The following is a 144,179-nucleotide window of genomic DNA, read 5'->3' on the forward strand; positions in this document are numbered from 1 at the left end:
TTCACGTGTGGATCTTTTCAACACGGGTAAGTCTGATGTGTCTTCATGAGATTGTTCTGATGGTGAATGACAAGATGCAGTTGCGGCATTGTCATCAATCTGGTCTTGAATAGTCTCTTGTGTTTTTAGGAGGGAACGGCGGTTCCTCCTGAGAATCTGTCCTTCCTCAGTTCTAACAGTGTATGACCTTGGTCCTACTTCCTCAAGAACTGTAGCTTTCCTGTTCCATGCATCTGGATCCTCAATCCTGACAACATCATCCTTTGTCAATGGTTTTAGAGTTTTGGATGACTTGTCATAGTATGATTTCTGTTTCAGCTTTAACAGTTGAAGTCTCTGTCTCAGTTCCTCACTTTGCTGTTCTTTTGCACAGCAGGGTAGCGTGGTGCGCAACTTGCGACCCATTAGTAGTTCAGCAGGTGAAGAACCACAGTCTAAAGGTGAGGCTCGGTAGCTCAGCAGGGTGAGATAAGGATCAAACTTGCTTTCTGTCGCTTTCTTCAGTAGCTGCTTGAGAACTTGAACAGCTTTCTCTGCCTTACCATTTGACTGAGCATACAAAGGACTGGATGTGATGTGCTGAAAGTCATAATGTGCTGCAAACTGTTGCCACTCCTTACAGTTGAAGCACGGACCATTGTCGCTAACGGCAATCCTGGGAATTCCATGTCTGGCAAAGATGGATTTCACATGCATTATGACACTGCTTGCTGTGGTGCTTGAGAGCAGCGCCATCTCAGGATAGTTAGAATAGTAGTCAATCACTATTAGATAGTCTTTACCATTTAAATGAATAAGGTCCATACCAACCTTTTGCCATGCTGCTGTTGGTATGTCAGCTACTATCATTGGTTCCTTTGCTTGTTTGCTTTGGTGTTTCTGACATGTCTCACATTTGCCTATCATGTTCTCAATGTCCTTATTTATGCCAGGCCAATAAACAGTGTCTCTTGCTCTCCTTTTGCATTTTTCAATTCCGAGGTGCCCCTCATGAATCCTTTTGAGCATGTCTTGATGCAGAGCCTGGGAATGACTATTCTGTTCTGTTTTAGTAATAGTCCACTTGCGACACTCAATTCTGACCTTATGTGAAAATATTTTGGACAGGAACCTTTTGGGCAACCATGATGAATGTTCTCTATTACTGTTTGTAATACTGTATCATTTACTGTATCATTTACTGTTTGCTTTGATTTTGTGTCTGACACGGGTAGCGCAGCAGTGACCATACTCACATGAACATCCACGTCTTCTTCAGTAGAGCTCACATGACTCATTGTGGGTGCTCGGGATAGTGCATCTGCTAACACTATGTATTTGCCTGGTGTGTAGATCAGTTCAAAGTCATATCTTTGCAGCTTCATCATTGAATCCTTGGAGACATCTCATTCAGGTTTTTTTTTATGATGGCAACCAGAGGGCTGTGGTCTGTCTCAACTGTGAAGGTGGGAAGTCCATATATGTAGCCATGAAACTTTTCTAGTCCAACTACCAAGCCTAGACATTCCTTTTCAATCTGGGCGTATCGACACTCAGTATTAGTTATAGACCTGGAGGCATAGGCAACAGGCTTCCAATCTTCACCGTCTGCTTGTAGCAAGACCGCACCTAGGCCATCTTTTGATGCATCCGTTGACACTTTGATTCTTTTGGTTGGGTCAAAGAAGGTGAGTACAGGTGTGGTTGTCAGCACTGTTTTGAGGTTTATCCACTCTTGTTCATGTCTTTCTGTCCATGCGAACTCATTTGTTTTATGTAGCAGGTCTCACAGACAGGCTGTCTTGGCTGACAAGTTAGGAATGAACTTTCCAATGAAGTTTATCATCCCCATGATGCGTAGCACTCCTTTTTTGTCAGTGGGTCAGGGCATTTTGAGTATGGCGTTTACTTTTTCCATATCTGGCTCTATTCCTTTACCAGATAGATTATCTCCTAGGAAAGTGACTTCCTGGACACCAAACTGACACTTGGCTTTGTTGAGCTTCAGTCCATTCCAGCGTATGCTCTGTAGCACTTTAGTCAGTCTCTCATTGTGTTCTTTCAGTGTGGAGCCCCAGATGATGATGTCATCAACATAGACCCGAACTCCTTCCAGACCTTCAATTATGTGTTCCATCGCTCTATGAAAGATTTCAGAGGCAGATATTATCCCGAAAGGCATTCTGAGGAAACAATACCTGCCAAATGGTGTGTTGAAGGTACAGTATTTGGTGCTCTCTTCATCCAGTTTTAGTTGCCAAAATCCTTGTGAGGCATCGAGCTTTGTAAAGTATCTGGCACCTGACATTTCACTGGTGATTTCTTCTCGCTTGGGAATCTGGTAGTGTTCACGTTTTATGTTTGCATTTAAGTCCTTTGGATCCATGCATATTCTTAGATCATTGTTCTTTTTCTTTACACATACCATGGAGTTAACCCAGTCTGTTGGCTCTTCGACTTTCCTGATGACTCCTAGTGTGGTCATTCTGTCCAGTTCATTCTTGAGCCGGTCACGCAGGGGTGCTGGAACTCTTCGTGGAGCATGTACCACTGGCTGAGCATCCTGCTTTAGCTGGATCTTGTAAGTGAATGGTAGAACTCCAAATCCTTTGAACACATCCTGGAAATTATTCACTACAGAATCCACCGAGTCATCTGGTCTGCTTATGGCACAGTTTATACGGTAGACTCTTTTGACCAGTTCTAAGTCCTCACAAGCTTTGTCACCCAGTAGTGAATCAAGCCTTTCAGCCACAACAGAAAACATGAGATGATGCACTTTGTCTTTGACTGTCACTTTAAGTCTGCATACACCTAAGCTATCTATTTTCTGTCCATTATAGTCCTTCAGTAGTACTGACTTTTTCTGTATTTTGGGCTTTTCTTTCATATTGTTAATGTCACTCATACTGATTAAGTTTGCTTTTGCCCCAGTGTCCAGTTTCAATGTAACTAATGCTCCATTTATCTGCAGTGGGATCATCCATTTGTCCTCTTTTACTGCATTAACTTTATGTTCAGCATTGTCTATTTCTGAGGGCTGCACATTTTCTGTATCTTTTTTGATATTGTCACATGACACCATTCCTACAAAAAATGTCTCACTTACATCAGTGTCTTCAATCACATTAACTCATTGCCCTTTCTTAGTTTTTACTTTTGAAAAGCATTGTTTGGCAAAGTGATTCTTTCCATTACACTTTGTGCACATTTTTCCAAATGCTGGGCATTGTCTTAACTGGTGTTTGTAACCACAGCGTTTACAATTAAAAATGTCACCCTCCGATTGCTTTTCATTTCTGTTCTGCCCACGTTTCTTCCCCTTGTAGGACACAGCACCGACAGCAGCATTATCACTCATTACATTCGCATTATTATTGATTTCACTGAAAGTCTTCGCGTGAATTCGAGCTAGCTCGCTGGCTTGGCATATTTTCACCGCATTTTCCAAATTTAGTTCGGTTTCTCTCAACAGACGTTCCCTGACTTTTTTATCATGAATACCAAACACAATCTGGTCACGAATCATGGATGCTTTGAGCTCAGAGAAATTACATGTCTGTGCTTTCAGTTTCAGATCAGTTATAAAGCTATCAAAAGTCTCATTTTGCTGCTGTGTCCGAGAACAGAAGATGTATCTTTCATAGGTCTCATTCTTTTTGGGGGAGCAATGTGCATCAAATTTTTTTAGCACATCTTCTAATTTTTCTCTGTTCTCCACTGGATTAAATACAAATGTATTAAATACCTCTATCGCCTGTGGGCCTGCAACCGTAAGCAGCAATGCTATCTTCCTTGCATCTGGCTTCGTACCGAATCCGATGGCTGCAATGTAGAGTTCGAATTGCTGTTTAAAAGTCTGCCAGTTGTAGTCGATTTTTTCTGTGAGATTCAAACGCTCTGGTGGCTTCAAATTCTCCATGTCGCTTTTCACAATTTTCAGCAGATCTTCACCACCCTGGTACCATGTTATGTTCTTTAATAACTAGACATTCTTATTATGAACACAGCTAGCTTCTAGCTAGTTATTTATTCAGTACACGTTCTCTAGGTACAGTATCTGTAGAGGCTTCCATGTGTGCTCCTGTGTGCAGGCTGCCATCTTGACTGTTGCCTTCTGGGTAGCCTAGTGCCTCATGGTTATGTAGTCTTAAACATACAGCTATATACAGCTCTACACAGCTCCACCTAGTGTCCACTATAGAATGACATGCTATTGATCACTACAGGTCCCCTTCGCCAATGCTATTTAAAGGGATCATCCAGGACTTACAGCTTAGTTGCTAGTTAGTTGTTCTGTCTACTGTTTGAATTTGCGGCATTTTTTTACTGAGTTGTATCACTCTTCAGAGTTAACTGTGCCTACACAAAGAGAAGTTTGGCTGCTTTGGCAGTGCTGTTGTCATTTGCCTCACAGATTGTTTGGCTGTAAAAATGGGTGACCTGGTACGGCTACCTCTGGGAATAGAGCATGTTTGTGAGCAGCAAGGGAGACACCACAGAGCAGGAGCAGCTGGGAGAAGAGGCAGAAGGGCACTACGCAGGAGGCCAGACTCACAGTGGGTATTCAGGGAGCAATTCTCCTACCTCACCTTCACTGAGGAGCAATCTCTGAGGCACCTATGCATCACCAAGAAGGCGGTCACTGATCTATCTCACCTGCTGCAGCCACAACTCCAGCCTCAAACCAGGGAATGGATAGCACTGCCTGTCGCTGTCAGGGCCACTGTGGCTGTCAGGGGGGGTGCGGGAGGAGGGTGTGGTGTGGGGGAGGAGGGTGTGGTGAGGGGGTAGGAGGGTGCAGTGGGGGGGGTGGGAGGAGGGTGCGGTGGGGGGAGGAGGGTGCGGTGGGGGGGTGTGGGAGGAGGGTGCAGTGAGGAGGGTGCGGTGTGGGAGGAGGGTGCGGTGGGGGGTGATGGGAGGAGGGTGCAGTGAGGGGGTGTGGGAGGAGGGTGCGATGGGGGGTGTGGGAGGAGGGTGCGATGGGGGGCTGGGGGGAGGGTGTGGTGGGGGGGAGGAGGGTGTGGTGGAGTGGGGGAGGGGAGGAGGGTGCGGTGAGGGGGTAGGAGGGTGCGGTGGGGGGGTGGGAGGAGGGTGCGGTGGGGGGAGGAGGGTGCGGTGGGGGGAGGAGGGTGTGGTGGAGTGGGGGAGGGGAGGAGGGTGTGGTGGGGGGGTGTGTGGGAGGAGGGTGCGATGGGGGGGTGAGAGAAGGGTGCGGTGAGGGTGTGTGGGAGGAGGGTGCGGTGAGGGTGTGTGGGAGGAGGGTGCGATGGGGGTGTGTGAGAGGAGGGTGCGGTGCGGGGGTGTGGGAGGAGGGTGCGGTGCGGGGGTGTGGGAGGAGGGTGCGGTGAGGGTGTGTGGGAGGAGGGTGCGGTGAGGGGGTGTGGGAGGAGGGTGCGGTGAGGGTGTGTGGGAGGAGGGTGCGGTGAGGGTGTGTGGGAGGAGGGTGCGGTGAGGGGGTGTGGGAGGAGGGTGCGGTGAGGGGGTGTGGGAGGAGGGTGCGGTGAGGGGGTGTGGGAGGAGGGTGCGATGGGGGTGTGTGGGAGGAGGGTGCGGTGAGGGGGTGTGGGAGGAGGGTGCGGTGAGGGGGTGTGGAAGGAGGGTGCGGTGAGGGGGTGTGGGAGGAGGGTGCGGTGAGGGGGTGTGGGAGGAGGGTGCGGTGCGGGGGGTGTGGAAGGAGGGTGCGGTGAGGGGGTGTGGGAGGAGGGTGCGGTGCGGGGGGAGGAGGGTGCGGTGGGGGGGAGGAGGGTGCAGTGCGGGGGGAGGAGGGTGCGGTTCGGGGGGAGGAGGGTGCGGTGGGGGGGGAGGGTGCGGTGGGGGGGAGCAGTGTGCGGTGCGGGGGGAGGAAGGTGTGGTGGGGGGATGTGGGAGGAGGGTGCGGTGGGGGGGAGGAGGGTGCGGTGGGGGGGTGTGGGAGGAGGGTGCGGTGAGGGGGTGTGGGAGGAGGGTGCGGTGAGGGGGTGTGGGAGGAGGGTGCGGTGAGGGGGTGTGTGGGAGGAGGGTGCGGTGCGGGGGGAGGAGGGTGCGGTGGGGGGGGAGGAGGGTGCAGTGCGGGGGGAGGAGGGTGCGGTGCGGGGGGAGGAGGGTGCGGTGGGGGGGGAGGGTGCGATGGGGGGAGCAGTGTGCGGTGCGGGGGGAGGAAGGTGTGGTGGGGGGGTGTGGGAGGAGGGTGCATGGGGGGGAGGGTGTGGTGGAGTGGAGGAGGGTGCGGTGAGGAGGGTGCGGTGTGGGAGGAGGGTACGGTGGGGGGTGGTAGGAGGAGGGTGCGGTGAGGGGGTGTGGGAGGAGGGTGCGGTGCGGGGGTGCGGTGTGGGAGGAGGGTGCGGTGCGGGGGTGCGGTGTGGGAAGAGGGTGCGGTGTGGGAGGAGGGTGCGGTGTGGGAGGAGGGTGCGATGGGGGGGTGTGGGAGGAGGGTGCGATGGGGGTGTGTGGGAGGAGGGTGCGATGGGGGGGTGTGGGAGGAGGGTGCGATGGGGGTGTGTGGGAGGAGGGTGCGATGGGGGGGTGTGGGAGGAGGGTGCGGTGTGGGGGTGTGGGAGGAGGGTGCGATGGGGGTGTGTGGGAGGAGGGTGCGGTGAGGGGGTGTGGGAGGAGGGTGCGGTGAGGGGGTGTGGGAGGAGGGTGCGGTGAGGGGGTGTGGAAGGAGGGTGCGGTGAGGGGGTGTGGAAGGAGGGTGCGGTGCGGGGGGTCTGGAAGGAGGGTGCGGTGAGGGGGTGTGGGAGGAGGGTGCGGTGCGGGGGTGTGGAAGGAGGGTGCGGTGAGGGGGGAGGAGGGTGCAGTGGGGGGGAGGAGGGTGCATGGGGGGGAGGATGGTGCATGGGGGGGAGGAGGGTGCGGTGCGGGGGGAGGAGGGTGCATGGGGGGGAGGAGGGTGCGGTGGGGGGGAGGAGGGTGCGGTGGGGGGGAGGAGGGTGCGGTGGGGGGGAGGAGGGTGCGGTGCGGGGGGAGGAGGGTGCGGTGGGGGGGGAGGGTGCGGTGGGGGTGGGAGGGTGCGGTGGGGGGAGCAGTGTGTGGTGCGGGGAGAGGAAGGTGTGGTGTGGGGGTGTGGGAGGAGGGTGTGGTGGGGGGGAGGAGGGTGCGGTGAGGGGGTGTGGGAGGAGGGTGCGGTGGGGGGGAGGAGGGTGCGGTGGGGGGGTGTGGGAGGAGGGTGCGGTGTGGGGGTGTGGGAGGAGGGTGCGGTTGGGGGGGGAGGAGGGTGCGGTGGGGGGGGAGGAGGGTGCATGGGGGGGAGGAGGGTGCGGTGGGGGGGAGGAGGGTGCGGTGGGGGGGAGGAGGGTGCGGTGGGGGGGAGGAGGGTGCATGGGGGGGAGGAGGGTGCGGTGGGGGGGAGGAGGGTGCGGTGGGGGGGAGGAGGGTGCGGTGCGGGGGGAGGAGGGTGCGGTGGGGGGGGAGGGTGCGGTGGGGGGAGCAGTGTGCGGTGCGGGGAGAGGAAGGTGTGGTGTGGGGGTGTGGGAGGAGGGTGTGGTGGGGGGGAGGAGGGTGCGGTGAGGGGGTGTGGGAGGAGGGTGCGGTGGGGGGGGAGGAGGGTGCGGTGGGGGGGTGTGGGAGGAGGGTGCGGTGTGGGGGTGTGGGAGGAGGGTGCGGTTGGGGGGGGAGGAGGGTGCGGTGGGGGGGAGGAGGGTGCGGTGCGGGGGTAGGATTGTGCGGTGGGGGGTTGTGGGAGGAGGGTGTGGTGGGGGTGTGGGAGGAGGGTGCGGTGGGGGGGTTGTGGGAGGAGGGTGCGGTGAAGGGGGAGGAGGTTGCGGTGGGGGGCAGGAGGGTGCGGTGGGGGGGGGAGGGTGTGGTGGGGGTGGTGTGGGACGATGGTGCGGTGAGGGGGAGGAGGGTGCGGTGGGTGGGGGGGATGAGGGTGCGGTGAGAGGGGTACGGGTGCGTGGTGTGATGTTAACCTTCCCCAGTTGATAGGAATACAGGTAGTAAGTGAAATCCTTGAGCGATGGGATATCTAAGCCAAACTGTCATTTGGAACATTTTCTCCCATTTTTCAGACGGAGATAAAATTTGCCTGGCAACCAGAATAGTATTTTTTATTGCATATGATGTATTACAATAATAGAGACGTGAATCAACAAGTTGTGAAGTGGAGGATATCCAATCAGAGAGGGATTCTAAATCCATCCTCAGTATAATGTTACTGTTAGACATTGACACAAATCCTGAAGCATTTTTATTGTTAGAATAAAGACAATATCCATTAAACCAATGCCATTTTGATTACTAGTCAGCTCCTTCAGAATAATTAATAAAGATAACATTGGACTTGTCGGAAGACTGCAAAACAGTTAAGAACATTATGCATTGTTTAAAGGAGAAGGTAAATCTTTGTGTAGATATTATTAGGAATTACTTTAAGTTTTATTCTCTATAAAATTCCAATTTATATGACTATTTTGATCCATTTTGTGTTAAATAGACAAGAGCAGTCATGCAGAGGTGAATGATATTTTCTATTTCCGTGCTTTCTTATTATCTTATGGTGTAAGCTAAGGGCTTCTGCTCCTCATCACTTTTGCCAGTGTGGGACCTATAGCAGGATTTGTTCAGTTTCCCCAGTACCCCTTATGTAGTAAATGTTCATCAGATATCGAAGAAAGACAGATACTGGGATCATATCTTGAGAGCCTATATAGTGACTCCAGATTTGCTGCAACAGAGCCCCTTGATTTCATATCACCCCACATTTCTGTCTTTTTAACACAAAATAAACTAACATAAACATTCTGAAAAGCAAAAATTTAAATTGAGGTGACTTATGGGTTAGTATTTGATATTAGTAACACTTACTAACAGAGATAATTCCTCTGTTCAAATACAAGGCTGCAATAGCCAGCAGAGACACTAGAAGCAAGCGATAAGGAAGAGTTGATTTTATAGCTGTGTTAATTTGTCATCATCCAGACAGAAAGCTTCATTTTTCTGGCCTTCACTCCCGCCCAGTGTGTTACAGTAGATCCCATTCTCAATCCCTTTCAGCTTTTTGTCTTCATTTTCTTCATCTTCCTCTTCTGAAGCTCTTGCTTTCCTATAACAGATAAAACACGTCAGAACGGTAACTGTGGTATTATGTAACAATTGGATTAAACCCCTCTTCAATCTGGGTTCAATTCTATTCATTGTTACGGTGTTTACCCTTATGTTGAAACTCTTATTACCATTGTAGGATTGCCCACCAGACACAGGCCAATAAATATTTAGACGCTACTTTTATTTTGCTCGTTATGATTTTATTGGCACAGTGGAATTTAATTGGGATGGGTGCAGGAAAGAATTGCATAAGATGTTTTCACCCAGGATGAAGAAGCAACTATGTGAATTTTAAATTGGAGAAGACATTAGTAAAAGGGTAGTCAAAGGAAGGGTGGGGCCAATTAGGGACCAAAAAGATGATATTATTGTGGAGGCAGAGGGCATGGCTGAGGAATTAGGTAAGTACTTTACACCTGTCTTCACTAAAGAAGAGGATGCTGCCAAGCGATATTGGATGGGATAAAAATAGATAAAGAGGAGGTGCTTAAAAGGCTGGCAGTCCTCAAAGTAGAAAAGTCACCTGGTCCGGATGGGATGAAGCTTAGGGTACCGAGGGAAGTAAGGGTGGAAATTGCAGAGGCTCTGGCCACATTCTTCCAATCCTCCTTGGATATGGGGGTGGTGCCAGAGGACTGGAGGATTGCAAATGTTACACCCCTGTTTAAAAAAGGGGAGAGCGATAAACCCAGCAACTACAGGCCAGTCAGCCTAATGTCGGTGGTAGGGAAATTTTTAGGCCGGAATTTTGCCTACCTCGGCGGGTCCGGTGTGGGCAGTGGCCATGGCGGGATGTGACCCCGCTGATAGCTCCATCCCGCTGCTGAAAACAAACTTATGTTAATAGGGCCTATTAAGCTCGCCCAGCACGTTACCCGGCCCAATTAAATGGTGCGGGTCTGCTGACGTTATTCATGACGCATTTTCAGCCGGGATCTTTAAAAGGACCATGGCCATATTAGATTTGAAGTTTAATCTAACATAATGCTGTCAGTGCATTACAGCATTGGAGTGCTGCAAACACTGACAATGACTGCACAGAGGTGCAGGGCTGCACCCAGGTTCTCCGATGACTCCCTCCATATGCTTATGGAGGGAGTCGGAGCATGCAGGGAGGTCCTCTTCCCTTCCATGGGTGGAAGAGACCTCTCCAGGAGATCAACACAGCCTGGTTGCAGATGGCAGAGGAGGTCACAAGCAGGGATGTGTTCAGGAGGACCTGGGTGCAGTGCCGCAAACGTTTCAATGATCTAATTCGATCAGGAAACGTTAGTACAAAGCCACACTCAATTGCATCCTGCTATGCCTCTCATCACAATCCCATCATTCTGCCTTCCCTACCCTACTCCTGCACATCCTTACTCACACCAACATACCTTCCCTCTCTCTCTATCTACATTATCACATCTCCATCTCACTAGCCAGGCCTCACGCTCACCCCCATCCTAGTGCAATCATACCAACTAACAACACATAAGGTTAGCCACTTGGGTGTTCATAGAATCATAGAAATGTACAGCACAGAAGGAGGCCATTCGGCCCATCTTGTCCGTGCCGGACGACAAAGAGCTATCCAGCCGAATCCCACTTTCCAGCACTTGGTCCATATCCCTGTAGGTTACGGCACTTCAAGTGCACATCCAAGTACTTTTTAAATGTGATGAGGGTCTCTGCCTCTACCATTCTTTCAGGCAGTGAGTTCCAGAGCCCCACCACCCTCTGCAAAGATTTCTCCTCAAATCTCCTCTAAACCTCCGACCAATTATTTTAAATCTGTGCCCCCTGGTTATCGACCCCTCTGCTAAGGGAAATAGGTCCTTCCTAACCACTCTATCTAGGCCCCTCATAATTTTATACACCTCAATTAGGTCTCCATTCAACCTCCTCTGTTCCAAAGAAAACAACCCTAGCCTATCCAATCTTTCCTCATATCTATAATTCCCCAGCCCAGGCAACATCCTCGTAAATCTCCTCTGCACCCTCTCTAGTGCAATCACATCCTTCCTGTAATGTGGTGACCAGAACTGCACGCAGTATTCTTGCTGCGCCTTAACTCGTGTTTTATACAGTTCAAGCATAACCTCCCTGCTCTTAAATTCTATGCCTCGGCTAATAAAGGCAAGAATCCCGTATGTCTTCTTAACCACCTTATCTACCTGTCCTGCTACCTTCAGGGATCTGTAGACATGCACTCCAAGGTCCCTCTGATCCACTGCACTTCTCAGTGTCCTACCATTTATTGTGTATTATTGTGATTTATCCAATGTTTATGTAAAGTTTCTGTTAATGTGGTGTCAAACATAAAAATCTTTATTTTGAACACTTTCCGGTCTTGGACAGATTTGTGTGCACCTTTGGAAGTGGCTTAGTGAGTTGCAGTGAATGGTGAGACATAATGGTACCCCCTGCAATGGTGGTGAGTGTGAAAGGAATGGCTAGGTCATTGTAGGGATGCTTTATGGTATTGATGTGGGGTGGTGCCAACCTGGCACATCATGTGGTAGCCATATGGGTGTACAGCGTAAACTTAACTAAATCTGGCCATGATGAGGCCATCCCTGGCCTCTTGGGCAGCAATGTGCTCGGGTGCTGATACCCTTTATCCTGTGCAGAATCAGGTGATTGCAGAGAAAGTTGGTGTTGTTGTTGGTGAGGCTGGTGTGCCTGGTGCTGCTGGTGTTGGGGCTCATTGTGGTCCGATTCCGAAGACCAAGGTGAGACAGTATAAATGGCACCCATGTTGCTGCAATAGCTGGCAGGTGAAGTAGAGATGACAGATGCATTCTGTCAGTGGTGATAGAGTTCTTCCAATGAGGTGAGACTGGATGGAGACTTTGCTGGAAGGACTTGCAGCCTGCAGAATTTGTGCTGGAAATGGACTGAGCAACAGCTTCTGCCTAAGGAAAGTGATCATCTGTCAGGTGGGAGCTTTTACTGTACACTTAATGCTGTCAAGTAATCAGCTGGAGCAATGGCCACTCAACTCCCGCCTCAGGTTGACAGATGTGTTTCCCGAGCAGGGTACTTCCCTTGGCCATGCAGTTAATTTTAAAAAGTAAGTTAAACAAGCCTGTTAAGGGTCTGACAACTAGCTGCTAATCATCTCAATTGGGTCACCCACCACTGCTGGTTGGGTTAGCTCCACGATGACAGACGCGCCTGGAGGAAAGGCGAGTGGGAGCGGGATGACAGCGGGTTCCCGAACCACTCCCAAAAATAATAACTGTCCCATTCGACCCACCACCGATCACACCTGCTACCACCCAGAAAATTCCAGCCTTACACTCAATATTCTGGGACAAAATTAATTGCCATTTGGAAAAGTATGGGTTTTTAAATGAAAGTCAGCATGGATTTGTTAAAGGCAAATTGAGTTTGACTAACTTGATTGAGTTCTTTGATGAAGTAATGGACAGGGTTGATGAGGATTGTGTGGTGGATGTTGTGCATTTGGACTTTCAAAAGGCGTTTGACAAAGTACCACATAATAGACTTGTTAGCAAAATTAAAGCCTGTGGGATTAAAGGGACAGTGGCAGTGTGGATATAAAATTGGCTAAGGTACAGAAAGCAGAGAGTAGTGGTGAATGGTTGTTTTTCAGACTGGAAGGAAGTGTACAATAGTATCCCCCAGGGGTCGGTATTAGAACCACTGCTCTTGTTGATTTAGCAACTTTCAAAAAAGAATTGATAAGTACTTGAAGGGAAAAAATGACAGGGCCATAGGGAAAAACAGGGGAGTGGGACGAGTTGGATAGCTCTACCAAAGAGCTGGTGCAGGTGAAATGGGCCGAAATGCCTTCTTCTGTGCTGTATCATTCTATGATTCTATGATTAGCAGTTGAAAACACATTGATACCAGCAACAAACATGTAATGTTATTTAACAGAAGTTATTACCCCCATTTCAAAAAAAGAGATTAATCATTTGTTAAAGTAGGAGACCAAAAGTTTCATACACCCATGGTAAGCTGTTAATTACGAGCTCTGCACGGTGCATTTTAACTCATAAGTTGGCCTTTCGACTCTGGACCCATTGGGTGTATATTGTCTTATAAAAGCTGATATACACATTCCACCCTCATGCAGATTTTTAATGACCTATAAAGATAGAGGTGTAACCACAATAAAAATTACAGGCTCAGCACTTACACCACATTACACAAACACTGGCTAGGTAAAGACCAGCATGATCAAATATTTGACAGGACATAAGGGTTCCTGAGTGCAGGGGACAGGTATAATGGCATCATCTGTGGAAGGCAGCAGTCCAGGGTGAATTGTGTAGATGGGGTTACAGTTAAAGATCGGGGAGTATTTAGGCAGAATCTTTTCTTATTCTCTCTGCTCTCTTTAAATGGGTGGTGTTGAATCCGTGATAGAACAGATGTAGATAGTCTGAAAATAGCAGATGAAAAATTGAACTGAATGGCCTTTTTTCACTCTTTGCTTTACTCGGTTCTGAAACTCAATTCACATCACCTGCCAAATAGCATTTATCTTATCACTTTTTTCATGAATTTGGCACTCCCCCTGATGAGGAATATTGGTGCTGCAGTTTCACCCCTCTGTGTTAACATCAAGATCAAGTACAGTAGGACTTGAGCAAAGTTTCTCTGCCCCAATAAGGTGCCTGAACCCCAACATCAGCCCTTACTACAACAACATGGCAACTTTCCATTTCCCATACGAGTGATGCTCTGAACTCTCTGGGGGTAATCTTGACTTTGTGCGATCGTGTAAAAGGGATGATAGTGAGATGGCACCCCCTTTCACATCTCTCCCCATTTTTACTTTTAATGACTTCAATGGAAATAAAAATGGGGAGAGATGTGAAATGGGTTGCCAACTCACTATCACCCCTTTTACACTATTGCACAAAGTCAAGATTTACCCCCTCTGAATTCAATTTCTAATTGTTGCTGAATATGGGACAATTTTGTACGGTAGGCCAAAGGTCAGTAGGACCTGATTTCTGTCTGTAAAACTCAGGAACCTTACAGCCAGCGGAGACTTTACATCCCATCAGTCTGAGCTGGAACATTCTGCACAGTTTCAGTATCACCATGGTAACAAGGCTTGCAACACACTTCGCCAGGTTTAAAAATAGACAAGAGCATGATATCATTGGCAACCTGATGCTCTTATCAGGCTAAAGAATATGGCTGCCTCAACTAATATCACAAAATGACACCACAATATAACACCACAATGTAACATCACAATGTTACATTAAATTTACTGTTTCAAGTTTTAAGTTTCTTCCAGGCTTGGGCAGGGCGAAGCAAACTCTATGCTGGAGAGCAGGTGAGAGTAGTTAATTAATTAACTGGTCTAATCTGGTTCTGGTGGGTGGGTAGGTAGGTCTTTTTCTATCTTTGCCAGCTGCCAGGAGTTAAAAAGCTGCACGAGAGGGGACAGAGAACCAGCGGCAGTTCAGCTCTGTGACACCCCCCAACTGCATTCGGAGAAAAATAAAAGGTGACATCACAGGGAAAAGAGTAAGTGATTGGTTGGTGAGTATTTTGCTCACTTCTCTTATCTTTTAAAGCCCAAGAAATTTATTAGTAATTGTAAGGTTTCATTAGTATAAGTAAAGTTTACTAGCAGTAATAAATCTTAATGGTGTAGTAGGGTTTATTAATAATTAATAAAAATAAATAAATTAAGACTCAATAAAGATGGCAGGGCAGGTGATGTGTTGCGACTGCAGTATGTGGGAGCTCCTGGACACCAGTGTGATCCACGACGAACACGTCTGCCGTAAGTGTCTGCGGTTCGAGGAGCTTCGGCTCAGAGTTGATGAGCTGGAGGCCGGGCTGCGGACACTGCGATGCATCAGAGAGGGGAAAAGTTACCTGGACACTTTATTCCAGGAGGCAGTCACACCTCTTAGGATAGGGTCTTCTGATTTGGTCAGTGGTCAAAGACAGGAGGATGTGACTGTGAGTGAGGCAGGTATAGGGACCCAGGAGGTGGAGGAGCCTCAGCCTTTGCAATTGTCCAACAGGTCTGAGGTGTAGGATTCTCAAAATTCCCACATTCCCCAAAGTTATTAATAAAGGGACCCTGAAGGACAAGTTATCAATAAGGGTACCCTGAAGGAAATGGCTTCTGGACCTTGTGGCAGAAACCTGCAAGATTGAAAGCAGGACCCTGCAAAAACGGCAGGCCAAGTTCAAAAGGCTTTGAAAAACCTGACATGCCTGGACCTGTAGGAGACTTGTTATTTTGAAGCCAGACAACTAGATGATGCAGAATACGCATTCTTCATTTTTGAAACAAATCAACTCAGGAAAGACTTAATCTTGAACCCATCAAACCTTTGCATAAATAATTGCTTACAGTTTAAACTGGCTACCAAGTCAGGAAGATACCGATTCACATTATGCATAACAAACACCCAAGATATTAAAAGCCATTTAGCAACGAGACAACCGCCCCAAAAGCAGTTAAGGTGAACGACTATAATCACCTTAGATGAGCCCGCCAAAATTAGACAAAGAACTAACCCTGATTTGGCGCGCAGATAACGAACTTTGAAATAGTATAATTGTAGGCCCACCGGTAACCGAGGAAGCAGAAGCAGGCAAGCAAGGCGAGAAGAAGGCGGGCCGACGAGCAAGCAGAGAAGGGCAGTGTGGTGAAGCGTTGGGGGCGAGCAGGCACCCGCTAGTCCAAGTTACTCAAAACGCAAAGAAGCGTTGGAGATGAGCAGGCACACGCTCAGGTCCAGGGTTACTCGAAACTCAAAGAAGCAGACAGGCACGGTGGGGCAGGCTCGACCGAAGACAACTAGGCTGCAACCGCAGCCTTACACGAGGAACGACCACGAGCACCGCGGTAAAAAAGGGCCGGGTAAACCATACCTTCAGATCATTACCACTGCACAGGTAATGATCTAGGCCACCGCGACCGAGCCGACACCGAAGACCACCAACCGAACCCCAACCACAACAAATCTTCGATGACCAGACACCACCAGAAGAACAAAACCCGAAGTTTTCCACTCTACAAGATAAAGTACCCAACAAAGACTTTACTCCCTATCTCTAACGGAGAAAAGAGGGTACTTTACTCAGACAACTCCACCACCGCGCCCTGGGACCACGTGGCGATGGCAGGCCCCAAAGGACACAAAGAGCGAACCCCAAAACCGCAACCGTCTTAATCGACTGGATTTGACCTGTCCAGAAACCCTTATTGGTGAGCATAATCCCTGGCCCCTTATAGCACAATTTAGTTAGATATTGGGGGTGGGACAAGGGTAGGGGGATTATGAATGTGATTTTCCCTCGATGTGCCGTGTGTTCCCCATTCCTAATTAAGTGCACTCTTGTATGCCTGTAACTATTCCAGTAATTTTCAGTGTTGTAATTTTATTGTGCCTTTTAATAAAATACAGTTTTCTTATACCAAACCAGTTGTCTACTCTAATTCTGTATCGCCGCCTGTACCTAGGTCCAGTGTCTAGAACCCAGGGGTGTGGGAGCGATTCGAACCGCTCAAAACAGTCAGGGGCAAGCTGACTACACACACACCACCCCCTACAGAGGTTAGAAACATAGAAGATAGGAGCAGGAGTAGGCCATTCGGCCCCTCGAGCATGCTCCGCCATTCAATGCGATCATGGCTGATCATCCAAATTCAGTACCCTGTCCCTGCTTTCTCCCCATATCCCGTGATCCCCTTAGCCTTAAGAAATATATCTAACTCCTTCTTGAATATATTTAATGAATTGGTCTCAACTGTCTTCTGTGGTAGAGAATTCCACAGGTTCACCACTCTCTGGGTGAAGAAATTCCTCCTCATCTCAGTCCTAAATGGTTTACCCCTTATCCTTAGATTGTGACCCCTGGTTCTGGACTCCCCCACCATCGGGAACAGCCTTCCTGCATCTAGTCTGTCTAGACCTGTTAGAATTTTATAAGTTTCAATGAGATCCCCTCTCATTTTTCTAAACTCTAGGGAATATAAGCCTAATCGACCCAATCTCCCTTCATATGTCATTCCTGCCATCCCAAGTATCAGTCTGGTGAATCTGCGCTGCACTCCCTCCATGGTAAGAACATCCTTCCTCAGATAAGGCAACCAAAAGTGTGCACAATACTCAAGGTGTGGTCTCACCAAGGCCCTGTACAACTGTAGCAAGACATCCTTGCTCCTGTACTCGAATCCTCTCGCTATGAAGGCCAGCATACCATTTGCCTTCGTAACCGCCCGCTGCACCTGCATGCTTACCTTCAGCGACTGGTGCACAACGATACCCAGGTCTCGTTGCACTTCCCCTTCTCCCAATCTATTGCCATTCAGATAATAATCTGCCTTCCTGTTTTTGCCACCAAAGTGGATAACCTCGCATTTATCCACATTAAACTGCATCTGCCATGCATCTGCCCAATCGCCCATCATGTCCAAATCGTACTGGAGTTTCTCTGCATCCTCCTCACATCACACACGCCCACCCAGCTTTGTGTTCGTCTGCAAACTTGGAGATATTACATCTAGATCCCTCGTCTAGATCGTTAATATATATTAATAACTGGGGTCCTAGCACTGATCCCTGCGGTACCCCACTAGTCACTGCCTTCTACTCGGAAAAAGACCCACTTATTCCGACTCTTTGCTTCCTGTCTGCCAACCAGTTTTCTATCCAAGTCAGTACCTTACCCCCAATCCATGTGCTTTAACTTTGCACGCTAATCTCTTATGCGGGACCTTATCGAAAGCCTTCTGAAAGTCCAAATACACCACATCCACTGGTTCTCCCTTATCTATTTTACCAGTTACATCCTCAAAAAAATCCAGTAGATTAGTCAAGCATGATTTACCTTTTGTAAATCATTGTTGAATTTGTCCGATCCTGTCACTGTTTTCCAAGTGCTCTGCTATTACATCTTTAATAATGGACTCTAGCATTTTCCCCACTACCGATGTCAGGCTTACCAGTCTATAATTCCCCTTTTTTCTCTATGACCTTTTTTAAATAGTGGGGTTACATTAGCTACCCTCCAATTCATGGGAACTGTTCCAGAGTCTATAGAATTTTGGAAGATGACCAGCAATGCATCTACTATTTCTAGGGCTACTTCCTTAAGTACCCTAGGATGTAGATTATCGGGCTCTGGGGATTTATCGGCCTTCAATCCCATCAATTTCCCTAACACCATTTCCCTACAAATACTGATTTCATTCAGTTTCTCCCTCTCATTAGACTCTATGTTCCCCGACATCACAGAATCACAGAATCTACAGTGCAGATAGAGGCCATTTCGGCCCATCGAGCCTGCACCGACACATATCCCACCCTATCCCCGTAACCCCACGTATTTAATCCCCTAACACGAAGGGTCAATTTATCATAGCCAAATCAACCTAACCTGCACATCTTTGGACTGTGGGAGGAAACTGGAGCACCTGGAGGAAACCCACGCAGATACAGGGAGAATGTGCAAACTCCACACAGACAGTCGCCCGAGGCCAGATTTGAACCCGGGTCCCTGGCGCTGTGAGGCAACAGTGCTAAACACTATGCCACTGTGCATCTCTGGGAGTTTATTTGTGTCCTCCTTTGTGAAGACAGAACCAAAGTATGTATTTAATTGGTTGGCCATGGCTTTGTTCCCCATTATAAATTCCCCTGATTCTGACTGCAAGGGACCTCTGCTTGACTTTACCAATCTTTTTCTCTTCACATATCTATAGAAGCTTTTACAGTCAGTTTTTATGTTCCGTGTGAGCCTACTCTCATACTCTATTTTCCCCCTCTTAATTAATCCCTTTGTCCTCCTTTGCTGAATCCTAAACTGCTCCCAATCCTCAGGTTTGCTGATTTTTCTGGCCAATTTATATGTCCTCTCCTTGGATCTTATGCTATCCCTAATTTCCCTTGTTAGCCAATGTTGAGTCACCTTTTTTGTTTTATTTTTATGCCAAACAGGGATGAACAAATTCTGTAGTTCATCCATGCGATCTTTAAATGTTTGCCATTGCCTATTCACCGTCAACCCTTTAAGTAACATTCCCCAATCCATCCTAGCCAACTTGCGCCTCATACCATCATAGTTTCCTTTATTTAAATTCAGTACCCAAGTCTCTGAATCAACTACTTCACTCTCCATCTTAATGAAGAATTCCATCCAAGGGGCCTCACACAACAAGATTGCTAATTAATCCTTTCTCATTACATAGTACCCAGTCTATGATGGCCTGATCTCTAGTTGGTTCCTCGACATATTGGTCCAGGAAACCATCCCATATACACTCTAGGAATTCCTCTTCCACAGTATTGTTACTAATTTGGTTAGACCAATCTATATGTAGATTAAAGTCACCCATGATAACTGCTGTGCCCTTATTGCACGCATCTCTAATATCCCATTTAATACCATCCCCAACCTCAGCATTACTGTTTAGGGGTCTGTATTCTGTCCGTTGGTATTTCTCAGCTCTACCCATACAGATCCCACATCATCAGAGCTAATATCCTTCCTTACTATTGTGTTAATCTCCACTTTAACCAGCAATGCTACCCCACCGCCTTTTCCTTTTTGCCTGTCCTTCCTGAATATTGAATACCCCTGGATGTTGAATTCCCAGCCTTGGTCACCCTGGAGCCATGTCTCCGTAATCCCAATTATATCATATCCGTTTACATCTATTTGCGCAGCTAATTCATCCACCTTATTCCTTATTACGAATGCTCCTCGCATTAAGACACAAAGCCTTCAGGCTTGTTTTTTTAACACTCTTAGACCTTTTAGAATTATTGCTTACTGCGGCCATGTTTGATTTACACCCTTGATTTCTCTGACTTCCACTTTTGCTTTTCACCTTCCTGTCTTTTGCTTCTATCCTTGCTTCCCTTTCCTATGTCTCCCTGCACAGGTTTCCAACCCCCTGCCATTTTAGTTTAAACCCTCCCTTCTTGCGGCCTGTATGGATGAAAGCGGTGGCTGTCAGGTGGATGAGCAAACTGACCATGGCACCGAGGTACAGGAAGCCATTCAAGCGGGGGAGTTAATAGGAATGTAGTGGTAATAGGGGACAGCATAGTCAGGGGGATAGATACAGTTCTCTGCAGCCAAGAGCGAGAGTCCAGATGGCTGCGTTGCCTGCCTGGTGCCAGGGTTCAGGACATCTGCTCTGGGCTGGAGATGAACTTGCAGTGGGAGGGGGAGGAGCCAGTGGTCGTGGTCCACGTAGGTACCAACGAGGTTCTGCTGAGAGTATGAGCAATTAAAAAGCAGAACCTCAAGATTAATAATGTCTGCATTATTACCTGAGCCACAAGCAAAATTGGCATAGGGTAAATAAAATTAGAGAGATGAATGCATGGCTCAAAGACTGGTGTGGGAGAAATGGGTTTTGATTCCTGGGGCACTGGCTCCAGTACTGGGGAAAGTGGGATCTGTATCATTGGGACGGTCTTCACCCGAACCATGCTGGGACCAGTGTTCTGGCGATTTGTATAACTAGTATAGTAGAGAGGGCTTGTGGATGCATTGGTAATAATTTTCCAAAACTCCCTGGACTCAGCAAAGGTCCCGGCAGACTGGAAAACTGCTAATGTAACGCCCTTATTTAAAAAGGGCAGTAGACAGAAGGCTGGAAACCATAGACCGGTTAGCCTGACATCTGTGGTAGGTAAAATATTGGAGTCCATTATTAAGGAGACAGTAACAGGACATTTGGATAATCATAATTTAATAGGACAAAGTCAGCATGGTTTTATGAAGGGGAAGTCATGTTTGACAAATTTGTTGGAGTTCTTTGAGGAAGTAACATATAGGGTGGATAAAGGGGAACCAGTGGACGTTGTGTATTTAGACTTCCAAAAGGCATTTGACAAGGTGCCACACAAAAGATTATTGCTTAAGATAAAAAATCATGGGATTGGGGGTAATATTCTGGCATGGATAGAGGATTGGCTATCTAACAGAAGGCAGAGAGTTGGGATAAATGGTTAATTCTCGGACTGGCAATCAGTAACTAGTGGTGTTCCACAGGGGTCAGTGCTGGGTCCCCAACTCTTTACAATCTATATTAACGATTTGGAGGAGGGGACCGAGTGTAACATATCAAAGTTTGCAGAAGATACTAAGATGGGAGGGAAAGTAGTAAGTGAGGAGGACATAAAAAACCTGCAAGGGGACATAGACAGGCTAAGTAAGTGGGCAGAGATTTGGCAGATGGAATACAATACTGGAAAGTGTGAGGTTATGCACTTTGGCAGGAAAACTCGTAGAGCAAGTTATTATCTTAATGGCAAGAAACTGGAAAGTACTGAAGTACAAAGGGATCTGGGGGTCCTGGTGCACGAAACTCAAAAGGTTAGTATGCAGGTGCAGCAAGTGATTAAGAAGGCCAATGGAATGTTGGCTTTCATTGCTAGGGGGATAGAATATAAAAATAGGGAGGTATTGCTTCAGTTGTACAAGGTATTGGTGAGACCGCACCTGGAATACTGCATACAGTTTTGGTGTCCATACTTAAGAAAAGACATACTTGCTCTCGAGTCAGTACAAAGAAGGTTCACTCGGTTAATCCCGGGGATGAGGGGATGGACATATGAGGAGAGGTTGAGTAGATTGGGACTCTACTCATTGGAGTTCAGAAGAATGAGAGGCGATCTTATTGAAACATATAAGATTGTGAAGGGGTTGGATCGGGTGGATGTGGGGAGGATGTGCCCGATGATGGGTGAAACTAGAACTAGGGGGCATAGTCTTAGAATAAGGGGCTGCTCTTTCAAAACTGAGATGAGGAGGAACTACTTCACTCAGAGGGTGGTAGGTCCATGGAATATGCTGCCCCAAAAAGCTGTAGAAGCTACATCATTACATAAATTTAAAACAGAAATAGGCAGTTTCCTAGTAGTAAAGGGAATAAAGGGTTATGGGGAGTGGGCAGGAATTTGGATATGAGTCTAGGTTCGGATCGGTCATGGCCCTGTGAGTAGCGAAGCGGGCCCAGGGGCTGTGTAGCCTGATCCTGCTCCTATTTCGTGTGTCTAATTCTGTTAGATTCAGGAGATGGTTCTGTGATAGTGGATTGGCGGTTAGGATCAGATCAGCCATGATCTTATTGAATGGCGGAGCAGGCTCGAGGGGCTGATTGGCCTACTCCTGCTTCTATTTCTTATGTTCTTATGTTCTTAAACTAAATAGTGGGGGCAAGGGATCAAATTTGGGAAGATGTGGTAAATCAAAGAATAGAGACAAGGCAAGAGAGAAAGGTATTAATATGGGAAATGATAAACAGACTGTGACAGGAAGGGATAGAGAGTACAAATTTTAGAGTAAATAAACAGTTAAGGCTAGAGGTTACAAAAATAATAACAGGACAAAACTAAATGCTCTGCATCTGAATGCACGTAGCATTCGGAACAAAACAGATGAACTGATAGCGCAAATAGAAAAAAATAAGTACGATCTGATAGCCATTACAGAAACATGGCTGCAGGATGACATAGATTGGGACCTGAATATTGAAGGGTACATGACATTTAGGAAGGACGGGAAGCTAGGAAAAGGTGGAGGGGTGGCTCTGTTAATTAATGATGGTATTAGCGCAATAGAGAGGGATGACCTAAGTTCAGGAAACCAGGATGTAGAAGCAGTTTGGGTAGAGATGAGAAATTATAAAGGCAACAAGTCACTTGTGGGAGTGGTGTACAGGCCCCCCAACAGTAACCACATGGTAGGATGGAGTATAAAGGAAGAAATAATGGGAGCTTGTCAGAAAGGTATGGCAATAATCATGGGGGATTTTAATCTACATATAGACTAGATGGGCAAAGGTAGCCTAGATGAGGAGTTCATAGAATGTTTTCGGGATAGTTTCTTAGAACAGTACATTCTGGAGCCAACCAGAGAGCAGGCTATACTAGACCTGGTATTGTGCAATGAGATAGGATTAATTCATGACCTCATAGTGAAGGTGCCCCTAGGTAGCAGCAATCATATGACTGAATTTTACATTCAGTTTGAGGGAGAGAAGAGTGGGTCCAAGACTAGTATTTTAAAATTAAATAAGGGCAATTATGAGGGCATGAAAGCAGAGCTAGCTAAAGTGAACTGACAAATTAGGTTAAGGGATAGTCAATAGAGTTGCAGTGGCAGACATTTAAGGGGATATTTCAAAATACACAGAATATATACATTCCAATGAGAAAGAAAAATTCCAAGGGGAGGACCCACCATCTGTGGTTAACTAAAAAAGTTAAAGATAGTATCAAACTTAAAGAAAAAGCACATAATTGCACACAATGGGTGGCAGGTCAGAAGATTGGACAGAATATAAAAAAACAACAAAGAATGACTAAACGATTAATAAGGAGAGAAAAATTAGAGTATGAGAGAAAGCTAGCTAGAAATATAAAAACAGATAGTCAGAGTTCTATAGATATTTTACAAAGAAAAGTTAACAAAGTCTGCGTTGGTCCTATAAAAAATGAATCTGGGGAATTAATAATGGAAAATAAGGAGATGGCAGTGGAATTGAACAGGTATTTTGCATCAGTCTTCACTAGAGGATACAAGTAACATCCCAGAAATTGCTGTAAATCAGGAAATGGAAGGGAGGCAGGAACTCAAGAAAATTACAATCATCAGGGATGTGGTACTGAGCAAATTGTTGGAGCTGCGAGCTGACAAATCCTCCGGATCCTGATGGGCTTCATCCTAGGGTCTTGAAAGAAGTGGCTAGTGAGATAGTTGATGCGTTGGTTTTAATTTTCAAAAATTCCCTAGATTTGGGGAAGGTTCCATTAGATTGAAAAATAGCAAATGTAACTTTTATTCAAAAATGGAGGAAAACAGAAAGCAGGAAACAACAGGCCAGTTAGCTTAACATCTGTCATAGGGAAGATGTTAGAAGCTATTATTAAAGGTGTTATAGCAGGGCACTTAGGCCTAGAAATTCACTTGCTTGCGCCACCAGTTTGCGCCCAAAGAGGCCACTCAGAGGCTTTAGTGCCTCTGGCCACAACCACCACGATATTTAGCGGGGCGCTAATGGCGGCGTTAGCCTGTAGCGCTGCGCCGCCACCGATGACGTCATCGGTGTGCGCAGCGCCCCGCTACCGCCCCGAGCGCCATATTAGCTCGCGCCCGCCTCCTCCGCGCCGGCCACAAATAGCGACCGGTACACAGGGGCCTACCTGTGGCGGTAGTGGGGCGAGTTAAGGTGGAGGTGCGGCCGGCCGCTTTTTCGGCGGCCGCCTGCCCGCACCTCCGTCCCCGGCCTCCTACACCCCCCCCCCCCCCGCGGCATTTCTGGCTGTTTCCCGAGAGCCCGGCACTTCTCCTTGGTGCCGGGCTCATTTGCCGGCACTCGCGAGCGGGGATCGCGCTGTTGCAGGCACCTCCCCCTTAACAGTGGGAGGAAGGCCTGCAGTACCGCAGCCTGCCGTGCCACAGCGGGTGGTGCTGCGGCACTTTGCGCGCCGATATTCAGTTTCAGCGCCCCAAGCGGGGCGCCCAAAGCCTTGTTTAGCGGCCGGCTTCCACTTGGGGCGCTGAAACTGAATATCCAGATGGCGCAAGTGGCTCCGTGCGCAGCGGTAATTCCGGCGCCCAGGCGAGCTTGGCGCCCCAAACTGAATTTTTAGCCCTTAAAGTTCAAGGTAATCAGGCAGAGTCAACATGGTTTTGTGAAAGGGAAATCATGTTTAATCAATTTATTGGAGTTCTTTGAGGAAGTAACATGTGCTGTGGATAAACGGGAACCGGTGGATGTACTGTACTTAGATTTCCAGAAGGCATTTGATAAGGTGCCACATCAAAGGTTATTGCAGAAAATAAAAGCTCATGGTGTAGGGTGTAACATATTGGCATGGATAGAAGATTGGCGAGCTAACAGGAAACAGAGTAGGCATAAATGGGTCATTTTCTGGTTGGCAAGATGTAACGAGTGGTGTGCCACAGGGATCAGTGCTGGGGCCTCAACTTTTTACAATTTATATAAATGACTTGGATGAAGGGACTGAAGGTATGGTTGCTAAATTTGCTGATGACACAAAGATAGGTAGGAAAGTAAATTTGTGAAGAGGACATAAGGAGGCTACAAAGGGATATAGATAGGTTAAGTGAGTGGGCAAAGATCTGGCAAATGGAGTATAATGTGAGAAAATGTGAAATTGTCCATTTTGGCAGGAAGAGTAAAAAAGAAGCATATTATCTAGATGGTGAGAGATTGCAGAGCTCTGAGATGCAGAGGGATCTGGGTGTCGTAGTGCAAAAGGTTAGTATGCAGGTACAGCAAGTAATTAGGAAAGCTAATAGAATGTTATCATTTATTGCGAGGGGAATTGAATACAAAAGTAGGGAGGTTATGCTTCAGTTATACAGGGCATTGGTGAGACCACATCTGGAGTACTGTGTACAGTATTGGTCTCCTTATTTAAGGAAGGATGTAAATGTGTTGGAAGCAGTTCAGAAAAGGTTTACTAGACTAATACCTGGAATGGGCGGGTTGTCTTATGAGGAAAGGTTGGACAGGCTAGGCTTTTATCCGCTGGAGTTTAAAAGAGTAAGAGGTGACTTGATTGAAACATATAAGATCCTGAGGGGTCTTGACAGGGTGGATGTGGAGAGGATGTTTCCTCTTGTGGGAGAATCTAGAACTAGGGGTCACTGTTTAAAAATAAGGGGTCGCCCATTTAAGACAGAGATGAGGAGAAATTTTTTCCCAGAAGGTCATGAGTCTTTGGAACTCTCTTCCTCAGAGGGTGGTAGAAGCAGAGTCTTTGAATATTTTTAAGGCAGAGGTAGATAGATTCTTGATAAGCAAGGGGGTAAAAGGTTATTGGGGATAGGTGGGAATGTGGAGTAATCAGATCAGCCATGATCTTATTAAATGGCGGAGCAGGCTCGAGGGGCTGAGTGGCCTACTCCTGCTCCTAATTCGTATGTTCGTAATGTGACCCCACAATGTGACTGAGTTCCAGAGCGGACAGCTCACAAAACCTGCCCAGTAGCCCCTCTCCCAACATCTCTATGCCAATAACCCCCTTTTCTTGATGAAAGGTAAGGTTTCTGAGCAGAGCACTGCATCCCATGGTACACAGGCCTGTGTCGGGTAACCAGGAAATTGCTCATCTGGCTCGGAACAGTTCAGTCTCATTTTTGGGAGATTTGTGCCAGTATTGGTAGTGGGCGGATCAAGCAAGTAGATTGACAATAATCAGGTTTCATTCACACAGACTACCTCAGACCCACCTTGTGCACTGAGGCATCGAATGCCTTCACCTTCATGACGTGGAAGTGACATAATGTTTTTGATGATAATTGACACCATTGCCCTGTGTTTTTGCACCCTCACGAATGCTCATGAATCTCTGATGGAGTCCCGAGCCAGCTTACTGCTTTTACCAAATATCACAGTCCGTTATATGTCAGAGCATATATTCAGCAATAGAAGCCTAATCAACATAGTGCTGCTTGTCAAAGTGAAGGGCAGCCTGCTTAAGAAAAGCTTTGTAAACCTCCTTCCTAATGATGGGCTGCAACATTTCCAAGAAAGTGAAATGTATCAATGAGTGAGAGGCTTCAGGAAACCAACTGTGCTCCCTAATGCTACCATTCATTGCTAATGTATGTGAGATTGGTCAATATGTTGATGAAAATAAAGTGAGTGACCACAAGGATGGGTAGAATATAGTGAGAATGTAGAGCAATGACCAAGTGCAACAAGGCTGCTGAGAAAGTCCTGTGGCTTCAGTGGCCTAATGGATAGGAACTAAATGATTTTAATTACTATGTTCGACAATTGTGAGGTTTTCTTGCTGGGTGGGGACCGCAGAGCGGGAATGGGAATCCCGTGGGACTCAATTTTGAGATCGGGATTGCAGGAGAGTCTGCCCAAGTCTAGCGGAATGCCAATTAATTTAATGTTCAGTGTGGCTAGATTTGTGATTGTGCAAAGAAGGAATGCTCTGTTTTATAAGGGTAGGAGAATAAACTTAAGAGTATTTTAAATATAGGCTCTGTGGATATTCAGAAAGAAATTTAAAGATAGTATTTTATGATCAGTCCTTAAAGTACAATAGATTAGATTAGTATATCTCATGGGAGGCAAATTAAACTTTAGTTTTTGATAATAAATGGTGGAGGAATGACTGTGCAAAGTGGCGGAATGGTGGTGAAGCTGTTTATGTTTTAGTCATGACTTTGTTTCTATTGCTGGAAGCTAGTGAAGGGTGATTGTATGGTACAATGGAATGATCACGATCACAGAATCACAGAAACCCCACAGTGCAGATAGAGGCCATTTCGGCCCATCAAGCCTGCACCGACACATATCCCACCCGATCCCCGTAACCCCTACACCAACACATATCCCACCCTATCCCTGTAACCCCACGTATTTAATCCCCCGAACACTAAGGGTCAATTTATCATAGCCAATCAACCTAACCCGCACATCTTTGGAGTGTGGGAGGAAACCGGAGCACCCGGAGAAAACCCACGCAAACACGGGGAGAATGTGCAAACTCCACACAGACAGTCGCCCGAGGCCAGATTCGAACCCGGGTCCCTGGCGCTGTGAGGCAACAGTGCTAACCACTATGCCACCGCGATGTTGTAAATGTTTTTAATATTGAAGAAATCCAATAAAAAAATTAAAAACTGGCCTCTTAAGCCAGGGATTGTGGGTTCAAATTCCATCTTGGAGCAAATTTTGGCCCAGAAACAAATTCCAAAGCACCTTCCGTAAACATTGCTGCATTCCGTGACAGGCAGGTAGCTTTCCTTTTAACTCATCAACCAATCTGGGCAGTTCCTGTTCAGCACCCTTCTCACTCTGTCGCTTGCTTTCCAGTGGCACAAACCAATGCAATGTTTCTACCAAGCTGTGCGCCATCCCAACACTCGGGAAACAATGCCACCTGCACTTTCCAGGCAAACACTGCTCCTTTAACTCCTGTCTTCAGTTTACCCAACACCCCAGGCACAGTTGCTACTTTGAAATGTCAATTAAAATTTTCAAAAATTAGATTGATAGATTTATGTTATTAAGGATATTAAGGAATCTGGAACCAAGGTGGCTCGATGGAGTCAAGATACAGATCAGCCATGAACTGAGTTGAATTACGGCACAGGGTTGAGGAGCTGAATGGCCTACTACTGTTCCTATGTTCCTAGTTAATCAAAGGATATTGATCAAAGGTGGGTAAATAGAGTTGAGTTACAGGCACATGTAATTAAATGGAGGAACAGGTTCGAGGGGCTGAATGGCCTACTCCAGTTGCTGTAAATGTATACAACTACTTAACATCATTGGTAGGAGGCAAACAATCCCATTGCCCAAACACCCTGTTCTCTGAGACATAACCACGTGGAAACTTGTTATTGCATTCTAGCGCATCGAGTCATTGTAACCTAAATGAAGCCCAAGGGTATGCCAAACACTGTTTCATCAAAGTGAGGCCCCTTTAACTGGACGGGTCAAACCGTGAGATCACAGGGCAAGCCTTACCCTTACACTGCACATCAGTGAGATCAGACATCACAATAGGTTTGTAAACTGTGTTAATTTGAGGCAGGAGCTGCACACCTAGTTTAAGTGAAGGAAAGGGAGCTGCACTGACTGTGACTAACTGGCTGATCTATCTAGGAGTGAATGTGGTCAAGTAGAAGATCGGAACAGGTTTACTTTGTGAGGGGAGTGTGAACAATCGAAATATCATCAACTAGCAGATTAGACAGAAGGTTGTGGATATTGAAAGGTTTGTTTTAAAGTGTTTATCTTGTATCATAATTTATGAAAGTCATAATGAGCAATATGAATAGTTTAACAGACCCAGTAATATTGATGCACAGTTGGGTGGAATAGTTTTAATAGATCTTCCATGACCTTGATATGGGTAGTCTGGGGCCCGGAGCCTGGTTACTGATGATAACTGGGCCCCACTCTCAGCTCCCTCACTGACCTTCTGCCAACAGCCCTTGAGTTTGGTGCTCACTCCCTGTTTCTGAAAATGTTAATGTAAACTACATAACATCATTGGTAGACCTCCCATGGCATTGCTCGGGACAGTCAAAGAAAGTCAGCAGGGCTTTGTGAAAGGAAGGTCATGTCTGACTAATCTAGTAAATCATTTTGAGGAGATCACTAACATGGTGGACATGGTCGATGGAGGTTGTCTATATGGACTTCCAGAAGGCATCTGATATGCTTCTGCACAGGAGACTATTAGCAAAAAATGAGAGTGCATGCAATTGGAGGTAACCTTGTGACATGGGTTGGTAACGGTTTGGGAGACAGGACAGAAAGTAGGGATAAAGGAAATGTTCCCTGAATGGCAGGATGTGACAAGTTGTATTCCCAGGGATCTGTACTAGGGCCTCAGCTTTTCACTATATTTATAAATGACTTGAATGAAGGAATAGAGAGCCATATATCCAAGTTTGTTGATGACTGAGTTAGGTGGCACAGTAAGTAGTGTAGATGAGAGTAGAAAGTTGCAAAGGGACATAGACAGATTAAGTGAGCGAAGCAAACTGCAGCAGCTGGAGTTAAGTGTGAGGTCATTTACTTTGGACCTAAAAAATATAAATCAGAGTATTTTCTAAATGGTGTGTAGGGGTTCGCAAAATCCCCTCAGCCCCCAAAGATCGGGAAATATTAATCCACATCGTGGACGAAGACTTGTGGAATTTAAATTGTCTCTGGGTTGGACAATGTTTTTAAAATGTGCCCAGAACCGATCAAAGGCTGCATTAAGGAGCCCGTGAGCTAAGCAGCACTGGGACACCGGAATCAAAGGTCTTTGTGAAAATTGCACACTTTAAAGATAGTACATTTTATTAAAAAAATAAAGATGTACTCTTGAGTTTTGAAACAGAATTTTCAGCAGGAAAAAGGACAGACAGGCCATTAGCATTTGAATGGGGCCCGAGCTGTCAATCACCCTGTGGTATTTGGGAGGGTCAGGTAGCCTACAGCTGCTTGTTTACACTGGGGAGTAGCCCGTTTGAATCTGCCAATCAAAGGCAGTTTGGGAAGCCCCTCCCAGCAGAGACAATCAATGTTTGTTTACAGGAAACTACTACAAGGATGTTTGCATAAGGGATTAAACCACTTGAGACTGCAGTTTCAGTGACCACAATGGGTTTCTGTTTACATAGTGAAACAACCCCATTCAAACACATTATGATGAATGAAGACACATTCAAAACCCCTGGAGTTTTATAGACAGCCATCACAGGCAATGGCAACTTTATTCAAACCCATCCCAGACAAGGGGATGGTTTGGATCCTTTTGCTTTAGCCCAGAAAACTCCGGATGTGGGCGGGAACATTTCAGCCCCAAAATTGGGGTATATAGAGATAGCTTCTCGGAGGCCTCTCTCTCTCTCTCTGGCTTGCCTCCGTGTGCCTCTCTACAATGTGGAAGTCTGTCTGAAGAAGTAAAAACACCAGCAGTTTACTTTTAAAACACTGGAGTGTTATCTTTACTTCGGGACAGTGAAGATCTCGTAGGGCACGGAGCTAGCATTGCAAGTGGTGAGCATATATTTTTCTGGCCTTCCACAAGGTAACTTAGGGTAGGCTTAGGGGTGGGGTTAAAGTGGGGATTTCATTAAGAATTGTTATTTTAGTCGTTTTTCCCTCGTTGTGTCCATTTCTTTCCCTCCCCTATTTAAGCAATTTTACAGTGATTATTTTAATCCTGTGGTATAGTTTCTTTAGTTTAATAAAATTTGATTTTCTCACATCCAGACCATTTGTCAGTTTTAATATATCATTAATTATAAGTTCCTCCAGTCAGAACTGGAAGGGGTGGTTTAGCGATTTGAAACCGTTGATTGGAATTGGTCACAGATAAAGGCAAAGGCTGCCTGACCAGGTAAATTACCATAAACCAGGTAAAGGAAGGTAAATTACCATAAGCGAGGTAAAAGATGCCCCCTGAAAATTGGCGACTGCGGCAGGACTGCAGGCAGTTTTTGATATGATAAGTGGTCTGGATCTGGAGAAAGCATCAGCTCTTGTTTTTCTTGCTTTTAGTCTGTGGGTTGCCCTGCAGAAGTTAGCGGCAGCGTGTAAGCTGACCTATTATGGCTGGGTTAAGAAGGGTGAGATGAGGATGCGGGAGGAGGTTAAAGAGGCCAAGAATCGGGAGTCAGAGTTTGGAAAATGCCAGGCGGTGGTAGAACGCCTCATAAGAGAGGTGAATGAGGCCAGAGATAGTGGGATGAGGGTGTGGGAAGAAAATGCATGCCTCACACTAGAGGTCATGAAATGCCAGGCAGAGATAGAGCGCCTTGTGCAGGAAGTCACAGAGACTAGGGACAGTGAGATGAGGCTACAGGAGGAAAACGCACACCTCACCCAAGAAGCTAGCGAGGGCAAAAGCCACGCGAGGCACAAGATAGAGTTCCTAAAGTGCCAAATTACAGAAGCAAAGAGTAACAAGATGAGACTGCGGGAAGAGAATGCCCGCCTCACTTCAGAAGTAACAGAGCAGGAGGAAAAGGTTAAGGAGTTAAAGGCAGCTTATAAGCTGGCCTGCGAGCAAAGGTTTAGTGGAGCAGATCATACCCCATGTAACAGAAAGATAGAGAGTTTGGGTATGGAGTTGTTAAGGACTAAAGAGATGGTATGTCTCGTAAGTCCGAAGGGAAGTCCGTTGGACAGTACCAGCCGCCCAAACCAAACCACCCCACAGGCAGCACCCAGAACAAAGCTGGCTAGGGAATTAGAGATCCCAAGACGGCAGCCCACAGCTCCGAGTTTTGAGGAGCTCTGGCAGCAAGAAGGGGTGGACAATGGGGTGGTAGGAGAATGCCAGCAGGTCCCGCTAGGCAGGCGGGGACCAGGACCAGTGTACCCCCTCTGACAACGGAGGTACGGTCCGCCAATGAACGATAATGACCCAGGGGCTGTTCAGCATACCTATCTGGTACCCTATGATACCCAACAGCTCAGAGGCCTGGTGAAACATATTCCCCTGCTCTCCGAAAAGGGAGACCCCTCAGTGCACTTCCAAGGGATAGAACAGGCAGCCTGTGTTAACGGCTGTGATGACGAAGAGAAAGCCAAAATGTTGCTTTTCTCTGTAGACAGAAAGCTCTAGCAGACCCTTTCAGATGATGCTAAGAGAGGGCAGAAGGGTTTTGAGGACCTAAAGGAGGAAATACTGGAAGCCATGGGTGCGAACGATGGCAATCCGTTCGATCGCATAGGGAAAACACCGCAGAAGGAAAGGGAGACCCCACAGGCATTTGCAGACAGGCTGTGGCCAGTCTACAACAGCGCGCGTACAGGGGGACAAAATAGGGCAGAACTGAACCAGCAGCAGCGGACCCAATGGCTTTGTTGCCTGGTGGCCAATTGCCTGCCCCAGATAAAAGCAAAGGCTGATACTTGGTTTGACCACCGAGACCCCCTGGCAACCGAAGAGTCTGTAATCCGGCAGCTCACAGTAGCATATAGGAATGGTAGGAATAGTGGGACCCCCCAGCAAAAGGGTAAGGTCCACAAGGTTAAACCTGGGGCTCAATACAAGAAAGAGTGGCGCCAGGAGGGGAGCCGTCCCTCCCAGAACAAGGTCACTAGTTACAGGTGCGGGGAGGATGGCCACTGGCGCAGGGATTGTAAAAAGCCTGGGAGAGACGATAAAGCCAGGATCCCCGCAGCCCTAACTCAGCAGGCAGAGACAGAAACTCCTCTCGATACAGTCGAGTCCGTCATGAAGTTGATCAAATCTTTCCTCAGGGCCAATCAGGGAAAGATTGCAGCCATCAGTGGTGCTGCAGCCCCCTCGCCCACCTCTGCCTCCCCACAATGACTGGCCGATATGCTGGCCATGGAGGGTGCACATGCAGGCCATTTCTGGGACCCATGAGTCTGGACCAGTGGCAGCGATTACAGGCAGGGATGGGACACAGGGAAAATCAGGAAAATTGTATAAATCTGACCATACAAGTTCAAGTTCACAGGCTGTGACAACAGGCATTGTGGCTTGTTCCAAGTGAAAAGTTGTCCGGCTCACCAATTGGGACACTTCCCCGCCCCAGTGGGACCTAAGTTTTGGCCAAAGTTTAAATTTGAACCAGTTATTTAGTTCAGAAACAGAGAAAAAGCAGACTGAGAGTAGAAATCTGCAGGCTGCTGTGAGTTCATTCACAGAAGAGACTGCCTGCGCATGCGTAGTCGCTGGTCTGGACACAGGAATTCCCCAGTCTTTTGAACAGGAGGTTCACGCAGGCGCAGTCGCGTGCCTGAGGGGAGAGGTTTCCCAACACCAGGTTTACGCAGGTGCAGTCGCGCGCCTGAGGGGAGAGGTTTCCCAGCACCAGGTTCACGCAGGCGCAGTTGCGCACCTGAGTGGAGAGGTTTCCCAACACCAGGTTTGCGCAGGCGCAGTTCCCCAGCCTGTGACCCCAGCAGCTCCTCTTCGGTTTTCCCGCGTAGGCGCAGTCACCTGTTTGAAGACAGAGGCTTCACAGCCTCTGCCGCGGGACTCCGAGGAGGAGGTTCGCGCAGGCGCAGTTCCCCAGCCTGTGACCCCAGCGGCTCCGCTTCAGTTTTCCCGCGCAGGCGCAGTCGCGCGCCTGAGGGGAGTGGTTTCCCAACACCAGGTTCACGCAGGCGTAGTCACGCGCCTGAGGGGAGAGGTTTCCCAACACTGGGTTCGTGCAGGCACAGTCGCCTGTTTGAAGACAGAGGCTTCACAGCCTCTGCCGTGGGACTCCAGGGAGGAGGTTTGCGCAGTCGCCTGTTTGAAGACAGAGGCTTCACAGCCTCTGCTGTGGGACTCCGGGGAGGAGGGTCGCGCAGGCGCAGTTGCCTGTTTAAAGGGACAAGCTTCCCAGCCCGCTTCTAGAGTGGTTCCCCCTAAGGTGTGGGACTCTGGGGAGGAAGGGATAGCAATTCCTCTTGCAGGGGAGCCGGTACCAGGTTTTGGACCTGGAGAGGAAGATTTTCAGCCACCAGCAGCGGGTGGTGAGGGGATACCTGCCCCCAGTACAGGAGTGGGTAGGGAAAAGGAGACAAACCCGGAGTACTGGCAGGCTGCCAGGTATATTATACAGTGCGGGCTGTTTGCATCAGGGGGAGAAGGTTCTCAGCCAGCTAGGGCTGTGACCCAGGCTCAGGGTCCGTCAGCCAAAGTTTCCCCCACAGAGACACCCCTCAGAAGGTCTCAGCGGGTCCGCAAGCCCGAGATAAGATGGTCACCCACTTTACAGTGGAGTAGGGCAGGCTCCTGAACCAGGGAGAAGCCAAAAGGCAGAGGTCCCCAATCAGCAGCCATAAGCTGCGAGGGACCAGAAGCTGGAAGCAGTCCAGCTTCGCTGCAGGCAGCGGTAATCTGCGACAGTGACACCAGAGATTAGCCTGGCCATCCGGAGACGGGCGGCATTTGTATTATAGTTTTGTGTTAAGTAACCAATGATTATAGCTTGCTTTTAAGGTGTTTGAATTTTAAGTTTTGATATAACTAGTAGTTTTGAGTTTAAGTTTAAAGTGTAAGTTTATAAGTATGCCAAATGTTTGTATATTGATCCGAGGTCAAGGGACCCGACCATGTCTCCACCTAAGGCAGCCAGTCAGTGAGAGACCTGGCTGCATGTCCTTTTAAGTTTTTTTGCAGGAGAGTGGACAAAGGAGCAGCCCTGTTTGCCCAGCCCGAGCTGAGCATCGAATGAAGACATGGATACAGAATGTTGGGGATCACCTCGCCACTGGACAAATCCAGGAGGAGATCCCGCAGCGACCTTCGGGAGAAACCGGACAGAGTCTGGAGGAACCTGCCTACTCATCCTACATGGAAGAGATGGCCCCAGCTGGGTGGGACATGGCCCCAACCCAGCACTGTCCTGACCGAATTTCACTTGCGGGAGACCTCGCTATTGAGGAGTCATGGTGGGGAAGCGCGGGCGCCTTGTCAGATAGGGACGCGTTCCCTGGGAGTGGGTGGTGATGGCCCGGGAAAGATTGTAAAGGGGAGGGAGAGACCCAAAAGTCATGTGGGTGCATTCGGGGAAGGGAGGAACTCACCCGGGGCCCACGGGCAAAGTTAAAGTGTAAGTGTGGCTGGGAAGGATGAGTGGGTGGCCGGATCTGGAATCCAAGTTTGAGTGTGGGGCCAGTGAGAGCCGCCACACAGGCACCCATCATTTTCTCCAGCCAGTCGAGGGCAGACGGGAGGGAGAGGGACTGGGAGTCGCGATCCCATACTCCCCGGTCTCGGTCTGTGAAACATGAGGGGTACCCCGCCTCCACAAAGGGACAAGGGAACGGCTCGGGGCTGGCGGATCAGACTGTTCTGTAAAATCCATTCTGTAAGTTTTAAAAGTTTAAGACCATTAAAGGGGGGGTGGGGGGTGGAAGGTACATTTACTGTCCGGGTGGGAGGAGCAATACCCACTCGAATTTCACGACCCATCATTGGCACGTGATGGTCGGGGTTTATTTAAGCATTTTGTTTCAAATGTTTAATGAAGATTTTTTGTATTTTGTTTTACAGTTCCAAGCTGTGCAGAGGCGTAGGACCCTCTCTGTGCTTGGGATCATTTTGATTACATTGTATAACCAAGATTGCAACATTTTGTAATATGTTATAATGTAACAAGTGGTGCAGGGGTATGAGAACCCTTATTGTAACATTTTGTAGTTGATGTATCTGTAGATGCTTACCGTACCACGGTTTTTTCTCGGATTTGAGGGGAATAGACGGGTCGGGGGATCAGTGATAGGTAGCTATAGGTAAATACAGGGGATGGTTGTTTGTCGTGGGTCGGAAAATTGTGCTCACTTCTTCAAGTGGATACTACAAGCAAGTTGGAAGTATCCAAAGGGGGGAATGTAGGGGTTCGCAAAATCCACTCAGCCCCCAAAGATCGGGAAATATTAATCCACATCGTGGACGAAGACTTGTGGAATTTAAATTGTCTCTGGGTTGGACACTGTTTTTAAAATGTGCCCAGAACCGCAAAAAGGCTGCGTTAAGGAGCCCGTGAGCTAAGCAGCACTGGGACACCGGAATCAAAGACTTTGTGAAAATCGCACACTTTAAAGATAGTACATTTTATTAAAAAAATAAAGATGTACTCTTGAGTTTTGAAACAGAATTTTCAGCAGGAAAAAGGACAGACAGGCCATTAGCATTTGAATGGGACCCGAGTTGTCAATCACCCTGTGGTATTTGGGAGGGTCAGGTAGCCTACAGCTGCTTGTTTACACTGGGGAGTAGCCCGTTTGAATCTGCCAATCAAAGGCAGTTCGGGAAGCCCCTCCCAGCAGATACAATCAATGTTTGTTTACAGGAAACTACTACAAGGATGTTTGCATAAGGGATTAAACCACTTGAGACTGCAGTTTCAGTGACCACAATGGGTTTCTGTTTACATAGTGATACAACCCCATTCAAACCCATCAAGATCAGTGAAGACACATTCAAAACCCCTGCAGTTTTATCGACAGCCATCACAGGCAATGGCAACTTTATTTAAACCCATCCCAGACAAGAGGATGGTTTGGATCCTTTTGTTTTAGCCCAGAAAACTCCGGATGTGGGTGGGAACATTTCGGCCCCAAAATTGGGGTATATAGAGATAGATTCTTGGAGGCCTTTCTCTCTCTCTCTCTCTGGCTTGCCTCCGTGTGCCTCTCTACAGCATGGAAGTCTGTCTGAAGAAGTAAAAACACCAGCAGTTTACTTTTAAAACACTGGGGTGTTTTCATTACTTCGGGACAGTGAAGATCTCGTAGGGCAGGGAGCTAGCATTGCAAGTGGTGAGCATATATTTTTCTGGCCTTCCACAAGGTAACTTAGGGTAAGCTTAGGGGTGGGGTTAAAGTGGGGATTTCGTTAAAAATGGTTATTTTAGTCGTTTTTCCCTTGTTGTGTCCGTTTCTTTCCCTCCCCTATTTAAGCAATTTTACAGTGATTACTTTAATCCTGTGGTGTAGTTTCTTTAGTTTAATAAAATTCGATTTTCTCACATCCAGACCATTTGTCCATTTTAATATATCATTAATTATAAGTTCCTCCAGTCAGAACTGGAAGGGGTGGTTTAGCGATTCGAAACCGCTGATTGGAATTGGCCACCGATAAAGGCATAGGCTGCCTGACCAGGTAAATTACCATAAACCAGGTAAAAGATTCCCCCTACAAATTGGCGACTGCGGCAGGACTGATATGATAAGTGGTCTGGATCTGGAGAAAGCATCAGCTCTTGTTTTTTTTGCTTTTAGTCTGTGGGTAGCCCTGCAGAAGTTAGCGGCAGCGTGTAAGCTGACCTATTATGCTATAGGTGGCTGGGTTAAGAAGGGTGAGATGAGGGTGCGGGAGGAGGTTAAAGAGGCCAAGAATCGGGAGTCAGAGTTTGGAAAATGCCAGGTGGAGGTAGAACGCCTCATAAGAGAGGTGAATGAGGCCAGAGATAGTGGGATGAGGGTGTGGGAAGAAAATGCACGCCTCACACTAGAGGTCACGAAATGCCAGGCAGAGATAGAGCACCTTGTGCAGGAAGTCACAGAGGCTAGGGACAGTGAGATGAGGCTACAGGAGGAAAACGTGCACCTCACCCAAGAAGCTAGCGAGGGCAAAAGCCATGCGAGGCACAAGATAGAGTTCCTAAAGTGCCAAATTACAGAAGCAAAGAGTAACGAGATGAGACTGCGGGAAGAGAATGCCCGCCTCACCTCAGAAGTAACAGAGCAGGAGGAAAAGGTTAAGGAGGTAAAGGCAGCTTATAAGTTGGCCTGCGACCAAAGGTTTAGTGGAGCAGATCATACCCCATGTAACAGAAAGATAGAGAGTTTGGGTATGGAGTTATTAAGGACTAAAGGGATGGTATGTCTCGTAAGTCTGAAGGGAAGTCCGTTGGAAAGTACCAGCCGCCCAAATCAAACCACCCCACAGGCAGCACCCAGAACAAAGCTGGCTAGGGAATTAGAGATCCCAAGACCGCAGCCCACAGCTCCAAGTTTTGAGGAGCTCTGGCAGCAAGAAGGGGTGGACAATGGGGTGGTAGGAGAACGCCAGCAGGTCCCGCTAGGCAGGCGGGGACCAGGACCAGTGTACGCCCTCTGACAACAGAGGTACGGTCCGCCCGTGAATGATAATGACCCAGGGGCTGTTCAGCATACCTATCTGGTACACTATGATACCCAACAGCTCAGAGGCCTGGTGAAACATATTCCCCTGCTCTCCAAAAAGGGAGACCCCTCAGTGCACTTCCAAGGGATAGAACAGGCAGCCTGTGTTAACGGCTGTGATGACGAAGAGAAAGCCAAAATGTTGCTTTTCTCTGTAGACAGTAAGCTCTATCAGACCATTTCAGATGAGGCTAAGAGAGGGCAGAAGGGTTTTGAGGACCTAAAGGAGGAAATACTGGAAGCCATGGGTGCGAACGACAGCAATCCGTTCGATCGCATAGGGAAAATATTGCAGAAGGAAGGGGAGACCCCACAGGCATTTGCAGACAGGCTGTGGCCAGTCTACAACAGTGCGTGTACAGGGGGACAAAATAGGGCAGAACTGAACCAGCAGCAGCGGACCCAATGGCTTCGTTGCCTGGTGTCTATTTGCCTGCCCCAGATAAAAGCAAAGGCTGATACTTGGTTTGACCACCGAGACACCCTGGCAACTGAAGAGACTGTAATCTGGCAGCTCACAGTAGCATATAGGAACGGTAGGAATAGTGGGACCCCCCAACAAAAGGGTAAGGTCCACGAGGTTAAACCTGGGGCTCAATACAAGAAAGAGTGGTGCCAGGAGGGGAGCCGTCCCTCCCAGACAAGGTCACTAGTTACAGGTGCGGGGAGGATGGCCACTGGCACAGGGATTGTAAAAAGCCTGGGAGAGACGATAAAGCCAGGACCCCCGCAGCCCCAACTCAGAAGGCAGAGACAGAAACTCCTCCCGATACAGTCGAGTCCGTCATGGAGTCGATAAAATCTTTCCTCAGGGCCAATCATGGAAAGGTAGCAGCCATCAGTGGTGCTGCAGCCCCCTCGCCCACCTCTGCCTCCCCACAATGACTGGCCGATATGCTGGCCAAGGAGGTTGCACGTGCAGGCACTTTCTGGAACCCATATGAGTCCAGGCCAGTGGCAGCGATTACAGGCAGGATGGGACACAGGGAAAATCAGGAAAATTGTATAAATCTGACCATACAAGTTCAAGTTCACAGGCTGTAAAGACAGGCATTGTGGCTTGTTCCAAGGGAAAAGTTGTCCGGCCCACCAATTGGGACACTTCCCCGCCCCAGTGGGACCTAAGTTTTGGCCAAAGTTTAAATTTGAACCAGTTATTTAGTTCAGAAACAGAGAAACAGCAGCCTGAGAGTAGAAATCTGCAGGCTGCTGCGAGTTCATTCACAGAAGAGACTGCCCGCGCATGCGTACTCGCTGGTCTGGAGACAGGAATTCCCCAGTCTTTTGAAAAGGAGGTTCACGCAGGTGATAATCTCGGAACTGTGGAGGAGCCGAGAGATTTAAGGGTACCCGTACCCGTACAGAAATCACTAAAAACCAGTGGACAGGCCCAAAAGATAATTAAGAAGGCTAATGGAATGTTGGTCTTTGTAATGTATGTAATGTATATATACCTTAAGGGAGAGAACTACTTTTTACAGCTCCTGTATACTGTAGTACCGGCAGTGACCACACCTGTATATAAACCCTGAGTAGGGATCTGTACAGTTAGTTCTCGAGTAACCCTCATTCAGTAAACACCTGTTGATCGTTCCCTGCAGTCATTGTCTGATTATTGAAGGACACAACATTAAGATACACGGACATACCATTGGCGACGAGGCAGATTCGAATCTACCTGCAACTCTGCATCACCTCCCAGGGATTCACTCTGGGAGAACAGTGGAAGAAGGTCGAGTCCAGAAGCACGGGCGTTGACCACGGGCAACCGCCCAGTCATCCAGCGGAGATTTGAGCATCACAGGGGAGGCTGTCGAGAGCCAGGCTTGGCTTTCCAGTCACGGTGGTCCAGCGAAACGGGCTGGCAACAGGTACTGCGCAGACCCTTCCCGGACAGCGGCGGGCTAGAGCCCAACCGAGCGGCAGGGAGAGAGAGAGGGCAGAGCGCGCAGGGCGAAGCCGGTGTTCAGGACCGAGCGGCGTCAATGGGGGAGAGAGACGAGAGAGAGCAGAGCGCAGCCGGTGTTCAAGGGCCGAGCAGCGTCAACGGGGGAGAGAGGCGCGCAGGAAAACGCGAGGCGCTGCCATTGACATGAGGACCGCAGAGAGCGGCATTGGCAACAGCGCAGGAGCAGCGCGCGAAACCCACAGGGCGTCGCCATTTGCCACGAGGACCGCCGAGAGCAGCGTTGGCAGCAGCGTGGGAGACGCCATTTTAAGCCGCAGTGGGGAAGAAAGGAAAGCACGGGAGACGCCATTTTAAGCCAGTCTAACCACACCCAAAAATGCCGAAGAGTGGCAGTGTCACAGCGTTCGACAATGAAGTCGAAGATTGGACGACATATGTCGAACGCATAGAAGTATACTGCAAGGCGAATGAAGTGCCAGATGACAAGAAAGCGCTGGTATTGTTGAATTCAATGGGTGCAAAAATGTATGGCTTACTACGAAACCTAGTAACCCCAGAGAAGCCAGTAGAAAAGGATTTTGAAAACATAGTGTCAATCCTACAGGACCACTTAAACTCCACACCGCTGCTGATAGCAGAAAGATTTAAGTTTCACAAAAGGAACCAGCATAAAGATGAAAGCAATGCTGAGTATTTAAGAGAACTGCGCAAGCTATCGAAACACTGCCAGTTTGGAACGGGACAAGCAGATACTTTAAGGGACAAGTTTGTGTGTGGGCTTCAAAGTGAAGGAACCCAGAAACGGCTTCTATCAGAAAAGGATCTTACGCTGGACAAGGCTTTCAGCATTGCAGTATCTCACGAAGCAGCAGCACGGGGCGCTGCAGAGATACAACGGAGACCGCAAGAATATGGCACAAATGAAATGTCATACGGAACAGTGAAGTGCTATCGCTGCGGCAGAACAACACACAACCATAATGATTGCTGGTTCAAGGACAAAGTGTGCAGACAGTGTGGAAAAGTAGGACACATAGAAAGAGTCTGCAGGTCAGGAAAGAAAACCAGCAGCAAGAAATCTCCACAGGAGAAGTACAAGAAAGTACATAAGGTGACGGAGAGTAGTTCAGATGAACAGAAGAGTGACACAGACTCCGGAAGCAAGGAGCTGGGTTGTCTGAAACTACATAATGTGATCAAAACGGAGGATCACCAAACTATCTGGGTCACGCTCAAGATAGCAGGAGTCCAAGTGAAAATGGAATTGGACACAGGATCAGCCCTAACAGTGATAAACCGAAGGGACTACAAGCGGCTATTCTCACATATACCCTTGAGAGATACAAAGATTGTCTTGAAGACGTACACAGGGCAAAAAGTCTACCCCAAAGGAAAAATAAGGATGAACGTTATATATAACGGCAAGGAAACACCAAAAATGGACCTATATGTATTGCCAGATGGAGGACCACCACTACTAGGACGTGAATGGATCCGGAAGATACAGCTAGATTGGCATTCCATACAAGCACTGACTGTAGATGCCAAAAAGGATGACGACGTCACACCTGGACGACTGTCAAAAATGCTAACTGACGCACAAGAAGTGTTCCAGCAGGGACTCGGAACACTAAAAGGCATAACAGCGACGATCAAAATAGAGGAAAATGCAAGCCCAAAGTTTTTTAAGGCCAGACGATGCGTCCAGCCGTCGAAGCAGAGCTGGAAGGTTTGGAACATTCAGGAGTACAGTCCAAAGTGGACTGGAGCAAGTGGGCTACACCCATCGTTCCTGTAATGAAGAGGTCGTTGAGTAATACGCCTGGGGAACCAAAGAAGGTTTGCATCTGTGGGGACTTTAAGGTGACAGTGAACCCAGTCCTTCACACTGTACAATATCCGCTTCCGCGGATTGAAGATATTTTCGCCTTGCTATCTGGAGGGAAACGCTTCATTAAGATTGATCTGGCCCAGGCGTACCTGCAAATGGAGGTAGAAGAAGCCTCGAAACAGTACCTCACGATCAACACTCATAAAGGTCTCTACCAATACAACCGGCTGGCGTTCGGGGTAGCATCAGCTCCGGCTATTTGGCAAAGGGCAATGGAACAAGTCCTGCAAGGGATTCCAGAAATCCAGTGTTATTTGGACGACATCCTGGTCACGGGCGAAAATGACAGTGATCACCTCGCCAACCTGGAGCAGGTGCTCACTAGATTGAAGGAATATGGGCTCCGAGCTAATTGCCACAAATGCGAGTTTTTCCAGAAGCAGATCTCATATTGTGGTCATGTTATTGATAACGAGGGGTTACATAAGTCCCCTGAAAAGATTGAGGCAGTAGTCAAGGCTCCAGCACCAGAAAATGTGTCACAACTGAGGTCGTTCCTCGGGCTGGTGAACTACTACCATAAGTCCTTGCCGAATTTGTCTACCGTACTACACCCACTGAACACCCTACTGCAAAAGGGGGTACCATGGAAGTGGAGTGACGAATGTAAACGAGCTTTCCAGAAGAGCAAAGCATTGATCACATCAAAAGAGGTGTTGGCCCATTTCAAACCAGCACTACCAATTCGGTTGGCGTGTGATGCATCATCCTATGGCATTGGAGCGGTGCTGTCGCACAAATTCCCAGACGGCTCGGAGAGGCCAGTAGCCTTTGCGTCTCGGTCACTAACCTCAGCCGAGCGTAACTACGCCCAGATTGACAGGGAAGCCCTCAGCCTAGTGTGGGGAGTGAAAAAGTTCAATCACTATCTGCACAGGCAGAAGTTCACCTTGCTGACTGACCACCAACCACTTGTCTCCATCTTTAATCCAAAGAAGGGCGTTCCGGTGATGACTGCGCAACGGCTACAAAGATGGTCCCTTTTTCTAGGGGCGCACCAATATGAAATCGAGTATAAGGGCACGAAACAGCATGGAAACGCTGATGGGCTATCACGCCTGCCACTGCCTACTGCGGAGGAAGCACCAGCAGTGGATCCTGTCAAAATATTTCATTCGACTATAATTGAATGCTTGCCAGTAACTAACGCTGGTATAGAGAAGGAGACCCGAAATGACCCGACACTGTCTCGGGTATATGATTTGACGGTGAAGGGATGGCCAGCACATGGTGACTCACTGTTGCCAGCATTCTCATCCAGAAGAGAACAGCTGTCAGTATGCCAGGGGACCTTGATGTGTGGATCCCGAGTGGTAATTCCACCCAAGTTAAGGGAGAGAGTGCTCAATGAGCTTCACGAAGGTCATCTGGGAGGGGTGAAAATGAAAAGCCTTGCTAGGGCTTATGTGTGGTGGCCGGGGATCGATCAGCAAATCGAGGACCTGACAAAGAGCTGCTCAGGATGCCAGAAGGTCCAAAATGCACCACCACATGCCCCTCTACACCCATGGGAGTGGCCCTCATCTCCATGGCAACGGGTGCATATTGATTTTGCTGGTCCATTCATGGACTCAATGTTTTTAATAGCCGTGGATGCGCACTCGAAATGGCCTGAGGTGATCAAAATGTCCTCCACCACCACGGAGAAAACTATTGCAGTCCTACGGACCATTTTTGCCAGGAACGGCTTGCCAGAGCAGATTTGCTCTGATAACGGACCACAGTTTGTGTCCGAAGAGTTTCGAAGATTTATGAAAAGGAATGGGGGAAGGCATTACACATCCATCCCGTATCATCCAGCCACAAATGGATTGGCTGAGAGGTTTGTACAAACCTTTAAAAAAGCAGTAAAGGCCATGTGCGATGACGACATTCCACTGCAGCATAAGGTGGACAATTTCCTGTTAGCCTACAGAAATGCGACACATGCAGTCACCAACCAGGCCCCGGCCATGATGTTCTTTAACCGAAGTTTGAGATCTCATCTGGATTTGCTCAGACCAAATGTACGAAGAGATGTTGAGAGTAAGCAATTCCAGCACATCAATGAGAAGCCGACAAGGAGCTTCAATGTAGGGCAACCAGTCTTGGCCCGCGACTACCGAACAGAGAAATGGCAACCAGGAACGATATGGACACGGCAGGGGCCACTAATGTACACAGTGGATGTTGGGGAGAACATTGTGTGACGCCATGCTGACAAGATCCTAGAGTCACAGGAACGAGTCAACCCCATGCCTCGGCCATACGTACCTGGTGAGGAACCCGACGTACAGGTCGCATCTACCTCAGAAACAATAGCATTGGAAGCGGATGAATCAACTGACGACAGGGTGCTAGAATCGCCTCCGCACCAAGAGCGAGACACTTGGGAAAGGCGTTATCCAGAAAGAATCAGGAAGCCTCCCCAAAGACTGAATATATGAATGGACTATTTTCATATAACATTGTATATTAAAAATGTTAATTGTTAAATGAGTATTATGGTACTGTTAATCTAAAAGGGGAGGAATTGTAATGTATGTAATGTATACCTTAAGGGAGAGAATGACTTTTTACAGCTCCTGTATACTGTAGTACCGGCAGTGACCACACCTGTATATAAACCCTGAGTAGTGATCTGTACAGTTAGTTCTAGAGTAACCCTCATTCAGTAAACACCTGTTGAATCGTTCCCTGCAGTCTGTTGTCTGATTATTGAAGGACACAGCATTAAGATACGCGGACATAACAGTCTTTACCTTAAGAGGGCTGGAATAGAAAGGGGTGGCAGTTATGCTGAAGTTGTATAAAGCTCTGGTTAGATCACATCCAGAGGATTGTGTTCAGTTCTGGTCTCTGCACCTCCCCTCTGGATGGATATATTGATGATAGCAGCACAGATTCACCAGAGGCTTAGAGGGTTAAATTCTGAGGACAGGTTACATAGACTAGGCTTGTATTCCCCTGAATATAGAAGATTAAGGGGTGATCTAATTTAGGTGTTTAAGATGATCACAGGAGCAATGTCAGGATGCAGTTCTTCACACAAAGGGTAGTGTAAATCAGGAACTCTCTCCTGCAAAAAGCTCTTGAGGCTAGGTCAACTGAAATTTAAAAAAATTATAGAGTGTTAGATTTTTGTTGGGCAGGGTATTAAGGATTTTGGAATCAAAGGGGTAGATGGAGTTTACTATACAAATCAGCTGTCATCTAATTGAATGGCTGAACAGCATTTGAACCAGAGCTGGTGGTCCTGGGAGCACAAAGTTCTCCAGGGGTTGGTGCTACAGACATCCGGCTCTTCAGCTAATACTTCGACATATGGGTAGGGGGGACACATTCAAGATGAATGGGCTTCTAGGCCAGTGGACCTGGCTTGGAATTCACTTGGAATTTCAACAAGCTCAAACATAGAAACATAGAAGATAGGAGCAGGAATAGGCCATTCGGCACATCGAGCCTGCTCCGCCATTCAATGCAATCATGGCTGATCATCCAATTTCAGTACCCTGTCCCTGCTTTCTCCCCATGTCCCTTGATCCCTTTAGCCTTAAGAAATATATCCAACTCCTTCTTGAATATATTTAATGAATCGGCCTCTACTGCCTTCTGTGGTAGAGAATTCCACAGGTTCACCACTCTCTGGGTGAAGAAATTCCTCCTCATTTCTGTCCTAAATGGCTTACCCCTTATCCTTAGACTGTGACCCCTGGTTCTGGACTCCCCGACCATCGGGAACATCCTTCCTGCATCTAGTCTGTCCAGTCCTGTCAGAATTTTATAAGATTCAATGAGATCCCCTCTCATTCTTCTAAACTCCAGCGAGTATAAGCCCAATCGACCCAATCTCTCCTCATACATCATTCCTGCCATCCCAGGTATCAGCCTGGTGAATCTTCGCTGAACTCCCTCCATGGCAAGAACATCCTTCCTCAGATAAGGCGACCAAAACTGCACACAATATTCAAGATGTGGTCTCACCAAGGCCCTGTACAACTGCAGCAAGACATCCTTGTTCCTGTACTCAAACCCTCTCGCTATGAAGGCCAACATACCATTTGCCTTCTTAACCGCCCGCTGCACCTGCATGCTTACCTTCAGCGACTGGTGCACAAGGACACCCAGGTCTCGTTGCACTTCCCCTTCTCCCAATCTATTGCCATTCAGATAACAATCTGCCTTCCTGTTTTTGACACCAAAGTGGATAACTTTGCATTTATCCACGTTATATTGCATCTGCCATGCTTCTGCCCAGTCTCTCATCCAGGAGTTTCTCGGCATCCTCCTCACAGCACACACGCCCACCCAGCTTTGTGTCCTCTGCAAACTTGGAGATATTGCATCTAGTTCCCTCGTCTAGATCATTAATATATATTGTGAATAGCTGGGGTCCAAGGACCGATCCCTGTGTTACCCCACTAGTCACTGCCTGCCACTCGGAAAAAGACCCATTTATTCCAACTCTTTGCTTCCTGTCTGCCAAACAGTTCTCTATCCAAGTCAATACCTTGCCCCCAATCCCATGTGCCTTAAATTTACATGCTAATCTCTTATGCGGGACCTTATCGAAAGCCTTTTGAAAGTCCAAATACACCACATCCACTGATTCTCCCTTATCTATTTTGCCAGTTATATCCTCAAACAATTCCAGTAGATTAGTCAAGCACGATTTACCTTTTGTAAATCCATGTTGACTTTGTTCGATCCTGTCACTGTTTTCCAAGTGCTCTGCTATTACATCTTTTATAATACTCTAGCATTTTCCCCACTACCGATGTCAGGCTTACTGGTCTGTAATTCCCCGTTTTCTCTCTACCACCTTTTTTGAATAGTGGGGTAACATTAGCTACCCTCCAATCCATGGGTACTGTTCCAGATTCCATCGAATGTTGGAAGATGACCAGCAATGCATCTACTATTTCTAGGGCCACTTCCTTAAGTACCCTAGGATGTGGATTATCGGGCCCTGGGGATTTATCGGCCTTCAATCCCGTCAATTCCCCTAACACCATTTCCCTACAAATACTGATTTCTTTCAGTTCCTCCCTTCCATCAGACCCTATGTTCCCCGACATCTCCGGGAGGTTATTTGTGTCCTCCTTTGTGAAGACAGAACCAAAATATGTATTTAATTGATCTGCCATTTCTTTGTTCCCCATTATAAATTCCCGATTCTGACTGCAAGGGACCTACGCTTGACTTCACCAATCTTTTTCTCTTCACATATCTATAAAAGCTTTTACAGTCAGTTTTTTATGTTCCCTACAAGCTTACTCTCATACTCTATTTTCCCCTTCTTAATTAATCCCTTTGTCCTCCTTTGTTGAATCCTAAACTGCTCCCAATCCTCAGGTTTACTGCTTTTTCTGGCCAATTTATATGTCCTCTCCTTGGATCTTATGCTATCCCTAATTTCCCTTGTTAGCCACAGTTGAGTCACCTTTTTTGTTTTATTTTTATGACACCTGGGATGAACAAATTCTGTAGTTCATCCATGCGGTCTTTGAAGGTTTGCCATTACCTATCCACCGTCAACCCTTTGAGTGACATTCCCCAATCAATCCTACCCAACTCGCACCTCATACCATCGTAGTTTCCTTTATTTAAATTCAGGACCCTAGTTTCTGAGTCAACTACTTCACTTTCCATCTTAATGAAGAATTCTATCATATTATGATCGCTCCGACCCAAGGGGCCTCGTACAAGATTGTGAATTAATCCTTTCTCATTACATAATGCCCAGTCAAAGATGGCCTGATCTCTAGTTGGTTCCTCGACATATTGGTCCAGGAAACCATTCCATAAACACTCCAGTATTGTTACTAATTTGGTTAGCCCAATCTATATGTAGATTAAAGTCACCCATGATAACTGCTGTGCCCTTATTGCACGCTTCTCTAATTTCCCTTTTAATGCCATCCCCAACCTCCGCATTACTGCTTGGAGGTCTATATACCACTCCCACTAACGTTTTCTGCCCCTTGGTACTTCTCAGTTCTACCCATACAGATTCCTCATCATCAGTGCTAATATCCTTCCTTACAATTGCGTTAATCCCCTCTTTAACCAGCAATGCTACCCCACCTCCCTTTCCTTTTTCCCAACTTTCCTGAATATTGAATACCCCTGGATGTTGAGTTCCCAGCCTTGGCCACCCTGGAGCCATGTTTCCGTAATCCCAATCAAATCATATTCGTTTACCTCTATTTGCGCAGCTAATTCATCCACCTTATTACGAATGCTCCTCGCATTAAGACACAGTGGGCTAAAAATTCAGTTTGGGGCGCCAAGCTCGCCTGGGCGCCGGAATTACCGCTGCGTGCGGAGCCACTTGCGCCATCGGGATATTCAGTTTCAGCGCCCCAAGTGGAAGCCGGCCGCTAAACCAGGCTTTCGGCGCCCCGCTTGAGGTGCTGAAACTGAATATCGGCGCGCAAAGTACCACAGCGCCACCCGCTGCGGCACGGCAGGCTGCGGTACTGCAGGCCTTCCTCCCACTGTTAACGGGGAGGTGCCTGCAACAGCGCGATCCCCGATCGCGAGTGCTGGCAAATGAGCCCGGCACCAAGGAGAAGTGCCAGGCTCTCGGGAAACAGCCGGCAATGCCGCGGGGGGGGGGCGGTGGTGTAGGAGGCCGGGGACGGAGATGCAGGTAGGCGGCCGCTGAAAAAGCGCCGGCCGCACCTCCACCTTAACTCGCCCCACTACCGCCACAGGTAGGCCCCTGTGTACCGGTCGCTATTTGCGGCCGGTGCAGAGGAGGCGGGCGTGAGCTAATATGGCGCTCGGGGCGGTAGCGGGGTGCTGCGCACACCGATGACATCATCGGTGGCGGCGCAGCGCTACAGGCTAACGCCGCCATTAGCGCCCCGCTAAATATCGTGGTGGTTGTGGCCAGAGGCGCTAAAGCCTCTGAGTGGCCTCTTTGGGTGCAAACTGGTGGCGCAAGCAAGTGAATTTCTAGGCCAAAGCCTTCAGGCTTGTTTTTTTAACACTCTTAGACCTATTAGAATTATTATTTACTGTGGCCATGTTTGATTTAAAGCGTTGATTTCTCTGACTGCCACTTTTGTTTTTCTCCTTCCTATCTTTTGCTTTTATCCTTGTTTCCCTTTCCTCTGTCTCCCTGCTCAGGTTCCCAACCCCCTGCCATTTTAGCTTAAACCCTCCCCCAGAGCACTAGCAAACACTCGCCCTAGGACATCGGTCCCGGCCCTGCCCAGGTGCAAACCGTCCAGTTTGTACTGGTCCACTTCCCCCAGAACCGGTTCCAATGTCCCAGGAATTTGAATCCCTCCCCCTTGCACCATTCCTCTAGCCACGAATTCATCTGAAATATCCTTCTATTTGTACTCTGACTAGCACGTGGCACTGGTAGCAATCCTGAGATTACTACCTTTGAGGTCCTATTTTTTAATTTACCTCCTAACTCCCTATATTCAGCTTTTAGGACCTCATCCCGTTTTTTACCTATATCGTTGGTACCTATATGCACCACGACAACTGGCTGTTCACCCTCCCCTTCCAAAATGTTCTGCAGCCGCTCTGAGACATCCTTGACCCTTGCACCAGGGAGGCAACACACCATCCTGGAGTCTCGTTTGTGGTCGCAGAAACGCCTATCTATTCCCCTTACAATAGAATCCCCTATTACTATCGCTTTACCCCTCAAGGTGTGAACATTCCAGCATCCACTTTCAGATTTAGTGTGGGGAAGTCAGTGTATCTCCAGACAAACAATATGACAGTAAGCTGCTACATCGACAAACAGGGTGGGACCCAATCCCGAGTCCCTCTGTCAAGATGACACGTTCCTTCCCATTGGTGCTTGAACCACGGGGTGATTATTTTGGTGCCATTTTTGACCGGGGTGGGCAACACAACAGTTGGCACACTCTGAAATAATCTTTGTTTCTTTTCTTGTCCCATGGCCATCCCCTTTTGCCTTGTACAATCATCCCTTTTGTCATTTAATCTCTGCTACCTATTGCAGGCCTTCCCTTTCTTTCCTCCCCTCCCTCCTCCTTTTCTCAGGCTCTGTACTTGCTTAAAAACTGTTAAATCTCTAACTTCTCCCAGTTCTGACAGAAGTTCACTGACCTGAAACGTTAACTCTGTTTCTCTCTCCACAGATGCTGCCTGACCTGCGTATTTCCAGCAATTTCTGATTTTATTTCAGATTTCCAGCTTCCCCAGTATTTTGATTTTGTATTAATACTTAATTAACTGCCAATTCTCTTCCAGGAATGCCCACCTTGAAGTAGCTTTGCTCTTCTCTCCCACGGGATTTCCATTTGTCTTTTACCTTGTTCATCTTCATTGCTTTCTATTTCCCTTCTCGTGTTTGATCAGGTATCAACTAAAACTCGCTTTCACAGCCACATCTTTCCTCAGTAACTGTCTCCGGTCCCAACTTATTCCATATGGATTCCAACTGAAATTCCACCCTTCATGTTTCGGATCCACCCAGGATTACAGATATCTCCAAGATATTCAGCGTTCTTCAAACCTCTCGCCACATCCTGACATCCATGCTCAATGCCATGCGTCGCCACATGCACACTCTCAACTGTTCTCTTCAGCAGCACTGACTCACTCTATCTCAAAGCTGTCCTGATCCGCACTTCCATTTCATCCATCGCCTCATCTGGCATTTTAACAAAACTTTTTTTCTTCCTTTCAGGTTTCAAAGGCAGCAAGCTTCAACAACTTGGATATCAACACACCTCCTGATCCTTCTTCCTCTTCACTTTCCTCTAACCCCATCCTTCCTTCCAATCTCACCTTTGCGTGTTTTCACCATCCCCTCTGAACTTCCCCCCCCCCGACCCAGAATGATCAGTCCTCAGCAAAGGCCTGAGCTGCATCCCCTTACACCCCCCACCTCAATGAATTTCGAGCTCGGCACGACGCTGAGCTCTTCTTCTGTCGCCTTCGTCTCCGTGCCCACTTCTGTGGCCAGGAGCTTCCCCACACACACTGGACCTTTTCTCCCATCTTCAGAATTCTCATTTTACCTGGACCCTCCCTCAGGCCTCTTACCCTCTCTTGATCTTTTCATTGGGAGCTGTCAGCGTGACATCGATCATCTCAGTGTCTCTGCTCCCCTCACTCACTCTAACCAACTCCCCCTGAACTTGCAACATTCCATTCTCTCAGGTCCACCCTGAAATATTCATTAAGGCAAATTAATGACAAGGTTAAGAAATTGGCTGAGCAACAGAAGACAGAGTAGGAATAATGGGCAGGTACTCTAATTGGCTGGAAGTGACTAGTGGTGTCCCGCAGAGATCTGTGTTGATCTCCTTGAATGGTGGAACAGGCTCAAGGTGCTGAATGGCCTCCTCCTGTGCCTTTGTTCCTATAAACCTGCTGACAAGGATGGTGCTGTTGTTGTTTGGTGAACAGGCCTCTACCTTGCGGAAGCTCCTCAATCACCCACAACACCTACTCCCCTTCCCACGTCACCTTCCCACCATACAGGATCCAAACTCTCCTTCCAGGAGAAACAGCGATTTACTTGTACTTCTTGCAATTTAGTATACTGTATTTGTTGCTCATGATGTGGTCTCCTCTACATTGGGGAGACCAAACACAGATTAGGTGACCGCTTTGCTGAACACTTCCGTTCAGTTCGTAAGTGTGACACTGAGATTCCAGTCACTTGCCATGTTAATTCTCCATCCCACTCTGATTTCTCTGTCCTTGGCCTCTGACACTGTTCCAAAGAAGCTCAACGGAAGCTCGAGGAACAACATCTCAGCTTTTAATGCGGCTCTTTATAACCTTCCGGACTCAACATTGATTTAAATAACTTCAGATCAGTACCACTGTTATGTGTGTCATAGTTACATAGAGATAGGAACAGGAGTAGGCCATTCGGCCCTTCGAGCCTGCTCCGCCATTCAATGAGATCATGGCTGATCTTCGTCTGACATCATAGCTGATCTTACCAGTTCAGTACCCCGTCCCCGCCTTTTCTCCGTAACCCTTAATCCCCTTAGCCTTCAGAAATATATCCAATTCTCTCTTGAAAATATTTATTGAATTAGCCTTCGCAGCCCTCTGTGGCAGGGAATTCCACAGGCTCACCACTCTTTGAGTGAAGAAATTCTTCCTCATCTCTGTTTTAAATGATTTGCCCGCTATTTTTAGACTGTGGCCCCTGGTTCTGTGCTCCCCGGCCATTGGAAACATTCTCTCTGAATTCAGCCTGTCCAGGCCTGCCATAATTTTATATGTTTCGATGAGATCCCCTCTCAATCTTCTAAACTCCAGTGAGTACAAGCCCAAACTATTTAATCTCTCTTCGTAGGTCATTCCCGCCATTCCAGGTATCAGCCTGGTGAATCGCCGTTGCACTCTTTCCATGGCAAGAACATCCTTCCGCAGATGGGGCGACCAAAACTGTACACAATACTCCAGATGCGGTCTCACCAGCACCTTGTACAGCTGTAGTAAGGTATCCCTATTCCTATACTCGAACCCCCTTGATATGAAGGCCAACATACCATTTGCCTTCTTAATCGCCTGTTGCACCTGCATGCTCTCCTTCAGTGACTGGTGCACAAGAACACCCAGGTCCCTCTGCACTTCCCCATCTCCCAATCTATTGCCGTTTAGATAATAATCTACCCTCCTGTTTTTACCCCCAAAGTGGATAACCTCACATTTATCCACATTATAGTGCATCTGCCACGTATCCGCCCATTCCCCCAACCTGTCCAAATCGCACTGTAGCCTCCTGACATCCTCATCAGAGCCCACCCCTCCTCCTAGTTTAGTGTCGTCAGCGAATTTGGAAATATTGCATCCAATTCCCTGATCCAGATCATTTATATATATTGTGAACAGCTGGGGTCCCAGGACAGATCCTTGCGGCACCCCGCTGGTCACTGCCTGCCACTCCGAAAACGAGCCGTTTATTCCAACTCTCTGTTTTCTATCCGCCAGCCAGTTCTCTATCCACGTTAATACTTTGCCCCCAATCCCATGAGCCTTAATTTTGCATGATAATCTTTTGTGTGGAACCTTATCGAAGGCTTTCTGGAAGTCAAGGTACACCACATCCACTGGCTCTCCCCCATCTATTTTCCCAGTTACTTCCTCAAAAAATTCCAGCAGATTAGTCAAACACGATTTACCCTTTGTAAATCCATGTTGACTCTGTCCGATCCTTTCCCCATTTGTCAAGTGCTCCGCTATTTTATCCTTAATAATGGACTCTAGCATTCTGCCCACAACCGATGTAAGGCTTACTGGTCTATAATTCCCTGCTTTCTCTCTACCCCCCTTTTTAAATATTGGGGTAACATTAGCTACCCTCCAATCCACGGGTACTGTTCCCGAGTCAATGGAGTTCCGGAAGATGATCCTTAGAGCATCTGCTATCTCCAGGGCCACCTCCTTAAGTACCCTAGGATGTAGTTTATCAGGCCCCGGGGATTTGTCGGCCTTCAGTCCCCTCAACTTACCCAGCACCATATCCCTAGAGATACTAATTTCTGTCAGCTCCTCCCTCTCATTAGTCCCTATGTTTGCCGATATTCCTGGGAGGTTATTTGTGTCCTCCTTTGTGAATACAGAACCAAAGTATGAGTTTAATTGGTCTGCCATTTCCTTATTCTCCATTATATATTCTCCCGAATCGGACTGCAAGGGACCGACTTGGGATTTTACCAGTCTTTTCCGCCTGATATACCGATAAAAGCTTTTGCAGTCTGTCTTTATGTTTGCTGCAAGTTTACTTTCGTATTCTATTTTCCCCTTCCTGATTAATCCCTTTGTCCTCTTTTGCTGTATCTTGTACTGCCCCCAATCTTCCGGTCTGGTGCTTTTTTTTGCCAGTTGATATGCCCTTTTTTTTGATTTTATGCTGTCCCTAATTTCCCTCGTTATCCACGGTTGAGTCACCTTTTTAGGTTTATTTTTGTGCCAAACCGGTATAAACATGTTCTGGAATTCTTCCATTCTATCTTTGAATGCTTGCCATTGTCTATCCACTGTCAATCCCCCCAGAAACACCACCCAATCAATCTTACCCAATTCCCGTCTCATACCCTCGTAATTCCCTTTATTTAAGTTCTGGACCTTAGTCTCTGATTCAATTTCCTCACTCTCCATCTCGACTGAGAGCTCGATCATATTATGATCGCTCTGACCCAAGGGGCCTCGTACAAGAAGATTGCTGATAAGTCCCTTCTCATTGCACAATACCCAGTCTAAAATGGCCTGATCTCGAGTTGGCTCCTCGACATATTGGTCCAGATAACCGTCCCGAAAACATTCCAGGAATTCCTCCTCCTCAGAATTTTTACTAGTTTGGGTAGTCCAATCAATATGTAAATTAAAGTCACCCATGATGACAGCTGTGCTCTTATCGCACGCTTCTCTAATTTCCCTTTTTATGCCTTCCCTCACCTCCATATTACTATTTGGAGGCCTATATATCAGCTGGTAGCACTCTTGCCTGAGTCAGCAGGTCATGTATTCAAGCCTCATTCCAGAGATTTGAGCAATAAAATCTACTTGGGGGTAATATATTAGCATGGATAGAGGATTGGTTAACGGACAGGAAACAGAGAGTAGGGATAAACGGGTCAATTTCAGGTTGGCAGGCTGTAACTAGTGAGGCGCCGCAAGGATCAGTGCTGGGGCCTCAGCTATTCACAATCTATCGGATGAAGGGACTGAGTGTAATGTATCCAAGTTTGCTGACGATACAAAGCTAGGTGGGAAAGCAAGCTGTGAGGAGGGTACAGAGGGATATAGACATGTTAAGTGAGTGGACAATTAGATGGCAGATGGAGTATAATGTGGGGAAATGTGAGGTTATTCACTTTGGTAGGAAGAATAGAAAAACAGAATATTTTTTAAATGGTGAGAAACTATTCAATGTTGGTGATCAGAGAGATTTGTGTGTCTTCATACAGGAAACACAGAGAAACTAATGGGACTAAAAGCCGACAAATCCCCTGGATCTGATGGCCTACATCCTAAGGTTCTAAAAGAGGTGGCTGAAGAGATGGTGGATACATTGGTTTTGATCTTCCAAAATTCCCTAAATTCTAGAATTGTCCCAGTGGATTGTAAGGTAGCAAATGTAACACCGCTATTGAAGAAAGGAGGGAGAGAAAAAATAGGGAACTACAGGCCAGTGAGCCTGACATCAGTCGCCCAAAAATGCTGGAATCCATTGTTAAAGAAGTGGTATCAAGTCACTTAGAAAATCATAACATGATTAGGGAGAGTCAACATGGTTTTATGAAAGGGAAATTGTGTTTCACAAATTATTAGAGTATTTTGAGGATGTAATTAGCAGGGTAGATAAAGGGAACCAGTGGATTTTTTTAAATTCACTTATGGGATCTGGACATCACTGGCAAGGCCAGCATTTATTGCCCATCCCTAGTTGCCCTTGAGAAGGTGGTAGTGAGCCACCTTCTTGAACCGCTGCAGTCCGTGTGGTGAAGGTATTCCAATAGTGTTGTTAGGTAGTGAGTTCCAGGATTTTGACCCAGCGATGATGAAGGATCGGCGATATACTTCTAAGTCAGGATGGTGTGTGACTTGGAGGGGAACTTAAGAGGTGGTGGTGTTCCCATGCGCCTGCTGCCCTTGTCCTTCTAGGTGGAAGTGGTCGCGGGTTTGGGAGGTGCTGCCAAAGAAGCCTTGGCGAGTTGCTGCAGTGCATCTTGTAGAGGATACACACTGCAGCCACAGTACGCCAGTGGTGGAGGGAGTGAATGTTTAAGGTGGTGGATGGGGTGCCAATCAAATGGGCTGCTTTGTCCTGGATGGTGTCAAGCTTCTTGAGAGTGTTGTTGCAGCTGCACTCATCCAGGCAAGTGGAGAGTATTCCATCACACTCCTTACTTGTGTCTTGTAGATGGTGGAAAGGCTTCTGGGAGTCAGGAGGTAAGACACTCACTGCTGAATACCTAGCCTCTGACCTGCTCTTGTTGCCACAGTATTTATGTGGCTGGTCCAGTTAAGTTTCTCGTCAATGGTGACCCCCAGGATGTTGGTGGGGGATTTGGCGATGGTAATGCCGTTGAATGTCAAGGGGAGGTGGTTAGACTCTCGCTTGTTGGAGATAGTCATTGCCTGGCACTTCTGTGACGCGAATGTTACCTGCCACTTAACAGCCCAAGCCTGAACGTCGTCCAGGTCTTGTTGCATGCGGGCATGGACTGCTTCATTATCTGAGGAGTTGTGAATGGCGCTGATCACTGTGCAGTCATCAGCGAACATCCCCATTTCTGACCTTATGTTGGCGAGAAGGTCATTGATGAAGCAACTGAAGATGGTTGGGCCTAGGACACTGCCCTGAGGAACTCCTGCATCGATGTCCCGGGGCTGTGATGATTGACCTTCAATCACCACAACCATCTTTCTTTGTGCTAGGTACAGTATGACTCCAGGCAGTGGAGCATTTTCCCCCTGATTCCCATTGACTTCAGTTTTACTAGGGCTCCTTGATGGTACACTCGGTCAAATGCTGCCTTGATGTCAAGGGCAGTCACTCTCACCTCACCTCTGGAATTCAACTCATTTGTCCATGTTTGGACCAAGGCTGGGAGCCGAGTGGTCTTGGCGGAACCCAAACTGGGCATCAGTGAGCAGGTTATTGGTAAGTGCCGTTTGATAGCATTGTCGATGACACCTTCCATCACTTTGCTGATGATTGAGTGCAGACTGATGGGGCGGTAATTGGCCGGGTTGGATTTGTCCTGCTTTTTGTGGACAGGACATACCTGGGCAGTTTTCCGCATTGTCGGATAGATGCCAGTGTTGTAGCTGTACTGGAACAGCTTGGCTAGAGGCGTGGCTAGTTCTGGAGCACAAGTCTTCAGCTCGATAGCTGGGATGTTGTCGGGGCCCATAGTCTTTGCTGTATCCAATGCGCTCAGCCGTTTCTTGATCTCACGTGGAGTGAATCGAATTGGCTGAAGACTGGCTTCTGTGATGGTGGGGACCTCGGGAGTAGGCCGATATGGATCATCCACTCGACACTTCCGGCTGAAGATGGTTGTAAATGCTTCAGCCTTGTCTTTTGCACTTACGTGCTGGGGTCCACCATCATTGAGGATGGGAATATTCATGGAGTCTCCTCCCCCCGTTAGTTGTTTAATGGTTCACCACCATTCACGACTGAATGTGTCAGGACTGCAGAGCTTTGATCTGATCCATTGATTGTGGGTTTGCTTAGCCCTGTCTATAACATGCTGCTTCTGCTTTTTAGCATGCATGTAGTCCTGCGTTGCAGCTTCCCCAGGTTGGCACCTCATTTTTAGGAATGCCTGGTGCTGCTCCTGGCATGCTCTTCTACACTCCTCATTGAAGTAGGGTTGGGCCCCTGGCTTGGTGGTAATGGTAGAGTGAGGGATATGCCGGGCCATGAGGTTACAGATTGTGGTGGAATACAATTCTGCTGATGGCCCACACCGCCTCATGGATTTTCAGTTTTGAGCTGCTGGATCTGTTCTGAATCTATCCCATTTAGCACGGTAGTAGTGCCACACAACATGATGGAGGGTGTCCTCAGTGTGAAAACGGGACTTCATCTCCACAATGGCTGTGCAGTGGTCACTGCTACCAATGCTGTCATGGAAAGATGCATCTGCAACAGGTAGATTGGTGAGGACGAGGTGAAGTAGGTTTTTCCCTCGTGTTGGTTCTCTCACCATCTGTCGCAGGCCCAGACTGGCAGTTATGTCCTTCAGGACTCGGCCAGCTCGATCAGTAGTGGTGCTACCGAGCCACTCTTTGTGATGGACATTGAAGTTCCCCACCCAGAGTACATTCTGTGCTCTTGCTACTCTCAGTGCTTCTTCCAAGTGGTGTTCAACATGGAGGAGTACTGATTTATCAGCTGATGGAGGGTGGTAGGTAGTAATCAGCAGGAGGTTTCCTTGCCCATGCTTGCCCTGAAGCCATGAGACTTCATGGGGTCCGGAGTCAATGTTGAGGACATCCAGGGCCACTCCTTCCCGACTGTATACCACTGTACCGCCAGCCCTGGTGGGTCTGTCCTGCCGGTGGGACAGGACATACCCAGGGATGGTGATGGAGGAGTTTGGGACATTGGCTGAAAGGTATGATTCTGTGAGTATGACTATGTCAGGCTGTTGCTTGACTAGTCTGTGGGACAGCTCTCCCAATTTTGGCAAAGTCCCCGGATGTTGGTGAGGGGTACTTTGCTGGGTTGACTGGGCTGGTTGTGCCATTGTCATGTCCATAGCCGGTGCCGCGGTCCGTCCGGTTTCATTCTTATGTTTCGTAGCGGTTAGTTACAACGGGGTGACTTGCTAGGCCATTTCAGAGGACAGTTAAGAGTCAACCACATTGCTGTGAGTCTGGAGTCACATATAGGCCAGACCAGGTAACAGCAGATTTCCTTCCCTAAAGGACATTCGTGAACCAGATGGCTTTTTACGACAATCAGATAGTTTCATGGTTACCATTACTAGCTTTTTATTCCAGATTTAGTTAATTAACTGAATTTAAGTTCCCCAGCCGTCATGGTGGGATTTGAACTCACGTCTTTGGATCATTAGTCCAGGCCTCTGGATTATTCGCCCAGTGACATTACCACTACTCCACCTTTCCCTATGTAGTATATTTGAATTTCCAAAAGGCATTTGATACGGTGCCACATAAAAGGTTATTACACAAGATTAGAGCTCATGGGGTTGGGGGTAATATAGTAGCATGGATAGAGGATTGGTTAACGGACAGAAAACAGAGAGTAGGGATAAACGGATCTTTTTCAGCTTGGCAGGCTGTAACTAGTTGGGTGCCGCAAGGATCAGTTTGGGACCTCAGCTATTCACAATCTATATTAATGACCTAGATGAAGGGACTGAGTGTAATGTATTCAAGTTTACTGATGATACAAAGCTAGGTGGGACAGTAAGCTGTGAGGAGAACACAAAGAGTCTGCAAAGGGATGTGATAGACTAAGTGAGTGGGCAGTAAGGTGGCAGATGGAGTATAATGTGGGGAAATGTGAGGTTATTCACTTTGGTAGGAAGAATAGAAAAACAGAATATTTTTTAAATTGTGAGAAACTTTCAAATGTTGGTATTCAGAGAGATTTGGGTGTCCTCATGCAGGAAACACAGAAAGCTAGCATGCAGGTACAGCGAGCAATAAGGAAGGGAAATGGCATGTTGGCCTTTATTGCAAGGGGGTTGGAGTATAAGAGTAAGGAAGTCTTGCTACAATTGTACAGGGCCTTGGTGAGACCACACCTGGAGTACTGTGCACAGTATTGGTTTCCTTATACTTGTCTTGGAGGCGGTGCAACGAAGGTTCACTAGATTGATTCCTGGGATGAGAGGGCTGTCCTATGATGAGAGATTGTGTAGAATGGGTCTATACTCTCTGGAGTTTAGAAGAATGAGAAGTGATCTCATTGAAACATATAAGATTCTGAAGGGGATTGACAGGATAGATGCTGAGAGGTTGTTTCCCCTGGCTGGAGTGTCTAGAATTAGGGGGCATAGTCTCAGGATAAGGGACTGAGATGAGGAGGAATTTCTTCACTCAAAGGGTTGTGAATCTTTGGAATTCTCTGCCCCAGAAGGCTGTGAATGCTGAGTCTTTGAGTATATTCATGGCTGAGATAGGTAGATTTTTGGACTCTAGGGAAATCAAGCGATATGGAGATCAGGCGGGAAAGTGGCATTGAGGTCGATGATCAGCCATGATGTTATTGAGTGGTGGAGCAGGCTCGAGGGGCCATATGGCCTACTCCTGCTCTTATTTCTTATGTTCTTAGTATGCAGGTACAGCAAGCAATTAGGAAGGCAAATGGCATGTTGGCTTTTATTGCAAGGGGGTTGGAGTATAAGAGTAAGGAAGTCTTGCTACAATTGTACAGGGCTTTGGTAAGACCACAGCTGGAGTACTGTGCACAGTTTTGGTCTCCTTATTTGAGGAGGACATACTTGCCTTCGAGGCAGTGCAGCGAATGTTCACTAGATTGATCCCTGGGATGAGAGGGCTTTCCTATGAGGGGTGATTGAGTAGATTGTGTCTGTACTCTCTGGAGTTTAGAAGAATGAGAGGTGATCTCATTGAAATATAAAAAACTCTGAGGGAGATTGACAGGGTAAATGCTGAGAGGTTGTTTCCCCTGGCTGGAGAGTCTAGAGCTAGGGGACATAGTCTCAGGATAAGGGGTTGGCCATTTAAGACTGAGATGAGGAGGAATTTCTTCACTCGGAGGGTTGTGAATCTTTGGAATTCTCTGCCCCAAAGGGCTGGGGATAATGAGTCGTTGAGTATATTCAAGGCTGAGATCGATATATTTTTGGACTCTAGAGGATCAAGGAATATGGGGATCAGGCGGGAAAGTGGAGTTGAGGTCGAAGATCAGCGATGATATTATTGAATGGCGGAGCAGGCTCGAAGGGCCGTATGGCCTACTCCTGCTCATAATTCTTATGTTCTTATCTACATTGACACTCCCAGTGCAATAGTGAGGGAGTGCTACACTGTCTGAGATGCCGTCTATCGGATGAGATGTTAAACCAAGGTCCCATCTGCTCTCTCAATGGACGTAAAAGATCTCTGGGCACTATTTTGAAGAAGAGCAAGGGATTCTCCCATGTGTCATGGATAACATTTACCCTTCAATCAACATCACTAAAAAACAGGTTATCTGGTCATGATCACGTTGCTGTTTGTGCGAGCTTGCTGTGTGAAAATGGCTGCTGCATTTCCTGTTACATTACACTTCAAAAATACTTCATTGGCTGTAAAGCACTTTGGGACAGCCTGAGGTCGTGAAAAGCATGATATAAATGCAAGTCTTTCTTAATGCTCCCATTTTTTCAGACAGCAGGTGCTGGTAATGGTTCTGCTGTTGCCATTTACAGCTCCGCTAGTCCCATCTTTTGTTTCTTTACTTCTACCATTACCACCCCCTTTTTACCCTTGCACCATCATCCCTTTTGTCATTTAATCATTCCTTCCCTCCACTCTATCACAGACCTTCCCTTTTATTCCTTTGCTCTAGCCCATCCACTCTCCCTTTCTGTCCCTGCCTCCGGACTTGCTTAAAAAGCTGTTCAATCGTCGAATCTTACAGCACAGAATGAGGCCATTCAGCCCGTCGTGCCTGTGCCAGCTCTTTGAAAGAACTGTCCAATTTAATCCCACACCCCAGCTTTCTTCCCATCACCCTGCAAATTAGTCCTATTCAAGAACATGTCCAATTGCCTTTTGCAAGATCCTATGGAATCTAATTCCACTGCCCTTTCAGGTAATGTGTTCCAGATTATAACAACCCTCTGTGTGAAATACTTATCTCTTCATTTCTCCTCTAGTTCTTATGCCAATTATTTAAAATCTATGACCTCTGGTTATTGGCCCACTTGCCGGAGGGAACAGTTTCTCCCTACTTGCTCTCTTAAAACCCCTCATAATTTTGAATACCTCTATTAGGTCTCCCATTAACCTTCTCTGCTCTAAGGAGAACAACCCCTAAAGTGTGGTTCCCAGAATTGTATAAATACTCCAGCTGAGGCCAAACCAGTGATTTGTAAAGGTTTAGCATGACTTCCTTGTTTTTGTAATTAATGCCCCTATTTACAAAGCTTTCTGAAGTTGCCTTCTGAACTTGTCCTGCCACCTTGAAAGATTTGTGAATATGCACTCCCAGGTCCCTCTGCTCTTGCACACTACTTAAAATAGTACCATTTAGATTATACTGCCTCTTCATGTTGTTTCTACAGAAGTGCATCACTTAGTGACTACCCATTTCCCTAGTCTGTCTGTGTCCTCCTGAAGACTACTGCTATTCTGCTCACTATTTATTACATTGCCAAGTTTTGTATTGTCTGTAAACATTTTATCAATTCCAAATCCCAGCAATGTCATGAGTGGATCTGACTTGCTTTTGCAATTGATTGCTGGGCAAAATGTTGATTGTATGTGAAAAGCAAGTGTCTTTGCAGAGGTTTCCTTGCTCGCCCTGGCTCTAAGTTTCAGTGGTTTACAAGACAGCAACCTGACTAAAGCTATTTGATCTCTGCGTATTTCAGCAATGAGGACAAAGAACTGGCTTCCACAGCTTGGGCTGATAAGTGGTAAGTAACATGCACGTCACATAAGTGCCAGGCAATGACTATCTCCAACAAGAGAGAGTCTAACCACCGCCTCTTGACATTCAATGCCATTACCGTCGCCGAATCCCCCACCATCAATATCCTGGGGTCACCATTGACCGGAAACTTAACTGGACCAGCCACATAAATACTATGACTACAAGAACAACTCAAGGGCTGGGTATTCTGTGGCGAGTGACTCACCTCGTGAGTAATGTTCAATATTTAAAACTAGACACTGAAGGATAAATTGTCCAGAGCGCCACTCCTGGCTCAGTGTGGATCGGGCAAAGTGCAGATTGTCCAGAGCTCCACTCCTGGCTCAGTGTGGATTGGACAGAGGGCAAAGGGCAGATTGTCCAGAGCTCCACTCCTGCTTCTGCGTGGATCGGACAGAGGGCAAAGGGCAGATTGTCCAGAGCTCCACTCTTGGCTCAGTGTGGATTGGACAGAGGGCAGAGGGCAGATTGTCCAGAGCTCCATAGAAGATAGGAGCAGGAGTAGGCCATTCGGCCCCTCGAGCCTGATCCGCCATTCAATGAGATCATGGCTGATCATCCAAGTTCCTGCCTTCTCTCCATATCCCTTCATCCCTTTAGCCTTAAGAAATATATCAAACTCCTTCTTGAATATATTTAATGAATTGGCCTCTACTGCCTTCCTTGGCAGAGAATTTCACAGGTTCACCACTCTCTGGGTGAAGAAATTCCTCCTCATCTCTGTCCTAAATGGCTTACCCCTTATCCTTAGACTGTGACCCCTGGTTCTGGACTCCCCGACCATCGGGAACATCCTTCCTGTATCTAGTCTGTCCAGTCCTGTCAGAATTTTATAAGTTTCAATGAGATCCCCTCTCATTCTTCTAAACTCCAGCGAGTATAAGCCCAATCGACCCAATCTCTCCTCATACGTCATTCCTGCCATCCCAGGTATCAGCCTGGTGAATCTTCGCTGCACTCCTTCCATGACAAGAAAATCCTTCCTCAGATAAGGCAACCAAAACTGCACACAATACTCAAGATGTGGTCTCACCAAGGCCCTGTACAACTGCAGCAAGACATCCTTGTTCCTGTACTCAAACCCTCTCGCTACGAAGGCCAACATACCATTTGCCTTCTTAACCGCCTGCTGCACCTGCATGCTTACCTTCAGTGACTGGTGCACAAGGACACCCAGGTCTCGTTGCACTTCCCCTTCTCCCAATCTATTGCCATTCAGATAATAATCTGCCTTACTGTTTTTGACACCAAAGTGGATAACCTCACATTTATCCATGTAATATTGCATCTGCCATGCTTCTGCCCAATCACACAATCTGTCCAAATCATACTGGAATTTCTCGGCATCCTCCTCACAGCACACACGCCCACCCAGCTTTGTGTCATCTGCAAACTTGGAGATATTACATCTAGTTCCCTCGTCCAGATCATTAATATATATTGTGAATAGCTGGGGTCCAAGGGCCGATCCCTGCGGTACCCCACTAGTCACTGCCTGCCACTCGGAAAAAGAGCTGTTTATTCCAACTCTTTGCTTTGTGTCTGCCAACCAGTTCTCTATCCAAGTCAATACCCTGCCCCCAATCCCATGTGCCTTAATTTTACACGCTAATCTGTTATGCGGGACCTTATCGAAAGCCTTTTGAAAATCCAAATACACCACATCCACTGGTTCTCCCTTATCTATTTTACCAGTTATATCCTCAAAAAACTACAGTAGGTTAGTCAACCACGATTTACCTTTTGTAAATCCATGTTGACTTTGTCCGATCCCGTCACTTTTTTCCAAGTGCTCTGCTATTACATCCTTTATAATGGACTCTAGCATTTTCCCCACTACCGATGTCAGGCTTACCGGTCTGTAATTCCCCGTTTTCTCTCTACCACCCTTTTTGAATAGTGGGGTAACATTAGCTACCCGCCAATCCATGGGTACTGTTCCAGAGTCTATCGAATTTTGGAAGATGACCAGCAATGCATCTAGTATTTCTAGGGCCACTTCCTTAAATACCCTCAGATGTAGATTATCAGGCCCTGCGGATTTATCGGCCCTCAATCCCATCAATTTCCCTAACACCATTTCCCTACAAATACTGATTTCTTTCAGTTCCTCCCTTTCATCAGACCCTATGTTCCCCGACACCTCCGGGAGGTTATTTGTGTCCTCCTTTGTGAAGACAGAACCAAAGTATGTATTTAATTGTTCTGCCATTTCTTTGTTCCCCATTATAAATTCCCCTGATTCTGACTGCAAGGGACCTACGCTTGACTTCACCAATCTTTTTCTCTTCACATATCTATAAAAGCTTTTACAGTCAGTTTTTATATTCCCTGCAAGCTTACTCTCATACTCTATTTTCCCCTTCTTAATGAATCCCTTTGTCCTCCTTTGTTGAATCCTAAACTGCTCCCAATCCTCAGGTTTACTGCTTTTTCTGGCCAATTTATATGTCCTCTCCTTGGATCTTATGTTATCCCTAATTTCCCTTGTTAGCCACGGTTGAGTCACCTTTTTTGTTTTATTTTTATGCCAAACTGGGACGAACAATTTCTGTAGTTCATCGATGCGATCTTTGAATGTTTGCCATTGCCCATCCACCGTCAACCCTTTGAGTGACATTTCCCAATCAATCCTACCCAACTCGCGCCTCATACCATCGTAGTCTCCTTTATTTAAATTCAGGACCCTAGTCTGTGAGTCAACTATTTCACTCTCCATCGTAATGAAGAATTCTATCATATTATGATCGCTCTGACCCAAGGGGCCTCGCACAACAAGATTGCCAATTAATCCTTTCTCATTACATAATACCCAGTCTAAGCTGGCCTGATCTCTAGTTGGTTCCTCGATATATTGGTCCAGGAAACCATCCCGTATACACTCCAGGAATTCCTCCTCCACAGTATTGTTACTAATTTGGTTAGCCCAATCTATATGTAGATTAATGTCACCCATGATAACTACTGTGCCCTTATTGCACGCTTCTCTAATTTCCCATTTAATGCCATCCCCGAACTCCGCATTACTGTTTGGAGGTCTATATACCACTCCCACTAACGTTTTCTGCCCCTTGGTATTTCTCAGTTCTACCCATACAGATTCCACATCATCAGAGCTAATATCCTTCCTTTCAATTGTGTTAATCCCCTCTTTAACCAGCAATGCTACCCCACCTCCTTTTCCTTTTTGCCTATCTTTCCTGAATATTGAATACCCCTGGATGTTGAGTTCCCAGCCTTGGCCACCCTGGAGCCATGTTTCCGTAAACCCAATCATATCATATTCGTTTACCTCTATTTGCACAGCTAATTCATCCACCTTATTACGAATGCTCCTCACACTAAGACACAAAGCCTTCAGTCTTGTTTTTTTAACGCTCTTAGATCTTTTAGAATTATTATTTACTGTGGCCATGTTTGATTTAAACCCTTTTCTCTACCTGCCACTTTTGTTTTTCTCCTTCCTGTCTTTTGCTTTTATCCTGGTTTCCCTTTCCTCTGTCTCCTCGCTCAGGTTCCCAACCCCCTGCCATTTTAGTTTAAACCCTCCCCCAGAGCATTAGCAAACACTCCCCCTAGGACATCGGTCCTGGCCCTGCCCAGGTGCAAACCGTCCGTTTTGTACTGGTCCCACCTCCCCCAGAACCAGTTCCAATGTCCTAGGAATTTGAATCCCTCCCCCTTGCACCATTCCTCTAGCCACGTATTCATCTGAAATATCCTTCTATTTCTACTCTGACTAGCACGTGGGACTGGTAGCAATCCTGAAATTACTACCTTTGAGGCCCTATTTTTTAATTTACCTCCTAACTCCTGACTCAGTGTGGATTGGACAGAGGGCAGAGGGCAGCTTGACCAGAGTTCCACTCCTGGCTCAGTGTGGATTGGACAGAGGGCAGCTTGTCCAGAGCTCCACTCCTGGCTCAGTGTGGATGGGACAGAGGGCAGAGGGCATCTTGTCCAGAGCTCCACTCCTGACTCAGTGTGAATCGGGTAGAGGGCAGATTGTCCAGAGCTCCACTCCTGGCTCAGTGTGGATGGAATGAAGGCAGATTGTCCAGAGCTCCACTCCTGGCTCAGCGTGGATCAGAAAGAGGGCAGCTTGTCCAGAGCTCCACTCCTGGCTCAGTGTGGATTGGAAAGCAGACAGATTGTCCAAAGCTCCACTCCTGGCTCTGTGTGAATGGGAAAGAGGGAAGATTGCCCAGAGCTCCACTCCTGGCTCAGTGTGAATCGGAAAGAGGGCAGATTGTCCAGAGCTCCACTCCTGGCTCAGTGTGAATCGGGTAGAGGACAGATTGCCCAGAGCTCCACTCCTGGCTCAGTGTGGATCAGAAAGAGGACAGATTGTCCAGAGCTCCACTCCTGGCTCAATGTGGATCAGAAAGAGGACAGATTGTCCAGAGCTCCACTCCTGGCTCAGTGTGAATCGGGTAGAGGACAGATTGTCCAGAGCTCCACTCCTGGCTCAGTGTGAATCGGGTAGAGGACAGATTGTCCAGAGCTCCACTCCTGGCTCAGTGTGAATCGGAATGAGGGCAGATTGTCCAGAGCTCCACTCCTGGCTCAGTGTGGATTGGAAAGAGGACAGATTGTCCAGAGCTCCACTCCTGGCTCAGTGTGGATCGGAAAGAGGACAGATTGTCCAGAGCTCTACTCCTGGCTCAGTGTGGATCGGAAAGAGGACTAATTGTTCAGAGCTCCACTCCTGGCTCAGTGTAGATCGGAAAGTGGACAGATTGTCCAGAGCTCCACTCCTGGCACAGTGTGGATTGGAAAGAGGACAGATTGTCCAGAACTCCACTCCTGGCTCAGTGTGGATTGGAAAGAGGACAGATTGTCCAGAACTCCACTCCTGGCTCAGTGTGGATTGGAAAGAGGACAGATTGTCCAGAGCTCCACTCCTGGTACAATGTGGATTGGAAAGAGGACAGATTGTCCAGAGCTCCACTCCTGGTACAATGTGGATTGGAAAGAGGACAGATTGTCCAGAGCTCCAGTCCTGGTACAATGTGGATTGGAAAGAGGGCAGAGGCCAGCTTGCCCAATTCTTGGTTTTGCAGTCGAATAATGAAGTTCCCCTGATGATGCAGTGAGTAGTTGGGACATACAGCGCGAAGCAATCCCATGGTTGCTCCCCGGTCTTCCTTATTGGCAGTCGGGGCACCGCAACCAGCCATAACGGGGTTGAATTTCCACAGGGATTCTCCCGATCGCCTGCCATAACTTCATCAGAAGATGTGTGGAAATCCTGGAGTAAACGCCATTTCTCTTTGTTTTCCAAGGATTTTCTGCCAATGTTATGGTGGACAATCAGGGGAGGCACTACAGAAATCAACCCCAGTGTCCAAACGGGAGATGAAAGTTGCTGTGGGCTCATGTTCCTGATTACTATTCATTGATCCCAACTGTAAAATGAGGGCAGGTTCAGGCCTGGTTGTGATCAAATAGACTACCAATACTTTCTGCAAAGGCTCACGCTACAATAATGACCATCTGCAAGATATTAGAGAGCAACTAATACCCATGGAACTAGACCTCAATGTCTTCAAGTGTGCAGAAATTTAGAATGAGAATAAAGTTTAAAACAAACAATGGCTTTGTTCCTACTGCTCCCACCCAGGTTTGGAATTGACTATACCATGGTCACTATACCATGCACTGGTCAAAGCAGCAACTACAGCCAGAGCGTTAGCCTGTATGTGTGGCTCAGTTGGTAACATTGTCACCTCTTGTGTCAGAAGGGTGTGGGTTCAATCCCTCTCACAGGACTGGAACATATAATCTAGGCTAACACTCAGTACTGAGAGAATGATGCATGGGTGGAGTGGGTCAGTTCTGGATGTTAAACTGATGCCCTGTCTGTCTGTGGCGACAGATGCTGAAGATTCTGTGGTGCTATTTGAAGAAGAGCAGGAAGATCTCATGTTGCCCTGCTCAAAAAGGTTAATTGGTAATCTTGCATAACAGCAATGACTCTAGTTCAATAAATCTACTGAATGGCTACTCATTTCATGCTGGTCTATCAGGAGGATTTCCCAGACTCCACAATTTTGACCTACTTACTGACTCAAAGCAAGCTTAGTCCCTTGACTCTTGATATTTATTACTTCTAGTTTATCTCCCTACTTTAGATAAAATGACATAGTATTTACAGCACAGTAACAGGCCATTCGGCCCAGCAGGTCTGCCGGTGTTTATGCTCCACACGAGCCTCCTCCCACCTTACTTCATCCAACCCCATCAACATATCCTTTTATTCCTTTCTTCCTCATGTACTTATCTTATCTTTATAGTTTGTAATTTGAATTTTTCCAACCTTATGCATTTGTAAATAATGATAGCTGACATTTGGCCAAGTGGACCTTCAGACAATGTCCAGGCTGTAGTCCCAGACTACCTCGCCTTCATGCCTGTTGCAACCCGTACAAACGTTCCCATTGCTCCACCTGTAGAACTTTTTCAATTTCATTTTTAGTCTTTTTGAATGTTAACAAACAGGGAAGTTGACATTCCTACCAATATTTGAGTAACATTCAAGAATGGTCAATTGAGGAACACTGGCCAAAAATTTACTGATCCCCCTTGGCCATTTTACAAGCGTAAAATGGGCACCAAAGTGTCCAATATGGGGTGGGGTGTGCATGTGCACATTCTGCACCGTACGTTGCCCATGATATTGGTAAAGACTGAAATATAGGTGTTCCGGGCACGTGCTTGAAACCGGCATTAGGCTCTTTGCATATACAATCAGGGGCCTATCATCCACTTCAGGACCCCTTCCTGGGGGTGTTGCCTGCTGATTATAATCATTCAGCCATGCAACCAGCACTACCATTGGCTCCTCCAAATGGTCCAGGCAGTGGAAGCATTCCTTGAGCATGCCAATTGTCTGTTCCATCACCTTTCTGATGGCAACATGTTGCAAAAAGGTTTAGATGAGCTGGGGGAGTGGGCCACACAATGGCCAATGGCATTTAATTCGATATGTGTAGTGTCATGCATGTTGGTAGGACCAACACAGAATACTCATATAACTTTGCAGGGAACAATATAGAATCATAGAAATTTACGGCACAGAAGGAGGCCATTTGACCTATCGTGTCTGTGCCCGCCAAAAAAGAGCTATCCACCCTAATCCCACTTTCCAGCTCTTGGTCCAAAGCCTTGTAGGTTATGGCACTTCAAGTGCATATCCAACTATTTTTTAAATGTGATGAGGGTTTCTGCCTCAATCACCCTTTCAGGCAGTAAGTTCCAAACCCCCACCACCCTCTGGGTGAAAAAACTTCTCCTCAACTCCCCTCTAATCCTTCTAACAATTACTTTAAATCTATACCCCCTGGTTATTGACCTCTCTGCTAGGGGAAATAGGTCCTTCCTATCCGCTCTATCTAGGCCCATCATAATTTTATACACCTCAATCAAGTCTCCCCTCAGCCTCCTCTGTTCCAAAGAAAACAACCCCAGCCTATCCAATCTTTCCTCATAGCTAAAATTCTCCAGTCCTGCCAGCATCCTCGTAAATCTCCTCTGTACCTTCTCTAGTGCAATCACATCTTTCCTGTAATGTGGTAACCAGAACTGTACATAGTACTCTAGCTATGGCTTAACTCGTGTTTTATACAGTTCAAGCATAACCTCCCTGCTCTTATATTCTATGCCTCGGCTAATAAAGGCAAGAATCCCGTATGTCTTCTTAACCACCTTATCTACCTGTCTTGCTACCTTCAGAGATCTGTGGACATGCACTCCAAGGTCCCTCTGTTCCTCTACACTTCTCAGTATCCTATCATTTATTGTGCACTAGCTGAAGTGCCCGGATGTGCCGAGGCTTTTTTGAGGGCATGTTGTTGTTGGAAGAGAGAGAGAGAGCGACTGGGGGGAAGAGAGAGAGCGACTGGGGGGAAGAGAGAGAGCGACTGGGGGGAGGAGAGAGAGCGACTGGGGGGAGGAGGAGGGGGGGAAGGGGAGGGGGGAAGGGGAGGCGGGGAAGGGGAGGGAGGGAAGGGGTGGAAGGGGGGAGGGGGGAAGGGAGGGAGGGGGGAAAGGGAGGGGGGGAAGGGAGGGAGGGGGGAAGGGAGGGAGGGGGGAAGGGGGGAAGGGAGGGGGGGAAGGGAGGGGGGCGAAGGAGAGGGGGGGGAGGGGAGAGGAGGGAAGGGGGAGAGTCCCCGAACCCCCTGATCTCCGCCCCCCCCATCACCCGAGCCCCACCCCCCCCCGATCTCCCGAGCCCCGCCCCCCGGATCTCCGGAGCCCCGCCCCCCCGAGGCTCGCCCCCCCCACCCCCCCCCGATCTCCCGAGGCTCGCCCCCCCCCCCCCAGGCTCGCACCCCGCACCCCCAGCTCGCCACCCCCCCCAGGCTCGCCCCCCACTCCGATCTCCCGCCACCACCCCCCAAACAAGCACCGAATTCCGGAGGCCCGATCTCCCGAGCACCGGCCCCCCGCCCTCCCGCTCTCCGGAGCCCCGCCCTCCCGCTCTCCGGAGCCCCGCCCTCCCGAGCTGGCTTCAAGTCCGCCGATTGCGGCTGTGAGAGACGGCCGGCGGGCCCGGTTGCCGGGGTAACCCTTCCCGCTCACCAAGCCCCACCCGAGATCTGCACTCCCGAGAGCCCCGCCCGAGCCGAGTGGGGAACAGAGAGAGACGCCGCGTCTCAGCTGCTCCTGCTGCATGCGCACCCTGACCCTCGTGGCTGACGCCGTTGCCCTGGGTAACGTGACACCAGCGGGGGGGGGGGGGGGGGGGTGAGGACCTTAGCAGAAGCCGTGGGACAATTACCTAGCTCGGGCCTGGCTGGGCAAGAAAGGCCCAGGCTTTGAGGCCTAACAAAAACGGGGAAAGGTAGGAAAAAGAATCTTCAGGTTAGAGAAAATATTTACAAATGAATGAAGTTTTTTTTTAAAACAATTTAATAAAAGCAATTTTATTTTGCTGGAAATGTATATTTGAAAAGAAAGACGCAGAAAGCAGGAAAAAGAATGGAAGCAAGATGGCGGCTACTCACCTCGGTTCAGAACGATAAGGCCCGCCCACACACGCACCGATTGGTCGACCGTCAGGTCAAAAAGCGTAGGATTGGTCAATCGTCCCATCACTCGACCGTAGGAGGGCCCGGCTGCACGCGCCAGGAACCTGGCGTACGATTGGTCGACCTCGAGGTCACTCTGTCGCTAATAAGCGGATAATGAGATGCTAATGAGCGGAATTTTGAAGGTTTTTCGGATACCGCGGGCGCAATTTTTGTCCGGCCGAAACGTAAATACGCTTACGACGACGTAACGCACGCATAGGTACGCTCTGTAACTTTCGAGCGCATAGCCGGACAGACGCACACCCGAGAACAGACAGAAGGACAGACAGATAGACAGACAGACAGAAAGAACGGTCCGTTTATATATATAGACGAGCTGGAGTGCCCGGCGGTGCCGAGGCTTTTTCGAGGGGATGTTGTTGTTGGAAGAGAGAGAGAGAGCGCGACTGAGGGGGGGGGGGGTGGAGAGAGAGAGAGCGCGACTGGGGGGACAGAGAGAGAGAGCGCGACTGGGGGGGAAGAGAGAGAGCGACGGGGGGGGAAGAGAGAGAGCGACGGGGGGGAAGAGAGAGAGCGACTGGGGAGAGAGAGAGCGCGACTGGGGGGGGAGAGAGAGAGAGCGCGACTGGGGGGGAAGAGAGAGAGCGACTGGGGGGGAGAGAGAGCGCGACTGGGGGGGGAAGAGACAGAGCGACGGGGGGGGAAGAGAGAGAGCGACTGGGGGGGAAGAGAGAGAGCGACTGGGGGGGAAGAGAGAGAGCGACTGGGGGGGAAGAGAGAGAGCGACTGGGGGGGGAAGAGAGAGAGCGACTGGGGGGGGAGAGAGAGAGCGACTGGGGGGGAAGAGAGAGAGCGACTGGGGGGGTGAAGAGAGAGAGCGACTGGGGGGGAAGAGAGAGAGCGACTGGGGGGGGAAGAGAGAGAGCGACTGGGGGGTAAGAGAGAGAGCGACGGGGGGAAGAGAGAGAGCGACTGGGGGGGGGAAGAGAGAGAGCTACTCGGGGGGGAAGAGAGAGAGCGACTGGGGGGGGAAGAGAGAGAGCGACTGGGAGGGGAAGAGAGAGAGCGACTGGGGGGGAAGAGAGAGAGCGACGGGGGGGGAAGAGAGAGAGCGACGGGGGGGAAGAGAGAGAGCGACTGGGGGGGAAGAGAGAGAGCAACTGGGGGGGAAGAGAGAGAGCGACTGGGGGGGAAGAGAGAGAGCGACTGGGGGGGAAGAGAGAGAGCGACGGGGGGGGGAAGAGAGAGAGCGACTGGGGGGGAAGAGAGAGAGCGACTCGGGGGGAAGAGAGAGAGCGACTGGGGGGAAGAGAGAGAGCGACTGGGTGGGGAAGAGAGAGAGCGACGGGGGGAAGAGAGAGAGCGACGGAGGGGGAAGAGAGAGAGCGACTGGGGGGAAGAGAGAGAGCGACTGGGGGGGGGAAGAGAGAGAGCGACTGGGGGGGGAAGAGAGAGAGCGACTGGGGGGGAAGAGAGAGAGCGACTGGGGGGGGAAGAGAGAGAGCGACTGGGGAGAGAGAGAGAGAGCGACTGGGGAGAGAGAGAGAGCGAGCGCGACTGGGGGGGAAGAGAGAGCGACTGGGGGGGGAAGAGAGAGAGCGACTGGGGGGGGAAGAGAGAGAGCGACTGGGGGGAAGAGAGAGAGCGACGGGGGGGAGTGGGAGTGGAGGGGGGGAGGGGGCTGATGCGGGGGAGTGGGGGAGAGGGAGTGGGGGAAGGGGAAGAAGTGGGGGAAGGGGGAGGAGAGGGGGGTGTGGGGGAACGGGTGGGGGGGAGTGGGGGAAGGAGTGGGGGAAGGGGGGAGGAGTGGGGGAAGGGGAAGGGGGGAGGAGGGGGAGGGGAGAGTGGGGGAAGGGGGGTGGGGGGGAAGGGAGTGTGGGGGGTGTGGAGGGGGGAAGGGGGGTCTGGGGGGTGGAAAGGGAGGGGGGAGATAAACTTAAAGTACAGGAAACTTTGTGCTATCCGGCACCCACCGTCTCCAGAGTTAATGTTGAGATATACGGAGATTCTTATCTCTGTATTTAACAACAACACTGTTGCTTAGCAACAGCTTCTAAACACTGGGTGTGGCCCTGAAGCTCTGCAGCTAAAGCTGTTGCTATAGCTGCAGACTGTGCACAGCTTGACTGTTCAAACAAAGCAAAATAAAAAATGGCTGCTGATTTTTGCCGCTGGCTCCAGATTGCCAGATAGCTCACCTCCGGATAGCACAAAGTTTCCTGTACTTATAAAGCATTTTTGGTAAATCTTTCTATAACATACACTCTACAACCTCACCAATCTTTTTATTAAAAAAGGGGTCCTCACCTCTCACTGTTGTACCACAAACAATGGCCGCCGCTTGCTTTTCAGTTGGAAAGATTAGGCCCCGCCCACACAGCCGATTGTCTGTCTCGGTCACCAGGACCCGATTTGGAGCACAGAAGCCCCACCCACTCTATGTTCCTGTACTAAGATGGCCGCGCAGGCACTCTTTCACACTGAATCAAAATGGCGTCGCACTGAAACTTTTCGCCCTCCTTGACAAAGATGGCTGCCGTTAACCTGGTGCTGTGAGCAGAAGAAATTTCCTCAGCGGCAAACACAGGATCTTCAGATTATTATTCGGGGCTTGCGACCTACCCCAGTTGCTTATGAAGCCTCCCCACCTACTGACCCTGGGAATGGAGCTGAGGCAGCACACCCTCTCTCCTCTGCCAGTGTTTGTCTCTGCCTAGGCCGGGAGCCTGGGTCTAGAGTTGCACTGCTGGCAGTTGGAGAAGCCTAGGTCCCGGGCCTGGAAAAACAGTGAAAGGTAGGAGAATTATAGAGGTTCGAGAAAAGATTTACAAATTAATTAACTTTTTTTAAAAACAATTTGTGTTTTAAAAGCAACTTTTTTTTTGCTGGAAATGTAGATTTGAAAAGAAACACGCAGAAAGCGGGAAAAAGAAATGAAAAGTTTAGAATCAAGATGGCGGCGACTCACCTCGGTTCAGAACGATAAGGCCCGCCCACACACGCACCGATTGGTCGACCGTCAGGTCACCAAAGCGTAGGATTGGTCAATCGTCCCGTCACTCGACCGTAGGAGGGCCCGGCTGCATGCATCAGGAACCTGGCGTACGATTGGTCGACCTCGAGGTCACTCTGTCGCTAATGAGCGGATAATGAGATGCTAATGAGCGGAATTTTGAAGGTTTTTCGGATACCGCGGGCACAATTTTAGTCCGGCCGAAACGTAAATACGCTTACCATCGTTTTGGAACGGTGAGCTTTCTTTCGACGTAACGCACGCATAGGTACGCTCTGTAACTTTCGAGCGCATAGCCGGACAGACGCACACCCGAGGACAGACAGAAGGACAGACAGATAGACAGACAGACAGAAAGAACGATCCGTTTATATATATAGACAAGCTGGAGTGCCCGGCGGTGCCGAGGCTTTTTCGAGGGGATGTTGTTGTTGGAAGAGAGAGAGAGAGCGCGACTGGGGGGGGGAGTGAGAGAGAGAGCGCGACTGGGGGGGCAGAGAGAGAGAGCGCGACTGGGGGGGAAGAGAGAGAGCGACTGGGGGGGAAGAGAGAGAGCGACTGGGGGGGAAGAGAGCGACTGGGGGGGAAGAGAGAGAGCGACTGGGGAGAGAGAGAGAGCGCGACTGGGGGGGAAGAGAGAGAGCGACTAGGGGGGAGAGAGAGAGAGCGCGACTGGGGGGGAAGAGACAGAGCGACGGGGGGGGGAAGAGAGAGAGCGACTGGGGGGGGGGAAGAGAGAGAGCGACTGGGGGGGGAAGAGAGCGAGCGACTGTGGGGGAAGAGAGAGAGCGACTGGGAGGGGAAGAGAGAGAGCGACTGGGGGGGAAGAGAGAGAGCAACTGGGGGGGAAGAGAGAAAGCGACTGGGGGGGAAGAGAGAGAACGACTGGGGGGGGAAGAGAGAGAGCGACTGGTGAGAGAGAGAGCGCGACGGGGGGGAGAGAGAGAGCGCGACTGGGGGGGAAGAGAGAGAGCGACTTGGGGGGAGAGAGAGAGAGCGCGACTGGGGAAGAGAGAGCGACTGGGGGGGAAGAGAGAGAGCGACTGGGGGGGAAGAGAGAGAGCGACTGGGGGGGAAGAGAGAGAGCGACTGGGGGGGAAGAGAGAGAGCGACTGTGGGGAAGAGAGAGAGCGACGGGGGGGAGTGGAGGGGGGGAGGGGGGAGTGTAGGGGGGAGGAGGCTGAGGCGGGGGAGGGGAGGGGGGAGGGGGAGGGGAGGGGGGAGGGGGAGTGGGGGAAGGGGTGGAGTGGGGGAAGGGGGAGGAGGGGGGTGTGGGGGAACGGGTGGGGGGAGTGGGGGAAGGGGGGAGGAGTGGGGGGAAGGGGGAGGAGTGGGGGAAGGGGAAGGGGGGAGGAGTGGGGGAAGGGGAAGGGGAGGAGGGGGAGGGGAGAGTGGGGAAGGGAAAGGGGGGGCGATGAGGGGGAGGGAGAAAGGGATGGAGGGGGAGGGGGGAGGGGAGGGAGGAGGGGGAAGTGGGAGGGAGGGGGGAAGTGGGAGGGAGGGGGGAAGGGGAGGGGGGATGTGGGGAGGGGGAGGGGTAGGGGGAAGGGGGGAAGGGGGTGGGGAGGGGTGAAGGGGGAGGGGGAAGGGGGGTGCGGAGGAGCGGGTGGGGAGGGGGGGTGTGGGGGGGAAGGGGTGTGGTGGGGAGGGGGGTGGAAGGGGGGAAGGAGGGGTGGGGGGAAGGGAGTGTGGGGGGTGTGGAGGGTAGGGGTGTGGTGGGGAGGGGGGTGGAAGGGGGGGTGGGAGGTGTGGGGGGGAAGGGGGGTGGGGGGGGAAGGGAGTGTGGAGGGTGTGGGGGCTGTGGAGGGGGGAAGGGGGTGTGGGGGGTGGAAAGGGAGGGGGGGAGATAAACTTAAAGGACAGGAAACTTTGTGCTATCCGGCACCCACCGTCTCCAGAGTTAATGTTGAGATGTACGGAGATTCTTATCTCTGTATTTAACAACAACACTGTTGCTTAGCAACAGCTTCTAAACACTGGGTGTGGCCCTGAAGCTCTGCAGCTAAAGCTGTTGCTATAGCTGCAGACCGTGCACAGCTTGACTGTTCAAACAAAGCAAAATAAAAAACGGCTGCTGATTTTTGCCGCTGGCTCCAGATTGCCAGATAGCTCACCTCCGGATAGCACAAAGTTTCCTGTACTTATAAAACATTTTTGGTAAATCTTTCTATAACATACACTCTACAACCTCACCAATCTTTTTATTAAAAAAGGGGTCCTCACCTCTCACTGTTGTACCACAAACAATGGCCGCCGCTTGCTTTTCAGTTGGAAAGATTAGGCCCCGCCCACACAGCCGATTGTCTGTCTCGGTCACCAGGACCCGATTTGGAGCACAGAAGCCCCACCCACTCTATGTTCCTGTACTAAGATGGCCGCGCAGGCACTCTTACACACTGAATCAAAATGGCGTCGCACCGAAACTTTTCACCCTCCTTGACAAAGATGGCTGCCGTTAACCTGGTGCTGTGAGCAGAAGAAAATTCCTCAGCAGCAAACACAGGATCTTCAGATTATTATTCGGGGCTTGCGACCTACCCCAGTTGCTTATGAAGCCTCCCCACCTACTGACCCTGGGAATGGAGCTGAGGCAGCACACCCTCTCTCCTCTGCCAGTGTTTGTCTCTGCCTAGGCCGGGAGCCTGGGTCTAGAGTTGCACTGCTGGCAGTTGGAGAAGCCTAGGCCCCGGGCCTGGAAAAACAGTGAAAGGTAGGAGAATTATAGAGGTTCAAGAAAAGATTTACAAATTAATTAACTTTTTTTAAAAACAATTTGTGTTTTAAAAGCAAATTTTTTTTTGCTGGAAATGTAGATTTGAAAAGAAACACGCAGAAAGCGGGAAAAAGAAATGAAAAGTTTAGAATCAAGATGGCGGCGACTCACCTCGGTTCAGAACGATAAGGCCCGCCCACACACGCACCGATTGGTCGACCGTCAGGTCACCAAAGCGTAGGATTGGTCAATCGTCCCGTCACTCGACCGTAGGAGGGCCCGGCCGCATGCGCCAGCAACCCGGCGTACGATTGGTCGACCTCGAGGTCACTCTATCGCTAATGAGCGGATAATGAGATGCTAATGAGCGGAATGTTGAACGTTTTTCGGATACTGCGGGCGTGATTTTTGTCCGGCCGAAACGTAAATACGCTTACCACCGTTTCGGAAAGGTAAGCTTTCTTTTGACGTAACGCACGCGTAGGTACGCTCTATAACTTTCGAGCGCATAGCCGGACAGACGCACACGTGAGGACAGACAGAAGGACAGACAGACAGACAGATCGATCCGTTTATATATATAGATTCCCTTGCCTTGTTAGCCCTCCCCAAATGCATTACCTCACACTTCTCTGGACTGAATTCCATTTGCCACTTTTCTGCCCACCTGACCAGTCCATTGATATCTTCCTGCAGTATACACATTTCTTCTTCACTGTCAACTATTGCAACACATCGATTTTAAAATTCTGATCCTCAAGTTCAAATCCCTCCATGGCCTCGCCCCTCCCTATATCTGTAACCTCCTCCAGCCTGCAACCCTCCGAGATCTCTGCGCTCCTCCAATTCTGGCCTATTGCGCATCCTCGATTTTCATCGCTCCACCATTGGTGGCCGTGCCTTCAGCTGCCTGGGCTCTAAGCTCTGGAATTCCCTCCCGTAACCTCTCTGCCTCTCTACCTCTCTCTCTCCTCCTTTAAGATGCTCCTTAGAAACTACCACTTTGACCAAGCTTTTTAATCACCTGTCCAAATATCTCCTTATGTGGCTTGGTGTCTAATTTTATCTGATTACACTCCTGTGCAGTGCCTTGGGACGTTTGCCTAAGTTAAAGGCACTATATAAATGCAAGTTGTTGTTGTTGCCGTCCATGCCCTGATTTGAGGCTGGCGTTGTGGCTGCAGCAGGTGAGATAGCACAGTGACAGCCTCCCTGGTAAAGCATAGGTGCCTCAGACATTGCTTCTCAGTGAATGTGAGGTAGAAGTGTTCCCTGAATACCCGCAGTACGTGGTGAGTGAAGAGCTGGGCAGATCAAAATCACAAACGGGTCCTATAAGAAGCTCAGGACCCAATTTAACTTAGATATTCAACGTTTTGAAATACTTCTGGTTTGCACGCCTGTCACCAGTGGAGAAGCCCGATTCAATATGACAGGCGACACATTTCTGGCTGGAAATGTGCGCGAGGTTCCTGCCTGCCTGCCAGGCATCCAATTAGCACCGGAAAATGGTCGCGGTACCATCAAATGTGTAGGCCTATAGAACTGACGCTGTGAAGCAAAATAGATTCTCGATGATCAGTCGAGATTGGATAGCTCTTTCAAAGAGCCAGGACAGACATGATGGGCTGAGTGGCCTCCTTCTCTGCTGTAAGATTCTAACTATAACACCATAAGAAACAAGAATAAGAGAATGACATTTGGCCCATCGGGTATGCTCCTTCAACAGACTATCTACAAAGTGTCCTCATGGGCTTTACTCCTTCATAAATACTCCCAGCTCCCCAAGCGTTATCTCCAGAATATCCATCCTTCCTTGCAACTCAGCTATTTGACCCTGGAAAGGAAAAGACGAAAGAAAAATGTTTTAAAATACTTACTTCATTTTGTCACGGTAACCAGTGACAATTATCCCAATGAAACCAACCACAATCAAGCCTATGATGACACCAAATACGATCAGCCACACTGTAACTGGTTGTTCACTGACTGGGGCCAAGGTAGGTTCGATACCCACAAACTCCAATGTGTGGTCATCCAGGGAAAAGGCATTATTGAATCGGGCTCTGACCATTCTGAAACGTATAAAACACAACATTAACTGAAGTCTTAGCTTAATCAAGGGATCTCTTATTGCAGGTTTTGCTGTGGCATTTTCTACACAAAGGGCTAAATATTCCAGTAAGTTGGAAACCTGCTGGTAACAGCGCCGGCCAAGGCTAAGGGCCGCCCGCCAAGAGCGCAGGCAGCACCGGTATTTTGGTGCTGCCCGCTAATTAACATCAGCGTAGCGTTGATTTTGTGGTGTAACGCGCTCTTTCCAGCGCTAAGCTCAGCAGGAGGCCAAAGGTCATGTCTGTCTCCCGCTTGCAGTGAAGGAGAACGGTGAAGAAAGGAGCAAACCTTGTAGAGAACAGTTGACATACTTACTACAACAATATTACCTGCCACCCGATTATTAACTATCTTTGGTGATTTTTTAATAGTTCATCAAATGAATGCATCTGCGTTCTCTGTAACACTAATCTTTCCCCAATAGTCACTCTTGAAAGTGTTTAAATGTGTAGCAATCGTGCCAGCTTTTAGTAGGTCTTGCATGCTCGGCACAAAATAATTATGTGATAAATAATTGGTTATGCAATTTTGAATAAATTAATTGTAATTCCTTAAAATCTTAAGCAGTTGAGTCCAGAGTTGCTAGGGGGTGAAGTTATCATCATAAAGATAAAAGAGATCTTATCAGAGATGATCTTCAAATGTTGCATTGGAGTTCTAGCCAATCTGATGGTCTTTAGGAATTTGTTTTTTTTATTTGCTGGGAATCCGCCGAGGGATTTGCAGTTTGTGCAGGTGTTCAGTTCTAAAGCTGGGCAGGTGGAAAGGGTACCAGTGGGAGGGCATATTGGTGCTAGTGATCATAATTCAGTTAGATTTAGGGTAGTTATGGAAAAGGACAAGAATAGACCAGGAATAAAAATTCGCAATTGGGGAAAAGCTAATTTTACGAGTGACAGGCAGTGACTAGCGGGGTACCACAGGGATCGGTCCTTGGACTCCAGCTATTCACAATGTATATTAATGATCTAGACGAGGGAACTAGATGTAATATCTCCAAGTTTGCAGACGACACAAAGCTGGGTGAGCGTGTGTGCTGTGAGGAGGATGCCGAGAAACTCCAGTATGATTTGGACAGGTTGGGTGATTGGGAGTATAATGTGGATAAATGCGAGGTTATCCACTTTGGTGTCAAAAACAGGAAGGCAGATTATTATCTGAATGGCAATAGATTGGGAGAAGGGGAAGTGCAATGAGACCTGGGTGTCCTTGTGCACCAGTTGCTGAAGGTAAGCATGCAGGTGCAGCGGGCGGTTAAGAAGGCAAATGGTATGTTGGCCTTCGTAGCGAGAGGGTTTGAGTACAGGAAAAAGGATGTCTTGCTGCAGTTGTACAGGGCCTTGGTGAGACCACATCTTGAGTATTGTGTGCAGTTTTGCTCGCCTTATCTGAGGAAGGATGTTCTTGCCATGGAGGGAGTGCAGCGAAGATTCACCAGGCTGATACCTGGGATGGCAGGAATGACGTGTGAGGAGAGATTGGGTCGATTGGGCTTATACTCGCTGGAGTTTAGAAGAATGAGAGGGGATCTCATTGAAACTTATAAAATTCTAAAAGGACTATACAGACTAGATGCGGGAAGGATGTTCCCGATGGTCGGGGAGTCCAGAACCAGGGGTCACAGTCTAAGGATAAGGGGTAAGCCATTTAGGACAGAGATGAGGAGGAATTTCTTCACCCAGAGAGTGGTGAACCTGTGGAATTCTCTATCACAGAAGGCCGTAGAGGCCAATTCATTAAATATATTCAAGAAGGAGTTAGATATATTTCTTAAGGCTAAAGGGATCAAGGGATATGGAGAGAAGGCAGGAACAGGGTACTGAATTTGGATGATCAGCCATGATCTCATTGAATGGCGGAGCAGGCTCGAGGGGCCGAATGGCCTACTCCTGCTCCTATGTTCTATGTTTCTATGTTACTAAGCTGAGAGGTGATTTAGCCAAAGTGGACTGGAGACAGAAACTTGAAGGTAAATCAGTGTCAGAGCAGTGGGAGGCATTCAAGGAGGAAATAGTGAGGGTTCAGAGCAAGTATGTTCCCTTAAAGAAAAAGGGTGGGACTAACAAATCTAGAGCTCCCTGGATGTCAAGGGACATACAGGGATAGATAAAGAAGAAAAGGGAAGCTTACGACAGATACCGAGGACTCAATACTGCAGAAAGCCTAGAGTATAGAAAGTGCAGTGAAATCAAAAAGGAAATTAGGAAAGCAAAGAGAGGGCATGAAAAAATATTGGCAAGTAAAATCAAGGAAAACCCAAAGATGTTTTATAAGTACATTAAGAGCAAGAGGATAACTAAAGTAAGAGTAAGGCCTATTAGGGACCATAAAGGTAATCTGTGTGTGGAAGTGGAAGACATGGGTATGGTTCTTAATGAATACTTTGCGTCGGTTTTCACAAAAGGGGGGAGGAGTGTGAAATATTAGTTGAAATAAACATAGTGAAAGAGGAAGAATTAAGGGGTTTAGCATCTTTGAAAATGGATAAATCCCCAGGCCCAGATGAAATGTATCCCAAACTGTTAAGAGAAGTAAGAGAGGAAATGCAGCGGCTCTGACCATCATTTTCCAATCCTCTCTGGCTACAGGTGTGGTGCCAGAGGACTGGAGTACTGCTAACGTGGTACCTTTGTTTTAAAAGGGAGAAAAGGATAGACCAAGTAATTACAAGCCAGTCAGCCTAACCTCGGTGGTGGGAAAATTATTGGAATAAATTCTGAGGGACAGGATAAATCTTCATTTAGAAAGACACGGATTAATGAGGGACAGTCCGCATGGATTTGTTAAGGGAAGGTCGTGTCTGACTAACTTGATTTAATGTTTTGAGGTAACAAGGAGGGTCGATGAGGGTTGTGCGTTTGATGTAGTCTATATGGATTTTAGCAAGGCTTTTAATAAGGTCCCGCATGGCAGACTGGTCACGAAAATAAAAGCCCATGGGATCCAAGGCAAAGTGGCAGGTTGGATCCAAAATTGGCTCAGAGGCAGGGAACAAAGAGTAATGGTGGAAGGGTGTTTTTGTTACTGGAAGGTTGTTTCCAGTGGGGTTCCACAGGGCTCAGTACTGGGTCCTTTGCTTTTCGTGGTATATATCAATGATTTGGACTAGAATCTAGGAAGTATGATTAAGAAGTTTGCAGATGATACAAAAATTGGCCGTGTGGTTGATAATGAAGAAGAAAGCTGCAGACTGCAGGAAGATATCAATGGACTGGTCAGGTGGGCAGAACAGTGGCAAATGGAATTCAATCTGGAGAAGTGTGAGGTCATGCATTTGGGGAGGGCTAACAAGGCAAGGGAATACATTATAAATGGTAAGATACTGAGAAGTGTAGAAGATCAGAGGGACCTTGAAGTGCATGTCCACAGATCCCTGAAGGTAGCAGGACAGGTGGTTAAGAAGGCATACGGGATACTTGCCTTTATTAGCCGAGGCATAGAATATAAGAGCAGGGAGGTTATGCTTAAACTGTAAAAAACACTAGTTAGGCCGCAGCTAGAACACTGCATGCAGTTCTGGTCACATTACAGGATGTGATAGCACTAGACGGGGTGTAGAGGAGATTTATGAGGCTGTTGCCTGGGCTGGGGAATTTTAGCTGAGGAAAGATTGGGTAGGCTGGGGTTGTTTTCTTTGGAACAGAGGAGGCTAAGTGGTGACCTAATTGAGGTGTATAATGTTATGAGGGGCCTAGATAGAGTGGATAGGAAGGACCTATTTCCCTTAGCAGAAGGGTCAATAACCAGGGGGCATAGATTTAAAGTAATTGGTCAGAGGTTTAGACGGGATTTGAGGAGAAATTTTTTCACCCACAGCGTGGTTGAGGTCTGGAACTCACTGCCTGAAAGAATGGTAGAGGCAGAGACCCTCATCACATTTAAAAAATACTTGGATATGCACTTGAAGTGCCATAACTTACAAGACTACGGACCAAGTGCTGGAAAGTGGGATTAGGGTGGATAGCTCTTTGTCGGCCAGCACGTACATGATGGGCTGAATGGCCTCCTTCTGTGCTGTAAATTTCTATGATTTGTTACACAAGGTTTCACCCGTTGATTTACTGACCCACAAACACTAGGCCTCCCGGAATGCCAGAAAATGCAACCGCCCGTCCCCCCACTGATGAGCAAAAAATGAAAGTCCATCTGAGGTGTTTTCTACTTGTCAGCCTCCACCTTCGCCTACAATTAGCCAAGTCCTGGCTATTTTACAGTTGAAGAGTCCTCATGGCTGTCAATGATGCTGAAGCGCTTTTAGCGGCTGCAGGCACGGGCGTACCTTGCAGAGGGCGGCAAGAGGAGCGACGACAATTGACGTCATGCTCTGACTCATTACAAGATTTTTGGCGAGTGCAGGCAATGGCAGTGCTGCCGATCTGTTGAAAATGGCGGTCGCCGCGGGACCCATCGGCAGCTGGTGAAAGTGCGACAGCTGTCATTTTTATCCCCGAATCGGGCGGTGATAGTCGGTGGTAAGACCTTGAATTTTTAGCCCAAAGAATTTAAAACATACCTGATTGCTTCTCCCACATCTGCCTTGGGAAGAGGATTCAATGCATTGTCGGGATCTGTCACCAAAAAATAAAACGAGATCCTCTTTGTTTCATCACATATGTGCACATCGGATACACTGTAAAAACAACAATGATTGTAACTACAGGATATTTTCTATATATGTCACTAATATTGCTAGATTACCTGCCCCTATATAAGCAGCGAATATTACACAAGGTAGGTAGTATAGTTGGTAAGAGAAAAATCCTGTATGCACACAATGAAAAAACAAGGAAAAGTGAGCAGTCACACTAGGATTTGTGTTCCTGTTGGGTTCATATTCACTCGTACAAGAAAATATACAGAACTAAAATATTAGAGCAATATGGATGGAGAAAGCAATTTGCAAGAACAAGTCAGATCCGGATATAGGAACGCTGTTCCTGTTACTCTGCTCTGGATATGGAAACACTGCTCCTGTTACATTGATCCAGATATGGGAACGCTGCTCCTGTTACACTGACCCAGATATGGGAACGCTGCTCCAGTTACATTGATCCGGATATGGGAACACTGCTCCTGTTACACTGATCCAGATATGGGAACGCTGTTCCTGTTACACTGATCCAGATATGGGAACACTGCTCCTGTTACACTGATCCGGATATAGGGACGCTGCTCCTGTTAAACTGATCCAGATATGGGAATGCTGCTCCTGTTACACTGATCTGGATATGGGAACTCTGCTCCTGTTACAGTGATCCAGATGTGGGAACGTTGTTCTTGGTTCACTGATCTGGATATGGGAACTCTGCTCCTGTTACACTGACCCAGATATGGGAACGCTGCTCCAGTTACATTGATCCGGATATGGGAACACTGCTCCTGTTACACTGATCCAGATATGGGAACGCTGTTCCTGTTACACTGATCCAGATATGGGAACACTGCTCCTGTTACACTGATCCGGATATAGGGACGCTGCTCCTGTTAAACTGATCCAGATATGGGAACTCTGCTCCTGTTACACTGATCCGGATATGATAACGCTGCTCCTATTAAACTGATACGGAAATAGGAACACTGTTCCTGTTGCACTGATCCGGATATGGGAACGCTGCTCCTGTTACACTGATACGGGTTCAGGAACGCTGCTCCTGTTAAACTGATCCAGATATAGGAACGCTGTTCCTGTTACACTGATCCGGATATGGGAACGCTGTTCCTGTTATACTGATCCAGATGTGGGAATGCTGTTCCTGCTACACTGATCTGGATATGGGAACGCTGCTCCTGTTACACTGATCTGGATATGGGAACGCTGCTCCTGTTACACTGATCCAGATATGGGAACGCTGATCCTGTTACACTGATCCAGATATAGGAACTCTACTCCTGTTACACGGATCCAGATATGGGAAATCTGCTCCTGTTAAACTGATCCGGATATAGGAACGCTGCTCCTGTTAAACTGATCCCGATATGGGAACTCTGCTCCTGTTACACTGATCCGGATATAGGAACGCTGCTCCTGTTACACTGATCTGGATATGGGAACTCTGCTCCTGTTACACTGATCCGGATATAGGAGCGCTGCTCCTGTTAAACTGATCCGGATATAGGAACGCTGTTCCTGTTACACTGCTCCAGATATGGGAACTCTGCTCCTGTTACGCTGATCCAGATATGGGAACGCTGTTCCTGTTACACTTACCTGGATATGGGAACGTTGCTCCTGTTACACTGGATATGGGAACACTGCTCCTGTTAAACTGATCCGGATATGGGAACTCTGCTCCTGTTAAACTGATATGGATATAGGAACGCTGCTCCTGTTAAACTGATCCGGATATGGGAACGCTGTTCCTGTTACACTGATACGGATATAGGAACGCTGCTCCTGTTACACTGATACGGGTATAGGAATGCTGCTCCTGTTAAACTGACCCGGATATAGGAACACTGTTCCTGTTACACTGATCTGGATATGGGAATGCTGTTCTTGTTACAATGATACGGATATAGGAACGCTGCTCCTGTTACACTGATACGGGTATAGGAATGCTGCTCCTGTTAAACTGATCCGGATATAGGAACACTGTTCCTGTTACACTGATCTGGATACGGGAATGCTGTTCCTGTTACACTGATACAGATATTGGTACGCTGTTCCTGCTACACTGATCCGGATATGGGAACGCTGCTCCTGTATCACTGATACAGATATGGGAACCTGCTGCTGTTAAACTGATCCGGATATAGGAACACTGCTCCTGTTACACTGATCCGGAAATGGGAACTCTGCTCCTGTTACATGATCCAGATATGGGAACTCTGCACCTGTTATACTGATCCAGATATGGGAACTCTGCTCCTGTTAAACTGATCTGGATATAGGAACGCTGCTCCTATTAAACTGATCTGCATATGGGAACACTGTTCCTGTTACACTGATCCAGATATGGGAATGCTGCTCCTGTTACACTGATCTGGATATGGGAACTCTGCTCCTGTTACAGTGATCCAGATATGGGAACGTTGTTCTTGGTTCATTGATCTGGATATGGGAACTCTGCTCCTGTTACACTGACCCAGATATGGGAACGCTGCTCCAGTTACATTGATCCGGATATGGGAACACTGCTCCTGTTACACTGATCCAGATATGGGAACGCTGTTCCTGTTACACTGATCCAGATATGGGAACACTGCTCCTGTTACACTGATCCGGATATAGGGACGCTGCTCCTGTTAAACTGATCCAGATATGGGAACTCTGCTCCTGTTACACTGATCCGGATATGATAACGCTGCTCCTATTAAACTGATACGGAAATAGGAACACTGTTCCTGTTACACTGATCCATATATGGGAACTCTGCTCCTGTTATGCTGATCCAGATATGGGAACGCTGTTCCTGTTACACTGATCCGGATATGGGAACGCTGCTCCTGTTACACTGATACGGGTTCAGGAACGCTGCTCCTGTTAAACTGATCCAGATATAGGAACGCTGTTCCTGTTACACTGATCCGGATATGGGAACGCTGTTCCTGTTATACTGATCCAGATGTGGGAATGCTGTTCCTGCTACACTGATCTGGATATGGGAACGCTGCTCCTGTTACACTGATCCGGATATGGGAACGCTGCTCCTGTTACACTGATCCAGATATGGGAACGCTGATCCTGTTACACTGATCCAGATATAGGAACTCTACTCCTGTTACACGGATCCAGATATGGGAAATCTGCTCCTGTTAAACTGATCCAGATATAGGAACGCTGCTCCTGTTAAACTGATCCCGATATGGGAACTCTGCTCCTGTTACACTGATCCGGATATAGGAACGCTGCTCCTGTTACACTGATCTGGATATGGGAACTCTGCTCCTGTTACACTGATCCGGATATAGGAGCGCTGCTCCTGTTAAACTGATCCGGATATAGGAACGCTGTTCCTGTTACACTGCTCCAGATATGGGAACTCTGCACCTGTTACGCTGATCCAGATATGGGAACGCTGTTCCTGTTACACTTATCTGGATATGGGAACGTTGCTCCTGTTACACTGGATATGGGAACACTGCTCCTGTTAAACTGATCCGGATATGGGAACTCTGCTCCTGTTAAACTGATATGGATATAGGAACGCTGCTCCTGTTAAACTGATCCGGATATGGGAACGCTGTTCCTGTTACACTGATACGGATATAGGAACGCTGCTCCTGTTACACTGATACGGGTATAGGAATGCTGCTCCTGTTAAACTGACCCGGATATAGGAACACTTCCTGTTACACTGATCTGGATATGGGAATGCTGTTCTTGTTACAATGATACGGATATAGGAACGCTGCTCCTGTTACACTGATACGGGTATAGGAATGCTGCTCCTGTTAAACTGATCCGGATATAGGAACACTGTTCCTGTTACACTGATCTGGATATGGGAATGCTGTTCCTGTTGCACTGATACAGATATTGGTACGCTGTTCCTGCTACACTGATCCGGATATGGGAACGCTGCTCCTGTATCACTGATACAGATATGGGAACCTGCTCCTGTTAAACTGATCCGGATATAGGAACACTGCTCCTGTTACACTGATCCGGAAATGGGAACTCTGCTCCTGTTACACTGATCCAGATATGGGAACTCTGCACCTGTTATACTGATCCAGATATGGGAACTCTGCTCCTGTTAAACTGATCTGGATATAGGAACGCTGCTCCTATTAAACTGATCTGCATATGGGAACACTGTTCCTGTTACACTGATCCAGATATGGGAAGGCTGCTCCTGTTACACTGATCCGGATATGGGAACTCTGCTCCTGTTACAGTGATCCAGATATGGGAACGTTGTTCTTGGTTCACTGATCTGGATATGGGAACTCTGCTCCTGGTACACTGATCCAGATATGGGAACGCTGTTCCTGTTACACTGATCTGGAAACGGGAACTCTGCTCCTGTTACACTGATCCAGATATTAGAACGCTGTTCCTGTTACACTGATCTGGATATGGGAACTCTACTCCTGTTACTCTGATCCAGAAATGGGAACTCTGCTCCTGTTATACTGATCCAGATATGGGAACGCTGCTGATGTTACACTGATCCAGATATGAGAACGCTGTTCCTGCTACACTGATCCGGATATGGGAACTCTACTCCTGTTACTCTGATCCAGAAATGGGAACTCTGCTCCTGTTATACTGATCCAGATATGGGAACGCTGTTCCTGTTACACTGATCCAGATATGGGAACGCTGCTCCTGTTACACTGATACGGGTTCAGGAACGCTGCTCCTGTTAAACTGATACGGAAATAGGAACGCTGTTCCTGTTACACTGATCCATATATGGGAACTCTGCTCCTGTTATGCTGATCCAGATATGGGAACGCTGTTCCTGTTACACTGATCCGGATATGGGAACGCTGCTCCTGTTACACTGATACGGGTTCAGGAACGCTGCTCCTGTTAAACTGATCCAGATATAGGAACGCTGTTCCTGTTACACTGATCCGGTTATGGGAACGCTGTTCCTGTTATACTGATCCAGATGTGGGAATGCTGTTCCTGCTACACTGATCCGGATATGGGAACACTGCTCCTGTTACACTGATCCGGATATGGGAACGCTGCTCCTGTTACACTGATGCAGATATGGGAACGCTGATCCTGTTACACTGATCCAGATATGGGAACGCTGATCCTGTTACACTGATCCAGATATAGGAACTCTACTCCTGTTACACGGATCCAGATATGGGAAATCTGCTCCTGTTAAACTGATCCGGATATAGGAACGCTGCTCCTGTTAAACTGATCCCGATATGGGAACTCTGCTCCTGTTACACTGATCCGGATATAGGAACGCTGCTCCTGTTACACTGATCTGGATATGGGAACTCTGCTCCTGTTACACTGATCCGGATATAGGAGCGCTGCTCCTATTAAACTAATACGGATATAGGAACGCTGTTCCTGTTACACTGCTCCAGATATGGGAACTCTGCTCCTGTTACGCTGATCCAGATATGGGAACGCTGTTCCTGTTACACTTATCTGGATATGGGAACGTTGCTCCTGTTACACTGGATATGGGAACACTGCTCCTGTTAAACTGATCCGGATATGGGAACTCTGCTCCTGTTAAACTGATATGGATATAGGAACGCTGCTCCTGTTAAACTGATCCGGATATGGGAACGCTGTTCCTGTTACACTGATACGGATATAGGAACGCTGCTCCTGTTACACTGATACGGGTATAGGAATGCTGCTCCTGTTAAACTGACCCGGATATAGGAACACTGTTCCTGTTACACTGATCTGGATATGGGAATGCTGTTCTTGTTACAATGATACGGATATAGGAACGCTGCTCCTGTTACACTGATACGGGTATAGGAATGCTGCTCCTGTTAAACTGATCCGGATATAGGAACACTGTTCCTGTTACACTGATCTGGATATGGGAATGCTGTTCCTGTTACACTGATACAGATATTGGTACGCTGTTCCTGCTACACTGATCCGGATATGGGAACGCTGCTCCTGTATCACTGATACAGATATGGGAACCTGCTCCTGTTAAACTGACCCGGATATAGGAACACTGTTCCTGTTACACTGATCTGGATATGGGAATGCTGTTCTTGTTACAATGATACGGATATAGGAACGCTGCTCCTGTTAAACTGATCTGGATATAGGAACGCTGTTCCTGCTACACTGATCCGGATATGGGAACGCTGCTCCTGTATCACTGATACAGATATGGGAACCTGCTCCTGTTAAACTGATCCGGATATAGGAACACTGCTCCTGTTACACTGATCCGGAAATGGGAACTCTGCTCCTGTTACACTGATCCAGATATGGGAACTCTGCACCTGTTAAACTGATCTGGATATAGGAACTCTGCTCCTGTTAAACTGATCTGGATATAGGAACGCTGCTCCTATTAAACTGATCTGCATATGGGAACACTGTTCCTGTTACACTGATCCAGATATGGGAATGCTGCTCCTGTTACACTGATCTGGATATGGGAACTCTGCTCCTGTTACAGTGATCCAGATATGGGAACGTTGTTCTTGGTTCACTGATCTGGATATGGGAACTCTGCTCCTGTTACACTGACCCAGATATGGGAACGCTGCTCCAGTTACATTGATCCGGATATGGGAACACTGCTCCTGTTACACTGATCCAGATATGGGAATGCTGCTCCTGTTACACTGATCCAGATATGGGAACACTGCACCTGTTATACTGATCCAGATATGGGAACACTGCTCCTGTTACACTGATCTGGATATAGGAACGCTGCTCCTATTAAACTGATCTGCATATCGGAACACTGTTCCTGTTACACTGATCCAGATATGGGAATGCTGCTCCTGTTACACTGATCTGGATATGGGAACTCTGCTCCTGTTACAGTGATCCAGATATGGGAACTCTGCTCCTGTTACACTGATCCAGATATGGGAACGCTGTTCCTGTTACACTGATCTGGATATGGGAATTCTGCTCCTGTTACACTGATCTGGATATGGGAACTCTGCTCCTGTTACACTGATCCAGATATAAGAACGCTGTTCCTGTTACACTGATCTGGATATGGGATCGCTGCTCCTGTTACACTGATCCAGATATGAGAACGCTGTTCCTGCTACACTGATCCGGATATGGGAACTCTACTCCTGTTACACTGATCCAGAAATGGGAACTCTGCTCCTGTTATACTGATCCAGATATGGGAACTCTTCTCCTGTTACACTGATCCGGATATGAGAACGCTGCTCCTGTTACACTGATCCGGATATGGGAACACTGCTCCTGTTAAACTGATATCTGGCTGTTCCAATGAATCCTCAAACAGATGCTAAAGGAATGCAATTATGGTCTTGCTAGAAATAACAGAGGAAATCTTCTGAAATACATTCATGATAGTTTGGGGAGAGAATTCCAGAGTTTAGGGCCCAGGCAGCAGAAGGCGTGACCGCCAATGGTGGAGCGAAGGAAATCAGGGCCAGAATTGGAAGAGCACAGAGATCTCGGAGGGTTGTAGAGGACTAGAATACAAGGGGGTAGAAGTTATGCTGCAGCTATACAGAACCTTGGTTAGACCACACCTGGAGTACTGTGAGCAGTTCTGGGCACCAAGCCTTAGGAAGGATATATTGGCCTTGGAGGGAGTGCAGCGTAGGTTTATTAGAATAATACCCAGACGTTAAGGGTTAAGTTACGAGGCCAGATTACACAAATTAGGGTTGTATTCCCTAGAATTTAGAAGGTTAAGGGGCGATCTGATCGAAATTTTCAAGATATTAAGGGGAACAGATAGGGTAGATAGAGAGAAACTATTTCCGCTGATTGGGGATTCTAGGACTGGGGGCAAAGTCTAAAAATTAGAGCCTGACCTTTCAGGAGTGAAATTAGGAAACACTTCTACACACAAAGGGTGGTAGAAGTTTGGAATCCTCTTCTGTAAACGGCAATTGATGCTAGATCAATTGTTAATTTTAAATCGGAGATTGATAGATTTTTCTTAACTAAAGGTATTAAGGGATATGGGCCAAAGGCAGGTATATGGAGTTAGGTCGCAGATCAGCCATGATCTCATTGAATGGCGGAACAGGCTCGAGGGGCTGAATGGCCTCCTCCTGTTCCTATGTTCCTATGGAGTAAATCAGGCTGTAGGGTAAAGAGGAGACATAGATTCTGGAGGAGAGCAAAGGCAGACACACTGGGAGACAAGCAGATAATTACATTGGGAAGGAATGGAGACAGTACATTACGAGGAGTAAAAGCAATTACCTGGGGGATCAACAGGCACATTGGGGAGGAAGCGGATGGTGAAATTGGGAGCCTAGAGACATGCTTAATTCATGGATCGCTCACTGATATTCATTTAACAGAGACTAGGGGAATTTCAACCCCAGAAATCGGGTGAGTTGGGGTTGGGTGGGAGGATAAAGTGTTAAAAAACTTCCAGTTTTCATGGAGACGGGATGCGGATGGGCAGCCTACCCGCTCCCAGGAGGCGAATCGTCAGTTTAAATATTATAATGAGGCTGGTGTGCCTCAGGTTTAACCACCATTACAAATTTAAGAGTGGCTAGTTAGGTTTCACAGGCCTTGGGTAACCCGACAGCTAAAGTAAGGCAAGAACTGCTGGATCCAGGAGGTAAGTGCCTTTACACTTTCCTGCTGGATCCTGCGTCCCTGCCTCACCCACCCCCCCACGATTGGAGACCCCCAACAAGGCCTTCGATCGCCTTCCCGGATCCCCCCGCCCCACCCCACCACCAATGCTCCTCCGGCCATCCCCAATGCTTCACCCCTCCCCCCCCCCCACCCGATCCTTCTCCGGTCAGCCCTGATCCTCTCTCCCCCAATCCTCCTCCAGCTCCCGGCCCCCACCCGATCCCTCCCTTCCTCCTCTCTGCGGCCTAGTGCCGCAGCCTGACCCGCCCGCAGCCAGCCAGCATCTCAATCTGGCTGGCTGCGGGTGGGAAACAGAGCTTGGAAATGCAAATCAGGCCCTGCCGTTAAATTGCCTGAGGGAAACCGGGTTTCCCGACTGTTTTGTAGCCCCCCCTCCCCGACTCCGCTTGACCCGCCTCCAGATTAAAATCCCGGCCTAAATCACCGATCAGACCTAATAAAATGTTGCTTGCTCCCAATCCCTCAGCATGCTTTCAGGAAGGTCACTGTTTCTCCACTAAGTAGCTCACGCAAACCAAGAGGTTCCCACGTTTGGTCACCAGGCTATGCTGAAACAGCTGAGTTCAGCGCGGTGGCCCACAACTGACCTCATTTCCCCTGCATTAGTGAGAGGAAACTGTCAGAATTCCTGCTCCTAATCACTATGCAGTGACCCCGCTGCAAGTTCACGTGGATGGGCTTTGGGTATGACAGATAAGGGCAGAGATGATCCATAGTGTGTTGGTTTGAGTAAGTTGGTGGAACTTTTACCCTCAAGTCAGAAGGTAGTGGGTTCAAGCCCCAGTCTGCTACTTGAGCACATAATCGAGGCTGACCCTGACAGTGAGTGGAGTGCTGCACTCACCCAATGCATCTTTTGGATGAGATTAAACCAAAGCTGGTCTGCATGTTCATGTGGCTTTAAAAGATCTCATGGCGCTATTCGAAGAAGAGTATGGAGTTCTACTCGGCAGTGGCATACATTTCTCCCGCGATCAGCATCACCAAAAATAGATGAACTAACCATTCATTGCATTTACTATTGTGGGATCTTGCTGTGCCAATTGGCTGCCGCATTTCTCTATGCCCTACCAACAGTGACTACATTTCAAAAGTACTTCATTGATTGTGAAGCAATTTGGGACGCCCTGAAGATATGAAAGGTGCAAAATAATTGCAAATTTTATCTTTCTTCGAATCTGCTAAGACTCACTCCCAAGGCTCATGTATCAATAACAGCCCCTTGAGTGAGGCACTAAAGGGTGATGAGCCAGGATATTGTACCCCAGCAAGGAGTCAGTACCTTCAGGGGGGGAGAGGAAGGGCAAAAAATGGAGAAGGAGTGTTTGGGAGAGGAGGGCAACTGGGAGGGGGACTATCGGCATGGAGGGAGCATTGGCCGGGATTGGGGAGGGTAGAGGCAGCAATTGCGGAGGGGGTGGAAGTTGTGATTGGTGTTGGGGGGGTGTGATCGGTGTGGGGGGGGGGTGATCGGTGTGGGGGGTGTGATCGGTGTGGGGGGTGATCGGTGTGGGTGGGGGGTGATCGGTGTGGGGGGGGGTGATCGGTGTGGGGGGTGATCGGTGTGGGGGGGGGTGATCGGTGTGGGGGGGTGGTCGGTGTGGGGGGTGATCGGTGTGGGGGTGATCGGTGTGGGGGGGGTGATCGGTGTGGGGGGGTGATCGGTGTGGGGGGTGTGATCGGTGTGGGGGGTGATCGGTGTGGGGGGGGTGATCGGTGTGGGGGGGGGTGATCGGTGTGGGGGGTGATCGGTGTGGGGGGGGTGATCGGTGTGGGGGGTGATCGGTGTGGGGGGGGTGATCGGTGTGGGGGGGTGATCGGTGTGGGGGGTGATCGGTGTGGGGGTGATCGGTGTGGGGGGGGTGATCGGTGTGGGGGGGGTGATCGGTGTGGGGGGGGTGTGATCGGTGTGAGGGGGTGTGATCGGTGTGGGGGGGTGTGATCGGTGTGGGGGGGTGTGATCGGTGTGGGGGGGTGATCGGTGTGGGGGGTGTGATCGGTGTGGGGGGGTGTGATCAGTGTGGGGGAAGTGTGATCGGTGTGGGGGGGTGTGATCGGTGTGGGGGGGTGTGATCGGTGTGGGGGGGTGTGATCGGTGTGGGGGAGGTGATCGGTGTGTGGGGGGGGTGATCGGTGTGGGGGGTGTGATCGGTGTGGGGGGGGTGATCGGTGTGGGGGGGTGTGATCGGTGTGGGGGGGGTGATCGGTGTGGGGGGGGTGATCGGTGTGGGGGGTGATCGGTGTGGGGGGGTGATCAGTGTGGGGGGGTGATCGGTGTGGGGGGGGTGATCGGTGTGGGGGGTGTGATCGGTGTGGGGGGGGTGATCGGTGTGGGGGAGTGTGATCGGTGTGGGGGGGGTGATCGGTGTGGGGGGGTGATCGGTGTGGGGGGGGTGTGATCGGTGTGGGGGGTGTGATCGGTGTGGGGGGGTGATCGGTGTGGGGGGGTGATCGGTGTGGGGGGGTGTGATCGGTGTGGGGGGTGTGATCGGTGTGGGGGGGTGATCGGTGTGGGGGGGGGTGATCGGTGTGGGGGAAGTGTGATCGGTGTGGGGGGGGTGATCGGTGTGGGGGGGGGGTGATCGGTGTGGGGGGGTGATCGGTGTGGGGGGGGTGGGGGGGTGATCAGTGTGGGGGGGTGATCGGTGTGGGGGGTGTGATCAGTGGGGAGGGGGGTGATCGGTGTGGGGGGGTGATCGGTGTGGGGGGGTGATCGGTGTGGGGGGGGTGATCGGTGTGCGGGGTGTGATCGGTGTGGGGGATGTGATCGGTGTGGGGGCGGTGTGATCGGTGTGGGGGGTGATCGGTGTGGGTGGTGTGATCGGTGTGGGGGGTGTGATCAGTGTGGGTGGTGTGATCGGTGCGGGGGGTGTGATCAGTGGGGGGGGTGTGATCGGTGTGGGGGGGGTGATCGGTGTGGGGGGGGTGTGATCGGTGTGGGGGGGGTGATCGGTGTGGGGGGGTGATCGGTGTGGGGGGGGTGATCGGTGTGGGTGGTGTGATCGGTGTGGGGGGTGTGATCAGTGTGGGTGGTGTGATCGGTGTGGGGGGTGTGATCAGTGGGGGGGGTGTGATCGGTGTGGGGGGTCTGATCGGTGTGGGGGGGCGATCGGTGTGGGGGGTTGATCGGTGTGGGGGGTGTGATCAGTGTGGGGGGTGTGATCAGTGGGGGGGGGGTGATCGGTGTGGGGGGTCTGATCGGTGTGGGGGGATGATCGGTGTGGGGGGGTGTGATCGGTGTGGGGGGGTGATCGGTGTGGGGGGTGTGATCAGTGTGGGGGGTGTGATCGGTGTGGGGGGGGTGTGATCGGTGGGGGGGGGTGTGATCGGTGTGGGGGGGGTGATCGGTGTGGGGGGGTGATCAGTGTGGGGGGTGTGATCGGTTTTGAGGGGGTGGGGTGGTCGGTGTGGGGGGGGTGGGGTGATCGGTGTGGGGGTTGGTGTGGTCGGTGGTGGGGAGAGAGTGGTGGCCAGCAGCGGTCTGCATGGTTTGAATGTGGAGCTGGGAGGAACAATCCTGATTCAGGTAAGTATGCTTCGTACACTTAACCTGTTGATTGCGACCTCCAGTGGTCCCTTTAAGGACTGCCTGTGAGACCACATGGAGTCTGGTTTTCCTACACACAGCGGGCTTCCTTGGAGCAAACCAATATTGCAGAGGGGGCCCCAAACAGGGATCAGGCACCTTATTTGCATAAAGAAAGTGTTTCAGGCCCGGGCCCTGGACGTCCATTTTCTTGCCTGACGGGCGGCCCACTTCCAGCTCAAAATGCCGCCATATTGGAGGCATAGGGACCCGGTTAGTGCCGGAAAATGGGCGCAGCACCATTGAATTTCTAGGCCATAGAGTTGCTCACTATGAGATTTCACTACAGTCTTCAGAAACTTACTGTACTTTGTAGGATTATCTTCTTCAAAGCATGCTGTTTATATAAATGTCGTTTATTTAACAAACTAAAATACTGATAAGTGCAAGCCATTTCTCTAATAGATATGTTTCTGGCTCACACTCCCTCAGCATATCTGCAGGAAAGTTGCAACTTGTTTAATCCTGCGAATAGGAAAGTGCTTGGTTTGATCACCAATCTATGGTATTAGTGAGGGGTCATTACACTGGCTGCTGTGGCCCTGAGTTACTGAGTGCTGATGATTACAAAATGGTAATCTAATCAAAAGAGATCAGATTGCAATATAAACTGTAAATGTGACGTTCATGCAGTTTAGAATTGTTATCCAGTTCCTAAAATGAGATTATAGCCTTGAACTTTCTTCCTTTTATTAAATATTATGAAGAGGTATTACAGAATGTCAGGAAAGAAAAGGTGCAGTAGGTCAATGCATTGTTCTTCACAAATAAAGACTGGACGAATTCCAAATTCAATCAAACTAGTTCTGTAACCTACACAAGTAGGAGTCCAGAAAGTAGATATTATGAGGAACAACGGGATAGAGCTTAACTTGGTGCGAAAGTGTAAAATGGGTGATTGCAAATCAGATGCTTGTTTTACATTGATTTCAATGGAAATAAAACTAGGGAGAGATGTGTAATGGGCTGCCGATTTGCTATCATCCATTTTACACTATTGCACAAAGTCAAGATATACCCCAGCAACTTGTGTTTATAAAGCATTGCTCACATGAAAGAAAAGGTATCAGAGCAATTGAGAAGGGAGAAAAATTATGGACTCTAAGCAGAGTAAAGGAGCTACCAATTCACTATGAGCTCCTTTCACACTACTGGCCTAAAGCAATTTCACCCCTACAGTCCCAGAGGGCAGGGCCATCATGACTGAATGACGAGTGGAGCAGAAGGAACAGGAAGAAGCGCTAATCCAGGGACAGGGGAGCAGAGGGTGCATGTAAGGGTATACAGCTGGAGAGGATCGTTCGAATAGGGTGAGTGAGGCTGTGGAGAGATTTGAATACGACAACAAGGATCTTGAAGTTTTTTCGGGAAGCAGAGATTCCTCATAAAAACCCTTCTCTTAAAAACACTGCCGTCAGTCCCCCACCTCCCAAATGTTCCTCTTTCCCTGCTTGCTATCCCCCTGTTCCTTCTCCTTTAGTGCTCTGACTTATATTCTTTTATTTGAAGAGTGCAACGTTTGTTGCCTTCTAATGGTTCTTGCCTTCCAGACCTCTACATATGTAGATTAAAGCTAAAGAGGACAATTTTCAACTGCTGTCTACCTGTTTCTCACCCGGCAGTGGAGAGTTGGGAGGGGACTTCGCCCACCCCTTGGGCGACCCTGGCCTGCCTGATGCAACTTTCAGGTGACCATGTAAATGGGCGCAAAGCACGGCTGCCTAAGACAGGTGGGGGACTGCTTACACATGCAGATTGAGGCAGAGCTTACGACATGCGTGACCTGCCTATGTGTACTCAGTGGCGAGCCGCCTAACCAGTGATCCCTAAAGGGATCGCAGGACGGCACTCCAGAGATATGTTTCATTGCCATCCATTCCTGTGTCCACCGCTTTGAATCCTTTCAATCTAATTCCTACCCTGCCCATTGATTCTAATCAATGCTACTCATAATCAACTTGAAGGGCTAAATACAGCCTGTCTGTGGAAGCCTATTATGCCCAACACACAGAGGGCTGAGCTTGGGCATACCTTTAGTGCTTTACTTTATCACAGGATTATGAACTGCTACGTCTCTGCAGAAGGCACAATTATTTATGAAAAAGAATCAGAACAATACAGAATGCTATCTGTTCAACAATAAGTCAGACTTGGGATGAAATGAAGGCTTGCTGAACCAGCTAGAGGTAATCACTTGCTATAAAATCAGATTACCAGGCACAGGCGTACATGAAATCTATTTGTCTAACCTCAAAATAATGCATGAAAACAAAATGTGCCTCTTAAATTTTATTATAGAAGAACTTTGAGCGACCTGTGACTGATTTCCATTCGCATTGCGCTATTGTTGGAAAGTCTTGTAAAACAAATGAACTTTATTCCCCAACAATAGAAGCACGTACTGGGCAATAACCACACATGCTGTTTGCTTCATTGCATCTTTCACATTGATAGCTTTCCCCAATCATTTATGAGAAAGGAACCAACTGAAGGGACAAAGGTTGAACAACTGTAAACAGTAAAATTTTAAATAGGCTATTTCCGTCCATTCGAGACCCGTGGACAGAAAATCTAGCCTTTCCAAAACTGGGTGGATGTACTTTCTCTTGGTGTTATTTAGTACCAGCAGTAACATATCCCACATTTTTGGAATTTTACACACGATGTCCTTTTGGGTTCCGGGTTACCGCTTATTTCTGACCAACATCTAGGAAAATAACAGAGACCTAGGATTGTAACAGTAGAGCTGTACTCCATACTCATGCGCCACCAGCTGATTCTGCTCTCTTCCAATATGTATTCCAAGAATTACATAGGATGTACAGCACAGGCACAGGTCCATGCTGGTGTTTATGCTCCACAAGAGCCTCCTCCCACCCTTTATCATTTCACCCCATCAGCATATCCTTCTATTTCCTTCTCCCTCATGTACATATCTAGCTACCTATTAAATGCATCTATGCTATTCGCCTTAACTAAGCCTGTGGTAGCGAATTCCACATTCTAACCATTCTCTGGGTAAAGAAGTTTCTCCTGAATTCCCTATTGTATTTATTAGTGAGATGAGACTGTATCTGAGACAGATTCTGAACCGATGAGAGTTTTTATTGACATATGAAATAGGTGAATGAACAGTAAACAGTAAACCCATTTAAAAATTCATTTCTCCACTCTGCTCAATACAGAAAATAATAAAGATACCACTCACTTTCTCTCTGAACATAAGCCTCATTTTAACTCAAGGTGGGAATCAGGCTGAGGGAGGTTGTGATGCCCGATATCATCAAACTCACTCCCCCCGGGACTGATCAATCAAACCCCTCCCCCTGCGGGACTGATCAATCAAACCCCCTCCCCCGGGACTGATCAATTAAACTCTCTCTCCCAGGCAGGCCTGATTCTTTGATCAGTGCCAGCATGGCATGAGACCAGCCATGTTCAGTAGACTATTGAGACATCTCCTGATCTGACTGTCTGTAACCAGAAATGTCAAACTGAGTGTATTGAATAGAACAACTAAACAGCCAGGTCCCACAAACTGCTTCTGAGAACCTCAGGACATCCCAAAGTGCTTTACAGCCAATGAAGCACTTTTTGAAATGTAGGAAATGCGGCAACCAATTTGCACATAGCAAGGTCCCACAAACAGCAACGATATAATGACCAAATAATCTGTTTATAGTGATGAAATTTCATGGGTAAATATTGGCCAGGACACCGCTTTAAACAGTTAAACAGTGCCGTGGGATCTTTGGCATCCACCTGAGAAGACTCTGAAGTGACCCCTTTGGATACCAATATATACATAAGTTACCTCTCACTGGCCATCTTACCCTTTTATCCCCTCACATAACAATTCTAACACCACAACAAGGGGACAGATGATGAGACAGTTCTGAGAATTGCATGGTTTCAGGAGTGAGGGCACATCAAGAAAAGTACTGTTCGCTTTGTACCTTGTGTTTAGAAATCATGGAGATAGAGGGTACATTTCCAAGACTCTGCTCCTTGCGTGCGGAGAGGCAACAGTGGGCACCAGGGAGGGGGTAGTCCACTGATGCTTGAAGAGGTGTATGGGGGGGGGTCCTAGAAGTGAGAGAGGCAGCAAGTGGGAGCATTGTTGAGCAGCGACTGAGGAGTACAGAGCCACCTACCTCAGAAATACAAAGTGGAAGACTCGTGTTGAGGTTAGTATAATAAATGGGTAAGTTTAAGTGTGGCAGACAGGCACAACAGTAAGTAGTGAGAAGAATAGGGAAGCAGAAAAGGTGTTACAGGAAGCAAGTGTTGTACTAACTGAAAATGTGTGCTATATGCAAGACTTTTAATATTTTATCGATATGCAGATAAATATTCCTCAACATTTAACAAAAACTAACTTCTCTGCCACAACAGAGATGTGTTTTTTCACATCTCCTTCCCTCCAGGCAACAGCAGGGAGCAGCCATTTACATACCAGAATGGCACCATCCATTTCAATAGGGAACAGCTGGCCAACCCATCCACTGCTGCCTGACCCCAGGAAAACTCTGGCCAACATACCATTTGCCTTCTTAACCGCCTGCTGCACCTGCATGCTTACCTTCAGTGACTGGTGCACAAGAACACCCAGGTCTCTTTGCACTTCCCCTTCTCCCAATCTATTGCCATTCAAATAATAATCTGCCTTCCTGTTTTTGCCACCAAAGTGGATAACCTCACATTTATCCACATTATAGTGCATTTGCCATGTTTCTGCCCAATCACCCAACCAGTCCAAATCGTACTGGAGTTTCACGACATCCTCCTCACAGCTTACCCTCCCACCCAGCTTTGTGTCGTCTGCAAATTTGGAGATATTACATCCAATTCCCTCGTCCAGATCATTAATATATATTGTGAACAGCTGGGGTCCTAGGACCGATCCTTGCGGTACCCCATTAGTCACTGCCTGCCACTCAGAAAACGACCCGTTTATTCCAACTCTTTGCTTTCTGTCCGCCAACCAGTTCTCTATCCAAGTGAATACCTTGCCCCCCAATCCCATGTGCCTTAATTTTGCACGCTAATCTCTTATGTGGGACCTTATCGAAAGCCTTCTGAAAGTCCAAATACACCACATCCACTGGTTCTCCCTTATCTATTTTACCAGTTACATCCTCAAAAAATTCCAGTAGATTAGTCAAGCATGATTCAACTTTTGTAAATCCATGTTGACTTTGTCCGATCCTGTCACTGCTTACCAAGTGCTCTGCTATTACATCTTTTATAATAGATTCTAGCATTTTCCCCACTACCGATGTCTATAATTCCCTGCTTTTTCTCTTCCACCTTTTTTGAATAGTGGGGTAACATTAGCTACCCTCCAATCCATGGGTACTGTTCCAGAGTCTATTGAATTCTGGAAGATGACCAGCAATGCATCTACTATTTCTAGGGCCACTTCCTTAAGTACCCTGGGATGTAGATTATCAGGCCCTGGGGATTTATCGGCCTTCAGTCCATCAATTTTCCTAACACCATTTCCCTACAAATACTGATTTCTTTCAGTTCCACCCTTTCATCAGACCCTATGTTCCCCGGCATCTCTGGGAGGTTATTTGTGTCCTCCTTTGTGAAGACAGAACCAAAGTATGAATTTAGTTGGTCCGCCCTTTCTTTGTTTCCCATTATAAATTCCCCTGATTCTGACTGCAAGGGACCTACGCTTGACGGGCATTTCACACTTACAAAGATATGTTGTAAATATTTTAGCGTTGTTAGAGAATGTTCAACATCTACAAACACTGATGTGAAAGTGGTAATATCCTTTGTGTAAGTTTTAAAAAAATTAATTCATGGGATGTGGGCATCGCTAGCGAGGCTGGCATTTATCCCTAGTTGCCCTTGAGAAGGTGGTGGTGAGCCGCCTTCTTGAACCGCTGCAGTCCGTGTGGTGAAGGTACTCCCATAGTGCTGTTAGGGAGGGAGTTCCAGGATTTTGACCCAGTGACAATGAAGGAACAGTGTGACTTGGAGGGGAATTTGGAGGTGGTGGTGTTCCCATGGTGTGTTTATAAGTGTGTATAAAAGCAATAAAACTATTGCTGCCCCAAAAATGCATATGCATGACTACACGATTAGGACACATGTACCTCCCTCAATATCCCCAGTGTATTTGTTAATCCAACTGAATGGTGTATGAATTGTCGCTTTACTCACTGGATATTATTATTTGCCTTTATTGGATGGAATGGACTGGGAAAATAATGCATCGGTTAACTTCCAGTTATTGACCAATCTGAATTTTGACCTCATTCCTCCAATATGCATTACGCTATAATGCATTGGCTAATAGTTACCTATTCACCTTTGTTGGGACATTGAGAGGTACAGGGGGGTAATTCAGGAATGTGGTTATCAAAAGACTGTCCCAATGATTCACTTCATGATGCACTTACTTGAATGGTCTGTTGATTGATTTCCTCATACCATAAGCCACTGTTGCTTGAAAGTAGAATTGTTCACTGTCATCCCAAACGTACTGTCATTGAACAAGATTTAAATTCATCAGTCCAGCACTCAGATCTTTTCCTTCACATCTCAGTTTTCTTAAACCAAACACAGGCAGCAATGTTTGACTTGGGTTCATCGGCAGCCTGTTCATGTTCAACACTTCCTTGTGCACAGTCACAGGTTAACACACAGGTTCACCAGTGTTGCTCTTTTAGTGATGATGGTAAAAGCCTTGTAAGTGCATAGCAAGCAGTTGATCACCAATGTTATAAAGCTCTTACTGTAATCATTTCCATGGCAAATACGGTACACTGTGATGAGGCTAATCTCTGATTGTGCTGTTTCTGGGGATTACTGAAAATGTTTAAACAGTCTCACAATCAGTAAGTACCGCTTTAAATATACAGTCATGACCCCGAGTTCAGAGCTGACCAACAAATATACTTAATTTCAGCCCCAAAAAGCAAGTATGGCTCTACACATAAACTTACCTGCAGCATGCTAAGGGATCCTGGGCTTTACAAATAGAGGCAGAGTACAAAAGCAAGGAAATTATTATCCTAATAAATCACTGGTTACATAGGAACAGGAGTAGGTCATTCAGCCCCGCAATCCTGTTCCGTCTTTCAATTAGATCATGGCTGATCTGTGACCTAACTCCATCTACCTGCCTTGGTTCCATAGCCTCGCCAAACAAAAATCTATCAATCTTAGTTTAAAATTTTCAATTGACCCCCCAGCCTCAACAGCTTTTTGGGGGAGAGAGTTCCAGATTTCCACTACCCTTTGTCTGAAGAAGTGCTTCCTGACATCCCCTGAATGGCCTGGCTCTAATTTGAAGATTATGTCCCCATGTTCTGGACTCCCCCACCAGAGGAAATAGTTTCTCTCTAGCTACCCTATTAACTCGTTTAACCATCTTAAACACTTCAATTTTAAAAAATTCGTTCCTGGGATGTGGGCGTCGCTGGCAAGGCCAGCATTTATTGCCTATCCCTAGTTGCCCTTGAGAAGGTGGTGGTGAGCCGCCTTCTTGAACTGCTGCAGTCCATGTGGTGAAGGTACTCCCACAGTGCTGTTAGGGAGGGAGTTCTAGGATTTTGACCCAGCGACGATGAAGTATCAGCGATATACTTCCAAGTCAGGATGGTATGCAACTTGGAGGGGAACTTGGAGGTGGTGGTGTTCCCATGCGCCTGCTGCCCTTGTCCTTTTAGGTGGAAGAGGTCGCGGATTTGGGAGGTGCTGTCAAAGAAGCCTTGGCGAGTTGCTGCAGTGCATCTTGTAGATGGTACACACTGCAGCCACGGTATGCTGGTGATGGAGGGAGTGAATGTTTAAGGTGGTGGATGGGGTGCCAATCAAGCAGGCTGCTTTGTCCTGGATGGTGTCGAGCTTCTTGAATGTTGTTGGAGCTGCACTCATCCAGGCAAGTGGAGAGTATTCCATCACACTCCTGACTTGTGCCTTGTAGATGGTGAAAAGTCTTTGGGGAGTCAGCAGGTGGGACATTTGCCACAGAATACCCAGCCTCTGACCTGGTCTTGTAGCCACAGTATTTATGTGGCTGGTTCAGTTAAGTTTCTGTCAATAGTGACCCCCAGGATGTTGATGGTAGGGGATTTGGCAATGGTAATGCTGTTGAATGTCAAGGGACGGTGGTTAGACTGTGCCTTGTTGAAAATAGTCATTGCCTGACACTTGTGTGACACGAATGTTACTTGTCACTTATCAGCTCAAGCCTGAATGTAATCCAGGTCTTGTTGCATGCGGGCATGGACTGCTTCATTATCTGAGGAGTTATGAATGCAACTGAACACTGTGTAATCATCAGCGAACATCCCCACTCCTGACCCTACGATGGATGGAAGGTCATTGATGAAGGAACTGAAGATGGTTGGGCCTAGGACACAGCCTTGAAGAATTCCTACAGCGATGTCCTGGGGCTGTGTTGAGTGGCCTCAAACAACCAGAACCATCTTCCTTTGTGCTAGGTATGACTCCAGCCAGTGAAGAATTTGCCCCCTGATTCCCATTGATTTCATTTTTACTAGGGCTCCTTGATGCCACACTCGGTCAAATGCTGCGTTGATGTCAAGAGCAGTCACTCTGATCTCACCTCTGGAGTTCAGCTCTTTTATCCATGTTTGGACTTAGGCTGTAATGAGGTCTGGAATCGAGTGGTCCTGCCAGAATCCAAACTGGGCATCAGTGAGCAGGTTATTGGTGAGTAAGTAGCACTGTCGACAACCCCTTCCATCACTTTGCTGATGATTGAGAGTAGATAGATGGGGCGGTTGTTACATCCGTGTATAATCAGACACAGACTGTGGAGAACGGTACAAATGATGTTTACTCAACGTGGCTCAGACTGCAACTGAAACAACAGATTACTACTCAGCATTATATACAGGTGTGGTCACTGCCGGTACTACAGTATACATGAGCTGTAGAAAGTAGTTCCCCCCTTAAAGGTACATACATTACAATTCCTCCCCTTTTAGATTAACAGTACCATAACACTCATTTAACAATTAAATATCAAACTAATTACAATTAACACTTTTAACATGCAACATTAGCTGAAAATAGTCTATTTATAAATTCAGTCTTTGGGGAGGCTTCCTGATCCTTTCTGGATAGCGCCTTTCCCGAGTGTCTTGCTGTTGGTGCGGAGGCGATTCTGGCCCCCTGTCGTCGGTTGGTTCATCAGCTTCCGATGCTACTGTTTCTGGGGTAGATGCTACCTGTACGTCGGGTTCATCACCAGGTACGTATGGGCGAGGCATGGGGTTGACTTGTTCCTGTGACTCTAGGGTCTGGTCAGCATGGCGTCTCACGATGCTCTCCCCAACGTCCACTGTGTACATTAGTGGGCCCTGCCGTGTGCATATCGTTCCTGGCTGCCATTTTTCTGTTCGGTAGTCGCGGGCCAAGACTGGTTACCCTACATTGAAGCTCCTTGTTGGCTTCTCATGGATGTGCTGGAATTGCTTACTCTCAACATCTCTTCGTACATTTGGTCTGAGCAAATCCAGGCGAGATCTTAACCTTCGGTTAAAGAACATCATGGCTGGGGCCTGGTTGGTGACTGCATGTGTCGCATTCCGGTAGGCGAACAGGAAATTGTCCACCTTGTGCTGCAGCAGAATGTTGTCATTGTACATAGCCTTTATTGCCTTCTTAAAGGTTTGTACGAACCTCTCAGCCAATCCATTTGTGGCTGGATGATACGGGGCGGATGTGTAATGCCTTACCCCATTCTTTTTCAAGAACCTCCGGAACTCTTCGGACACAAACTGTGGTCCGTTGTCGGAGCAAATCTGTTCTGGCAAGCCATTCCTGGCAAAAATGGTCCGTAGGACTGCAATAGTTTTCTCCGTGGTGGTGGAGGACATTTTGATGACCTCAGGCTATTTCGAGTGCGCATCCACGGCTATTAAAAACATTGAGTCCATGAATGGACCAGCAAAATCAATATGCACCCGTTGCCATGGAGATGAGGGCCACTCCCATGGGTGTAGAGGGGCCTGTGGTGGTGCATTTTGGACATTCTGGCATCCTGAGCTGCTCTTGGTCAGGTCCTCGATTTGTTTATCGATTCCCGGCCACCACACAAGCCCTGGCTAGGCTTTTCATTTTTACCCCTCCCAGATGACCCTCATGAAGCTCATTGAGCACTCTTTCCCTTAACTTGGGTGGAATTACCACTCGGGATCCACACATCAAGGTCCCCCGGCACACTGACAGCTGTTCTCTCCTTGTCGAGAATGCTGGCAACAGTGAGTCGCCATGTGCTGGCCATCCCTTCACCGTCAAATCATATACCCGAGACAGTGTCGGGTCATTTCGGGTTTCCTTTTCGATACAAGCGTTAGTTACCGGCAGGTATTCAACTATAGTCGAATGGAATATTTCGACAGGATCCACTGCTGGTGCTTCCTCCGCAGTAGGCAGTGGCAGGCGTGCTAGCCCATCAGCATTTCCATGCTGTTTCGTGCCCTTATATTCAATCTCATAGTGGTGCGCCCCTAGAAAAAGTGACCATCTTTGTAGTCGTTGCGCAGTCATCACTGGAACACCCTTCTTCAGATTAAAAATGGAGACAAGAGGCTGGTGATCAGTCAGCAAGGTGAATTTCTGCCCGTGCAGATAGTGATTGAACTTTTTCACTCCCCACACTAGGCTGAGGGCCTCCCTGTCAATCTGGGCGTAGTTACGCTCGGCTGAGATTAGTGATCGTGACGCAAAGGCTATTGGCCTCTCTGAGCCGTCCGAGAATTTGTGCGACAGCACCGCTCCAATGCCGTAGGGTGACGCATCACATGCCAACCGAATTGGTAATGCCGGGTTGTAATGGGCCAATACCTCTTTCGATGTGATTAGTGTTTTGCTCTTCTGGAAAGCTCGTCTACATTCGTCACTCCACTTCCATGGCACCCCAGTTTGCAGTAGGGTGTTCAGTGGGTGTAGTATTGTAGACAAATTTGGCAAGAACTTATGGTAGTAGTTTACCAGCCCGAGGAACGACCTCAGTTGTGACACATTTTCCGGTGATGGAGCCTTGACTACTACCTCAATCTTCTCTGGGGACTTATGTAACCCCTCTTTATCGATAATGTGGCCACAATACGAGATTTGTTTTCTAAAAAACTCGCATTTGGGGCGGTTAGCTCGGAGCCCATATTCCTGCAATCTAGTGAGCACCTGCTCCAGGTTAGCAAGGTGATCACTGTCATTTTCACCCGTGACCAGGATGTCGTCCAAATAACACTGGGTCCCTGGGATCCCTTGCAGGACTTGTTCCATTGCCCTCTGCCAAACAGCCGGAGCTGATGCTACCCCGAATACCAGCCGGTTGTATTGGTAGAGACCTTTATGGGTGTTGATTGTGAGGTAATTTTTTGATGCTTCTTCAACCTCCATTTGCAGATACGCCTGGGCCAGATCAATCTTAGTGAAGCGTTTCCCTCCAGACAGCGAGGCGAAAATATCTTCAATCCGCGGAAGTGGATATTGTACGGTGTGAAGGACCGGGTTCACTGTTACCTTAAAGTCCCCACAGATGCGAACCTTCTTTGGTTCCCCAGGCGTGCTGCTCAACGACTTTTTCATCACAGGGACGATGGGTGTAGCCCACTCGCTCCAGTCTACCTTGGACAGTACACCTGAACATTCCAGACTGTCCAGCTCTGCTTCGACGGCTGGGCGGATCGCATAAGGTACCGGTCTGGCCTTAGAAAATTTTGGGCTTGCGTTTTCTTCAATTTTAATCGTCGCTGTCATGCCTTTTAGTGTTCCGAGTCCTTGCTGGAACACTTCTTTCGCGTCAGCTAGGATCTTTGACAGTCGCCCAGGTGTGACGTCGTCATCCTTTTTGTCAGCCACAGTCAGTGCCTGTATGGAATGCCAATCCAGTTGTATTTTCCGGATCCATTCACGTCCCAATAATGGTGGTCCTCCATCTTGCAATACATACAGGTCTAGTTTTGGTGTTTCCTTGCCGTTATATATAACGGTCACCCTTATTTTTCCTTTGGGGTAGACTTTTTGCCCTGTGTACGTCTTCAAAATAATTTTTGTGTCTCAAGGGTATGTGTGAGAATAGCCGCTCATAGTCCCGACTGTTAGGGCTGATCCTGTGCCCAGTTCCATCTTTACCTGGACTCCTGCTATCTTGAGAGTGACCCAAATGGTTCGGTGATCCTCCTTTGTGATCACATTATGTAGTTTCAGACAACTCAGTTCCCTGCTTTCGGAGTCGTTATCACTCTTTTGTTCATCTGAACTATTCTCCGTCATCTTATGTACCTTCTGGTACTTTCCTTTGGTAGGTTTCTTATTGCTGGTTTTCTTTCCCGACCTGCAGACTCATGCTATGTGTTCTACTTTTCCACACTGTCTGCACACTTTGTCTTTGAACCAGCAATCATTCTGGTAGTGTGTTGTTCTGCCGCAGCGATAGCACTTCTCTGTTCCATATGACATTTTGTTTGTGCCATATTCTTGCGGTCTCTGTTGTATCTCTGCAGCGCCCCGTGCTGCTGCTTCATATGATACCGCAATGCTGAAAGCCTTTTCCAGCGTAAGGTCCTTTTCAGGTAAAAGCCGTTTCTGGGTTCCTTCACTTTGAAGCCCACACACAAACTTGTCCCTTAAGGTATCTGCCAGTCCCGCTCCAAACTGGCAGTGTTTCGATAGTTTGCGCAGTTCTGTTAAATAATCAGCATTGCTTTCATCCTTATGCTGGTTCCGTTTGTGAAACTTGAATCTTTCTGCTATCAGCAGCAGTGTGGGGTTTAAATATTCCTTTAGTATCGTTACTATGTCTTCAAAACTCTTTTCCATTGGCTTCGTTGGGGTTACTAGATTTCACAATAAACCATACGTCTTTGCACCCATTAAATTCAACAATACCGACGCTTTCTTGTCATCTGACACCCCATTTGCCTTGCAGTACACCTCTATTCGTTCGACATATGTAGTCCAATCTTCGACTTCATTGTCAAATGCGGTGATACTGCCACTCTTTGGCATTTTGGGTGTGGTTTAAAATGGCATCTCCCAATGGCTTAAAATGGCGTCTCCCGCGCTTTCCTTCCTCCCCCGTTGCTGCCGACGCTGCTCCCGGCGGTTCTCGTGGCAATGGTGGCGCTCTGTAGGTTTTGCGCACTTCTCTCTCCCTCTCTCCGACGCTGCTCGGCCCCTGAACACCGTCTGCGCCCTGTGCGCTCTGCCCTCTCTCTCCCCCGTCGACGCTGCTCGGCCCTTTGCTGTGCCGCTCGGTCGGGCTCTAGCCCGCCGCTGTCCGGGAAGGGTCTGCGCACTACCTGTTGCCAGCCCGTTTCACTGGACCACCTCGACTGGAAAGCCAAGCCTGGTTCTCGACAGCCTCCCCCGCAATTCTCGAGTCTCTGCTGGATGACTGGGCGGTTGCCCGTGGTCGACACCCGAGTCTCTGGCCTTGACCTCCAATCCACTGATCTCCAGGAACGAATCCCCGGGAGGAGATGCAGAGTTGCAGGTAGGTTCAAACCTGCCTCATCACCAATGTTACGTCCGTGTATAATCAGACACAGACTGCAGAGAACGGTACAAACGATGTTTACTCAACGTGGCTCAGACTGCAACTGAAACAACAGATTACTACTCAGCGTTATATACAGGTGTGGTCACTGCCGGTACTACAGTATACATGAGCTGTAGAAAGTAGTTTCCCCCTTAAAGGTACATACATTACAGCGGTAATTGGCCGGATTGGATTTGTTCTGCTTTTTGTGGGCTGTTTTTCACATTGTCGGGTAGATTCCAGTGTTATAGCTGTACTGGAACAGCTTGGCTAGAGGCACGGCTAGTTCTGCAGCACAAGTCTTCAGCACGACAGCCGGGATTTTGTCAGGGCCCATAGCCTTTGCTGTATCCCGTGCGCTCAGCCGTTTCTTGATATCACGTGGAGTGATTTAAATTGACTGAAGACTAACTTCTGTGATGGTTGGGACCTCAGGAGGAGGCCGATATGGATCATCCACTCAGCACTTCTGGCTGAAGATGGTTGAAAACACTTCAGACTTGTCTTTTGCACTCATGCGCTGGGCTCCACCGTCATTGAGGATGGGGATATTCATGGAGCCTCCTCCTCCCGTTAGTTGTTTAATGGTCCACCACCATTCACGACTGGATGTGGCAGGACTGCAGAGCTTTAATCTGATCTGTTGATTGTGGGATCGCTTAGCTCTGTCTATAGCATGCTGCTTCTGCCTTTTAGCATGCATGTTGTCCTGTGTTGCAGGTTCCCCAGGTTGGCACCTCATTTTTAGCTGCACCTGGTGCTGCTCCTCACATGCTCTTCTACACTCCTTATTGAACCAGGGTTTGTTCCCTGGCTTTATGGTAATGGTAGAGTGAGGGATATGTCAGGCCATGAGGTTACAGATTGTGGTGGAATACTATTCTGCTGCTGCTGATGGCCCACAGCGCCTCATGGATGCCCAGTTTTGAGCTGCTAGATCTGTTCTGAATCTATCCCATTTAGCACGGTGGGTTTTCTCCGGGTGCTCCGGTTTCCTCCCACAGTCCAAAGATGTGCGGGTTAGGTTGATTGGCTATGATAAAAAATTGACCCTTAGTGTTAGGGGGATTAAATACGTGGGGTTATGGGGATAGGGTGGGATATGTGTTGGTGCAGGGGTTACGGGGATCGGGTGGGATATGTGTCGGTGCAGGCTAGATGGGCCGAAATGGCCTCCATCTGTACTGTGAGGTTTCTGTGATTTCTGTGATTTACAATGCGATTGAGGGTGTCCTCAGTTTGGAGACGTGACTTAATCTCCACAATGACTGTGCGGTGGTCACTGCTACCAATGCTGTCCTGACAGATGCATCTGTGACAGGTAGATTGGTGAAGACGAGGTCAGGTAGGTTTTTCCCTTGTTTTGGTTCTGTCACCACCTGCCGCAGGCCCAGTCTGGCAGCTGTGTCCTTCAGGACTTGGCAAGCTCAGTCAGTAGTGGTGCTACCGAGCCACTCTTGGTGATGGACATTGAAGTCCCCCACCCAAAATACATTCTGTGCCCCTTCTAAGTGGTGTTGAATATAGATCACCCCTTAATCTTCTATACTCAAGGGAATACAAGCCTAGTCTATGCAACCTGACCTCATAAATAGCCCTTTTAGCCCCGGTATCATTCTGCTGAACCTGTGCTGCAGCCTCTCCAAGGCCAATATATCCTTCCTGAGGAGCGGTGCCCAGAACTGAACGCAGTACTCTAAATGGGGTCTAACTGGAACCTGAGGCTGGAGCCAGGAGCACCCGAGGCTGGAGCCAGGTGAGAATGACATTCCATTTATTGTAACTGTAACATAAGAACATTAGAACATTAGAGGTAAGAGCAGGAGTAGGCCATACGGCCCCTCGAGCCTGCTCCGCCATTCAATAAGATCATGGCTGATCATCCACTTTCTCGCTCGATCTCCATCAAATCAAATCAACTTTTATTGTCATTGTTAGTGCACAAGTGCAGTACAACGAAATGTAGGCTTGCGGCTCCCGAGAGTGTACATTTAGATTAAGACATACCTCCATATCCCTTGATTCACCTGGACTCCAAAAATCTATCTATATACGTAACGTAACTTCCAGCCCTTTGTATTCTGGCCCTCTTGTACAATTCGATGGTTAATCATAGCTTAGGATTCTGGAGCATGAGATGTTAATTATAATACATAAATGTATGTGAGGCAGAATTGGGGGTGCGTGGCTTCAAGTTTCTCTGACATTACTTCAGATATCAGTCTTAGGTTTGACTTCCCCTTCCCACTCACAACATTCACATACAAAGCTCCCAACTGACATGCACTGCCTGTGTTATGAAAGGCACACTGCAGACCCCTGATGTACAAGCTCAGGCAGCAGTCAGAGAAGCTCGAGTGAAAGGTGCCAGCAGCACCTGAGGCTGGAGCCAGGAGCACCTGAGGCTAGAGCCAGCAGCACCTGAGGCTGGAGCCAGGAGCACCTGAGGCTGGAGCCAGGAGCACCTGAGGCTAGAGCCAGCAGCACCTGAGGCTGGAGCCAGGAGCACCTGAGGCTGGAGCCAGGAGCACCTGAGGCTGGAGCCAGGAGCACCTGAGGCTGGAGCCAGGAGCACCTGAGGCTGGAGCCAGGAGCACCTGAGGCTGGAGCCAGGTGAGAATGACATTCCATTTATTGTTGCATTAGCATTCCATTTACTCAACTCAGTGTTCTTTTGGAAAACTCAATGACTTAACACTTGGCATTCCCTAAGATCCCACCTGTGCTTTCATTCTTGAAGCAGCTCCAAGTTTGGGACTGCACTAAAAGTACGCGAGGGATTCCCTCATCAATCCCACCTGGCAAAAGAGAACCTGGCTGCTGCTGCTTCCCTGCCATGGCCTGGTTATTTCCCAAACGCACCAGCTTCTTCCCCCAACTTAACGTCACTTTACACAGATCCACTGAAGCAAACTAACAGAGCTGAATCGTGCAGAGGATTGGCTCCATAGGCTCACCTTCTGAAAGTAACTCTTCTTTATATGTGGCCGTGGACACTGAGTGTTGTGCAGCTATTTGACAAAAGAGGCATCACTCGAGCCTGTCATCACCCAATTTCCATTCACAAGCACCTTCCAGCAGGGATTAAGAGCAGGAACGCTGGCTGATTTTTTCCCCTCCCTCGGTAATGACACTATTGTACGCTATTCCACTTTGCTTTTATAAATCCACATCAGTGCCAGACTGCCTCAGAACCACATGCCTCTTTCGTACACCAATACCAAGAATAGCAATACCAAGAATAGCAATACCATGCCTCAAGAACCTCCAAAATCTTGTTTAATCTGGCCCCTAATCTGGGAATGCTAAAACAATCAGGAAATGACGTGCTATCTTATATACAGGAACAGAATGTGAACATTAATCTGTTTTTAATGAAAATATTTACTTATTTCTACTGAATAAATTGAATCAAAATGGTGAATGGGAAGTTCAGAGTAGTTTGCTGGTGGTTTTTATAAGGGTGTGAATGATGAAAGCGTGAAAGCCTGCACTGACAGCATAGGAACATAGGAACTGGAGGAGCCCATTCAGCCCCTCGAACCTGTTCTGCCATTCAGTTAGATCACGGCTGATCTGTATCTTAACTCCATCTACCCGCCTTGGTTCCGTAACCCTTAATACCCTTCCCTAACAAAAATCTATTGATCTAAATTTTGAAATTTTCAATTGACCCCCAGCCGCAACAACTTTTTGGGGGAGAGAGTTCCAGATTTCCACTCATTTTTGTGTGAAGAAGTGCTTCCTGACATCACCCCTCAATGAAAGGATAATTGCTAGTCCTAGCCCCTTTAGGGCTACCCCGGATCAGGCATATTCCTCAGACGTTCACTTTCAACTAAAGTTTGAGGTAGCCAAATCCTAAAGATGCTTAATTGGGTCTGAAGGTCTGGACTATCTTTCCCTAAAGGAAAGGAACAACCTGAAAATGTTACCGTCCTCCAGATAGCACTTTTAATAAGTTTAGCTAGACTGTAACGTTCCGGATATTATGAGGGTCCGGAAAGCTCCCCCAGAATTCTGCAACTCCTCACCAAAGAGTGTACAGAAATTGAGTTTGCGAGTTTGGTACAGAAGTCTTATGTGAGACAATTCTAAAAATATATAGATTTATTAAGAACCGCCATGTAATTTATAGTTGGTGAGTCAATCGCAACATTAACAGTTCCAAAAAGAGAAAGCTTACAATCTTATCAGAGAACCTTACTCTAAAATCTTAACTTCGCTACAGTTTTACAGTTCTTAGTGTTCTACAGGATATCCACCCAAATCAAATACCTTTGATCTCCAAGGTACAAAGAGTTGGAGACTTACAGAGCCGCCTCTGAAGCCGAGAATCGCTTTGCCCCTTTAAAGTGAGTCTACTATCCCATTTGAGAGTTCAATATTTATACTCTTTTCCAGTGGTATTTCCTTTAAGGTTTTCTGCTGATGTAAGCTAATTATCCCTAGTCATTTTTCTGTTGACCCCTGCAATTCTTAGTCACCTCAGCTGGTAGCATTACAGAATTATGTCTCTTCTCTAGGGATCGGTGCTAGGACCCCAGCTATTCACAATATATATAAATGATCTAGACGAGGGAACTAGATGAAATATCTCCAAGTTTGCAGATGACACAAAGCTGGGTGGGCGTGTGTGCTGTGAGGAGGATGCAGAGAAACTCCAGTATGATTTGGACAGGTTGGGTGATTGGGCAGATGCATGGCAAATGCCGTATAATATGGATAAATGCGAGGTTATCCACTTCGGTGGCAAAAACAGGAAGGCAGATTATTATCTGAACGGCAATAGATTGGGAAAAGGGGAAGTGCAACGAGACCTGGGTGTCCTTGTGCACCAGTCGCTGAAGGTAAGCATGCAGGTGCAGAAGGCAAATGGTATGTTGGCCTTCATAGCGACAGGATTCGAGTACAGGAGCAAGGGTGTCTTACTGCAGTTGTACAGGGCCTTGGTGAGACCACAGCTTGAGTATTGTGTGCAGTTTTGTTCGTCTTATCTGAGGAAGGATGTTCTTGCCATGGAGAGAGTGCAGCGAAGATTCACCAGACTGATGCCTGGGATGGCAGGAATGACGTATGAGGAGAGATTGGGTCGATTAGGCTTATATTCGCTAGAGTTTAGAAGAATGAGATGGGATCTCATTGAAACTTATAAAATTCTAACAGGACTAGACAGCCTAGATGCAGGAAGGATGTTCCCGATGGCAGGGGAGTCCAGAACCAGGGTCACAGTCTAAGGATAAGGATAAGGATAAGCCCATTTAGGACTGAGATGAGGAGGAATTTCTTCACCCAGAGATTGGTGAACCTGTGGAATTCTCTACCACAGAAGGCAGTTGAGGCCAATTCATTAAATATATTCAAGAAGGAGTTAGATATATTTCTTAAGGCTAAAGGGATCAAGGGATATGGGGAGAAAGCAGGGACAGGGTACTGAATTTGGATGATCAGCCATGATCTCATTAAATGGTGGAACAGGCTCGAGGGGCCAAATGGCCTACTCCTGCTCCTAGCTTCTATGTTTCTCTGTTCTAAGTTTACCATAAAAAATGGTGTTACGGCAGGTGTGTTTTTTACTTGATGTTGTTTTTACGAAGGCAGATGTTTCTTACTTTTATGTACTTCTTTATGAAGTGTAAATTAGAACACCTTATCCAGGGTGAACCATTGTCTCATTTCAAAAGGTTCAGCCTTTAACCTTCTGTTTCAATAAGGTTATTGATTCGGTGTCAACAACTATCGTATCTCTATAGCCAGAATGCTTTCACAGCTTTTTCATCGTTAGGCTTCTAGATTTCCAGACCCAGTTTGTCATGTTCTAATAAGGCCAGAATTCTTTCATAGAATGGTGTCTTTTTCTGAATAGGTTATGTGGCTTATTCCTTCACACAAAAGCCGAGCTCTGATTTTAAGGTTATGCCCCCTTGTTCTGGATTCTCACACCAGAGGAAATAGTTTCTCTCCATCTACCCTATCAACTCCTTTAATCATCTTAAACAACAGTAAAGGTGAACTTACTGCCTGGTCTCCAAGGGCTGCATTCAGGCTGATTCGTACTTTATGAACATAAGGTGAAGCTGAAATTAATGAAGCAGAAAAATATCAAACGCAAAAGAAAGACAGAATTGTTACTTCAAGTAAAGGGTTATCCGTGTTGCTAAATGCAGTCAAGATACTGAGTGAAGAGCTGCTGAAACATCCAAAACCCATACTATACAGCAAATGTCAGCATAATTTCTAAACTGATTTTTAATCGGATTTGTCACTGGTTAATGGTATGATGTCAAGAAAATCTGAAATTATTTGATATCAAAAATCAAATTATAACTGTAATTGGTTACCCATGCATCTTTTAATTATGATGATATAAGAACAAAAACCCTCTAAATTCACAGAAAAACCAAAGCTTCAGTTGCGACTCACTTACTTTTAGAGCAGCGCGAACCCTCTGTTGTGGCCCCAGACCCTGTAGTCATGAAAAGATTGAAAATGATGAGCCAAGTCTCGAACCACATCCTCACAATTCAAAGGAGACTGCAAGGAATAACCCACAGAGAACTCAGCCTTGTGTTCTCTGTGACGCACAAGTCACAAGCAGGAATGGGTGGAAAAATGCGTCAACTACTTTGTAAAGGTTTAATTATTAAACAAGGATGTCCCAGGTAAACAATCCTGCCTATCTTCACAAACCAAATTAAAATTCTGTCACTGATCTGAAACAGAAAAAAACTCTGGACAAACACAGTCGCCAGAAAAATCAAGTTTATCGGACGGAGAGAAGTGGTTGTGACTGAAGCTGTGGCTGTAAACATCTCATTTATCTGCAGAACAACAGCCAAATGTAGGAATTAAAGTGCTTGACAGCTTTGCAAGAGCTTTACCGAGTGCAAACCTAACTAGCACCATTCTTCAAAGTAAGTAACTCTTTGCAGGAAGGGATTTCGATATAAGAGAAGGCCCTACACCACATTCAATTCAATTTGGCTTTGTTCATCTCTTCCTCAGAGATTTTCTGAAAATGGGCCAGATTTTATTTACCAAATATATGCATTAACACTAACAGAGATACTATATATACATTAGCAAAATACTGTGGATGCTGGAAATCCGAAATAACGACAGAAAACGCTGGAAAAACTCAGCAGGCCAGGGCAGCATCTGTGGAGAGAGAAACGGAGTTAACGTTTCAGGCCGAGGACCTTTCATCAGAACTGGAACAAAAGCAGGAAAAGCGATAGATTTTAAAGCAAGTGGAGTCTGGGAAAAGGGGGAGGGGATGAAAGAACAAAAGGGAAGGTCAGTGATAGGATAGAAGGCAGTAGAGATTAAGAGACATTGAGAGATATTAAGAGATATTCAAGGAACAAAGGATGGCTCTGGATGGAGTGTGAATGGCCCTGGCAGAATGAAGGACAGCTGCCATGTGGGAGGGAAGAAAAAAGCCCAGACGAAAGTGTTATGATCTGAAATTGTTGAACTCTATGTGAGTCCAGAGGGCTGTAGAGTGCCTAATCGAAAGATGAGGTGCTGTTCCTCGAGCTTACGCTGAGCTTCCGTGGAACAATGCAAGAAGCTGAGGACGGTGAGGTCTGAGTGGGAATGGGGCGGTGAATTAAAGTGACAGGCCACCGGGAGCTCAGGGTCCCCCTTACGGACTGAACGGAGGTGTTCCGCAAAGCGGTCACCCAATCTGCGTTTGGTCTCCCTAATGTAGAGGAGGCCACATCGTGAGCAGCGAATACAGTATACTAAATTGCAGGAAGTACAAGTAAATCGCTGTTTCACCTGGAAGGGGTGTTTGGGGCCCTGGACAGTGGGAAGGGGGGAGGTATAAGGGCATGTGTTGCATCTCCTGCGCCTGCACGGGAAGGTGCCGGGCGAAGGGGAAGGGGTGCTGGGGGTGGTAGAGGAGTGGACTAGGGTGTCTTGGAGGGAGCGGTCCCTACGGGATGCTGAAAGGGGAGGTGAGGGGAAGATGTGTTTGGTGGTGGGATCACACTGGAGGTGGCGGAAATGGCAGAGGATGATCTGTTGAATGCTGAGGCTGGTGGGGTGAAAGGTGAGCACAAGGGGAGCTCTCTTAATTCTGGGAGGGAGGGGCAGGGGTGAGGGCAGATGTGCGGGAGATAGAACGGACATGGTCGAGGGCCGTGTCAACCACAGTAGAGGGGAATCCTCGGTTGCGGAAAAAGGAAGACATGTCGGAAGCACTGGTGTGGAAGGTGGCATCGTCAGAGCAGATGCGGCGGAGACGGAGAAACTGGGAGAATGGAATAGAGTCCTTACAGGAGGTGGGGTGGGAGGAAGTGTAGTCCAGGTAGCTGTGGGAGTCAGTGGGCTTGTAGTGAATGTCAATGACCCATCCCCAGAGATGGAGACCTCGAAGTCGAGGAAGGGAAGAGTCGGAGATGGACCATGTGAAGGTGAGGGAAGGGTGGAAATTGGAAGCAAAGTGAACGAAATTTTCTAGTTCAGGGCGAGAGCAGGAGATGGCACCGATACAGTCATCAATGTACCAGAAAAAGAGGTGAAGGAGGGGACCTGAGTAGGACTGGAACAAAGAGTGTTCCACATATACCACGAAAAGGCAGGCGGGTACCCATAGCAACACCTTTGATTTGGAGGAAATGAGTGGAGTCAAAGGAGAAGTTGTTCAATGTGAGAACAAGTTCAGCCAGGCGGAGGAGGGTGGTGGTGGAGGGGGACTGGTTGGGCCACTGTTCAAGGAAGAAGCGGAGCGCCCTCAGGCCATCCTGGTGGGGGATGGAGGCGTAGAGGGATTGTACGTCCATAGTGAAAAGGAGGCGGTTGGGGCTGGGAAACTGGAAACTGCTAAAGTGGCGGAGGGCGTCGGAAGAGTTGCGGATGTAGGTGGGAAGAGACTGGACAAGGGGAGAAAAAATAGAGTTGAGATAGGAAGAGATAAGTTCCGTGGGGCAAGAACAGGCTGAAACGATGGGTCTACCAGGGCAGTCCTGTTTGTGGATCTTGGGAAGGATATTTATATACATGTTGTTTACACTCAAAGTGAGGGTGTCTGTGCTGTGGAATCAAACACCGGCACTTTCCTCACCTAGTTTCAGTAGCAAGCACTTGCAGATCCCAAGAACGGGTGAGTTGGGGTCGGGTGAGAAGAAAAACTGTAGAAATTTGAAGTGCGATTGCGATTGCGACCTGAAAAAAACCTTCTTTGGAATTTAACGCCTCCAGCACAGGTTTCCCAGGGCTCAGGAAACTTGCCCATGAAAAGGAGACGAGATTGAGCGGCACTTCACAGGGGTGTTCAGAGTTCAGATTGTCCAATCTCAATAAAAGCTCAGTGCTTACAGATGCTTTCTCAGTTCCCTCTGGTAAATATTTTGCAGAGAATTCTTGTCAGCACAAAAGTTTTTGAGAAGTTTGGAGGCTTTCAAATGGACACCAGCAGGATGGGGGCGCCACAGATGTTTTTGATAGGAGATAAGGGATACCCCCTTCAAACTTGGCTCATGATAGCTGTGAGGAACCCTACCAAAGAGGCACAGGAACGCTACAACGAGAGCCACATGACCAGCAGGTGTGTCATCAAGCAAGCCATTGACATGTTGAAGATGCGCTTCAGGTGCCTGGCTAGGTCTGGAGGTGCCCTTCAGTACTCGCCAGCCAGGGTGTCCAAAATCATAGTGGTGTGCTGCGTCCTGCACAACATTGCACAGCAGAGAGGATTGCAGGTGGAGGAGGAAGAAGGGGCGCATCACTCATCAGATGAGGAGAACATAGAGGAGGAGGATGAGGATGAAGATGGGGGACCCATCACCAAACCAGCCCCTTACATTGCTGCCAGGGATGCACTCATAGCTCGAAGGTTCAGTTAGTTATTCCGACTGGAAAAATAACAAATGAAACCCACCACCACCAGCGCCATCCTCCTACCCCCCCACCCTCCCTTTGTACAAAACAGGCCTTCAACACCTGATCCACCCATTGCACAACTTACCAATGGGTCCCATGATGTATTGACATTCATCATGAAACAAGTGAAAGGGCGAGTTGAAACATAGAAACATAGAAGATAGGAGCAGGAGTAGGCCATTCGGCCCCTCGAGCCTGCTCCGCCATTCAATGAGATCATAGCTGATCATCCAAACTCAGTACCCTGTCCCTGCCTTCTCCCCATATCCCTTGATCCCTTTAGCTTTAAGAAATATATCTAACTCCTTCTTGAATATATTTAATGAATTGGCCTCAACTGCCTTCTGTGGTAGAGAATTCCACAGGTTCACCACTCTCTGGGTGAAGAAATTCCTCCTCATCTCTGTCCTAAATAGCTTACCCCTTATCTTTAGACTGTGACCCCTGGTTCTGGACTCCCCCGCCATCGGGAACATCCTTCCTGCGTCTAGTCTGTCTAGTCCTGTTAGAATTTTATAAGTTTCAATGAGATCCCCTCTCATTCTTCTAAACTCCAGCGAGTATAAGCCCAATTGACCCAATCTCTCCTCATACGTCATTCCTGCCATCCCAGGTATCAGCCTGGTGAATCTTCGCTGCACTCCCTCCATGGCAAGAACATCCTTCCTCAGATAAGGCGACCAAAACTGCACACAATACTCAAGGTGTGGTCTCACCAAGGCCCTGTACAACTGCAGCAAGACATCCTTGTTCCTGTACTCGAATCCTCTCGCTATGAAGGCCAACATACCATTTGCCTTCTTAACCGCCTGCTGCACCTGCATGCTTACCTTCAGCGACTGGTGCACAAGCACACCCAGGTCTCGTTGCACTTCCCCTTCTCCCAATCTATTGCCGTTCAGATAATAATCTGCCTTCCTGTTTTTGCCACCAAAGTGGATAACCTTGCATTTATCCACATTCTACTGCATCTGCCATACATCTGCCCAATCACCCAACCTGTCCGAATCAAACTGGAGTTTTTCGGCATCCTCCTCACAGCACACACGCCCACCCAGCTTTGTGTCGTCTGCAAACTTGGAGATATTACATCTAGTTCCCTCGTCTAGATCATTAACATATATTGTGACTAGCTGGGGTCCTAGCACCGATCCCTGCGGTACCCCACTAGTCACTGCCTGCCACTCGGAAAAAGAGCCGTTTATTCCAACTCTTTGCTTCCTGTCTGCCAGCCAGTTCTCTATTCAAGTCAGTACCTTGCCCCGAATCCCATGTGCTTTAACTTTACACGCTAATCTCTTATGCAGGACCTTATCGAAAGCCTTCTGAAAGTCCAAATACACCACATCCACTGGTTCTCCCTTATCTATTCTACCAGTTACATCCTCAAAAAAATCCAGAAGATTAGTCGAGCATGATTTACCTTTTGTTATTCCATGTTGACTTTGTCCGATCCTGTCATTGTTTTCCAAGTGCTCTGCTATTACATCTTTTATAATGGACTCTAGTATTTTCCCCACTACCGATGTCAGGCTTACCGGTCTATAATTCCCCGTTTTCTCTCTACCACTTTTTTTGAATAGTGGGGTAACATTAGCTACCCTCCAATCCATGGGAACTGTTCCAGAATCTATAGAATTTTGGAAGAGTTGGCTCTTGGGATGCAATAATGAGCAAGACATGGAAGTGGTGCTAATCAATACATTTTATGTGGCATTATAAGAAAAGGAAACTTACCAACATAACAATTTGTCAAACACCCATGTGCATACCCTTGTAAATTACAATTTGTTCAGCTCACGCTTTCTACCACTTCTACGTGGTGCATCCCATGTGGCTTCAGCAGAGGTAGAGGTAGGCTGGCCAGATCCCTGCCCTGGCTGCTGAGATGTCCTTGGCCAACGACCGCTCCTGCACAGCCATGGTCATGGCCTGCATGGGCTCATTTGCGAGCTGTGCTTGAAGCTCCATGGAGGCGGCCTCTCTCTCCATCGCAGACATTCTCACAATTTCCTGTGCCGCCAATCCACTAGCAATTGAGTTGGACTCCTGCATCCACTATTGTGAAGAATGTGCGTGGTACAGCTGTCGGTACCTGGCTAAGTTGCTGATGCACCTTTAGCATTCTCCTTCTCAACGATAACCCCCGGGGTTCAACATATGTGTCCAGCTAAGCTGAGTTTGGAGAGGTCTGCGCCCCCCACCCCCACCAACGCAGACTCTCCACAGCTGTCCCTATCACCAGTGTCTGCTCATACTCACTTGTGAGATGTGAATCACCAGGTGAAAACCCAACTAACTCTCTAAGTGGATCCACCGATGTGGGAGTATTTGCACTGGAGCATGGCTGTACGTCCTGTGATGGTGCACCCTCAGAAGGGTCCTCGGAGCAATCATCCTCATGCAGGTCCTGCAGCACTTGCTGTATGCTTGAAGGCTCTGGAAGACTAAAGAAAGGGATATGATTTAGTCATGGCGAAGTATCAATCTTGACAATCACCATACTGTCTTCTCATAGTTCGTAAATAGAAACAGAAAATGCTGGAAATACTCAGCAGGTCAGGTAGTATCTGTGGAGAGAGAAACAGAGATAACGGGGTCGATTTTCATAAAGCTGTCGGGAAGGAGGCGGAACTACAACTTTCGGGTTTTAGTCCCGCCTACATCGACGTTCAGCCAATCCACGCGATTTTCCCTTGATTGACCTTGTTAAGCCCACCCAGCGGGCTCAGCAGGCCAATTAAGGGCCACCCAGCAACAGGTGACGTCACAGACTGAAATTTCATCTGTCAAGAGGTCTTGACAGATGAAATATCAGGGTTTCACAGCTGTTTGAAGCTGTCAAACAGTGACAGTCTGACTTCTAACCTGAGTCCTTCTACACAGACTCAGTTAGAAGTCTTACCGGCAATGAAAGCTGAAGGCTGTCACTTTTGACAGCTCGCAGCCATTTTGCTTTCAGTGCTGGCTGAGTGATGGACTCCCGAAACCTAGAGGAAGAAAGGCTGTTAAGGTAAGTACAGGTCATTTAAACTTCTTTACACACTTTAGACACACCAAACACACTTACCTTTGCAATCATGCACCCATCACTCACCTGAACACCGACATCGCGACCCCTCCAAGTCCTTCAACCCGATGGCCCACCTGCTCTAACCTGGCGTGGTTTGGAGCCGTCGGGAATCCCACATGACACCCCTCAAAATAGGGATTAGGCTAAAAACTGCCTGTTAACTACCTGTTAACAGACAGTTAATTGGCACTAATCCCTTCCCGCCTCGGGTCGGCGGGTCCCAGTGCGGGGCGGGTACTTGTCTCCCCTGAAATTTATGTGCAGGCGGGTTTTGGGCGGAATGGTGTCGGGACCCCCGATTTCGGGATTTCCCCCCCGCCACACGCCTGAAACACCGCTTGACGGCTCCAGGAAAATCGACCCCAGCGTTTCAGGTCGATGACCTTTCATCAGAACTGGAAAACGTTAGAAATGTAACAGATTTTAAGCAGGTGCAGAGGCAGGGAATGTTCAGTCATTGATGAAATGAAGTCAGCATATGTGTGTCAGAGATATTTGTAATTCTGTCACCAAGCTCCCTGTCTCTTCATCTCCGATTGAGAGGGACGCAGATGTGCCACTTATCTACAGGGCCTCCTCTGCAGCAGTGAGCTGGACTATTTGTGGTGGCCCACCTCCAGTCCTGTACCTCTTCCTTGCATTTTCTTCTCCTACAAGAGGCGAGAAAACAGACCTGTGAGTGAGTCAAGGTGAGGTATTCACCCGATGGATGTAATTCATTCGGTAAGGGTGACGATGAGATAGATGCATCACAATGCATAAGGATTGGAGTGAGTGGCAACAGTGGATGGATACATGGGGAGGTGAGAAAGTGCATAGAAAGTGAAAGCTGAGGAGTGATGTGATGGAGTACACTTGGCAGGATAGAGTGCTTAAAGCACAGGATGTAGGTGAATCAGCAAATGTACTTGTAATGTATGTACCTTTAAGGGAGAGAACTACTTTTTACAGCTCCTGTATACTGTAGTACCGGCAGTGACCACACCTGTATATAAACCCTGAGCAGTGATCTGTACAGTTAGTTCTAGAGTAACCCTCATTCAGTAAACACCTGTTGAATCGTTCCCTGCAGTCTGTTGTCTGATTATTGAAGGACACAACATTAAGATACACGGATCTAACAGTACTCACTTTTCCTGACCTGGTTAGAACATTAAACCGCTTCTTACACTGCATCCATGATCTGGGTACAATGCTCCTGAGGCTCACCTCCTCAGCTAGCTCCAACTATGCCTTCCTGGTGAGAGCCACAGGTTTCTTCCTCCCATAGCTGGGGAAAAGTCTGTCCCTCCTGCTCCTGACTGCACCCAGCAGTAATTCCAGTGATGGGTCATTGAATCTGGGTGTTGTCCTTGCTCTATGTGCAACATCCATAGTAAACACCTCCTGGCTCCTCCAATTACCATTTCTGCATTACCCTTTAAATAGTGGTCTTCAGATCGTGTCATACAGTGTACATCCCGCCCACTCGCAGCTTGGAGGAAAAATGTTATGATTCAATCAAGTCGAAATCAGAGAATCTGACCCGTTAACTTTACTTCCAGGTTTCATGCATGCAATCCATCCCCGCTCGGAACCCACCTTTACATTAATATCGGGGCATAGAATCAGATGCTCAGCAAAACCAGGCCCCAAGAACTAGGCTCAGATTCCTACTTTAACAAAACAAATAGCAGACGGAAGGCGTTTTGTTCATAATTAACAGAATCGTGGGAGAGCATGGGTTTGAAATGTGCAATTTTCTTAGTGGATCATTAATTATGGACAAAAGTAAGCATTCTCATTTTGTATTCTGGGCCTGACTGAACCCTGCCACAGAAAGAATATGCATGGGAGACACCTGGGCTGGCTGTCCACTGCCAGGAGCCTCCCTGAACCACATTGTAGCCAGAGAACAAGACAACAGGTCATTGCAAAACGAGTGAGTGAAATAGACGGCTAGCAGTAAAGTGGTTTGTGAATTATTAAAGGTGCAAGATTCTCTGGAATTCGGGACATTCTTTTGCAAAGCATCATGGAACAGCAAAGGTGCATGTGAATCTGTCTCTACTGATAGTTGGGAACAGTTCAAGGGGTATGTCCTCAGGAAAAACCCTTTAGATGGAAGGAGGTGAGTGCTGTGCTTTATTGACAGTACGATCATTACCACTGAGAGTGTCAGCAATCCAGCAGTTACAAAGATCACTGTTTTATGTTAATTGGCGGTGTCAGGGTGGAGATTTGGGCCCTGCTAATAATGTAAAGGCAGGTTCCAAGCCAGGGGAATGCTTGCACAAAATCCGTGTTGAATTCTCTAACTGACTATGACCCTGCCCTTAAGTCAGCTTCCTGGAATGAAAAGGTCTGGAATTCGGATTGCCTCAGTATGAAAGCATCAAGACAGCTCCCAGGGAATCTGGCACACACCTGCATGAACCTCTTCTTGTTGTTGCACACCAGCTGTGCATTGATGGAGTAATATGCCCTGTAGTTTATAAAAACTCCTGCTTGATCTGGTGGTCTGTGGATTGCCACGTGTGTGCGTGCGATGGCAGCCTGTACCTGTGGGAAGCAAGCCAGAGTCATGAATCTGAGTGCCGCTCATTCTGGCTATTGTCATTACAGGGGAAGATGATTTAAGTCGATGTCCTGGCAAACAACCCATCCATGACCTGCCTATATATTTATAAGCAATCGACTAAGAGACCCTCGTGATGTCTCCGGTGGCAAACTGGAAGGAGCCAGAGGCAATGGAATGGAGTGCAGTAGTGACGGGCAATGCATGGCCACCAGATCCAGCAGGGAGCAGCACTTCTGAAGGAGGCTGCAGATGTCAGCGACCACCTGCCGTGTCAATCTGAGTCTGTGGAAGAGCTGCTCTTCAGATAGGTCAAGGAAGCTGAGCCTCTGTCTGTAGACCCTCTCATGTGGGTAGTGCCTCCTGCGACCTTGCCCCCTCTGCTGCTGTCTCTGCTCTTCTCCACATCTCTCACCACTCCCTCCTGTGCCCCATTCTCCTGTGCCCCTCTCTCATGTGTCCCTCTCTCCTGTGCACCCAACTCCTGAACCCCTCCCTCCTGTGCTCCTCCTTCCTGTGCCTGTCTCTCTTGTGCCCCTCTCTCCTGTGCACCTCTCTCTTGAGCCCCTCTCCTAAGCCCCTCTCTCTTGAGCCCTCTCTCCTGTGCTCCTCCCTCCTGAGCCCCTCCTGTTTGCCTCCCTCCTGTGTCCCTCTCTCCTGTGCCCCTCTCTCTTGAGCCGCTCTCTCCTGTTTGCCTCCCTCCTGAGCCCCGCTCTCCTCTTCCCCTCTCTACTGTGCTCCTCTCTCCTGTGCATCTCCCTCCTGTTCCCCTCCCTCCTGTGCCCCTCTTTCCTGTGCACCCCTCCCTTGTTCACCTCTCTCCTTTGCCCCTCTCTCCTGCGGCCCTCTCTCCGGAGCCCCTCCCTCCTGAGTCGCTCTCCTGTGCCCATCTCTCCTGTTCGCCTCTCACCTGTGCCCCTCCTTCCTTTGCCCCTCTCTCCTGAGCCCCTCCCTCCTGAGCCCCTCTCCTGTGCACCTCACTCCTGTGCCCCTCCCTCCTGTGCCCCTCCCTCCTTTGCCCCTCTCTCCTGTACCCCTCTCCTGTGCCCCTCTCTCCTGTGCCCCTCCCTCCTTTGCCCCTCTCTCCTGAACCCCTTTCTCCTTTTCCCCTTTCTCCTGAGCCCATAGCTCTTGTGCCCTTCCCTCCTTTGCCCCTCCTGTGCCCCTCCCTCATTTGCCCCTCTCTCATGAGCCCCTCTCTCCTGAGCCCCTCTCCTGTGATCCTCTCTCCTGTGCCTCGCTCTCCTGAGCCCATCTCTCCTGTTCCCCTCCCTCCTTTGCCTCTCTCTCCAGTGCCCCTCTCTGCTGAACCCCTCTCTCCTGTGCCACTCCCTCCTTTGCCCCTCTCCCCTGTGCCCCTCTCTAATGTGACCCTCTCTAATGTGACCCTCTCTTCTGCTTCCCTCTCTCCTGTGCACGTCTCACCTGAGCCACTCTTTTGTACACCCGTCTCCTGTGCACCTCACTCCTGTGCACCTCTCTCATGCTGCCCTCTCTCCTGAGCACCCCACTGCTGTGCACCTCCCTCCTTTGCCCCTCTCTCTTGTGCCCCTCTCTCCTGAACCCCTCTCTCCTGAGGCCCTCTCTTGTGCACCCGCCTCCTGTGCACCTCATTCCTGTGTACCTCTCTCCTGTGCACCTCTCTCCTGAGACACTCTCTCTTGTGCGCCTCTCTCCAGTGCGCATCTCTCCAGTGCTACTCCCTCTTGTGCACCTCTCTCCTGTACATCTCTCTCCTGTGCACCTGTGCCACTCTCTCCTGTGGCCCTCCCTCCTGTGCACCTCTCTGAGATGCCACTCTCTCCTGTTCACCTCACTCCTGAGCCCCTCCCTCCTGTGCACCTCACTTCTGTTCCCCTCTATCCTGTGCACCTCCCTCCTGAGCCTCTCTCTCCTGAGCCACTCTCTCCTGTGCCCCTCTCCTGAGCCCCTCTCAACTGAGCACCTCTCAACTGAGCCCCTCCCCCATTTGCCCCCTCACCTGTGCCCCTCTCTCCTGAGCCCCTCTCAACTGAGCCCCTCCCCATTTGCCCCCCTCTCCTGTGCCCCTCCCTCCTGTGCCCCTCTCTCCTGAGCCCCTCTCTCCTGTGCCCCTCCCTCCCCTACCCTTCCCACCTTTGCCCCTCTCTCCTGTGCCCCTCTCTGTTGAACTCCTGTGCCCCTCCTTCCTTTGCCCCTCTCTCCTGTGCCCCTCTCTTCTTTGCCCATCCCTCCTGAGCCCCGTCCTCCAGTTCCGCTCTCTCCTGAGCACCCCTATCCTGTGCATCTCTCTCCTGTGCCCCTCCCTCCTTTGCCCCCTCTCTCCTGTGCCCCTCTCTCCTGCGCCCCTCCCTCATTTGCCCCTTTCTTGTGCCCCTCTCAACTGAGCCCCTCTCTCTTGTGCCCATCCCTCCTGTGCACCTCTCCCCTGTCCACCTCTCTCCTGTGCCCCTTTGTCCTGTGCAACTCTCTCCTGAGCCCCTCTCTCAAACAAGCGTGCTAAGCTTGAATAAAGGAGACTATGAATGTATGACAGCGGAATTGAGTAGAGTGGATTGGGAAAATAGATTAAAGGGTAAGACGATACATGATCAGTGGTGTACATTTAAGGAGTTATTTTACACTTCCAAAAAAAATATATTCCACTGAGAAGAAAAGGGTGTAAAAGAAAAGACAGCCATCCATGGCTAAGTAAAGAAATTAAGGATAGTATTCGACTAAAAACAAGGGCATATAAGGTAGCCAAATCTAGTGGGAGGATAGAGGATTGGGAAAACTTTAAAAGACAGCAAAAAATAACAAAAAGATTGATTAAGAAAGGGAAGATAGATTATGAAAGTAAATTAGCAAAAAATATAAAAACAGATAGTAAGAGATTTTATAGTTATATAAAAAGAAAAAGGGTGGCTAAAGTAAATGTTGGTCCCTTAGAGGATGAGACCGGGAAATTAATGGTGGGAAATATGGAGATGGCAAAAACACTGAATGAATATCTTGTATCAGCCTTTACAGTAGAGGACACTAAGAACATCCCAACACTGGACAAACAGGGGGCTATAGGGGGGGGGAGGAGCTAAACACGATCAAAATCACTAAGGAAGTGGTACTCGGTAAAATAATGGGACTCAAGGTGGATAAATCACCTGGACCTGATGGCTTACATCCTAGGGTCTTGAGGGAAGTGGCGGTAGGGATTGTGGATGCATTGGTAATAATTTTCCAAAACTCCCTGGACTCAGCAAAGGTCCTGGCAGACTGGAAAACTGCTAATGTAACACCCTTATTTAAAAAGGGCAGTAGACAGAAGGCTGGAAACTATAGGCCGGTTAGCCTAACATCTGTGGTAGGTAAAATTTTGGAGTCCATTATTAAGGAGACAGTAACAGGACATTTGGATAATCATAATTTAATAGGACAAAGTCAGCATGGTTTTATGAAGGGGAAGTCATGTTTGACAAATTTGCTGGAGTTCTTTGAGGAAGTAACATATAGGGTGGATAAAGGGGAACCAGTGGACGTAGTGTATTTAGACTTCCAAAAGGCATTTGACAAGGTGCCACACAAAAGATTATTGCTTAAGATAAAAAATCACGGGATTGGGGGTAATATTCTGGCATGGATAGAGGATTGGCTATCTAACAGAAGGCAGAGAGTTGGGATAAATGGTTCATTCTCAGACTGGCAATCAGTAACTAGTGGTGTTCCGCAGGGGTCAGTGCTGGGTCCCCAACTCTTTACAATCTATATTAACGATTTGGAGGAGGGGACCGAGTGTAACATATCAAAGTTTGCAGATGATACTAAGATGGGAGGGAAAGTAGTGAGTGAGGAGGACATAAAAAACCTGCAAGGGGACATAGACAGGCTAAGTAAGTGGGCAGAGATTTGGCAGATGGAATACAATACTGGAAAGTGTGAGGTTATGCACTTTTGCAGGAAAAATCGTAGAGCAAGTTATTATCTTAATGGCAAGAAACTGGAAAGTACTGAAGTACAAAGGGATCTGGGGGTCCTGGTGCACGAAACTCAGAAGGTTAGTATGCAGGTGCAGCAAGTGATTAAGAAGGCCAATGGAATGTTGGCTTTCATTGCTAGGGGGATAGAATATAAAAATAGGGAGGTATTGCTTCAGTTGTACAAGGTATTGGTGAGACCGCACCTGGAATACTGCATACAGTTTTGGTGTCCATACTTAAGAAAAGACATACTTGCTCTTGAGTCAGTACAAAGAAGGTTCACTCGGTTAATCCCGGGGATGAGGGGATGGACATATGAGGAGAGGTTGAGTAGATTGGGACTCTACTCATTGGAGTTCAGAAGAATGAGAGGCGATCTTATTGAAACATATAAGATTGTGAAGGGGTTGGATCGGGTGGATGCGGGGAGGATGTTCCCGATGATGGGTGAAACTAGAACTAGGGGGCATAGTCTTAGAATAAGGGGCTGCTCTTTCAAAACTGAGATGAGGAGGAACTACTTCACTCAGAGGGTGGTAGGTCCATGGAATATGCTGCCCCAAAAAGCTGTAGAAGCTACATCATTACATAAATTTTAAACAGAAATAGACAGTTTCCTAGAAGTAAAGGGAATTAAGGGTTACGGGGAGCGGGCAGGAATTTGGACATGAGTCTAGGTTCGGATCGGACATGGCCCTGTGGGTAGCGGAGCGGGCCCAGGGGCCATGTAGCCTGATCCTGCTCCTATTTCGTGTGTCTAATTCTGTTAGATTCAGGAGATGGTTCTGTGATAGTAGGTTGGCGGTTAGGATCAGATCAGCCATGACCTTATTGAATAGCGGAGCAGGCTCGAGGGGCCGATTGGCCTACTCCTGCTCCTATTTCTTATGTTCTTATGCCCTGCACACCTCACATCTGAGCCCCTCCCACCCATGCACCTTCCTCCTGTGCACCTTTATCCTGTGCACCTTCTCCGGAGCCCCTCTCTCCTGTCACCCTCTCTCCTGTACCCCTCCCTTCTGTGCCCATCTCTCCTGTGCCCCTCCCTCCTGTGCCCCCCTTTCCTGAGCCCCTCTCTTCTGAGACCCTTTCACCTGTGCACCTCCCTCCTGAGTCCCTCCCTCCTGTGCCCCTCCCTCCTTTGCCACTCCCTCCTGTGCCCTTCCCTCCTGAGCCCCTCCCTCCTTTGCCACTCCCTCCTGTGCCCCTCTCTCCTGAGCCCCTCTCTCCTTTGCCCCTCCCTCCTGTACCCCTCCCTCCTTTGCCCGTCTCTCCTGTGCCCCTCTCTGCTGAACTCCTGTGCCCCTCCTTCCTGTGCCGCTCTCTCCTTTGCCACTTCCTCTTGAGCCCCGCCCTCTAGTTCCCCTCTCTCTTGAGCACCCCTATCCTGTGCATCTCTCTCCTGTGCCCCTCTCTCCTGCGCCCCTCCCTCATTTTCCCCTCTTTCCTGAGCCCCTCTTTCCTGAGCCCCTCTCTTCTGAGCACCTCCCTCCTGAGCCCCTCCCTCCTCTTCCCCTCTTTCCTGAGCCCCTCTCTCCTTTGCCCCTCTCTCCTGTGCCCCTCTCTCCTGTGTCACTCTCTCCGGTGCACCTCACCTGAGCCTCTCTCTTGTGCACCTGTCTCCTGTGCACCTCACATCTGAGACACTCTCTCTTGTGCACCTCTCTCCGGTCCGCCTCTCACCAGTGCTACTCCCTCCTGTGCACCTCTCTCCTGTACATCTCTCTCCTGTGCACCTGTGCCCCTCTCTCCTGTGGCCCTCCCTCCTGTTCAACTCACTTCTGAGCCCCTCCCTCATTTGCCCCTCTTTCCTGAGCCCCTCTCTTCTGAGCACACCTCTCCTGTGCCACTCCCTCCTGAGCCCCTCTCTCCTGTGCCCCTCTCTCCTGAGCCCCTCTCTCCTGTGCCCCTCTCTCCTGAGACCCTCTCTCCTGAGACCCTCTCTCCTGTGCCCCTCTCTCCTGTGCCCCTCTCTCCTGAACCCCTCTCTCCTGAGCCCCTCTCTCCTGAGCCCCTCTCTCCTGTGCCCCTCCCTCCTGTGCACATCCCTCCTGAGCCCCTCTCTCCTGTGCCCCTCCCTCCTGTGCACATCCCTCCTGTTCCCATCTCTCCTGTGCCCCTCCTGCCTGTGCCCTCTCTCCTGTGTATCCGTCTCCTTTGCACCTTCCCCTGTGCTCCTCTCTCCTGAGCCCCTCTTCTAAGCACCTTTCTCCAGAGCCCCTCTCTCCATTGCCCCTCTCTCCTGTGTACCTCCCTCCTGTGGCCCTCTCCTGTTCCCCCCTCTCCTGTGGCCCTCTCTCCTGTTCCACTCTCTCCTGTGCCTTTCTCCTGTTCCCCTCCCTCCTGAGCCCCTCGCTCCTGTTCCCCTCCCTCCTATGCCCCTCCCACCTGTGACCCCCTCCCCTGTGCATCTCTCCCCTGTGTACCTCCCTCCTGTGGCCCTCTCCTGTTCCCCTCTCTCCTGTGCCCCTCTCTCCTGTTCCACTCTCTCCTGTGCCTCTCTCCTGTTCCCCTCTCTCCTGTGCCCCTCCCTCCTGTTCCCCTCTCTGCTGTGCACCTCTCCCCTGTACACATCTCTCCTGTTCCCCTGTCTCCTGTGCCCCTCTCCCCTGTGCACATCTCTCCTGAGCACATCTCTCCTGTGACCCTCTCTCCTGTGCCCCTCCCTCCTGAGCCCCTCTCTCCAATTCCATTCTCTTCTGTTCTGCTCTCTGCAGTGCCCCTCCCTCCTGTTCCCCTCGCTCCTGTTCCCCCCCCCGCCTATGCCCATCCCTCCTGTGCCCCCCTCCCCTGTGCACCTCTCCCCTGTGCACCTCACTCCTGTGTCCCTGTCTCCTCTGCATCTCTCTCCTGTTCCCCTCCCTTCTGAGCCCCTCTCTCCTGTTCCCCTCTCTCTTGTGCCCCTCCCTCCTGAGCCCCCCTCTCCTGTGTACCCCTCTCCTTTGCAACTCTCTCCTGTGCACCTCTCCCCTGTGCACCTCACTCTTGTGCCCCTCCCTCCTGATCCCCTCTCTCCTGTTCTACTCTCTTTCTGGTGCCCCTCCTGTGCACCTCTCTCCTGTGCCCCTCCCTCCTGTTCCCCTCTCTGCTGTGCACATCTCTCCTGAGCACATCTCTCCTGTTCCCCTCTCTCCTGTTCCCCTCTCTCCTGTTCCACTCTCTCCTGTTCCCCTCTCTCCTGTTCCACTCTCTCCTGTGCCCTTCCCTCCTGTTCCCTTCCCTCCTGAGCACCTCTCTCCTGTGCCCCTCTCTCCTGTGCCCCTCCCTCCTTTACCCCTCTCTCCTGTGCCCCTCCCTCCTTTACCCCTTTCTCCTGTGCCCCTCTCTCCTCAGCCCCTCTCTCCTGTTCCCCTCTCTCCTACACCCCTTTCTCCTGACCCCTTCTCTCCTGTTCCCGTCTCTCCTGTGCATCTCTCTCCTGTTCCCCTCTCTCTTGAGCCCCTCTCTCCTCTGCATCTCTCCCCGGTGCCCCTCTCTCCTGTGCACCTCCATCCTGAGCCCGTGCCTCTTGAGCCCCCTTCTCCTGTTCCCCTCTCTCCTGTGCCCCTCCCTCCTGTGCCCCTCTCTCCTGTTCCCCTCCCTTCTGAGCTACTCTCTCCTGTCCCGCTCTTTCCTGTTCTGCTCTCTGCTGTGTCCCTCCCTCCTATTCCCCTCTCTCCTGTGCCCCTCCCGCCTGTGCCCTCTCTCCTGTGTACCCCGCTCCTTTGCACCTTCCCCTGTGCTCCTCTCTCCTGAGCCCCTCTCTTCTAAGCCCCTTTCTCCAGAGCCCCTCTCTCCATTGCCCCTCTCTCCTGTGTACCTCCCTCCTGAGCCCGTCCCTCCTGAGCCCCTTTCTCCTGTTCCCCTCTCTCCTGTGCCCCTCCCTCCTGTGCCCCTCTCCTGTTCCCCTCTCTCCTGTGCCCCTCTCTCCTGTTCCCCTCTCTCCTGTGCCCCTCTCCTGTTCCCTCCCTCCTGTGCACATCCGTCCTGTGCACCTCTCTCCTGTGCCCCTCTCACCTGCGCCCCTCTCTCCTTTGCTCCTCTCTCCTTTTACGCTCCCTCATGAACCCCTCTCTCCTGTTTCCCTCTCTCCTGTGCCCCTCTCTCCTGAGCCACTCCCTCCTGAGCCCCTCTCCTGAGCCCCTTTCTCCTATGCTCCTCCCTCCTGTACCCCTCTCTCCTTTGCCCCTCCCTCCTGAGCCCCTCTCCTGTTCCCCTCTCTCCTGTGTCCCTCCCTCCTGTCCCTCTCTCTCCTGTTCCCCACTCTCCTGTTCCCCTCTCTCCGGTGCCCCTCTCTCCTGTGTACCTCCCTCCTGAGCCTGTCCCTCCTGAGCCCCTTACTCCTGTTCCCCTCCCTCCTGAGCCCCTCTCTGCAGTGCCCCTCCCTCCTGTTCCCCTCTCTGCTGTGCACCTCTCCCCTGTGCACATCTCTCCTGTTCCCCTCTCTCCTGTGCCCCTCTCCCCTGTGCACATCTCTCCTGAGCACATCTCTCCTGTTCCCCTCTCTCCTGTTCCCCTCCCTCCTGAGCCCCTCTCTCCATTTCCATTCTCTTCTGTTCTGCTCTCTGCAGTGCCCCTCCCTCCTGTTCCCCTCTCTCCTGTTCCCCTCCCTCCTGAGCCCCTCCCTCCTGTTCCCCCCCCCGCCTATGCCCATCCCTCCTGTGCCCCCCTCCCCTGTGCACCTCTCCCCTGTGCACCTCACTCCTGTGTCCCTGTCTCCTCTGCATCTCTCTCCTGTGCCCCTCCCTCCTGAGCCCCTCTCTCCTGTTCTACTCTCTTTCTGGTGCCCCTCTCTCCTGTGCACCTCCCTCCTGTTCCCCTCTCTGCTGTGCACCTCTCCCCTGTGCACATCTCTCCTGTTCCCCTCTCTCCTGTTCCCCTCTCTCCTGTTCCACTCTCTCCTGTGCCCTTCCCTCCTGTTCCCTTCCCCCCTGAGCCCCTCTCTCCTGAGCACCTCTCTCCTGTGCCCCTCCCTCCTTTACCCCTTTCTCCTGTGCCCCTCTCTCCTCAGCCCCTCTCTCCTGTTCCCCTCTCTCCTACACCCCTTTCTCCTGAGCCCTTCTCTCCTGTGACCCTCTCTCCTGTTCCCCTCTCTCCTGTGCATCTCTCTCCTGTTCCCCTCTCTCTTGAGCCCCTCTCTCCTCTGCATCTCTCCCCGGTGCCCCTCTCTCCTCTGCACCTCCATCCTGAGCCTGTGCCTCTTGAGCCCCCTTCTCCTGTTCCCCTCTCTCCTGTGCCCCTCCCTCCTGTGCCCCTCTCTCCTGTTCCCCTCCCTTCTGAGCTCCTCTCTCCTGTCCCGCTGTTTCCTGTTCTGCTCTCTGCTGTGCCCCTCCCTCCTCTTCCCCTCTCTCCTGTGCCCCTCCCGTCTGTGCCCTCTCTCCTGTGTACCCCGCTCCTTTGCACCTTCCCCTGTGCTCCTCTCTCCTGAGCCTCTCTCTTCTAAGCCCCTTTCTCCAGAGCCCCTCTCTCCATTGCCCCCTCTCCTGTGTACCTCCCTCCTGAGTCCGTCCCTCCTGAGCCCCTTTCTCCTGTTCCCCTCACTCCTGTGCCCCTCCCTCCTGTGCCCCTCTCCTGTTCCCCTCTCTCCTGTGCCCCTCTCTCCTGTTCCCCTCTCTCCTGTGCCCCTCTCCTGAGCCCCTCCCTCCTGAGCCCCTCTCCTGAGCCCCTTTCTCCTATGCTCCCCCCTCCTGTGCCCCTCTCTTGTGCCCCTCCCTCCTCTTCCCCTCCCTCCTGTTCCCCTCTCTCCTGTGCACCTCTCCCCTGTGCCCCTCTCCCCTGTGCCCCTCTCTCCTTTGCCCCTCTCCCCTGTGCACCTCTACCCTGAACACCTCTCTCTTGAGCTCCTCTCTCCTGTGCCCCTCTCCCCTCTGCATCTCTCTCCTGTGCACCTCCCACCTGAGCCCGTCTGTGCTGAGCCAATTTCTCCTGTTCCCATCTCTCCTGAGACCCTCTCTCCTGTGCCCCTCCCTCCTGTGCACACCCCTCCTGTTCCCATCTCTCCTGTGCCCCTCCCTCCTGTGCCCCTCCCCCCTGTGCACCTCTCCCCTGTGCTCCTCTCTCCTTAGCCCCTCCCTCCTCTGCAGCCCTCTCCGCTGCCTCTCTCTCCTGTGCCCCTCCCTCCTCTGCATCTCTCTCCGGTGCCCCTCTCTCCTGTGCCCCTCTCTCCTCTGCATCTCTCTCCTGAGCACCTCTCTCCTGTGCCACTCCCTCCTGAGCCCCTCTCTTGTGCCCCTCTCTCCTGTGCCCCTCCCTCCTGAGCCCCTCTCCTGTTCCCCTCTCTCTTGTGCCCCTCCCTCCTGTTCCCCTCTCTCCTGTTCTCCTCCCTCCTGAGCCCCTCTCTCCTATTCCACTCCCTTCTGTTCTGCTCTCTGCAGTGCCCCTCCCTCCTGTTCCCCTCTCTCCTGAGCCACTCTCTCCTGAGCCCCATTCTCCTGAGCCCCGCTCTCCTGTGCTCCTCTCTCCTGTTCCCCTCCCTCCTGTTCCCCTCTCTCCTGTGCCCCTCCTTCCTGTGCCCCTCTCTCCTGTTCCCCTCCCTCCTGGGCCCCTCTCTCCTTTGCCCCTCTCTCCTGTGCCTATCCCTCCTGTGCACCTATCCCCTGTGCACCTCTCTCCTGTGCCCCTCCCTCCTTTGCCCCTTTCTGCTGATCTGCTCTCTCCTGTGTCCCTCTCTCCTGTGCCCCTCTCTCCTGAGCCCCTCCCTCCTGAGCCCCTCACTCCTGTGCCCACCCTCTCCGGTGCCCCTCCCTCCTGAGCCACTCCCTCCTGAGCCTCTCTCTCCTCTGCCCCTTTCTCCTGTGCTCCTCCCTCCTGTTCCCCTCTCTCCTGTACCCCTCCCTCCTGTGCCCCTCTCCCCTGTGCATCTCTCCCCTGTGAATCTCTCTCCTGTGCCCCTCTCTCCTGACCCCTTCTCCCCTAAGCCCCTTTCTCCTGAGCCCCTATTTCCTGTGCCCCCCTCTCCGGTGCCCTTCCCAACTGAGCCACTCCCTCCTGAGCCCCTCTCCTGTTCCCCTCCCTCCTGTGCCCCTCCCTCCTGTGCCCCTCTCTCCTGTGCACCTCTACCCTGTGCACCTCTCCCCTGTGCCCCTCTGTCCTGTGCCCCTCCTTCCTGTGCCCCTCTCTCCTGTTCCCCTCTCTCCTGTTCCCCTCTCTCCTGTGCCCTTCCCTTCTGTTCCCTTCCCTCTTGAGACCCTCTCTCTTGAGCGCCTCTCTCCTGTGCCCCTCTCCCCTTTGCCCCTCTCTCCTGTGCCTATCCCTCCTGTGCACCTATCCCCTGTGCACCTCTCTCCTGTGCCCCTCCCTCCTTTGCCCCTTTCTGCTGATCTGCTCTCTCCTGTGTCCCTCTCTCCTGTGCCCCTCTCTCCTGAGCCCCTCCCTCCTGAGCCCCTCACTCCTGTGCCCACCCTCTCCGGTGCCCCTCCCTCCTGAGCCACTCCCTCCTGAGCCTCTCTCTCCTCTGCCCCTTTCTCCTGTGCTCCTCCCTCCTGTTCCCCTCTCTCCTGTACCCCTCCCTCCTGTGCCCCTCTCCCCTGTGCATCTCTCCCCTGTGAATCTCTCTCCTGTGCCCCTCTCTCCTGACCCCTTCTCCCCTAAGCCCCTTTCTCCTGAGCCCCTCTCTCCTGTGCCCCCCTCTCCGGTGCCCTTCCCAACTGAGCCACTCCCTCCTGAGCCCCTCTCCTGTTCCCCTCCCTCCTGTGCCCCTCCCTCCTGTGCCCCTCTCTCCTGTGCACCTCTACCCTGTGCACCTCTCCCCTGTGCCCCTCTGTCCTGTGCCCCTCCTACCTGTGCCCCTCTCTCCTGTTCCCCTCTCTCCTGTTCCCCTCTCTCCTGTGCCCTTCCCTCCTGTTCCCTTCCCTCTTGAGACCCTCTCTCTTGAGCGCCTCTCTCCTGTGCCCCTCTCCCCTGTGCATTTTTCTCCTGAGCACCTCTCCCCTGTGCCCCTCCCTCCTTTATCCCTTTCTCCTGTGCCCCTCTCTCCTCAACCCCTCTCTCCTGTTCCCCTCTCTCCTACACCCCTTTCTCCTGAGCTCTACTCTCCTGTGACCCTCTCTCCTGTTCCCCTCTCTCCTGTGCCCCTCCCTCCTGTTCTGTTCCCTCCTGAGCACATCCCTCCTGTTATGTATTGTGTGTTCTCCTCCCACCTGTGGTGGCGCTGTCACAGGAGATAAATGGTTGGGTGTTCTCTGTTAAGTTTTAGCTCTCTTTGTTCAGAACTTTCCAGAACTTCCTTTCCTTCCAATAAAGCACTTCATGTTTGAATCTCTGAGTTCTGAGTCCTAAATTGTGTCTATGTAGAAAGGTACTGACACAACAAGTGGCAACGAGGAGCGGATGAATCTGCGTTACGGGTGCAGTGAGTAAACAGAAAATTTAATTTGAAACGCGAGATGGCTACTATATTAGGAAACATCGGTGATTTTGATGAAAATGTGGAGCAATGGAGCGCATATACGGAACATTTTGACTATTTTGTATTGGCGAATGCGGTGGCAAATGAAAAGGTCGTGCCTACCTTTCTGAGTGTAATCGGGCCGAAGACTTTCAATTTACTTCGCAGCCTCGTGCAGCCAGATAAGCCAGGAACTAAAACATATAAGCAACTAGTGGAAATTCTTGGAGCACATTTTTCACCAAAACCTCTGGTTATTGCTGAGAGATTTAGATTTCACAAACGGAATCAAGAGGAGGGGGAATCAGTGACGATGTTTATTGCTGCTTTAAAAAGGTTGTCGGAACACTGCCAGTTCAAGGAGGTGCTGCATGACACCATTAGAGACAGACTTGTGTGTGGTCTGCAAAATGCAGCCACACAGAAGCGCCTTCTTACTGAGGACAACCTTACTCTTGAAAAGGCCATTGAAGTTAGTGTCTCCATGGAGATGGCGGAAAAGGAGGCTCACCAGTTGAGTTCAACAGGGAGAGTTCACAAGGTGTCGTCTGAGCCTAAAGGTGCGCGGAACGGCACATGTTGCCGTTGTGGAAAAACGGGCCATCACGCTAATGACTGCTGGTGCACGGAGCTGGAATGCCGAAATTGTGGCAAAAAGGGTCACATTGAACGCGCCTGTAGAGGTAACAAAAAAGAACAGACAGAGCTGGGAAGCATGGAAGCAAAATGTCTGTATTTGGACAAGAGAGGAAAAAGAGTGTTCATTCAGTGCAGTATGATGGAACAAGCAAAACAGAGGGGAGCGACACCTCTGAGGAGGAAGAGGTGCACATACTGACAGTTGCAGGTGATTCAAATGGCTACTGGGTGTCACCACTAGTGGAGGGACAGTCAGTGCGGATGGAGGTGGACACAGGCGCGGCTGTGTCCCTTGTTTCAGACACTGTCTACAACAAAATGCTAAAGGATCTTACCCTTCAGCCAACAAACATTGTGCTAAAGACGTATACCGGCGAACCTGTGGCCATGAGAGGCGTCATTGAGGTGACAGTTAAATTGAACGGACAGACTGCAAAACTGCCACTATATGTGGTAAAGGGAAATTACCCATCGCTACTGGGACGTGCATGGCTAGAGAAAATCACGCTGGACTGGCCTGCAGTCCGCATGATGTCAAAAGGGGAGTCAGGTCTGACTGCAGTGTTAAACAAACATGCAGAACTCTTCAATGGGGAACTTGGGAGCATGAAAAAGATCAGCGCGAGACTGGACATTAAACCTGACAGCAAGCCGAAGTTTCACAAAGCCCGAGCTGTACCCTATGCAATTAGGCCAAAAGTTGAGGCTAACTTGGAGGTCTTAGTCGAGAATGGAGTCCTGGAGCCTGTGAGCGTGAGCAAATGGGCCACACCCATTGTTCCTGTCCTGAAAAAGGATGGATCTGTTCGAATCTGCGGGGATTTTAAAGTGACTATTAACCCGGTGCTGTCTGTGGAACAGTACCCTCTTCCCCTCATTGATGATCTTTTTACGGGCCTGGCCGGAGGGCAAAAGTTCAGCAAAATAGACTCATGCCAGGCTTATCTACAAATGCATGTCGATGACAAATCAAAGGAGCTGCTGACAATTGTGATGCACAAGGGGCTATACAGGTACTGCCGCCTTCCGTTTGGAATTACGTCGGCCCCTGCTCTATTCCAAAGGGCAATGGATCAGATTTTGAGTGGACTGCCAGGAGTCCAGTGCTACCTGGACAACATCCTTGTCACTGGGACAAATGAGGAGGATCATCTTCTGAACTTGGATGCGACACTACAACGACTGAAAGAGTACGGACTCAGAGTTCGTAAAGACAACTGTGAATTCTTTCAGTCTTCAGTTGAGTACCTGGGGCATGTGATTGACGCTACTGGCCTGCATAAGGCGCCGCCAAAGGTCAAGGCGATCGTGGAGGCCCCAGCACCCCAGAATGTGAGCCAGTTACGTTCATTTCTGGGGCTACTTAACTACTATGGGAAGTTTATTCCAGACTTAGCAACATTGCTGAAGCTGTTACATCAGTTGCTATGTCAAGGCAAAACATGGAAATGGACTGAACTGTGCAACAAAGCTTTCGCCCAAGCAAAGAAAGCATTGCTGAATTCGGAGGTCCTGACACACTTCGACCCAAAGCTACCCGTGCAGCTAGCATGTGATGCATCACCATATGGTGTGGGAGCAGTCATATCCCACATCATGCCTTCGGGTGAAGAGAAACCTATCGCCTTCGCATCACGCACCTTGAACAAGGCCGAGAGTAACTATGCGCAGATCGAGCACGAGCCCTTGGGAATCGTTTTTGGAATTCGAAAATTTCATCAGTACCTGTTTGGGAGAAGGTTCACACTCCTGACGGGCCACCGTCCATTGACTTCAATCTTCGGGCCCCATACCGGAATTCCATCTCTCGCTGTAAGCAGGATGCAAAGGTGGGCTTTACTGTTGTCAGGACACACATACGACATCAGATATCGCAAATCAGACTCGCACGGCAACGCAGACGGTCTCTCGAGGCTACCCTTGCCTGTTACTCCCCCAGAGCCTCATCAGATAGACATCTTCTACTTTAGACAAGTGGAGGGAGCACCTGTCACTGCAGTTCAGGTGCGAAGGTACACCCGCAACGATCCAGTCCTGTCTGAGGTAATGGACGATGTCATTCGAGGGAGAGCGATAGGAGATTCTCCTAGTTTGAAACCTTACGTTTCAAAAAGAAATGAGCTCTCCGTCCAGGCAGGTTGTCTTCTTTGGGGACGCCGTGTCATCATTCCACCACCCCTGAGGGAACCTATACTGCAACAACTTCATACAGGCCACAGTGGGATGGTTCGGATGAAGGAAATGGCAAGAAGCTACTTCTGGTGGCCAGGTCTCAATGGGAATATTGAGGAGAAAGCCAAAACATGTTCCCCATGTCAAAGGGTCCGGAATGGTCCACAGCTGGCAACCCTACACCCCTGGGATTGGCCTGCAGAAGTGTGGCAGCGAGTACATGTGGACTTCGCCGGTCCTTTCGAAGGGAAGATGTTTATGGTGGTTGTGGACGCTCGTAGCAAGTGGCCGGAGGTCACTGTGATGAGGTCTACCACGGCAGAGAAAACAATTGAGAAACTTGATGAGATGTTCAGCCGTTATGGCTCACCAGAACAACTCGTAAGTGACAACGGTCCACAATTTGTATCACAGGAGTTTGCAACCTTCCTGCATGTGAATGGTGTCCAACACATCAGGTCTGCGCCCTATCATCCCTCTACTAATGGCCAGGCAGAAAGGTTTGTGCAAACTTTGAAGCACGCCTTGAAGGCATCGCAAGGTCAGGGCTCAATCCACCAACGTCTGAACAGCTTTCTGTTGTCCTACAGGAACGAGCCGCATGCCACAACCAAAACTTCCCCCGCTTCGCTCATGATGAAGAGGCAGTTGCGGACAAGTTTTGACTTACTCAAACCTCCAAGGGCAGAACAGGTTGTCCATTGTCAACAACAAGCTCAAGTTGAAAAGAGAGAGAAAAGAGCCAAGGAGAGACGGTTTCATCCGGGAGAGCACGTCCTAGCTCGAAACTACAACACTGGACCGAAATGGGATCCTGCTACGGTGATCGCGCAGACGGGCCCTGTGTATTACACAGTTGAGACTGCTGAGGACGTCGTCTGGAGAAGACACACAGATCAACTGTTGCTAGGAGCAGAGACAGCCACAGAGGATCCAACGGCTGGTTGGCCTGAACTATTTCCGGATGATACCGCAAACCAGCATCCTTTGCCACAGTGCTCTTCTCCAACACAGGAAGTCAAAGAGACTGTTCCACCTGTGCAAACTCCTGACTTTCAACTGACACAGGCACCTTCTCCATCCAGGCCTGTGTCAATGCCTACTGCTGTGGAAGCCAGCGATGACTGCCGGTATCCTGTCAGAGAGCGGCGGCCCCCAAGACGCTTGGATCTGTAGGCTTAGTGACTTACCCACAAAACTGGGGCAGAATAAACCCCAGGGTAAAGTCAGGGTTTGAGGCAGTCTACCTCTACCCTAGGTTCGTTGAGTGCATTGAAAGTAACTTACCTGTTGAGGAATAATGTGGACCTTCCATTTAAGAGGGGAGGAAATGTTATGTATTGTGTGTTCTCCTCCCACCTGTGGTGGCGCTGTCACAGGAGATAAATGGTTGGGTGTTCTCTGTTAAGTTTTAGCTCTCTTTGTTCGGAACTTTCCAGAAATTCCTTTCCTTCCAATAAAGCACTTCATGTTTGAATCTCTGAGTTCTGAGTCCTAAATTGTGTCTAGGTAGAAAGGTACCGACACAACACCTCCCTCTTGTGCACCTCTCCCCTGTGCTCCTCTCTCCTGAGCCCCTCTCTTCTAAGCCCCTTTCTCCATTGCCCCTCTCTCCTGTGTGCCTCCCTCCTGAGCCCATCCCTCCTGAGCCTCTCTCCTGTGCCCCTCTCTCCTGAGCCCCTCACTCCTGAGCCCCTCTCCTGTGCCCCTTTCTCCTATGCTCCTCCCTCCTGTACCCCTCTCTCCTTTGCCCCTCCCTCCTGAGCCCCTCTCCTGTTCCCCTCTCTCCTGTGTCTCTCCCTCCTGTCCCTCTCTCTCCTGTTCCCCTCTCTCCTGTTCCCGTCTCTCCGGTGCCCCTCTCTCCTGAGCCCCTCTCTCCTGAGCACCTCTCTCCTGTGCCCCTCCCTCCTGAGCCCCTTTCTCCTGTTCCCCTCTCTCCTATGCCCCTCCCTCCTGAGCCCCTCCCTCCTGTTCCCCTCTCTCCTGAGCCCCTCACTCCTTAGCCCCTCTCTCCTGTTCAGTCTCTCTCCTGTGCCCCTCTCTCCTAAGTCCCTTTCTCCTGAGCCCCTCTCTCCTGTTCCCCTCTCTCCTGTTCCTATCTCTCCTGTGCCCCTCCCTCCTGAGCCCCTTTCTCCTGTTCCGCTCTCTCCTGTTCCCCTCTCTTCTGTGCCCCTCCCTCCTGTGCCCCTCTCTCCTGTTCTGCTCTCTCCAGTGCCCCTCCCTCCTGAGCCCCCTCTCCTGTTCCCCTCTCTCTTGTGCCCCTCCCTCCTGAGCCCCTCTCTCCTGTGTACCCCTCTCCTTTGCAACTCTCTCCTGTGCACCTCTCTCCTGTTCGCCTCTCTCTCCTATGACCCTCCCTCGCGTGCCCCTTCCTCCCATGCAACTTCCTCCCATGAATCTCACTCCTGAGCCCCTCTCTCCTGAGCCCCTCACTCCTTAGCCCCTCTCTCCTGTTCCCATCTCTCCTGTGCTCCTCCCTCCTGAACTTCTCTCCACTGTGCCCCTCCCTCCTGTGCCCCTCTCTCCTGTTCCCATCTCTCCTTAGCCCCTTTCTCCTGAGCCCCTCTCTCCTGTTCCCCTCGCTCCTGAGCCCCTCTCCCCTGGTCCTCTCTCTCTCCTGTGCCCCTCCCTCCTGTGCCCCTCTCTCCTGTGCCCCTCCCTCCTGTGCCCCTCTCTCCTGTGCCCCTCCCTCCTGTTCCCCTCTCTCCTGTGCACCTCCCTGCTGTGCCTCTCTCTCCTGTTCCCCTCTCTCCTGAGCCATTCCCTCCTGTGCCCCTCTCCTGTTCCCCCCTCTCTTGTGCCCCATCCTCCTCTTCTCCTCCCTCCTGTTCCCCTCCCTCCTGAGCCCCTCTCCCCTGGTCCCCTCTCTCCTGTGCACATCCCTCCTGTGCCCCTCCCTCCTGTGCACCTCTCCCCTGTGCCCTGCTCCCCTGTGCACATCTCTCCTGTGCACATCACTCCTGTGCACCTCTCCCCTGTGCCCCTCTCCCCTGTGCACATCTCTCCTGTGACCCTCTCCCCTGTGCACCTCTCTCCTGAACACCTCTCTCTTGAGCCCCTCTCTCCTGTGCCCCTCTCCCCTCTGCATCTCTCTCCTGTGCACCTCCCTCCTGAGCCCGTCCCTCCTGAGCCAATTTCTCCTGTTCCCATCTCTCCTGAGACCCTCTCTCCTGTGCCCCTCCCTCCTATGCACATTCCTCCTGTTCCCATCTCTCCTGTGCCCCTCCCTCCTGTGCCCCTCCCCCCTGTGCACCTCTCCCCTGTGCTACTCTCTCCTGAGCCCATCCCTTTTCTGCATCTCTCTCCGGTGCCCCTCTCATAGAGTCATAGAGTTATACAGCACAGAAAGAGGCCCTTCGGCCCACCGTGTCTGCGCCGTCCATCAAGCCCTGTCCAATCTAATCCCATTTTCCAGCATTTGGTCCATAGCCTTGTATGCAATGGCATTTCAAGTGCTCATCCAAATGCTTCTTGAATGTTGTGAGGGTTCCTGCCTCTACCGCCCTTTCAGGCAGTGAGTTCCAGACTCCAACCACCCTCTGTGTGAAAAAGTTCCTCCTCAAATCCCCTCTAAACCTCCTGCCCCTTACCTCGAATCTATGCCCCCTTGTTATTGACCCCCCTACTAAGGGGAAAAGTTCCTCTTTATCTACCCTATCTATGCCCCTCATCATTTTGTACACCTCAACCAGGTCCCCCCTCAGCCTTCTTTGCTCCAAGGAAAACAACCCCAGCCTGTTTAGTCTTTCTTCATAGCTGAGGCGCTCCATCCCAGGTAACATCCTGGTGAATCTTCTCTGCACCCTCTCCAAAGCAATCACATCCTTCCTATAGTGAGGCAACCAGAACTGCACACAGTACTCCAGCTGTGGCCTTACCAGCGTTTTGTACAGCTCCATCATAACCTCCCTGCTGTTATATTCTATGCCTCGGTGAATGAAGGCAAGTATCCCATATGCCTTTTTAACCACCTTATCTACCTGTTCCGCTGCCTTCAGGGATCTATGTACATGTACACCAAGGTCCCTCTGACCCTCTGTACTTCCTAGGGTCCTATCACTCATTGTGTATTCCCTTGCCTTATTTGTCTGTCCAAAATGCATCACCTCGCACTTTTCAGGGTTAAATTCCATTTGCCACATTTCCGCCCATCTGACCAACCCGTTTATATCGTCCTGTAGCCTGAGGCTTTCCTCCTCACAATTTACCACCCCACCAATTTTCGTGTCGTCTGCGAACTTACTGATCATACCTTTTACATTCTCATCCAAATTATTTATGT

The 144,179-nt window shown here is 49.0% G+C and overlaps 1 protein-coding gene across 1 annotated transcript; it reads right to left on the reverse strand.

Moving 5' to 3' along the window:
• Positions 1 to 7,989: 7,989 nt before the first annotated feature.
• On the reverse strand, positions 7,990 to 115,861 carry cltrn (collectrin, amino acid transport regulator). The gene is made up of 6 exons (XM_086006524.1): positions 115,693 to 115,861; positions 115,284 to 115,342; positions 102,142 to 102,224; positions 83,407 to 83,523; positions 78,659 to 78,853; positions 7,990 to 9,001 (listed from the first exon to the last, which is right to left on the reverse strand). Exons 1-6 carry the CDS (start codon positions 115,778 to 115,780, stop codon positions 8,848 to 8,850), a joined length of 696 nt encoding a protein of 231 aa, XP_085862650.1. The 5' UTR covers positions 115,781 to 115,861; the 3' UTR covers positions 7,990 to 8,847.
• Positions 115,862 to 144,179: the final 28,318 nt, after the last annotated feature.

This window comes from Somniosus microcephalus, chromosome 14 (assembly GCF_052327205.1).
Source record: "Somniosus microcephalus isolate GS21.2 chromosome 14, FLI_Smic_1.0, whole genome shotgun sequence".
Taxonomy (NCBI): Eukaryota; Metazoa; Chordata; class Chondrichthyes; order Squaliformes; family Somniosidae; genus Somniosus; species Somniosus microcephalus.

Excerpts from the sequence above, each read along its gene's own strand:
- cltrn (XM_086006524.1), bottom strand. The coding sequence starts at position 115,780 with ATGTGGTTCGAGACTTGGCTCATCATTTTCAATCTTTTCATGACTACA. Across the intron at positions 102,225-115,283 it reads CAGCCCTTGGAGACCAGGCA|TACGTTTGGGATGACAGTGA; the intron begins GTAAGTTCACCT and ends GTTCAATGACAG. Across the intron at positions 83,524-102,141 it reads TCAATCAACAGACCATTCAA|TGTATCCGATGTGCACATAT; the intron begins GTAAGTGCATCA and ends TTGTTTTTACAG.